At 37.0% G+C, this 144,179-nt stretch overlaps 1 non-coding gene across 1 annotated transcript; it reads right to left on the bottom strand.

Moving 5' to 3' along the window:
* Positions 1-126,736: 126,736 nt before the first annotated feature.
* Positions 126,737-126,808, bottom strand: TRNAC-ACA (transfer RNA cysteine (anticodon ACA)). Its single transcript has one exon. It is a non-coding gene; the product is annotated as a tRNA-Cys (tRNA).
* Between the last annotated feature and the right edge of the window lie 17,371 nt (positions 126,809-144,179).

The raw sequence follows: 144,179 nt of genomic DNA, 5'->3' as shown, positions 1-144,179 counted from the left end.
CAATTTATCTTACGAATAATTGGAGTCATTCAACTGTGGATATATTTTCCATGCTGGTACAAGAAGAAGAAGGCAAGACAATGGCAACCCACTCCAGTACTCTTGCCTGGCAAATCCCATGGACAGAGGAGCCTGGTAGGCTGCAGTCCATGGGGTCGCTAGGAGTCCGACACGACTAAGCGATTTCACTTTCACTTTTCACTTTCATTCATTGGAGAAGGAAATGGCAACCCACTCCAGTATTCTTGCCTGGAGAATTCTAGGGATGGTGGAGCCTGGTGGGCTGCCGTCTATGGGGTCGCACAGAGTCGGACACAACTGAAGCAACTTAGCATAGCATTTTCATGCTGGTGATATGTTTTTTTGTATGAACTTTCTTTTCTGCTATTTTTGAGAATATAGACTTATTTTAAATTTCCTTTCAAGTGTTATTTAATTTCTAACTATTTTTACTAAATTGTTCTAGTTGGCATAGTCCTTAGAATTCTCTTTAGATATCCACAACATTCATTTCTCTTTTTGAGAGCCAATGTATATGTATTCTCTGCTGAAGAACTATGTCACATAATCCTCACAAGTTAAATTCAGATTTTTCCAGGTCTCAGTGAGGCCTTAAGTAGAGTACCAAAACACCTCAGTTATTTATTCCCTTTGGAGTTTGAGTAGGAATGTGATATTCACACTGCAACACGATTTACAGTTCTTGGAAACAAATCCTATTACAAACATGAAATAGGATAATGGAATTTCTCAAACTTATACTTTTGAGTTTCTGGCATTTTGGTGGGAAAAGCGGGAGAGACAAAGCGTCTGCATTTGTTTCCAAGCTGCTTTGAGTTGTGCTGTTTCTTGTCGTATTTCATAATGAGTCTGGATGCTTTCTGGCAAAGACATCTGTGAGCTACTGCAAGATAATTCTTCAGGACATCAAAGAAATTAATGACAGAAAGAGTTTATTTCTAAAAGAAATAGCTGCCTTATAGAGCTTGAGAGGAGCTGAGGCTACTGGGGTAATCTGAGTCAATTACACTGAATTCACATGGGTGAGTCTGCAGTTCTCAGCTCCTCCCTCTAACAGCTGTCCTTAATCAGTCCTGATTCCTTATTTCATCCAATGCCCCCTACAATGCTGACTCTGTCCAGCTCAAGCCAGACTCCTTAATAATTGTTCACTCATTTAGATTAAACTCCCCCATCGCTGGACTTCCCATGTTTTGCTTCCTCCCTGGTATTTTCTGACTTCTTTTATCAAATATTTATGACATCTTGTTGTACAACTTTGCCGTAAGATGTGAAATTTACACAAAATGTAAAATTTGCAATGACTGCTGAGTTTTGTAAATATCAAAGTAGAGACCAGAGAAGTGTAAGAGCTTCACTTTTACTCACTTGCCATGGCTAATTGCTAGACCTAAAAAACAAAATGAAACTTTAAGAAATGGACATCTATACTCCCATTTAAAAATTATTTCTTGAACTTTATCTGTAATCTATGATATTGTTGCCTTTCTTTTGCATACTGTTTAGGACTAAGAATGACATATATGCTAAACGAAAATAAATAACTTATTTGTATCCATCTCAGGTTGACCTTCTCTATCATCTGTTTTTAGAGAGTCATAAAAAAATAGAACTGATCCTACATCTTCTAAGATCATATTTCTATATTTGTATAAAACAGTAACTATTGTAAGCCAGACAGTGATTAATGATTTTATGGAAGAAGCTTCCTTTACCAAACATTATTAACAAATACTGTGGAGTATCCATGTTACTTTATGCTTAAAAATATAAACTGTATGTAATCTGGTGTTTCCAGTGGGGACAATGAAATGTATCCCTATGAACCACCAATGAATAGCTAGATTCTCAGAATACCTCAATTCCTGGTCCTACTTACAGTAGTTACGGTTTGCTATATATGAAACTAGTTGTTTAAAAATACTATGTAATTCAGATTTTCAATATATTTTCAATACAGCAATCTACAAGGTAAGTCTGATTCCCAGTTTACTGATGAAGTAAATTCAATTTATTTGAATCCTCCTGTTTTCATTGAGGGTTCTACCCTGAAAACTAAACAAGTACTTCTCCTTCAGCTCAGCACCTTGCTCTCTTACTCTCTCAGCTGCTTTAGAATCACAGAGGCAAAATGATCAGACACAACACAGCAGCCAATGCCTCCCCCACCCCTGCCCCCAGCTTCCCATCTGTTTGACCCAGATACTGGGTTATTTGAAAGATAACCTTTCCAACTTATCCCTTTCTTCTCCCCATCTTCCAAATTCCATTTTTTTTGTGTTTTTTTAAAAATGAATTTATCATGGAAGCAAAATAAGCAATTAATGATTTTATGCTAATGCATTAATAATTCATTTAACTTGATATGTTTCTCAGCCTGAGTATCTGCAATTTGAGAGAGATAAAAAAATCTATGTGTATTCTAAGAGATTTCCAATATGGAATTTCTAATACTTTCATCACAGATGTCCACAAGGAATGGTGTGTTGGAGTTGGTTTGTGTGAACTTGAGAGAATCAATTATTAATAAAAATGAATGTTGTTCCTATAGATATTACATTCTAGTGTGTGGTAGCAGAAACAGCAATAACATTCCCTGCAAAAAAAAAGCAAAAAGAAGACATAAGTAAAACATATAAATATATTTTAGGTAATATGGGACAGTGAAATCCTCAGTGGACAGGAATCTCTCACTGAGAAGGTAAAATTTTAGTTGTGACTTGAAGGAAGCAACAGAGTGAGACTTGATATCTGAGGTAATGTATCCCCAGTAGAAATGATGGGGTATGCAAAGATCCTGGGGCATGAATGTGCCTGAAGTATTTGAGGAAAAGTGAGGACTGTGTGGGTAGGCCTGAATGAATCTGGGATGAGAAGCTGGCAATTAGGGCAGAGAAGTAACATAAGGCCAAGAGGGCCACATGGTTATAGTAAGAGCTCTGGCTCTTGTTCTAGATAATAGGAAAGAATTTTCAAGCATTTTGAATAAAGGAATGACACAGAAACTCATTTTTCTCTGGCTGCTGTAAGGAGAATAGATTGGAAGGGACAATAGTAGACACAAAGATACCTATTAGGATTGGATTCATTCAACACTTATAGTGAACTGTAATACTTGCAGAAGAGATGGTAAAATTTGAGTGAGATTCTTTGAGAAGATCTGGATTGAAGGAGAAAGGATTTATGCTGGTTCTAAAGTTTTTACTTCAGCAACTAGATGTGGGGAATTCTCAGTAAGTAATGGCTTGTAAGAGAATCATAGAACTTATTTTGGGGCATATTAGACTTCTAAATCAAGATGTTGAGTAAGCAGTTGGATATACACTAACCTGAAGTTCAAGGAAAAAGTTCAGGGATAACTTGGAGTGTTATCAGCAAATAGGTGGTATTTAAAATCACAAGGCAGGATGTGATCACCTGGAAAGTAAATATAGATAGAAAATCAAGTCTATTGAACAGGAAATATGTGATCATTCAGATTACTGCAGTAAAATCAGTGCCTACATAACAAGCTGTCTTCTCCCCCAACCTCTGCACATACATATGTTAGTAGAAATAAAACATGTATTCCACTTCACATTCTTTATAAAACTCTGATTAACTTCTACTAGTGCTTTAAGATTCAGCTTCAACATCATGTTCTCCTTATGTCTAGAGAATGGCTGAGTTGTCACTTTAATGTAAATCATAGGAATCACACATCAATCTGCTTTTATTTAACTTATATTTCTGTATTGTTATTATCTCAATCATCCATGCATTTGTTTATGAACTTGGCGAGGATCATATATTTCCAATGTCTAGTATTTAACTTGAAAATGTGAAGGCACTTGGTATATTAATGAATAAAATAAAAGACATAATAATGGAAAGTAAACGGAGAAGAAGGATATAGAGAGTTTTCAGGGTACGCTGTGGAGGAGGGTGTTAGAGAGGAAGACTGAGGTATATTTTACCCAGTGTGTAATCCTGGTTCTGAAAATCTGCTTGCATTTTTGCAAACATGGAATACATACTGTATAACTTAGCAGAACATGATTCAATTTCCTCTTCTGTGAAATGAGAGTGTTAAACTGAGCCCCTTCCAGCTTTAAAACGCAAAGATTTTATGACTCTCAGATTCCCAAGTGAAATATGGTCTGAGAGTTGTGGACGTCTTTTCTTCCCTGTGTTTGGTCATGCTAATTATATCAATCCCCCGTGCTGGCTGTAGGTGCCCTCACCACATTTGCTTAGTCTCACTTCCTCTCACCCCTGACCTGGTAGACATTATTACCCTGATTGTTTTACAAGTTATCATTACCCTCAAAAAAGTCATGTCTGCTATATTTTCATTATTTGTATTTGCTGTGTGTTGCCTTGACTTTCCTTTTCATTCTGTAAAGCAAAGAAAGCAAAACAAAACAAAGAAAATCAAAACTTTCTTTTTTCCCCTTTTGAAAAAAATTTGACATTAGGCAAGGAAATTATCACTAAATACAACCATTTAAAATTTGCTGAAAAAGACATTGGGTGGAAAAATGTGATAAGATTCTGCAGTGATAAGAACTCATTCACTTACAGTGCTTCAGAGGAGTTTGCCATTGATTCACACAGCTCCATAGTCTTCCATATATTACTAAAAGTTAGTTAAGAAAGAACTATTCTTATCCTCTTTCCATTCTTTCTGCTTCACTCAAAAGTTGATGCTGAAATATAAACTAATGAAACATGCATGATATAGATTTCATTATAAACTGATTCCATTTAATTCATCCTCCATGGTGACTAAGTAGTTTCTGAAATTAGGCACTTTTTATACCAACACTAAAAGCTCAAAACTTTTATTCTTCTTCCTAGATTATAGAAAATCCCAGGGAGAGAAGTATTAGATTTAAAATTAGTGTGTTTATAGTGAAGTTAAAGTCCCAGATTCTAAAATTCATTAAGCTAAAACATATTAAGTCAATTTTAAATCCCTTACTTACTTATTGCTTAAAAATATAGCACAAGCTCATTAGTTTTCCTGTTCTTGCCAAGTAACAACCTGGAGTTGATTTTTCACTAGAGAGGAGATTAAATTTAAAAACCAGAATAATGGAAAGCTTAAATGATACTAAGTGAGTCATAGTATGTTTGTAATCTAAATTCCACCTTTGCAATTGTTTATAATTAAATAAATCATATTTAAGTACACTGCTTTAGCATCAATATGATTATTTCACCTAACACTGGACCTGATTACTTATCATTCATGTATGTATTAATTGTGAGCTATTTCAACTAATCAAGTGGAAGGTACTTACTGAGTTTCTATAGTTTGATCAGTGCTATGATTCATTCTACAGAACAGAAGATTTCAAACGTTTTTTGTGTGTGTGATTTTATTTTATTTTTATTTTTTTTAATTTTTTTAAAATTTTATTTTATTTTTAAACTTTACAATATTGTATTAGTTTTGCCAAATATCGAAATGAATCCGCCACTGGTATACATGTATTCCCCATCCTGAACCCTCCTCCCTCCTCCCTCCCCACACCATCCCTCTGGGTCGTCCCAGTGCGTCAGCCCCAAGCAGCCAGTATCGTGCATAGAACCTGGACTGGCGACTCGTTTCATACATGATATTATAAACTAAGATCCACAGTTAAGCGGAGAAGACAATGGCACCCCACTCCAGTACTCTTGCCTGGAAAATCCCATGGGTGGAGGAGCTTGGTAGGCTGTAATCTATGGGGTCGCTAAGAGTCGGACACGACTGAGCGACTTCCCTTTCGCTTTTCACTTTCATGCATTGGAGAAGGAAATGGCAACCCACTCCAGTGTTCTTGCCTGGAGAATCCCAGGGAGGGGGGAGCCTGGTGGGCTGCCGTCTATGGGGTCGCACAGAGTCGGACACGACTGAAGCGACTTAGCAGCAGCAGCAGCAGCCACAGTTAAGCAATGCTTCTTATATTGTAAACCAGTATAACACACACATTTCAACAGAAGGAAAGTTTCTGGAAACAAAACACAGGTTTCCATCTGTGAAATACTCTGATGCTGTCTTTGATTTCTACTCTACTGGGTTATTCTGTATCATCCAAAATGCTCATTGAGATCTGGGACAAACATTAAAAAGCACCACTGTAGAGTACCTAAGGAGCCTTCTTTAAAAAGGTTGAAACTGGGTCAGGAGAGAAGGATAATATGAAACAAAATGCAGTTTAATATCACAGGCAGTGACATTATCTTCAAAAAGCTGAGACCTGAGCCAGACTTTGATAAGCAAGAAGAATGTGGCCAAGTGAGATACAAATGGGAAAGGCCAAATTGTAGGGAAGAAGTGTGTGTGTTCCCAGAACAGAAACAAGACAATCCTGGTGGGGGCACGTGGTTTGCTTTGGGCACTGGAGAATCATAAAGACCGAGAAATTGTAGTTAGAAGTCTAACTGACAGTAAGAGAGAAATTTACACCTAATAGAGGAGGGACTAGATTTTGACCATTACAGATGTGTGGATGAAATGATGTTTAAGGATGATTAAAGTATGGTAAAACATACAGAATGAATTACAGAGGATTGGTTATACTCCTCTATACTCCACAGTGGGAGTAAGACCCACTGTGGCAGTAATTTTGATATTATGTGAGTAGAATCTGAAAAATATAATTAATAGTCCCTCATGAAACAAATATTTAGTAAGCATCTGCTATTAAGCACTTAATAAATGTTGGGAATAAGTGGAGAACTGATTGAAGTCATTACTTTTATAAAACAATTTCTAGTGACAGGAAAAAGATAATATCTGAAAAGAGCAAATAAAATAATTTCAGATAGTAAAAGTGTTAGGAATAAAATGAAACTGGGTAGAAATTATGTTATTAAAGGCTTGGGGACTAGAATAGTTTAACTGCAGGCAACAATGCAGAAATGAGGATGAGAAAGCAGAGCCCATACAAGGAGTTTCAAGTCTATATGTCACCTTTGCATGTCACATGGGAAATTAACAGAAACTACATATACAAACAAGGACTTGGATCCTGAGAGCACAAATGCTTTGTAGATATGATGATATCATGAAAATAGAGCCAAATCCATTCCATAGGCTGTGGAATTCAGAAGGGTTTTCCTTCTGACTCCAGTAGGTCATGTAATTAGATTCTAAAGAAATTTTTCTTAAATCTTGTGGTCTAGGTGCCATATGGGTTACCATAGGATTGTTGAGTTTCAACCAAAGCCATAACAGAACAAAGCAAAAACAGCATTTGCTTAATAGATGTTTCAAGGTGAGGTCAGCCAAAAGTATGGTCCACACATCACATGAATCAGAATCTCTAGGAATTACTGTTCAAATGTAAATGATTGGACCCTCACTCCAAATCTGCTTGATCAAGTTCTTTAGAAAAGACTAGAAAATCTACATTTATAGAAAATATTCTAAGGGTATTCTAAGACTACTCAAGTTTAAGAACCATTTTTATTTTATAGTTCAGTGAACTGAAGCTAGGGGGATTAAATGAAGCTTATGATCATACTGTCTGTGATAGAGCTAAGACTAGGTTCTGAGTTTTCTGCTGTAAAATAGATAGCCAATGGGAATTTGCACTATGTCTCAGGGAACTCAAACATGGGCTCTGTACCAACCTAGAGGGGAGGGGTGGGGAGGGAGATGGGAGGGAGGTTCAGAAGGGAGGGGACATATGTATACCTATGGCTGATTCATGTTTAGGTTCGACAGAAAACCACAAAATTCTGCAAAGCAAAGATGGGGAACACAGATATACCTGTGGCGGATTCATTTCGATATTTGGCAAAACTAATACAATATTGTAAAGTTTAAATATAAAATAAAATTTAAAATAAATAAATAAATAAAAAAGCAAGAATAGGTTTTGTATTCAGACATACCCAACTAAAGAATTTGACTCTGCTTTTTTACTAGTTATGTGACTCATGTCAAACAGATGTCCCTGAGCCACCATGTCCTTTTCTGAAAATTGGGAAATAATAATTATTTAAAAGTGTAGCTTAGTTTGTTTTTTGCAGGAATCAAGATATGCCTTTTAAACCACAAGCACTTGGCATAAAGAGTACACGTGGACTATGGCTGTCGTTACTGTATCTGCTATGCTAGGGTTAGTAGAGCAAGTAATCAAGTGCTTGAACTCTGAAGCCAAACGCTGTATGATCAGATCACAGCTTTGCCATTTACTAATTCAGTGACCTAGGGGGATGGCTGGTGACCTCATTGTGCCACAATCAGTAGAGTGGTGACAGCAATGTAACCACCTCAAAGATTTGTTGCAAAGATTAAATGAATTAATACAAGTAAAGCCCTTAAAACAAGGCATGCTATGTTCTCATATGTGAGATCTCAAGATGCTACTATCATTATGGTCTCACACAGAAAGAAAAAAGAATAGCCTCTTGGAGGTTATTCCTCCTGGAGATGCTGCTGAATAGTCAGGCTGTTTCAGTGAGAGAAGAATAAGTGTGAACGTGGAGCATTTAAAAGAGGTCAGTGCAACCTTAAGAGTCAGGAATGCTTGGATCCCTGTTTCTCCTGTACTGAGAGTTGTCTGCTTGGATATTTCACATTCAGGTAGGACTGAAAATTGGATAGACCGCATGTTCCCTCTGGGTGTCCTTGTTCTGCTGTTTTTTTATTCTCACCTGTCTTTCTCCTTCTTATAACTTTTCTCATTCCTTTACTCTGGGCAGCTTTGGGTTTTCTTTGGATTGCCAGAAAACCACTTAAGACAGAAAGGTGGTTGTTTTATTTAAAAATATTCTGTAGCTTCTTGCCTCTAAAATATTGCAGTTATTGAAGCCACAAAAATAAGTTTTTATTCCCAAAAAGGAGAATTATTTTGAAAACTTCTTTTCCATGAAACAATTTAGATCAGCAACTAATTAGACTCTGTGTAATACAGTAAACACCATGATCAGCTACTTTTATCTTAAAACATGTTCATTATGATTACTAGTACGTTGAAAGAGTGAGTCACATTTATATGTGCATATAAAAACAGGTAATCATTAAGTCTTAATGTTCCTACTTTCAAAAATATTCTCAGACTGGTTATTGGTGTGTCTCAGGCCTCTGACTCTTCTGGCCAGCTCCATATTACAAGCAGTCCATCTCTAAAGACTATCATAATAGCCTTCTATCTGGAATCCTAAAGCATTCCCCATACACAAGTATTATGATTGTTTAAAACTACAAATCTCTCCATGTTACTCCTCTGCTTCAAGCAATTCAGTGGCTTTCTGTTGCTCTTAGGATAAAGTAAAAAATTCCTTAAAAGACTTAGGGAGTCTGGTTTTTACCTCCCTCTTGTTCCAATCTTACTTCTCTCTTTGGACTTTCTTTTTTTTTTTTTTTTAATTTTATTTTATTTTTAAACTTTACATAATTGTATTAGTTTTGCCAAATATCAAAATGAATCCGCCACAGGTATATGGACTTTCTATAGTTTCATTAACCTAACCTTCTTTGAACCTTCCTACTGAATTTCACCACTAGAAAACTCTTTCTTGCTCCTTATCCATCAGCAACACATTCAGATGCAGACATATTTTCACCTAGCTAATTTTATTCCTAAACTTAGATGACATTTTATTTTAAAATCTCATTTCTTCAAAACATCTTCTCTGATTTCAGAGTATATGTTAGTCTTTGCTCTTTTTACCAGCCTAGCATCTGATAGTATGGATTTACTTTATAGTCTTTATGACAGTTGAGTCCAAATAATAAATTATTTAAGGCTTGTGGTCTGCACTGTGCTTAAATTCCATGGTGTCAGTGTCCAGGCAAGAATTACTCAATATTACAACTCAAGTGACAAGCACAGGGTAGGAACTCAACAAATAATTGTTAAATGAAGAATATATGAATGAATAGCATTCAAGGTTGAAATTTAAAAATTTGGAACATATTTCTGCTAATAATAAGAACTACTTACATTGACTAAGATAACTTTAATAAATTAAAAATTATGTTAGAGTTGGTAACAGAATGAATCTCTATTGGTTCCTTCTTATTTTCTGATCATAGTTGCTTTTCCCTAATTGTGATAACTAGGCCTTAGTGTGACAAATATACTAATTGATGTTAATTTGAGTTAATGAAGATTTATGGACTGACTTTCAAATATTGTCTATTAGTCCCAAATGAAGTGGATAAATTGTCTTCTGTTAGGTTTTGGTCTGAAAAAAACATCTTTTAAGAGCAAGCCTTCCCATCTGCTGGGCAATTGATCAAATAGCACCAGTGACTCTAGCCTAGATGTGGGTGTGAGATCATTGTTACTCAATCAAAACTTTCCCACAAATACATGGTTTGTTATGGTGTATGTACGTTTTTATCTAAATAGAGGCAATAAAATTTAATTACAGTGAGTTCTGCACATTCAGAGTTAAAGTCTTCCTTTTTCTGAGATTGTAGCTACTTAATTTTGAGCTTTTGGTGGTCATCTTTCTTATGAAGTAGAGATAGTCTGCTTAAAAATAAAACAAGGACAAAGGTAATGAGAAATGAGAGAGAAACAAAATCACCCAGTTTTTTGTTGTCCTTTTTTGAAATAAAATCCACTCAATAAGATACATAACTTAAAAAAAATTAATTTAATTTTGCATTCTAGATGGACTTTATGGAGGCAAAATTTTTCTTAAAAGCACACTTTTAGTGGGATTTGAGTGTACACAAGTGATAGAGTATTTGTCAAAAATAGATTTGTGGCCCATTTTTTGATTGGGTCATTTATTTTTTTGGAATTGAGCTGTAGGAGTTGCTTGTATATTTTTGAGATTAGTTGTTTGTTGCTTCATTTGATATTATTTTCTCCCATTCTGAAGGCTGTCTTTTCACCTTGCTTATAGTTTCCTTTGTTGTGCAGAAGCTTTTAAGTTTAATTAGGTCCCATTTGTTTATTTTTGCTTTTATTTTCAATATTCTGGCAGGTGGGTCATAGAGGATCTAAATAGACATTTCTCCAAAGAAGACATACAGATGGCTAACAACCACTTGAAAAGATGCTCAACATCACTCATTATCAAAGAAATGCAAATCAAAACCACTATGAGGTACCATTTCACGCCAGTCAGAATGGCTGCGATCCAAAAGTCTACAAGCAATAAATTCTGGAGAGGGTGTGGAGAAAAGGGAACCCTCTTACACTGTTGGTGGGAATGCAAACTAGTACAGCCACTATGGAGAACAGTGTGGAGATTCCTTAAAAAACTGGAGATAGAACTGCCTTATGATCCAGCAATCCCACTGCTGGGCATACACACAGAGGAAACCAGAAGGGAAAGAGACACGTGTACCCCAATGTTCATCACAGCACTGTTTATAATAGCCAGGACATGGAAGCAACCTAGATGTCCATCAGCAGATGAATGGATGAGAAAGCTGTGGTACATATACACAATGGAGTATTACTCAGCCATTAAAAAGAATACATTTAAATCAGTTCTAATGATGTGGATGAAACTGGAGCCTATTATACAGAGTAAAGTAAGCCAGAAAGAAAAACACCAATACAGTATACTAACGCATATATATGGAATTTAGAAAGATGGTAACAATAACCCTGTATACGAGACAGCAAAAGAGACACTGATGTATAGAACAGTCTTTTGGACTCTGTGGGAGAGAGAGAGGGTGGGACGATTTGGGAGAATGGCATTGAAACATGTATAATATCATATATGAAACGAGTTGCCAGTCCAGGCTCGATGCACGATACTGGATGCTTGGGGCTGGTGCACTGGGACGACCCAGAGGGATGGTATGGGAAGGGAGGTGGGAGGAGGGTTCAGGATGGGGAACACGTGTATACCTGTGGCAGATTCATTTTGATATATGGCAAAACCAATACAATATTGTAAAGTTAAATAAAATTAAATAAAAAAAATAGATTTGTGGATATATCTCCTTTGAATAAACAAATTAAAGCTGAAGGAAATCTAGAATATTGTAAAATTATTGCTGTGAATTTTTACAGACATGAACATGTGGAGAGTATCATGTACAGTGATATGTCCACATTAAGGGATATATTACAAAACTGATGTGTGCCAAAGAGACCAAACGGAGTAAACGAGGGATTTAGAAACTATGTTGTAACAGCATAGGGTGTTTAGCTTAGGGGAAGAAAGACAAAGAGGAGAGATAATATTTGTTTCCAATACTTGTAAAGCTGTCATACACGGGAAGAAATAGAAATGGTCCTTTTTATTTTAAAGAAAAACATATAGGAAACTGGGGTACAGTATTGAATGCCAAACTCTCAGATCAATATTAAGAACCACTTTAAAAAATATATAGCAATGTTAAGTTATTCTTGTAAGTAGTTCCCAGATATTGGAATTTTGACCCAGTTTAGTTAGTTCTAATCAGAAAAGTTGTAAAAAGATCTTGAAGTCGGGAGAGTGGAGTGCATGGCTTCTCATTCTGTAAACCACTGCTTGCAATAGTTGGTGACCCAGAAGCCCAGTAGTGGCCCTGCTGGAGAAGAATACGCCTGCCAATGCAGGAGCCATCAGAAATGCAGGGTCAGCCCCTGGCTCGGGAAGGTTCCCTGGAGGAGGTCATAACAACCCACTCCAGTATTCTCGCCTGGAAAATCCCATGGTCAGCAGAGCCTGGCAGACTACAGTCCATAAGTTCATAAAGAGTAAGACACAACTGAAGCAACTTGACACACACACACACATATAGGACATACATATAGATTAATATATGAGAAAAATATATGAGCTTCCCTCATAGTTCAGTCAGTAAAGAATCTGCATGCAATGCAGGAGACCGGGGTTCAATTCCTGGGTTGGGAAAGATCCTCTGGAGAAGGAAATGGCAATCCACTCCAGTATTCTTGCCTAGAAAATCCCATGGACAGAGGAGGCTGGTGGGCCACAGTCAATGGGGTCGCAAGAGTCAGACACGATTTAGTTACGACTGTTACAACGTGGTTTCTAAATCCCTCGTTTATTCTGTTTGGTCTCTTTGGCACACATCCGTTTTGTAATATATTCCTTAATGTGGACATATCACTGTACATGATACTCTCCACATGTTCATGTCTGTAAAAATTCACAGCAAGAATTTTACAATATTCTAGATTTCCTTCAGCTTTAATTTGTTTATTCAAAGGAGATATATCCACAAATCTATTTTTTTAATTTTATTTAAACCACCATATGAGAAAAAAATATATATGTTCTTTAGAAACAAGTGATCCCAATTTTATCTTATCTGTCTTACTTCTTATTATTTAAAAAAATATTTTTCAAATTTATAGTGTCTGAAGTCAAAGAAATGTTTTTTCTCTTTCTGCTCAATGTGATAGCTAATGTGCTGAGAAATTACTTGTGAGCAAATCTCAAAGTCCTTTGAGATATGTTCATTTATAGATATATTCATTTTGAATCAACTTACTGATTCATGAACACTCAACTGATAGAAAACACCTATAAGTGGTTTGGCAGACTTTAAAGGTACTAAACTTCAAATGATGATGTGGGGCACATAAATTCACTGTAAAAGAAAAGAAAATAACCTCATAGGTAAAGATGACTAAGCTTAGATACTCATTTTAAAAAATATAAGGGAAAAATGAAAATACGGATTCACCAAAAAATCATCTCTTTCATTCTAGAAAAACTGCTCTGTTGTTTGTCTTTATAGCAACAGAATGCCCAAAATTAAGAATTAAGTTGATAGCACCAAATATTTGCTTTCTAGTTGCTAATGAGTAAATAAGACTGCTCAATAACATCTGGCTTTTGCAAAAACTCCCATTTTTAAAAATCATTGAATTTTAATGCTGGAAGGGACCTTAGATGGAAAATCTGTCTGAATTTCAAGTTTTATAGATAATTTGAAAAACAAGACTGACAAAAATACTAACAGCTTTGAGGATTCATTGTAACTCTGCTCCCTCCCTCAGGAGGGAAAAATGTCAAAACCCCCATAATTCTATTTACTTTAAGAAACTGTAAATGCCAAAATATTTTCACACAATGGAAAAATTTTAAAGACAGAAAAGAAGAGAAACAAATCCAAATCACATCCCCCCAATGGAGTACACTTTTGATGTCAGTTTGCCATTGCTACTGTGAGATCTCTGCTCATGAATTGATCCTGTTTGAATATGAAAGCTGGTGAATGGGGAAGAGAACCTATATGAAGTGAGTACCGTATTTTTTGACACATTCCCTCTGATGATGCCCATCTGACAAACATTTGAGGAGAATCCAGGTTAATAAAGATAACATTAGCTTTCTTATCACAATGTCTAAGGCATAGTATAACCCAATGATCCATAATTCCCTTTATATTCTGAGTCTCCTTATTATAACTTTGAGTCTCTCCATTAGGAATTCATTTAGTAAATGGGAAGGAACAAAACATGACAACTATTACTAAAAATAAGCTGATGAAAATATCTAAAAGCAAGAAGTAGGTTGTATTTATATAGGGGTGTTATAATTAGGTATAAAACTAAGCTTTTAACATCGGCCAGCAAATTCCAATAAAGCGTCTAATAGTAAATACCTTAGGCTTTCCAGGCAATATGTTCTCTGGCCAAGGCAGCAGGAAAGCAGTCACAGACCATACATATATGCATGACTGTACTGCAGCAAAACCTTATTTATAAAAACAGCTGATGGACAGGACTTGACAAAACAAAAAATGTCTGTAGTTGCTAATCACAGCTTTATATCATACTCTTCAATACTATCCTCAGTGATACAGCCAGAAATTTTCTTTTCAAAATTGAAGAATGGGATGGAGAGAATTCATTCCTGAATATTGGTTTCATTTTGATCTTATAGAGGTCTATTGTAGAATAGTTCATCTTGAAATCATAGTCTTCAGTTTCAGAAGGTGGGAATGTATTAGAGAGAGTATTTTACAATTCTAAGTCAGCTTTAAGTATTGAAAACCAACAACTGAAACTAAAAGTATAGCGTTTATTCCCTAAGACAAGTAATAGAGAAACATGTTTCATGACATGTGTCAGTTTTTTTTTTTTTTTTTTTTGCTGTGAAGTATGTGAGAGTTTAATCAGACAGTAAAACAAGAGGGAAAAATCAGGAGATGGGCTGTAGATATGTGGTTGGTGTTTAGATGTTGAATGTTTCCTGAAAACGTGTAGCTCTTCAATCTCCTTTGTTGGGCCAACCTCCTCAGTACATGGGAAACAAAAAGTCTCTCAGAGCAATGGAAGAATGCCTAGCCTCCTAAAGTACAGCCTGGATCATACAAATCTTTAGAAAAGTAACTCCTTCAACATAGCTCCCAAAACATGGCTCCTGACATCATTTATGTTCGGAGGTGAGGGCAGGCAAATGCCTGATGGAGAACTACCTAGAGTTCCTTCCAGTTCACCTTGGTGAGGAGAGCAGAGCCAGAGTTCCCTGAGTGCCCCCTACAGCCATAGGAAATAATGTCAAAGTGCCTCAGAGGCATGGCAGATCAGATGAGGACTGGCTGTTGAGAAGGTGAAGAAACGATGCGTGAAAACTAGACACGTGGAGGCCATCGTGGGACCAAGGATACCTATTGGGAAATAATACTGGATAAAGAGAAAGAACCTCCAAGTGTTAAAATTATTTTCCAAATTTAGAATTCCACAATGATGCTTAGATTGCCACCCTGATGCAATTTAGTTACAATTTAGAGAAAAGATAAAAAGAAAGAAGGGTGGAAATCCAGAATTGAGGTAAGTAGTTATCAAAAGAAATTATTTTAAACTGGTAGAAACTGAATTACTTGAAATGGTTAGCTTACCATTGCAGCTTCTCAATACAAGTAGGATTTGTGTGTGTGTGTGTGTGCTAGGCCAGGTTGAGAAATACAGAGAAATAATGAAGCTATATATATGTTTTTGATCTCTACTTTACTGTTTATAGATGATCACAAATTGCCTCATGCAAATCCTATATGACATATATGTTGCCAAAACTTCACCATCTTATAGATTCCAGACAATATCAGAATAATATGTGAAAATAGCAATACTGTCGCCCAGAAAGAACAACAGTAGCTATCTTGGAACCTATTCCACATCATTTCTAGGAGACAGCATCTCACCAGGTGGGTAGAAGGAATAACTACATTTGCCACTATAAAGATTTGAGTGTAAATGCTACTAAATTTGTGTAGTACATAATGCTTATAAGTGCTGTTTCTTATATTATCATATTTAATCAACACAGTGATGCCCATGAAAAGAGATTGAATACTCATTTCCATGGACAGTGATTCTAAAGCTCAGAACATTTAATTGACTTTGGTTCTAAGAGTCATGCAAACGGTACTGGCGATGTCACAGTGTCACAATTAATATTCATTCTCTATGAACTAGTGAATAAACTCAAAAGAATCTCAAAAAATTGGTGAAATCCATGGATATTTATAATATTGGATAATTTGGGGAGGCAGGATCTAACCAATCCATCCTAAAGGAAATTAGTCCTGAATATTCATTGGAAGGACTGATGCTGAAGCTGAAACTCCAGTACCTTGGTCACCTGATGCGAAGAGCTGACTCATTGGAAAAGATCCTGATGCTGGGAAAGATTGAAGGTCGGAGGAGAAGGAGACAACAGAGGATGAGATGGTTGGGTAGCATCACTGACTCAATAGATATGAGTTTGAGTAAACTCTGGGAGTTGGTGATGGACAGGGACGCCTGGAGTACTGCAGTCCATGGGGTTGCAAGGAGTCAGACAGGACTGAGAGACTGAGCTCAACTGAACATTAATTAAGCTATTCAGATTCTCGATATGATGCTAATTCATGAGTTTCTTACTGTAGCTATTTTTTTTTTTTTTTTGCAGTTAGTTTGTTTGAACTTTTCCTTCAATTCTGTGTAAATTAATCCAGATCATCTTAATAAAGTCCTGTTTGAAACAAAAGTGAAAGTGAAGTGCCTCATGTCTGACTTTATGCGACTCCATGGACTGTAGCCCTCCAGGTTACTCTGTCCATGAAATTCTCCAGGCAAGAATACTGGAGTGGGTTGCCATGCCCTTCTCCAGGGAGATCGAACCCAGGTCTCCCAAATGGCAGGCAGATTCTTTACCATTTGAACTTCTGTAATACTGTATAATTGGAGAAGGCAAATTAAATAAACTCATCAGATTCTCAAAATTACTCTAATTCATGAGCTTCCTATTGTAGCTATTCTTTTCAACAATTAGGTCTTTGAACTTTTCCTTCAATTCTGTGTTAACTAGTCCAGATCCTCTCAATAAAATTCTCTTCAGGAAACTAGAATTAGTTTGTATTGCGACTGAAAGAGTCCTAAATTATACTTACTCCTGTATGATTACCTACTAGTTGTGAATATCAGGAATCGGACCTGATATTTTCCAAAATAACATTCATTAATCTGCAGTTAAGTAAATGCTATTTTACAACCTAGACAGTATACTAAAAAGCAGAGACACCACTTTGCTGACAAAGGTCCATATTGTCAAAGCTACGGTTTTTCCAGTAGTCATGTATGGATGTGAAAATTGGACCATAAAGAAGGCTGAGTGCTGAAGAATTGATGCTTTCAAATTGTGGTGCTAGAGAAGACTCTTGGGAGTCCCATGGACAGCAAGGAGATCAAACCAGTCAGTTCTAAAGGAAATCAACCCCGAATATTCATTGGAAGGACTGATGCTGATGCTGAACCTCCAGTACTTTGGCCCCTGATGTGAACAACTGACTCATTGGAAAAGACCCTGATGCTGGGAAAGATTGAAGGCAGGAGAAGGGGACGACAGAGAATGAGATGGTCAGATGGCATCACTGACTCAATGGACATGAGTTCGAGCAAAATCTGGAAGATAGTGAAAGACAGGGAATCCTGACATGCTGCAGTCCATGGGGCTGAAAAGAGTCAGACATGACAGCGACTGAGCGATAACAACCTTATGAATCTACTATTAGAAGTAATTTTTTCCAAGCATTTTGAAACTCCAAATTCCAGTAGCCAGTCTACAAGCAACAGAAAAGCTTCACTGTCATTCATTATTTTTCACTCCTGCTCCAATAATAGGCCTTTATTTTTATGGAACCACATGTTTATTAAAATTCACAAGAAGCTCACAGCTAACATACTCGATTGTTAGAAGATAAAATCTGTTTCTCTAAGATCATGAAGAAGATAACGGTGCCCGTTCTTGACACTTTTATTCAATATAAAACTAGATGGAAGTCCTAGCTAGAGCAGTTAGGCAAGAAAAAGAAATAAGAGGCATCCAAATTGGAAAGGAAGAAGAAAAGTTTGCTCTATTTATAGATGATATAAAATATATATTGAAAATCTCTGAAGAATCAAGCAAAACTGTTAGAATTAATAAATATATTCAGTAAATTTGCAGAATACAATACCTATATATAAACATCAGTTGTACTTCTGTACATGAACAATTAAGTATCAAAAAGATAAGAAAATGATACGTGTATAAAAATGCTTGCCATGGGCTTGAGGCTGGTGGAAATTGGGCAATATAGGTAGAGTACAAGTTTCAATTATAAGATAAATATGTTCTGAGGATCTAATGAAAGGCATGGTGAAAATAGTTGATAACACTGTATTGTATAACTAAACTTTGCTAAGAGAGTAGAACTTAAATGTTTTCACCAAATGAACAAATAAAAGGTAAATATGTGAGCATATGGATGTATTATTAGCTTGATGGTAGAATTTGTTCATAATGTATATGTATATTGGCACATCATTTTATATGTTTTATTCTACTGTACAATTGCATCTATCAGTTGTACGTCAATAAAGCTGGAGAAAAAAGCTTCACAAGAAGAGAAACTAAATGGGCACAGTCCTTTATAAATTTTTAAGTGTCTGATGACACAGAAGTAAGCAAGAGCGACATGTTGCCAGTCTGTGTGAAATTTATATTTCAACAGAACACAAAGAGAAGACTTGCAATTAAACAAAGAAGAAAATATCTGCATAAGGCTATGAAAATAATTAAAACATGATATAGTATGTATTGGGATAACTACTTGGGATTGGTGGTCAGAGATTGCCTTTCAGAGAAAATGATGGTGAAATTTTTAATAATGCAGGTTAAATTTAAATATGTTGGCCTGTAGCTCTTTACATTGTAAATAGCAAATAATAATAATTAATTAATTAAAAAACAAGAAAAATATTTAAGTGAAGACATGGATGCCTTGAAAGCACCAGCCATGTGAAAACCAGGAGAAAAACATACCAGGCATACACAAAAACTATAAGGTCAAAAAGTTTCACTATTGAGTAAATAGGTAGTCAGTGGCATTAAAAAAAAACATGGTTGCAGAAGAGTGCTTTGAATGAGGTTAGAAAGAAGATAGTGTTTAAGTCTATAGGACTTTGTAAGGGGGAGAAAGAGTCAGGATTTACTTCAAATATACAGAGTGAAATCAGTGACAGACTTTGAGTAGAGAGTGATTATATCCGATATATGTTTTAGAAGATGACTCTGATTACTACAGTTTTTGAGGGGATGGATGAAGTGCTGAAATAGGAAAACAGCTGGAATGCCAGACAATACATGATGAAGAAAATGCATAGATTCACTCTAGGCTTTTGGATGTAACGGAAAACATTCACTGATGAAATTAATGTGGTGGGTGAAAGAAAGAATAATCAGAGAAGTTCCCTAGATTTTTGACTTGAACAAAGGGGAGGGAGGGTGGATGCATGATGTTGTGGTTTGATGAGCTGAGGATAGCTACGCAGCAGACCTAGATGAAGAGGCAGCAACCAAGTGTTCTGCTCTATATTCATTAAGTTTGAGATGACTCATAATATATACTTAATGCATATTTATTACATGAATGAGTGAATGACCTTTTTTGCAAAAGTTTTGACATCTAATAACATCAAGTTCAATTTTGTCATTGTTTGGGAAAATTAAGTCTATCATAAAATGTTAGAGAGGTGTTCATATATGAAAATCTTTAAAATTAAAAAAATCATATCAGGGAAGGTTATATAATGGGAAAGGAAAGGAATTTATGAGCTCATCCAATCAAATCTTTATTCCTTTCTCCAGATGATTAAATAAGAATCGATGCAGATAAGTGATTCTCTGTGTAAGTAAAGCTGGAGACTAAAAGAGCCAGAATACATGAAGTTTCTGAACTATCAAAACAGTGCTGTCTTTTTTTCTGCATACCGTCATGTTTCTCCCAGATCTTTCCCCTACTGTACTGGAAGACAAAACCCGCTAAGAATAGAGTGGGCAAATTAATCATCACTACATGCTCATTATTCAGATAATGGAAACCTTGTGTGAAAAGAACTGACAAGAGCAAAGTTTCAATTAAGCATTGAGGGTCCAGCAACCCTCGCAATCAATACTGACATTTATATACTTTTAAGAATAACTATGAAAATGCTTATCTTTAATTTGTCTGGATAACTAAAGCATTGGTATGCCGTGGAAACAAAATAAACTCAAGCCCCTCATGCTTTGTTTTTTTTTTTTTTTTTTTTTTTCCTGGACACACTTAGCATATTTTAAAATTGCTTTTGGTTTCTTATTCAGACTCTCAGTTTACTATTAAATTTATGTTCTCAATTTCTGAATACATTAGAAAATCCAAAATTCTATTTTATACCTCTAAATAGACTGTTGACTGATACTAGAAATTTATCTTTAGTTATACAGAATATTAGGAACTTTTATATTTTGTATACACATTTTATAGCAGAACCTCCTCATATGCACACTCCAATCAAAAAAAGACTTTAAAATTATTATTGATTGATTGTTAAATCTCTAGTAGCAGCTTGTTTCTCTCTCTGTCACTCTCTTTTTATTCCCCTCTCTTTTCTTCCTAACTTTTTTAATGCTTGGACCCATTATATAATGTAATAAATACTTTTCTTTTTGACAATAATACCCTTGGGATATTTAATAGTATGGAAATTATTGACAGCACTTTTTTCTGGTTCCTTATGTAGCTGCAAACAATAATTCTGAGTAATATTCAATTTATATAAAATTATTATCAAAACAACAACACTGGATTTTTATATTCATTGATTTCATTCTTGATAATGGGCTGGGCGTATTATCTACAAATAACTTACACTTATCTCTACAGTATCCATCTGTCTCACAGCTACCTTAATAACTTTTGGTAATAACAGCATAAATATATATAGCATTAAAAGCAAAGTATGGCTTTAGATCTATCTTAGTAAATTGTGATTTTATAAACAATGTGTAACTTTTTCCTAAATTAATAGATTTGTTGACACATAGGTTCTCCTTTAAAATCTATGTTATCAGTAAAGATATCCTTTCCTTCAGTTTTATTTGTATATAATCCACATCAGTAGCATGTATATCCATGAAAATCCAGAGAGTTCTTACCCCAGTTTTAACTCACAGTGTTTGATCATCCTGAAAAGACAAGGGGACCCCCACTCAAGTATAGTTTAGATGTCAGGACTGAGTATACCGCGCATGCACCAAGAGGAGGTAAAAAGCTTATTTCTCACACAAATTTGCAGGTGACTTTCTGCAGAGAGCAAGGAGACTTCCAAATTGGTCTGAAAACAGATTGAGAGAGACAAGAAGGAAAGTGGAGACCAGCTTTGGGGTTTTATTGTGGTCAGGGGGTGAGCCAGGAGTGAAGGTTCTCATACAAAGGTAAGGATTTGCTTGAGTCAAATTTATTGCAGTCACTAAAGGGAAGAACACTCGGGCTTTCTTGTCTTATACAGAAGGGCAGAAGAGAAGGGAGAGGAACAGGAATTGAAAGCTGTCAACGTGCGCTCAATCATGGCTGACAGTTTGCGACCCCAGGCCTGTAGCTCATCAGGCTCCTCTGTCCATGGGATTCTCCAGGCAAGAATACTGAGTGGGTTGCCATTTCCTCCTCCAGGAGATCTTCCCAACCCAGGGTTCACACCCACATCTCCTGCATCTCCCACATTGGCAGGCAAATAACTTTACCAATGAGTCACCTGGGAAGTCAGAAAGCTGTCAGCAGTCATGTCCAAATTGGAATCAGACTATTATGCCCAGTCATAATATTGTTACTTTAGGATAAGGCAAAGAACAATAGGCGCAGCCACAATTTTGCTTCTTGTAATTAAAAAAAAAATCTCATAGGAATGATGAATAAAATAAGTAGGTTTTAATTTTCATTTTGGAAGACAAATCTTTGGACTCTTACATTTCCGTTTAGCCTGATGATGAGTACTCTGATTATGGGATTAATTCTGAGAGTACTAGAAAATAGCTGAGCTCTGAGGGAAGTAAAATTTGTCCAACTAACACAAAAAATTAGGCCACATTACTCCCCATTATTATAAAGAGATTAGTTTGTTTCTATCTATATTTGTGGCCAAACTACATGTTGCTGATTCATTTTCTTCCTTTAGCATTTTTTTGGAGAGGGGGCAGAAGATGTTCATGTCAGGCTAATATGTTAAGGATTAATTGGTAATGGGGCATCCCACATGGTGATAGTGGTAAAGAACTGGCCTTCCAATACAGGAGACATTAAGAAAGGAGGATTGGATCCCTGGGTCAGGAAGATCTCCTGGAGAAGGAAATGGCAACCCACTCCAGTATTCCTGCCTGGATAATCTCATGGATAGAGGAGCCTGGTGGGCTACAATCCATGGGGTCACAAAGAGTCTGACACGACTGAAGAGTCACTGTGCTCCTTTACTTTTGATCTTAAAAATATACATATTTCTAAAAATAACTGTTAGCCTCCTCACATGCCAGTAAATAATAGAATGTAAAATAATTTTTGGATTTCCCTAATAGCCCAGTTGGTAAAGAATCCACCTGCAATGCAGGAGACCCTGGTTCAATTCCTGGATTGGTAAGATCCATTAAAGATAGACTAAAGATAGACTACTCACTCCAGTATTTTTGGGCTTCCCTTGTGGATCAGTTGGTATCAGCTTATCTACCAACAAAATATACCTAAAATATAATAATAATAATAATAAATCAATAATCCAATCAACAAACAATATATGCACACTAACTGATTAACTATATGCCAGAAACCATGAAGAAAGCAGAAAGGTTTCAAGTTAAGCTACTTCCACTAAAAATGTATGTTCTCAAGAAAACAAAAATTAAAGATATATTGATAGAGATAATTTACACTAAATGTAATAGTGAACTATATGACAAATTGTGTCAGAAGGAATGTATGATGACACGTGGATTTCATTTTGGTTGTAGTTACATGGTAAGATAAATGCTGACTGGTTAAAGACCAGAAAGAACTATTGTATGGTTTGTGGATAAGACTTGAACAGTAATTTGAAAGATGTATTTACCAGAGAGGAAGGAAAGAGGCATTCGAGGGAAGGTGAAAAATAAGCAAATGCGGAAAAGTAGAAAAACACAGGGTACACGTTGAAATGGCCTATCATATTTGTGGTTTGCAAACAAGCCTGGTTCCAGCAATATAGTTAATATCACACTCCTTAATTTAAAAATGTGTTTAGATATGAACATTAATTATAATGTTCTATTCTATTCTAACAGGATATCAAGGAAACAAATTATGTTCAGTTAAAAATTTAAGGAGATGATGAGGATTGAAGCTGTTCTACATGGTATGTATTTTCATCCTCATTTTATTCATGAAAAACTTGAGGCCTAGAGAATTAAGTGACTTCTAAGAAATTTGTGTGTAAGACAGGGGCAAGGCTGACATGTAGAGAGTGATCAACCTGACTTCCAGGTCCATGATGTCATAGGGAAATATTAATAGATAGATGGATAGAGAGAGATAGTGAAATGGAAGCTAAGATAGAGAAATTCACAATGTGAAACACTTTTGAGACTGAATGTGATGAAGCCTTTAGATATGATTGTTTTAATAGACTGCCTTTAAGAGGAAAGGATCAATGATATGATGGCAGCAATATGACTATAACCCTGAATTAATGAACTAGTGAGTAATGAAATAAAAACTTTAGTCAGCAACTGTAAAACTCCCTTGAAAATAAACTTGAGTATGAAATAGAAAATTGGTTTAGAAAAATAGATTGGAGAGTGAGGCTCTTGTTTATCAGTGAAGGGAATGCTTCAATAATCTGGAAACATGGGGAAAATAGGAGATTGAAAAAGTGAGGGAAAATAAGGGTATCTGAGGAAATTAGTAACAAGACAAAGTCCATGTGATCTCAGGGATTGTGGCAGAAAACACAGGTAGAACAAATACAAGCGTGACACCTATAGAAAGTCACCGTCTCAAGTGAATTTGTCATTCCAAACTGAACGACAATGAAGCTCTGTTTAACTTTACTATGACCTCTCACTTTCTTAAAATTAGCATAAAGGATATTTTTCTTTAAACTGAGAAAACTGCTGTCCAAGTCTGAGCAAGGTCAAAGTCATTAATATAGTTGGAGCTTTAGGTGAAAGGATCAAGAGAACTCAGCCCAACAGTGGTATCTGGGAAGCCTGGGCACCTGGAAAAGAATTAATTGGTGACCCAGCACTAATTGGAGAGCAGCACAGCCAAGATCATTAATCAGCTGATTTTCTAAAATATGTCTGTTCTTTCCAATTAACATTATGAAATGTTAGTCTTAAGGTTGGTTTCCTGTTTTCCGCAAATTAATGAAAAAATATTTGGTATGATTTTTGAGAAAAATAGATTTACCCATTTAGTTGGTTGTTTTAGTTGAATGTATCCATAGCTACAGCTTAAATGCATGCATTTAAAACAATTAGTTCAATCAGCTATTAAGTGCCCATGTGTACGTACAAATGTTTAGTTGCACGGTCAGGTCAGACTCCTTGCAACCCCGTGAACTGTAGCCCACCAGGCTCCTCTGTCCATGAGATTTCTCAGATAAGAATACTGGAGCGGGTTGCCATTTCTTCTTCAGGGAAATTCCCGAACCAGGGACTGAACCAGCCTCTCCTATATTCAGGAGCCATCAGCAAAGTGCCCAGGCTATTAATTTGTTTTAGAACAGATATTTGTGTTATGCAAACTTTATAATATAAAATCACTGATTTATTCATATTTTTCATATCAGTAATAATATTTGACTCATTTATGTTAATCAAAGATTGTCAGCTTACCATTCTGTGCAAGTTTTGAGCTATGAGTAAAATTTTATTTGAAATTTCTATCTTTTATATTGCACTAATTCTATAAATTATATATATGTGAAATTATGTATAGAGGAAAACACCAGAATGGAAAAAACTAGAGATCTCTTCAAGAAAATTAGAGATACCAAGGGAACATTTCATGCAAAGATGGGCACAATAAAGGACAGAAATAGTATGGACCTAACAGAAGAAGATATTAAGAAGAGGAGGCAAGAATACACAGAAGAACTGTACAAAAAAGATCTTCATGACCAAGATAATCACAGTGGTGTGATCACTCACGTAGAGCCAGACATTCTGGAATGTGAAGTCAAGTGGGCCTTAGAAAACATCACTACGAACAAAACTAGTGGAGGTGATGGAATTCCAGTTGAACTCTTTCAAATCCTGAAAGATGATGCTATGAAAGTGCTGCACTCAATATGCCAGCAAATTTGGAAAACTCAGCAGTGGCCACAGGACTGGAAAAGGTTAGTTTTCATTCCAATCTCAAAGAAAGGCAATGCCAAAGAATGCTCAAACTACCGCACAATTGCACTCATCTCACATGCTAGTAAAGTAATGCTCAAAATTCTCCAGGCAAGGCTTCAGCAATATGTCAACCGTGAACTTGCAGATGTTCAAGCTGGTTTTAGAAAAGGCAGAGGAACCAGAGATCAAATTGCCAACATCCACTAGATCATCAAAAAAGAAAGAGAGTTCCAAAAAAACATCTATTTCTGCTTTATTGACTATGCCAAAGCCTTTGACTGTGTGGATCACAATAAACTGTGGAACATTTTGAAAGAGGTGGGAATACCAGACCACTTGACCTGCCTATTGAGAAACCTATATGCAGGTCAGGAAGCAACAGTTAGAACTGTACATGGAACAACAGACTGGTTCAAATAGGAAAAGGAGTATGTCAAGGCTGTATATTGTCACCCTGCTTATTTAACTTATGTGCAGTGTACATCATGAGAAATGCTGGGCTGGAAGAAGCACAAGCTGGAATCAAGATTGCCAGGAGAAATATCAGTAACCTCAGATATGCAGATGACACCACCCTTATGGCAGAAAGTGAAGAGGAACTAAAAAGCCTCTTGATGAAAGTGAAAGTGGAGAGTGAAAAAGTTGGCTTAATGCTCAACATTCAGAAAATGAAATCATGGCATCTGGGCCCATCACTGCTTGGGAAATAGATGGGGAAACAGTGGAAACAGTGTCAGACTTTATTTTTCTGGGCTCCAAAATCACTGCAGATGGTGATTGCAGCCATGAAATTAAAAGACGCTTACTCCTTGGAAGGAAAGTTATGACCAACCTAGATAGCATATTCAAAAGCAGAGATATAACTTTGCCAACAAGTGTCTGTCTAGTCAAGGCTATGGTTTTTCCAGTGGTCATGTATGGATGTGAGAGCTGGACTGTGAAGAAAGCTAAGCGCCAAAGAGTTGATGCTTTTGAACTGTGGTGTTGGAGAAGACTCTTGAGAGTCCCTTGGACTGCAAGGAGATCCAACCAGTCCATTCTAAAGGAGATCAGTCCTGGGTTCTCATTGGAAGGACTGAGGCTAAAGCTGAAACTCCAATACTTTGGCCCCCTCATGCAAAGAGTTAACTCATTGGAAAAGACTCGGATGCTGGGAGGGATTGGGGGCAGGAGGAGAAGGGGACGCCAGAGGATGAGATGGCTGGATGGCATCACTGACTCGATGGACATGAGTTCGTGTAGGCTCTGGTGATGGACAGGGAGGCCTGGAGTCCTGCGATTCATGGGGTCGCTAAGAGTCGGACACGATTGAGTGACTGAACTGCACTGAACAGAACTGAAATTATGTATATGAGTGTTAAACCCATATGTATGTGTTTACTGTTCGTGTGAATATTCACACATCTGCTCAAAATAGATCTGGCAAGTTGATAATATCTCTGTTTTTATTCATTAAAAAGAGCATTTTCTTTTATGTTAATAGTTTCATGACCATCAGTTTATTATTTGAAGTTTTTGACACCTATTGTAGGTTTGCAGACTATTACCTTAAGTTCCAAACTATCATCAATGAAGAAAATAAAAACTGAGTCTTTATCCAGTAATATAATCATTTAATGATAGTCTTTGTTTCTGTGAGGTAAAATAGCTTAGAGGAAATGTCAGGAAGTCAAGAAGATCTTGGTTTAACTCAAGTGAAATTTATAGAATACTTACTGTATGCCAGGCTCTGATTTAAGCAACAAAAAGCTTTCTGTCATCACAGAACTCTCTGCCTAGCAAGGGAGACAGGCATGTAAACAACTGCACTCTAATGAACTGTGATAAATATCCTATAATATCCTAATCAAACCAACTAAATGCTATACAATTAAAAAGGATAGATGGAGAGATTCAATCTTTGGAGCAAAGCCAGTGAGTTTTGGCAAAGTGTTCAAAGAATAGCTGACATTTAAACTGGCCCTTGAAAAATCATTAGAACTCTGCCAGGCTGTGGGTGGGAAATGTGGAAAATAAAGAAAATTCATTTGCAAAGCATGTGATGTGGTCATTTTATGGATCAGCAAAGTAGCTCAGATTTTTCTTACAGTCTTGACTCTGATTATGTGCCCATGGGTATGTTGCCAACTCTGGATATACTACTCCAATGTGTTGTGGAAGTAAGGGAGAGAATTTAAGTTCATCAAGAAAAGAGGATGTGTTTCCTCTGTGCATATTCCTTAACTATATGCATTTTCCTGTGGGAAAGTATGAAGCATTCACAGCTGGAGGGAAGGAAAGAAAAGTTAAGTGAATTTTTAATAGACACTGGAAAACCAAGAGCCAAACAAGACACATGGGCAATGACTTCCAACTTGAGACTCAGCACTCCATCCTTGGACCACTCAGATCTCATAACTGGAGGTTTCCCTGTGTTAGAGCAAATGAGAGAATGAGATACTTTATTAAGCACATATCTATGCATACCCTGTCAAATTGCCCACGAAGGTCTGGGGACTGTGGGTTACCTTAAAAATATGACACACATATTTAAAATGTGAATATCGATTAGAAGTATTCTGGAAACTTCAAACTTCATGTAGTTAATGTAGCTTAAAATAGCAAGATGGGGAAACAATATTTATAGAGGATTTACTTTGTTACAGAGTATACATGAGATGTTTTACACACTTTTCTCATGTAATGACAGATAACTCTCTCAAAATGGTACAGTTATTTTCTTTCTTTCTGTGAATTAAAGATGTAAAGTCAGTTGTACAAAGCTACACAAAAAAATGCTACATTTTTCTGGAACTCTCATGTTTTTTCTATGATCCAAAGGATATTGGCAATTTGATCTCTGGTTCCTCTGCCTTTTCTAAATCCAGCTTGAACATCTGGAAGTTCTCAGTTCACGTACTGTTGAAGCCTTGCTTGGAGAATTTTGAGCCTTACTTTGCCAGCATGTGAGATGAGTACAATAGTGTGGTAGTTTGAGCATTCTTTGGCATTGCCTTTCTTTGGGATTGGAATGAAAACTGACGTTTTCCAGTCCTGTGGCCACTGCTGAGTTTTTCAAATTTGCTAGCATATTGAGTGCAGCACTTTCACAGCATCATCTTTTATGATTTGAAAGAGTTCAACTCGACTTCCATTACTTCCACTAGCTTTGTTCATAGCAATGCTTCCTAAGACTTCACTTTCCAGGATTTCTGTCTCTAGGTTAGTGCATATCATCTTGGTTATCTGAATCATTAAAATCTTTTTTTTTTTTTTTTGTACAGTTCTGTGTATTCTTGCCACGTCTTCTTAATATCTTCTTTTTCTGTTAGTTCCATACCATTTCTGTCCTTTATTGAGCCCATCTTTGCATGAAATGTTCCCTTGGTATCTCTAATTTTCTTGAAGAGGTCTCTCATTTGTCCCATTCTGTTGTTTTCCTCTATTTCTTTGCATTGATCACAGAAGAAGGCTTTCTTCTCTCTCCTTGCTAGTCTTTGGAACTATGCATTCAGATGGGTATATCTTTCCTTTTCCCCTTTGCCTTTCACTTCTCTTCTTTTCTCAGCTATTTGTAAGACCTCCTCAGACAACCATTTTTTCTTTTTGCATTTATTTTTCTTGGTGATGGTCTTGATCACTATCCCCTGTACAATGTCACGAACCTCCACCCATAGTTCTTCAGGTACTCTGTCTATCAGATCTAATCCCTTGACTCTATTTGTCACTTCCACTGTATAACTGTAAGGGGTTTAATTAGATCATATCTGAATAGCCTAGTGGTTTTCCCTACTTTCTTACATTTAAGTCTGAATTTGGCAATAAGGAGTTCATGATATGAGCCACAGTCAGCTCCTAGTCTTGTTTTTGCTGACTGCATAGAGCTTCTCCATCTTCAGTTGCAAAGAATATAATCAATATGATTTCAGTATTGACCATCTGGTGATGTCCGTGTGTAGAGTCATTTTTGGAAGACGGTGTTTGCTATAACCAGTGAGTTTTCTTGGCAAAACTCTGGCAAAAAATATATATATATATACAAAAATACAAATAAGGGAAAAAAATAATGATGGCAGCCAGTGACTATCAAGTGTTTGTATAGTGCTAAAGTGATAAAGAATCTGGTTCCCAATGCAGGAGGTGTAAGAGACCCATGTTCCATCCCTGGGTTGGGAAGATCCCGTTGAGGAGGGCATGGCAACCCACTCCAGTAAGTTTGCCTGGAGAATCCCATGGACTGAGAAACCCATCAGACTACAATCCACAGGGTTGCAGTGTCTGACACAATTGAAGCAACTTAGCACAGTACAGCACTTTTCTAAACATATTATGTATGTTAACCAATTTGATCCTTACAACAACCCAATGGACTGAGAACTTTTCTTGTCTTCATATTACACAAAAAAAGTGGAAGTAATTTACCCATGTTGATTCAGAGGGTCTGTGGCTTGAAACGCAGGCAGTTTTATCACCTCTCTGTACTACTTTCTGGTGACAAATTCAGAGGAAGAAGAGAGAAACAACGTGGTTTAGTGCCTCATCTTGTACCTGATACTTGGCTAGATGCGTTCTCTAGATATTTCATTGTCAGAAAAGCGTGGTACTGAAAATAACGAGCTGGGTAAGAGGAGGATCGGAAGTCAACAGGAAATGCTCAGTTTTGCTAAATGCTCACATATTCTATTATTACTATCCTATTTTATGTGCTAAAGACAACATCCTGAAATGCAAAGAAGTATCTTGTGCAGAGTGACATAGCTCATATATGCTATAGTAGAATTGGAAAAAAAAATTCATGCCATTTACACATACATTTTAAAGCTGTGGATATAGAGGTTTAGAGAGTATGAAGGTGTATTAAGGTTTTGGAGTAAAAAAAAAGTAAAAACATGGCATATATAATTTTCTGTTATTAAATGTAGACAGAGTATTGAAATGTTAGTAATGAAATAGGAAAGAAGGGATAACTGAAGGAAAAAAATATGTCTAACTTTTTAGAGATAGAATAAGGTACTTCGGATTAGATAAAAACATTCTCCAGTTCGTATGCCAAACAGCGATAGGTGAAGTCACCTTGTTTTTCTATTAAGCCATGCTCGCATTTTTAGGAGCTTAAAATCCATACAGAGCGCCAAAGAACTGATGCTTTTGAACTGTGGTGTTGGAGAAGACTCTTGAGAGTCCCTTGGACTGCAAGGAGATCAAACCAGTCAATCCAGAAGGAAATCAGTCCTGAATATTCATTGGAAAGACTGATGCTGAACCTGAAATTCCAATCCTGTGGCCACCTGATGCAAAGAACTGACTCATTAGAAAACACCCTGATGCTGGAAATGATTGAAGGCAGGAGAAGAGGGCAACAGAAGGTGAGATGGTTGCATGGCACCATGAACTCAATGGACATGAGTTTGAGCAAACTATGGGAGATAGTGAAGGACAAGGAAGCCTGATGTGCTGCAGTCTAAGGGATCACAAAGAGTTGGATGCAACTGAGTGACTGAACAGCAACAACAAAATATCATGTTGGTAAAGTTAATTTTTATTCTCATATCCTGAGATTCTATTTTTTAAGAGATAAAAGAATCCATTAATTAAATTCCAGAAAATGTACCTAAGATTGGTTCCACAATTCTACACCTATGCTGCCCAATACAGTAACTTGAAAGTGAAAGTGTTAGACATTCAGTAGTATCTGACTATGACCCCACGGACTGTAGCCCACCAGGCTCCTCTGTCCATGGGATTCTCCAGGCAAGAATAATGGAGTGGGTAGCCATGCCCTTCTCCAGGGGGTCTTCCTGACCCAGAGATTGAACCTGTGTCTCCCACATTGTAGGAAGATTCTTTACCATCTGAGCCACAAGGGAAGCCCATACAGTAGCTTGTTTACATTTATATTATTTGTATATATTTAAGTTTATATTATTTTTAAAAGTAAAAATCCAGTTTCTTGATCACAATAGTCACAATTCCAGTGCTTAGTAGTCACATGTAGCTAGTGGCTGCTGCAGTGGACAGTGCAAATATAGAACATTTCTGATACTGAAGAAAGTGCTGTTGGATCACTATGTCCCAGCTGGGCAGTGCAAGCTTGAATAACAAGAACAAGCCAGGGGGCTTGGGTTTGAGAGACTTCTTTTGGGTGAAGTTCTGATTGTCCCAAGTGGATATTCTGACTTTAGGGCCAATCAGAAAGGCTTTGATAAGACAATAAAAGTAGGTTAGAATTTAAAGACAAAAAATAGGACCTAGAAAGAATCTGAGTTCTAATAATTTAGCCACAGGGCTGCATTACAGTGTGTCCATTGATTTACTCTATGGCAGATAACTATCTATTCTTTTCATGGAGTAGGATTGATTGGTGTGCTGTGAACTCACAGAAGAACTGTATTAATCTCCACTTGGATAATTAGGGAAGGCTTGATGACTGGACATTATTATGAAGGATAAGCAGGAGATATTTAAACAAGAACATGAGAAAGAAGGAGGCAAAGAAAATAGTAATTCAAATGGAGAGTGTAAATATATAAAATCTGAGACTCTAAGAAAAGCTTCACTTATATCAATATGGCTGGACATGGTGATATTGGAGAAAGATTTTTAGCAGATGGATGTAACATATAGAGATAAACAGTTTGCAGATAATAAAAAGTTTGAGAGAAATCAAGGAGGCAACACAATCTTAATATTCTACATAAGAAATTTACTTAGAAATTAAAATCTGATGAATTATTCAGTATATACTAGTGGAGGTATAAGAGTTAGTAGAATTTAAAGATGACCTGAATGATTAATTTGGGCAATATTAATAGAAAATAAATACAAGGTAACTCAAAGTAAACTGAAAAAATAATTAGCTCATACAATATAATTTACAGTAGAAAAAATTAATGAGGAAAACAAAGACCAAAGAGAGCTAACAAAAATATTTTATTTCATGTTGCCCCACCTAAATAAAAACCTATTGAAATACAGTTAGAGACTTTGTAGTTACTTTAAAGTATTTATCATGCCATTAAATATCATTGCACAGTTGAATTAATTTTCTAAACATGAAGGAATATTATATCAGCATGAGAATTCCTAATCTATTTAAATATATATTAACACATATTTCTCTCTTCTTTTGTTAATATAAGAATATTGTTCTTAAATGTACCATATTCTCATCTGTATTGTTTCTAAATAAATATTAGTTTTGTTTTTATTTTCCTAAAAGTTGTACTTCTATGTTAGTGGATAGATTTAGATCTTGGAAAGATTTCAAAAGCTTTTTATTAAATAATAGAATAAGACCATGCACATTTTGTTTTTGGCAGGTGTATGTGGCTGCCTGTAATAAATTAGCATATTGAGGAATGTTCACATATTTTTAGTGATTGAGGAGTGCAATTTATGTTATTCATCTCAAGATAAAATATAATCAACATGTGTCATTGAGGTAATTTTCCCAAAATGATGTCTTAGTAAGTATCCTAAAGGAAAAACCCACAAAATATTAAAACTGCAATCCAAATTGTTGTATACAATCTCAGCAGATCTCAGGGAAGATGATTAATGATTTTTATATTTCTATATTAGATATCACAAATAATTTTCTTTTTCAAGGGATGAGTCATTTTTTTTCATCATTTTTCAGGAATGAATCATCTTTCAGTTCTTTCATATTTGTTCATCAGGAAATATCTTTAATAGACATATGGGTGCAGTCGATTGCTTCTGTAACATTGAAGATCTAGCAATCCAAGCAAATCATTTTCATATGTTGCAGGTGCTTTCTATTAGAAGGAAAGATGTACTTTGATGTTCTTTTAATTAAAGTTTCAATTAAATTAGTTAGCATTCTGCAAAGGGGTAATTCTGTTTCTTGTTTATCACCCTGTCAATTCCTGAAAGTACCAATAACTAGTTAACTCTGTGCTTTGAGTACTCTCACTTTGGCAAGCACAAAAGGAACTATATTTATCTTTTAATTCAAACTTTCCTTGCAACACTAAATTACACTTTACATGGTCCAGTTTAGAAAATTTGTAAACACTGTAGGTCTCAACAAGGGTAGTTTCAGAATCCAGCTAAAGTAAGTTTCTGTCTGGTATTTATTTATATTTTAAAAGGAATATATGTTCTTCTTATAATCAAAATAAAACATTGCTAATTTGCAGTATTAAATTTTACCTGAATCTAGTAACTTGTCGTAGAAAATTACAATAAATTAGTATTCTAAAATCTAGGACCTGCTTCTGCTTCTTTCCCTTACTAGTTACAATGTCTTGAGTAAATATCTTCTTTATTTGGATTTCTAATTCTTCAATCACAAATTCAATAAAACTGCAATTTTTAGAACATCTGAGAGCCAAGCACTGTGCAGGCATCAATCATCAAAGAATGCCTGTGTCTTGCTAAGAGTTTAGTTTGTGAAATTATGTCCATTGTCTCAGCCAACTCTGCAATTTTGTGAATTTATAGAAGCATTATTTCTAATCAAATCACAAAAAGAGAAAAGAAGTAGCAGGAGAAAATCTTGAATTTTTACTTGAGCATAGTGAGAATTTTTATTCATAAAATAGAAATATGCTCTTCATCTAATCCACAGATAGTAGTAATTCACTTAGACCTATAATCAAAAGAGAATGAGAGAAAATCTAAAATACATTTTTTTCCTCTTAGGACTATTGAAGTCATTTTGCATTTTTGAAGTATTTTTGACCATCAATGGTTAATTGTATTGGCCCTAATATATTTTTATCTGCTTCACCCTGTTTCTAATCGGATGTATTATAGAATAGTGTTCATCTTTATAGTTATAACTGAAATTATTGCTTTGATATATTATTCTGAATTATTTGGTAACAGAAAGGCCTAATGAAAGGATTATTTAGCCATGAAGTAAATTAAAACAAAACAAAACAAAACTTTAAAAATGTATCCCTGGCAATATTTTAAACATAATTTAAAAATACAGGAGAAATTATAAGGCATTCTGGACCACATCTGCCCTATTATGCCAAACACTTTAGGGAGAGTCCTTTAGAATATCCATTTAACACCTGTATTACTGCCTCTCACATTGCAGCCTGTAATCAGAGTGTGAAACAATCACCAGAGCAGTTATAATTTATATTATGATTTAATAGCACTGGTTGTGAAGGGCTACTTTTGAGTAAGGGTTAATTTTCCCTAACCATTGATTGCTAAAAAATGCATACAATTAGTCAGAAGCTAAAATGATTTGCTTATTCCTCTGAGACAGGGGAATACTTTACCAACAAAGGTCCATCTAGTCAAGGCTGTGGTTTTTCCAGTGGTCATGTATGGATGTGAGAGTTGGACTGTGAAGAAAGCTGAGCACCAAAGAACTGATGCTTTTGAACTGTGATGTTGGAGAAGACTCTTGAGAGTCCCTTGGACTGCAAGGAGATCTAACCAGTCCATTCTGAAGGAGATCAGCCCTGGGATTTCTTTGGAAGGAATGATGCTAAAGCTGAAACTCCAGTACTTTGGCCACCTCATGCGAAGAGTTGACTCACTGGAAAAGATCCTGATGCTGGCGGTTTGGGGGCAGGAGGAGAAGGGGATGACAGAGGATGATTTGGCTGGATGGCATCACTGACTCAATGGACATGAGTCTGAGTGAATGCCGGGAGTTGGTGATGGACAGGGAGGCCTGGTGTGCTGCGATTCATGAGGTCTCAAAGAGTCGGACACGACTGAGCAACTGAACTGAACTGAACTGAGACAGAAGTGATGGATAAATTTGACTGAGCTAGGTTTTATATGGGACATGCTTTGCTCACTGGTATCTATATGCAATTGAGAAGGGAATGGCAACCCACTCCCAAATTTTTCCTGGAGAATCCCATGGACAGAGAAGCCTGATGGGCTACATTTCATGTGGTTGCAAAGAATCAGACAAGGCCGAGCACACACACACACACACATACACACACACACACAGACTTCAGTTCAGTTCAGTTCAGTTGCTGTCGTGTCTGACTCTTTGCAACCCCATGAACCGCAGCACGCCAGGCCTCCCTGTCCATCACCAACTCCCAGAGTTTACTCAAACTCATATCCATTGAGAGGTGATACCATCCAACCATCTCATCCTCTGTCATCCCCTCCTCCTCCTGCCTTCAATCTTTCCCAGCATCAGGGTCTTTTCAAATGAGTCAATTCTTTGCATCAGGTGGCCAGAGTACTGGAGTTTCAGCTTCAACATCAGTCCTTCCAAAGAATAATCAGGACTGATTTCCTTTAAGATGGACTGCTTGGATCTCCTTGCAGTCCAAGGGACTCTCAAGAGTCTTCTCCAACACCACAGTTCAAAAGCATCAATTCTTCAGCACTCAGTTCTCTTTATAGTCTAACCCTCACATCATCTATATATAAAATGTACTCTCACAGAGCTTTCATTCTAAGGAAGTTTTTGCAACCTCCCTTTTCATCAGGGGTCCATTTTTATACACTTTCAATCAACCTCATCTACATTTTTTAAAACAGCTTAAACATAGTGACCATATTTTTTAGCCTGAATTATATAAATCATAGTTATACTAAGTACAGTGTAGCTGTTGTTGTAACATTTATTTAAACAATTAGTGAGAATTTCAACTAAAGTGTTCCTCTTGACTTCATAGAACTCAAGTTAAAATTTGAAAGATGGAGATTACTAAAAGACCAAGACCCTCAAATTCATGCCTCTAGCTTTTTACGAGTTGACTCATTGGAAAAGATTCTGATGCTGGGAGGGATTAGGGGCAGGAGGAGAAGGGGATGACAGAGGATGAGATGGCTGGATGACATCACTGACTCAATGGACGTGAGTCTGGGTGAACTCCGGGAGTTGGTGATGGACAGGGAGGTGATGGACATGAATAGTGCTGCGATTTATGGGGTCACGAAGAGTCGGACATGACTGAGCGACTGAACTGAACTGAACTAAGCTTTTTACTAATCTTGACTTACTGAGAGTTTGGGGGAAATAAAATCAGGTATAACATTCACTAAGAATATAAAATACATTAAAAAACATAATGTGATATTTTGAGATGTGTCACAATATTCTGAGTAAAATACATTTAAATAACTGAAGCAAGAAAACCTATTCCATTAACTAAACTTTTTCAGAAAAAAATTACATATTTTCTGTTTATCAGAGAAGCTACCTTCCTGAATTTGTTTCACTTATAGATAATGCTTTTTGTACTCTAATGCATGTCATTTCAAAATGAAGTTGGGTAGAACATATATAGTCAGAATTAATTGATAGAGACTGAGTGTGGGGATTAAAAGCTTGATAGCCATGCTTTTATTAGATAAACCTTTAAAAGATATTCTTATTAGAATTCTATATTGTCACTTACAATGTGGTCTTGGATGACGTTTTGCTTCTTTTATCCTCAGTTATTTTATCTGTAACATAGGAATGAAAGTATCCTCTGAACTTTGTATAGATTAAAGAGATAATGGATATGCAACATTTTGTCTAATGAATATAACAGAATAAGTGCCAAATAAAGGTGTGTGTGTGTGTGTGAGAGAGAGAGAGGGAGAGAGTGCTCATTCAGACTTGTCCAACTCTTTGCAACCCAACAGACTGTAGTTCTACAGTTTCCTCTATTCATGGAATTCTCCAGAAAGAATACTGGAGCAGGTGGTCATTTCCTTCTCCAGGGAATCTCCACAATTCAGGGTTCAAACTCACATCTCTTGCATCTCCTGAACTGGCAGGCAGCATCTTCACCACCACACCACATGGGAGCCAATACTGATATAATGCATTTATTTGTATGCATGTGTGTGCAGCAAATTGGAAAACTCAGGCTTTACTTGCACTGCTACCTTTTAAATTTATTATTTATTCTCCTTCTTAGTAAGCTTTCTGGCTTTTAGGCTAAAAAGTAATAGAATGGGAAAGACTAGAGATCAGTTCAAGAAAATTAGAGATACCAAGGGAATATTTCATGCAAAGATGGGGACAATAAGGATAAAAATGGTATGGACCTAACAAAGGAAGAAGATATTAAGAACAGGTGACAAGAATACAAAGACAATCTCTACAAAAAAGATCTTTATGACCCAGACAACCATGATGGTGTGATCACTCACCTAGAACCACACGTCCTAAAGTGCAAAGTCAAGTGGGCCTTAGGAAGCATCACTATGAACAAAGCTAGTGGATGTGATGGAATTCCAGCCCAGCTCTTTCAAATTCTAAAAGATGATGCTATGAAAGTGCTGCACTCAATATGCCAGCAAATTTGCAAAACTCAGCAGTGGCCACAGGACTGGAAAAGGCCAGTTTTCATTCCAATTCCAAAGAAAGGCAATGCCAAAGAATGTTCAAACCACCACACAGTTGCACTCATCTCACACGCTAGTAGAATAATGTTCAAAATTCTCCAAGTTAGGCTTCAACAGTACATGAACAGAAAACTTCCAGATGTTCAAGCTGGATTTAGAAAAGGCAGATGAACCAGAGATCAAATTGCCAACATCCATTGAATCATCGAAAAAGCAAGAGAGTACCAGAAAAACATCTACTTCTTCATTGACCACGCTAATGCCTTTGATTGTGTGAATCACAATAAACTGAGGAAAGTTCTTCAAGAGATGGAACACCAGACCACCTTACCTGCCTCCTGTATGCAGGACAGGAAGCAAGAGGTTCAACCAAACATGGAACAAAGGGCTGGTTCCAAATTGTAAAAGGAGTACATCGAGGCTGCATATTGTCACCTTGCTTATTTAACTTAAGTGCAGAGTACATTATGAGAAATGCTGGACTGGATGAAGCCCAAGATGGAATCAAGATTGCTGGGAGAAATGTCAATGATCTCATGTATGCAGATGACACAACACTTATGGCAGAAAGTGAAGAGGAACTAAAGAGCCTCTTGGTAAATGTGAAAGAAGAGAGTGAAAAAACTGGCTTAAAACTCAACAGTCAGAAAACTAAGATCATAGCATCCAGTCCCATCACTTCATGGCAAATAGATGGGGAAGCAGTGAGAGACTTTGTCTTCTTGGGCTCCAAAATCACTGCAGATGGTGAATGCAGCCATGAAATTAAAAGACACTTGCTCTTTGGAAGAAAAACTATGACCAATCTAGACAGCATATTAAAAAGCAGAGACATTACTTTGCCAACAAAGGTGTGTCTAGTCAAACTGTGGTTTTCTGGTGGCCACATGTGGATGTGAGAATTGGACCATAAAGAAAGATGAGCACTGAAGAATTGATGCTTTCGAACTGTGATTTTGGAGAAGGCTCCTGAGTGTTCCTGGGCTGAAACAAGATCAAACCAGTAAATTCTAAAGGAAATTAGTCCTGAGAAGAAAGTGAAGAGGAAATAAAAAGCCTCTTGATGAAAGTGAAAGAGGAAAGTGAAAAAGTTGGCTTAAAGCTCAACATTCATAAAACCAAGATCATGGCATCCGGTCCCATCACTTCATGGGAAATAGATGGGGAAACAGTGGAAACAGTGTCAGACTATTTTTGGGGGCTCCAAAATCACTGCAGATGGTGACTGCAGCCATGAAATTAAAAAATGCTTATTCCTTGGAAGGAAAGTTATGGCCAAACTAGACAGCATATTCAAAAGCAGAGACATTACTATGCCAACAAAGGTCCGTCTAGTCAAGGCTATGGTTTTTCCTGTGGTCATGTATGGACGTGAGAGTTGGACTGTGAAGAAGGCTGAGCGCCAAAGAATTGATGCTTTTGAACTGTGGTGTTGGAGGAGACTCTTGAGAGTCCCTTGGACTGCAAGGGGATCCAACCAGTCCATTCTGAAAGAGATCAGCCCTGGATTTCTTTGGAAGGAATGATGCTAAAGCTGAAACTCCAGTACTTTGGCCACCTCATGCGAAGGGTTGACTCATTCAAAAAGACTCTGATGCTGGGAGGGATTGGGGGCAGGAGGAGAAGGGGACAACAGAGGATGAGATGGCTGGATGGCATCACTGACTCAATGGACGTGAGTCTGAGTGAAGTCCGGGAGTTGGTGATGGACAAGGAGGCCTGGCGTGCTGCAATTCATGGAGTCTCAAAGAGTCAGACATGACTAAGCAACTGAACTTAACTGAGTGGTCTGACATACTCAAACTTTTGCTGCTTCTCAACCAAAAATTTTACCCAGAAACAGGCATTCTCCACCGAATTATTGCTGAAACATGATCAAAATCCATGTTCCTTGGTTCGTCTGTCCTAAAAAGTTAAAAGTACTACAATATGCCAATGTGTATATATATATTTATATACAGGGCTTCCTTGTGGATCAGTAAAGAATCTGCCTGCAGTGTGGGAGACCCAGGTTTGATCCATGGGTTGGAAAGATCCCCTGAATAAGGAAATGGCAACCCACTGGAGTATTCCTGCCTGGAGAATCCCATGGACAGAGGAGCCTGGCAGGCTACAGGCCTTGGGGTCATAAAGAGTATGACATGGCTGACAGACTGACATTTCATTTCATTTAATATATGTACATATAATTAATGTATTGTTTAGCTTGTTTCTTCTAACCATCATAGAAATAATAAAAGGGTTTCTTTTTAAAGCTCGTTGTTCTTTTTTTTAATTTTTTTATATTTTATTTTATTTTTTAACTTTACACTATTGTATTGGTTTTGTCATATACCAAAATGAATCTGCCACAGGTATACATGTGTTCCCCATCCTGAACCCTCCTCCCTCCTCCCTCCCCATACCATCCATTGGGTCGTCCCAGTGCACCAGCCCTAAGCATCCAGTATTTTGCATCGAATCTGGACTGGTGACTCATTTCATATACGATATTATACATGTTTCAATGCCATTCTCCCAAATCATCCCACCCTCTCTCTCTCCCACAGAGTCCAAAAGACTGTTCTATACATCAGTGTCTCTTTTGCTGTCTCGTATACAGGATTATTGTTACCATCTTTCTAAATTCCATATATATGCATTAGTATACTGTATTGGTGTTTTTCTTTTCTGGCTTACTTCACTCTGTATAATAGGCTCCAGTTTCATCCACCTCATTAGAACTGATTCAAATGTATTGTTTTTAATGGCTGAGTAATACTCCATTGTGTATATGTACCATAGCTTTCTTAATTTGACTTCAAATAGTTACAGAAGCAGGGGTCAGGGCTATTTCATATTCATCATAAAATGAATATCCATTGTAATGAGTAAGCCTACGGAGTTTATGGAAAATATCTTAGGGGAAACAGATCATTGCCCACAACAAACAGAGCTATTTAATTAATCCCCAATAGATATTTCTATTCTGCCCAAAGTCTTTATTCCCACCACCCTGGGGATGTTACTCTAACTCTGACCTGTCTTCTTTTGTATGCAAAGTCACCTCCTGTAAAATTCAGCACAGGCCCAGCCTCAGGCCAATTTCTACCCTCAGTGGACTTCTTGGAGGTTCTTTGCAATAAAGTTGGTCTCCCACTTGAAGATAATTCAACCATAATCTGCTAAGAAGATAAAATTTTCCCTACATCTTATACTTCCTATATTCTGGTAATCATAATCAGTGCTTCTCATATGAACAGGGGGCAAGGTCTACTTTGGAGGCATTTTTAGTTTTTCTGGGATATGTTGTTTAGTTTAATTTTTCTGGGATCCCTTGTGAGAGCAGTTATGAAGAAGTCTAAACTCCTAGATCAGATCAGATCAGATTAGTCGCTCAGTCGTGTCCGACTCTTTGCAACCCCATGAATTGCAGCACGCCAGGCCTCCCTGTCCATCACTAACTCCCGGAGTTCACTCAGACTCACGTCCATCGAGTCAGTGATGCCGTCTAGCTGTCTCATCCTCTGTCGTCCCCTTCTCCTCCTGCCCCCAATCCCTCCCAGCATCAAAGTCTTTTCCAATGAGTCAACTCTTCGCATGAGGTGGCCAAAGTACTGGAGTTTCAACTTTAGCATCATTCCTTCCAAAGAAATCCCAGGGCTGATCTCCTTCACAATGGACTGGTTGAGAGGGATATAAAAATCATCTTCTAGTTATTTGGCTATAGCACCCCACAGAAGTACTTCTTAGTTTATAATCACTGCTTTAGTGTATCCTATCATTGCATGTTGTATGCAATTACCTTTCAAGTTTCAACTATCATTTGCACACTTTAGCACCATTTGTGACTGTTTATGTGACATCTTCACTTAAATACACTAAAACTAAAAAACTAAGTGACATTATAAGTTAATTATAATGTTAATTATAAGTTAATTATAATGTCACTTAGCTTTATACTACTGAGCTATACTTTATAGCTTTAACCTACTTATACTTTATAAGTATACTTATACTTTTATAACTATACTTATACTTTAACCTACTGAGCTACCTAGTGTAGGGAAGTGGACCTCTAACTTTACATGTTGAAGCAAGTTGAGATATTTTAAAAAAGCTGCTTAATGAAGGATGAATAGGATATCTTTTTACTTAAACAGGGAAATAGTCCAATCAAAATAAAGTAAACATGGCTAAAACCTAAAATTTCATTGAGGGTCATGGAATAAACTTAATCAGGATGAGTGTATGCTGTCATGGACAGTAAGAGTCAAACTGGAGAAAGATAAGAGGCAGGAGTGGCAGTTAAGAAGGTCCTAAAGTCATCCAGGAAGTAGCTGTTAGTTCTTTTACCTGAGAGTTTGACAAAAAAGGGATTACACAAAAAGACAGGAGAAACTTGTAAATGTACAATTGAATGATATTTTTGTCACACGAGTGTATGTTCTTTGTCTCGTCACAACAAAGATTTGGAGTGACGGACATTAAAGCCCCCTCGGCGCGTCACAGCTCTCAGGTCTTGCATAGACCGTGTTATAGCTCTCAGGTCTTGAATGGACCATGCTATAGCTCTTAGACAAATCAGTGTTACAACTCAGTGTTATAGCTCTATTTTATTTAGAAGATAGCAGGAAAATCCATCTTTGAGGCGTGAGGGCATGTCGATCCAAAGACACGAAGAGAAGAGTGCCCCAGCACACAGGAGAGAGAGAGAGAGCTAGATTTGGCTCCTCTATTTATATGTTTATCTCTACCTGGGCCTGTTCTATGCAAATTGGGTCAGCCAGGAGTGTTGTTTGTTTTACCCGAGGTCCTCACTCCGGTCCTTGGACCTTCTTTTGTTCTATTTTCGCGGGCTTTTCCCTTTCTTGTCTTTTAGCCACCGCCATTTTGGACTCCTTTTCCCTATTCTACCTACCTAACATTTTGATAAGGCAAAAAGTGATAAAAAGTAATATGGAGGATGTTTCCAGGTATCCTAAGGTTGGTGTCATGCTTAATTTTGTGTCAACTTGACTGGGCTAAGGGATGGATACCCAGATATGTGGCAAAATATTATTTCTGGGTGTGTTTGTGAGGGAGCTTCTGAAAGAGAAAAGCATTTGACTGAGTAAAGAATGTGCCTACCAACACAGGTGGGCATCATCAAATCTGTTGGACATCTCATGAATAGAACAAAATACATGGAGGGAAGGTTTAGTTGTTCTCTTTTAGACTCGAAACATCCATTTTCTCCTGTTCTCAAGCATCAGTGCTCCTGGATCTTGGGCCTTTGAACTCTGACAGGAAGTTCCACCATCAGCTTTTCTGGTTCCACAGTTTGCAGACCGCAGATGGTGGGACTTCTAAACCTTAGGAATCATGTCAATTTACATAATAAATCTCTTCATATCTCTATCTCCATTTATTCTATTGTTTCTGTATTATATATAGAGAATACATATATATTATATTCTGTTTCTCTATTCTGTTAGTCATGAGATCCATGACTAATGAGCAATGAGTAATTAGGGAGTGATCCTACTCACAAGGGGATACAGTTAGACAGTTTGAGAAAGAAGATGCTATACTCACTTTTAGACATATTTAGGTGTATTTAAGTGAAGATGTCACATAAACAGTCACAAATGGTGCTCAAGACATTGGTTTGCTAGTAGTGTGCAAATGATAGTTGAAACTTGAAAGGTAATTGCATACAACATGCAATGATAGGATACACTAAAGCAGTGATTATAAACTAAGGAGCAGTACTTCTGTGGGGTGTCATAGCCAAATAACTAGAAGATAATTTTTATATCCCTCTCTAGTAGTTTAGAGACTTCTTCATAACTGCTCTCACAACCCATCCCAGAAGAATGCCCTGTAACTCTGATGATGATTCTCTATGGCCAACCTTAAGTAGTAAGATAAAAAGTAAAAGGTAGGAAAACTTTAGTGAGATTTAATAGAAATGGAATCCTAAGGAAAACTTGGATTACAAATGGAGTGTGTGATGGACATTTCCTAATATTGTATTGCCTCATTTTCGTCACTTGTTACATGATAGTACAATTATTATCTACTTCCAAGAGTTGCCATATAGAGGAAATAAGTTGACTTATCTAAGAAACTTTAAGTAATTATTTTAAAATATTAAATATTATTTTTATTACCTGGGGAAGATAACAAAGATTTGTCTCAACATTGGTCAAAAAAATTTACCCTGAAGACTAGGAAGAATCATGAATGAATGAAGAGAAAAGTTGTATATAAGTAGTAGCAAGCAAGAAGAGGGTAGGAGATTCCTCAATCTGAAGGAAAAGCCAAGAAGGAGAATAATGAAGGGTGGGTTTGTATAGAAGAGCTGACAACCCAGTATTGGATGCTGCTAGGTCACTTCAGTCCTGTCTGACTCTGTGCGACCCCATAGATGGCAGCCCACCAGGCTTCTCTGTCCCTGCGATTCTCTAGGCAAGAGCACTGGAGTGGGTTGCCATCTCCTTCTCCAATGCGTGAAAGTGAAGTCGCTCAGTCGTGTCTGACTCTTCATGACCCCATGGACTACAGCCTTCCAGGCTCCTCTGTCCATGGGATTTTCCAGGCAAGAGTACTGGAGTGGGTTGCCATTGCCTTTGCCATTGCCAGTATTGGATAGCCCAAAGTAGTTTTTTTGAATAATTTGTTTGAACATAGGGCAATTTTCATTACCTAATTCCTAGGGGTATTATTACTTTTTCTTCAAGAATGTCCTAAAAGCAACAGAGGTGACTAATTTATCTGAAAGTATAAGTAAATTGTGGGTGAATTCTATTTGAATCCATAAATATAATGGATCATAAATATTTAACCTGAAGCAAAGAACTCTTTAGTGTGTGTATTCCTAGAAATATCTTTTATCCAATAAGTTTAATACACTCATAGAATTTGTAGGTGACATAAAGGTTCATATTCCTTTCTGACCAATAGAACAGACCAGAAAAAAAAAAAAAAAAAAAACTTCATTTATTCAGAATCTTTCAATTCTGTTTTTTCCTGCTGTGATTTACAATGAACCAATACCATAGCTCTGTTGGATGGGTTATGCCAAAGCAAGGACAATAAGACTTAAGGCACAAACTTAAATCAATAATAGAGCTACCATGAGGATTTAAAGTAAAAAAGGACATCTGTATCTTGGAAGCTAAAGAATAAAAGTTCTAGAATCGAGAGGCAATTAGAGAGATTCACTGTCATCACCAACTAAAAGTGAAATTAAAATTGATGATTTCAGCTTCTAAACGCTGATGATCAAATGTGAATTTCTCCTAGGTAAATGTCATTTTTGCCCTTAAAAAAGCTATATATCCCTGGCAGAATAGTTTTTATGAGTTTTCTCTTAGTTAAAGGATGGTTTAAAGCTGGATCATATTTTTCTGAATAAGAAAAAAAAATCACATAACTTCCTCTAACAGAATATTTGATCATTTCTCTTGGCCTTGAAGTAATAAGGTACCAAATTACACTTTTTTTTCTAAAGCTAAACATTGTATTTATTTATGTATAAATATTTCAGAATACTTGTATTCAAAAGTAATCAAGTTAGCAAAACATGGTGATTTTTAAAAAGTCTAGATTTTACAAGATGGGAAGATTAAGATATACCTCTGCTGTTCTTAATTATCATTCCAGAAAACTATTACCACATCTCCATATTGAGAGCTCTGGAGTCAAATATAGACAGAATTTACTCCTACTCATACTTTGAGCAAATTGGAGCACCATACTTGAAAATCTTTGCCCCTGTTGATTTAATTTTTAAAAGAAGAAAGCTTGCTTTAAACATTAAACATGTAATAATGTTTTTTTCTTAGAGTGTCAGGAATTCCTTAGGTGCATAGTCAATGTATCCTCCTGTCATTTTCTCTTCTGCCAATCTCCTTTGTTATACCCCCTACACATACACACAATCAATCAGTGCTCAAGAGGGCTCCTACATTGAAAATATCTAAGTCTTTGTTCAGAGAAAGGATTTTTCAACTAATCTCCCTTATATCATATCAGATCAGTCGCTCAGTCGTGTCCGACTCTTTGCGACCCCATGAATCACAGCATGCCAGGCCTCCCTGTCCATCACCAACTCCCGGAGTTCACATAGGTACTTTAATTACATATTGGAAATATGTGGAAGTCCTTGGAAAAACTTTGCTGTTTTGAAGAAACTGATTGAGAGAAAATCTCATTAAGAGAAAATCTTAATCATTTCTTAGAAACAAAAGACTAGTAATGAATAAAAGACATGGAATTTAATGCATTCAGTAAGAGTCACTATTTTCTTTTTTATTAAAAAAAAAAATCACACCTGCTTCTAAATACTGGGCAATCTTTCAGCTGCCCTTAGATTTCAGCTGACTCTATCTACTGTGAGAACTGAATTCGAGATTTCTTCAAGTAATTTGAACGGCTGATAACAGCACTGAGATCTTACTGTTTAATGAATTGTGTTCTTTAGCAAACATTTTTCTCCATCTTCTCCTGGCTCCTCCCTGATAAAACATAAAGTACGAGACTCTGAGAAGTGGAAAAGTAAGTCAAGAAATAATACTATAGACTACCTCCCCAAATAGTGTTTGATATTGATTTCAAATAAACCTTCAAGAGTTATCACGGTTTAAGAAAACTTTCAAGTTTGTCTTGAAGATAGCATGAGGAAATATTGATTTGTATATTTAATGAATGAATATGAGACTAAATATTATGAATATTTGACAATTTTACAATGAGAACACATAGTAAAATATATTTTAACAAGTCCTAGGTTTAGTGACATTCCCTGGTGGCTCAAATGGTAAAGAATCTGCCTGAAATGTGGGAGACCTGAAAAATCAATAATACTGAGTGCCAGTCTAGTAGCTTGGGTCTATATCTGAAAATAAAAGTGAATAAAATGATTAAAAATTTGAAATAATAGGGAAATTTATATGCTCAAAGTCTTATATGTCAGACTCCCTCAAAGTTCTCCCTATCATTACAAGGCTAATATAATCATGTAAGATACCATGATTATTCAGAAAATAAGTCAATGAAAGTGGATTTATTTTGGAATTAGTTTCTTATAGATCTTTTTAGTTGTAATGGTAAAAGACATTAGCATCTTACTGAATTAAAATAGAGCTTTCCTTAGTTAAACCGTTGAAAAATAATTCAGTAGGGATTAAGAAGTGAGGGAAATCTGTTTTACTAGCTATGTTCTAAATACTGAAGCAAAGACAAATGGAAGAGAGTTTATTTTAAATCTGAGGATTTATCAAATATCCTTTTCAAATGGAAATCATCTGAATACAACACTAAACATGTGATCATAATGGATCACACTTGTGCTAGTTATTCCCCAGCTAGAAGTTTAGCCATATTGTTTACATTTAGTCTTGCTAAAACTCTGTGTATATTCTTGTCAGAGTTATTACACTGCCTTCTGCAAAGAAAGGCGATATCTGTATTCCCAACCTTCCAGACATAATAAAGAAGCAAACATTTCTGCATAAAGGCTCTTTGAGCTACTTAATTTACTTTTGACAAAAGGAGAATGACACTGAGCACTCCACAAAGAACTAAAGCAATTTCTCAAACCATGAAATGCAAATGATAATTTAATAATTTCTAGAAAACCCATTAATATATATTCAGGAAAACCTTATCCTATCTACTTCTTGTAGAACTAGTGTGGCTTAAACAAACACATGACATCTTAAAAAAGGGAGCTTTCCATTTCTTAAGAAAAACATACTAAAGTTTTTATTTTAGGCGGAAATCAGTCAAAGGGAAAAAAAATCAATTAAAATTAAACCAACAGTAAAGGTTAATCCTCTATATTCCTGATGACTTTTTTCATCATTATGTGTTACCATTCATTCACCTAATTTTAGAAAGACATGAATATCTTTATTAAAGAACATTTTTAATAATATTGCAACTATATATATTTATGTTTGTGTGTGTGTGTGTGTATTTCATAAAGCAGTCCATGAAATCACTGAATAGTTTGGTAGAGTGGAATGATTTCAGAAATATTGCATGTACTGTATTAATTTCTAATATGGCAACTGTTAATGGTGAGAATAACATATTTTATATACTATATTAGAAATAGACACTAGTGCATAGAACACTTGTATATTATAAAAAATAGAATTATTACTTTGTTCTTGTGATGGTCTGCCTTGAACTTTGTCAAGGAGATATTTAAGCTAGAATTTCATAAAATATTGTGATGCCCTAGGTCTCAAATGAGTTAGAATTCCTATACCTAAGCAAAGGCAATACTGACGGAGCCATTCAACTTAGACATCAGCCTAAATTTTATGCCAAACCATCTTGTGTAATTCTAGATTAGACAAAGCAAGGGCTGTCAAGTTGATTCACGAAATAATGTGCCCTTTCTTCCTTCCTAAACACACACTTGCACAGCAACAGCCTTGATGTTTACTGCATTAAATATTTGGGATAGCCCATCCGTATTGCTCTGTGTCTCTTTTAATTTACCTTTGTGACCAGTAAAACAATCTGGTTCTTAACCTAAATTATATCAGGGATGGATAGTTCCCTTAAATCCATCTTTTCGCTTTAGCATTATTCAATTCCACTTACGTGTCATGCTTTATTCAATATATCTCAAACAAAGCTTATTGTCATTTCCATTCAAATTATTTCTTTTAACTTCTGTATATGCTATTTAGGAACCTGCTTTTTTATGATCCCAGAATAAGCAGTTACCAAATTCTCCTAATTCCTCCATGCATCACATTTTCATTTTTATTATTTATTGATCTCTATGGGAGCAATCATTTTCAATAGCTCATAATTTTAGGTAGTTTCTTGAAGTGCTCATCAATTAGCCCTCCCATCTCACTCTCTAAAATGTGTCCTAAACAGGAAATCATCCTCTGAGGCACTACTCTGATTATAAGCCATTCTTCTGCAAATACTTTAATTATTGCTTTTCACACGGCGTTAAGGTGTTCACTTTATTAACATGCAGTTCTGCAAAATGATGCTTAAAAACTTTTAGTTTTCTATATTGGTGTGTATATACCATCTGTCATTTTATTTTATTTAGTTGTTTGTATTATATTCTTCTTTCTCTTAATTCGATCTCTTAGAAAAATGTATATTTTAATATATTTCAAATGATTCATTATAATTTTCTTTCACATGTTTTATTTCTATATTTTATAATGTCTACCATTTTACATCCTAATGTTTATCAATGTATTCTAATACTTTTTATTATTTTTTTCAGATTTATATTTTCAGTTGTTAAAATATACAAAAAGCTTATCCAAATCAATATCAAACAAACAATACAATAAAAATATAGAAAGAAAACCTGAATATTTTTCCAAAGACAATATACAAATGGCTAACAGGCACATAAAAATGTGCACAGTATCACTAGTCATGAGAGAAACACACATCAAAACAACAACAGAATATCACCTCACACCTGTCAGAATTGTCATCATCAAAAAGTCTACAAATAAATGTTGGAGAAGATGTAGAGGAAAGCAAATCTTGCACACTGTTGATGGGAGTGTAAATTGGTGAAGCCACTAAAGAAAACAATATGAAGCTTCCTCCCAAAACTAAGGATAGAGTTACCATATGATCCAGTGATTCTACCCCTGAGTATATATCTGGAAAAAAAATGAAAGCATTAATACAGAAAGATAAATGAACCCCAATGTTCACAGCAGTGCTATGTATTAATACAACAGCCAAGATATGGAAGCAACCCATGTCTATCAAAAGATTAAGATGTGGTGTATATATATATATATATATATATATATATATACACATAAACTGTGTAAGGTTACTTAGCCATTAAAAAAAAAGAATAAAATTCTGCCATTTTCAGCAACATAGATGAACCTAGAGAATATTGTGCTTAGTGAAATAGTCAGAGGAAGACGAATACTGTATGTCACTTACATATAAAATCTAAAAAATAATACAAATGAATGTATATGCAAAACAGAAACAGACTCACAGATATAGAAAACAAACTAGTGGTTATCAGCTGGAAGAGTGCAGGAGAGAGGAGCAGATTATGGATATGGAATCAAAAGATACAAATAAATATGTATAAAACAGATAAGCAACAAGGATATATTGTACAGCACAAAGAATTATAGCCATTATCTTGTAGAAACTTCCAATGGAGTATGTGTATGTGTGTGTGTGTGCAGTCTCTTCAATCATGTCTAACACTTTGTGACCTCATGGACTGTAGCCCACCAGGCTTCTCTGTCCATGGGATTCTCCAGGCAAGATTACTGGAGCGAGTTGTCATGCCCTCCTCCAGGGGATCTTCCCAACCCAGGGATAAAACCCGCCTCTCCTACATCTTCTACATTCTTTACCGCTGATCCACCTGGGAATATCTCTATTGAGTACAAACTGTAAAAAATCTGAATCGTTCTGCTGCACACCTGAAACTAATATAATACTGTAAATCAACAATATTTCAATAAAAGCTTGTTTAAAATTAATATAACCCTCAGAGATACTCAACGTACTACGGAATAAAATCCAAACACCGTAGGCTGCACTCAAGTTTTCAGTCACAGTTCAGTTCAGTAGCTCAGTCCGGTCTGACTCTGTGATCCCAAGGACTGCAGCACGCCAGGTTTGCTGGACAACAGCAATTCCTGGAGCTTACTCAAACCCATGTCCATAGAGTTGCTGATGCCATCCAACCATTTCATCCTCTGTTGTCCCCTTCTCCTCCTGCCTTCAATTGTTCCCAGCATCAGCGTTTTTTCAAATCAATCAGTTCTTCATATCAGGTGGCCAAATTATTGGAGCTCCAGCTTCAGCATAAGTCGTTCCAAAGAATATTCAGGACTGATTTCCTTTAGGATGGACTGGTTAGATCTCCTTGCAGTCCAAGGGACTCTCAAAGAGTTCTCCAACACCACAGTTCAAAAGCATCAGTTCTTTGGTGCTCAGCTTTTTTCACAGTCCAACTCTCACATCCATACATGACAACAGGAAAAACCATAGCCTTGACTAGATGGACGTTTGTTGGCAAAGTAATGTCTCTGCTTTTTAATACGCTGTCTAGGTTGGTCATAATGTTTCTTCCAGGAATAAGTGTCTTTTAATTTCATGGCTGCAGTCACCATCTGCAGTGATTTTAGAGCCCCCAAAATGAGGTTTCTCACTGTTTCCATTGTTTCCCCAACTATTTGCCATGAAATGATGGGATCAGATGCCATGATCTTAGTTTTCTGAATGCTGAGTTTCAAGCCAACTTTTTCACTCTCCTCTTTTTTCTTTTTTATCAAGAGGCTCTTTAGTTCTTCACTTTCTGCCATAAGGGTGGTATCATCTGCATATCTGAGGTTATTGACATTTCTCCTGACAATATTGATTCCAGCTTGTGCTTCATCCAGCCCAGCATTCCTCATGATGTACTCTGCATATAAGTTAAATAAGCAGGGTGACAATATACAACCTTGACGTACTCCTTCCCCGATTTGGAACCAGTCTGTTGTTCCATGTCCAGTTCTAACTGTTGCTTCCTGACCTGTATGCAGATTTCTCAAGAGGCAGGTCAAGTGGTCTGGTGTTCCCACTTTGTAAAGAATTTTCCACAGTTTGTTGTGATCCACACAGTCAAAGGCTTTGGCATAGTCAATAAAGCAGAAATAGATATTTTTCTGCAACTCACTATCTTTTTTGATGATCCAACAGATATTGGCATTTTGATCTCTAGTTCCTCTGCTTTTCCAAATCCAGCTTAAACATCTGGAAGTCCACAGTTCATGTACTGTTGAAACCTGGCTTGGAGAATTTTGAACTTTACTAGTGTGTGAGATGAGTACAATTGTGTGGTAGTGTGAATATTCTTTGGCATTTTCTTTGAGATTGGAATGAAAACTGATCTTTTCCAGTCATGTGGCCACTGCTGAGTTTTCCAAATTTGCTGGCATATTGAGTGTAGCACTTTCACAGCATCATCTCTTAGGATCTGAAATAACTCAACTGGATTTCCATCAGCTCCACTTGCTTTGTTTGTGGTGATGCTTCCTAAGGCCCACTTGACTTCACATTCTGTGAAGATGTCTGGCTCTAGGTGAGTGATCACACCATCGTGGTTATTTGGGTCATAAAGATCTTTTTTGTATAGTTCTTCTGTGTATTCTTGCCAGTCATACCTCACAGTATATATTAGCTTTAGTACTAACCTGGGAATTCTTTTAGACAATGTTTTCTTCTTTCCATAATCTACTTCACACTCATCTGAGCGATTTTTCTTTTCCTCCTATACTAGTGCATTGACTACCCTGCTTACATTCTTGTCTCATTCTTTGTATTTTTTTTTTCCTAAACACAACTGCCATTGCTCTTGATAAACTTTAAATCACATGAATTTATTATTTTGCTCAAAACTTCCCAAGTCTGTCATTTTTACTTAGAGTAAAACTCAAGTTCTCTCAAGAGCCTAAAAGCGAGACTGTCTGACCCTACTCTCTCTGACTTCATCTTCTCCCAGGCTCTCTAACTCACATGATGCTGAAACTCCAGATGTCTCCTTGTTTCTCCAGCTGAATGTCTCTTTCATTCTTCGTCCTCCCATAGTATGGGCCTTGCATTTCCCTAATGATGCACATCTCCTTATGTACTGTGTTACAGTTACTTGTGCCTCCCTTGCCCCTCTCCTGCTAGTTTATCAGCTGTGGAAGGAGGAGACAATTTATTCTCTATCTTATATTGAGAAAACTGCCCCCATTAACATCTAAATGCTTAGACAAATACATATCTGATGTGGAAATAAAGGCATGTTGACCCATGATAAATGAAGCTGAGGGCATTCAACTCGTTATGGGCCCCAAATGACATTATGTTAGAATTCAATTTAGATCTCTATTTTAAACAGTTTAATTACATATAATTATGTGTTTTACTATAAAATTGATAGGAAATAAATAATTTAAATATCATGAATAGATAAAGAATCTGTGGTACATATATGCAATGGAATATTACTCAGCCGTAAAAAGGAATGCATTTGAGTCAGTTCTAATGAGCTGGATGAACCTAGAGCCTGTTACATAGAGTGAAGCCAGAAAGACAAAAGCAAATATTGTATATTAACCCATATATATGGAATCTAAAAAGATTATATTGATGAACCTATGTGCAGGGCAGCAGTATTAGCACAGACATAGAGACTTATAGACAGGGGTGCAGGGGAAGGAAGGAGAGGGTGGGATATGTGGACAGAGTCACATGGAGACATTTACCTTACTATATGTAAAACAGATAGCCAATGGGAATTTGCTGTGTGACTTATAGACAGGGGTGCAGGGGAAGGAAGGAGAGGGTGGGATATGTGGACAGAGTCACATGGAGACATTTACCTTACTATATGTAAAACAGATAGCCAATGGGAATTTGCTGTGTGACCCAGGGAACTCAAAAATGGCCTCCATAACAACCTAAAGTGGTGGGATGGGGAGGGAGGTGGAAAGGAGGTTCAAGAGGGAGGGTATGTAGGTATACTTTTGGCTGATTCATGCTGATGTTTGACAGAAACCAACACAATTTGTAAAGCAATTATCCTTCGATTAAAAATAAGTGAATAAGATATACACAGGCTACCACAAAATTATGAGTACAGACTCTAAATAAGTACAATTTGCGGTATGTCTTCAGTTTTTAATAGTTTCCTGAGCCTGTTGGTTTGAGAATGTATTTATATATGTGTAGTCTGCCAGAAACTACCAACACTAATAGTCTTCGCTCAGATCACTCTGCTGAGATCTCAGACTCTGGGAAAGTAATGAACAGATGCTTAGATCAGTCCCGCTTATACATGTGGATAAGGCTGGCATTTATCAGAGTGGCTAAAAAATAAATTTGAGCTGGTTTTATTACTGAAAGTAAAGCTCAACTCTGAGTCTCTACGAGTCATTAGTTCCCTGCAGAATGTACTGCATGATTTGTGCAAAGGACAATGCTTTCACCTGAAAGGCAGATCTAGTTTTCTCACACTGGGTGAGAACTGGATTATTTAGCTCTGTGTTATTTTTAGCAAATTTGTCTGTGGAACAGTTATTAAGACTCTTTTTTTTTTTTTCCTGAAATGTGGGAACATTTGGGGAAATTGACACTTTTAAAAGAAACACGTTGCAAAAGCAGTTCCCTGTCTTTTTCTTTGATTGGTCTTAACTGGGTTATCATTTTCTTATTGGGCTCCAAAGAATTCCAACAAAAAGAAATGTATCTCTAGTTTTCATTTCAGTTTTCAGATTTTTTTTTCTTTCAGTAATGATAAGCACTTCAGAGAAGGCATTTCCTTCTGACTTGTTTCTTGAGAAAAATAATACAGAACTCTTTTCTTTTAATGTTCCTTTTCTGATAGCCAGAAATATTCCTGTCTCACACTGTAATGTTATTAATAGTTTTTCTGAAGATGATAGGGACCAGATAGGCACTAGGTAATCTTGCTGTCCCAATTCTGTAACCAGCAGAACTCTGTTATCTGCTAGTCAAACTTTCAGACAGCAAGCTGCATCAGTGAGAAGAGACTCATGCACAAATTATTTAAAAGGTAAAGTTTTATTTTTTTAAAAATTTCCTCAGTGTTAAAACAGCAATAATAAGAATACATCTTTCATAGTAGTATTCTAAGTATAATAATATATTTAAAGCACCTAGCACAGAGTGTGGCATAAAGTAAGGGATTGGTCATTTTGTTTTAAAATCTCCTATTTTTAAAATTTTTCCCTCCTGTTTTTCTGTTTATTTTCCCTTCGGTTCAGTTCAGTCGCTCAGTCATGTCCGATTTTTTGTGACCCCCATGGGCTGCAGCACGACAACCTCCCTGTTCATCACCAACTCCCAGAGCTTGCTCAAACTCATGCCCATTGAGCTGGTGATGCCATCCAACTGTCTCATCCTCTGTCCCCACCTTCTCCTCCTGCCCTCAATCTTTGCCAGCATCAGGGTCTCTTCAAATGAGTCACTTCTTTGCATCAGATAGCCAGAGTATTGGAATTTCAGCTTCAGCATCAGTCCATCCAATGAATATTCAAGACTGATTTCCTTTAGGATGGACAAGTTGGATCTCCTTGCAGTCCAAAAGACTCTCAAGAGTCTTCTCCACCACAGTTCAAAAGCATCAATTTTTAGGTGCTCAGCTTTCTTTATAACCCAACGTTCACATTCATACATGACTACTGGAAGAACCATAACCTTGACCAGACAGAACTTTGTTGGCAAAGCAATGTCTGCTTTTTAATCTGCTGTCTAGGTTGGCCATAACTGCAGTCATCATCTGCAGTGATTTTGGAGCCCCCCAAAATAAGGTCTGTCACTGTTTCCCCATCTATTTGCCATGAAGTGATGGGACCAGATTCTGTAATCTTAGTTTTCTGAATGTTGAATTTTAAGCCAACTTTTCCTGTCTCCTCTTTAATTTTCAAGAGACTCTTTAGTTTTTCATTTTCTGCCATAATGGTGGTGTCATCTGCATATCTGAGGTTATTAATATTTCTACCAGCATTGTTGATTCCAGCTTGTGCTTCCTACAGCCCAGCATTTCTCATGATGTACTCTGTATTTAGGTTAAATAAGCATGTGACAATATACAGCCTTGACATACTCCTTTACCGATTTGGAACCAGTCTGTTCCATGTCCAGTTCTAACTGTTGCTTCCTGACCTGCATACAGATTTCTCAAGAGGCAAGTCAGGTTGTCTGGTATTCCTAACTCTTTAAGATTTTCCACAGTTTGTTGTGATCCACACAGTCAAAAGCTTTGGCAGAGTCAATAAAGCAGAAATAGGTGTTTTTCTGGAACTCTTGCTTTTTCAATAATCCAGTGGATGTTTGCAATTTGATCCCTGGTTCCTCTGCCTTTTCTAAAGCCAGCTTGAACATCTAGAAGTTCATGGTTCATGTATTGCTGAAGCTTACCTTGGAGAATTTTGAGCATTACTTTACTAGTGTGTGAGATGAGTGCAATTGTGTGATAGTTTGAGCATTCTTTGGCATTGCCTTTTTTAGGGTTTGGAATGAAAACTGACCTTTTCCAGTCCTGTAGCTACTGCTGAGTTTTCCAGATTTTCTGGCATATTGAGTGTAGTATTTTAACAGCATCATCTCTTAGGATTTGAAATGGTTCAAATTCCATCACCTCCACTAGCTTTGTTCATATTGGGTCTTCCTAAGGCCCACTTGACTTCACATTCCAGGATCTGGCTCTAGGTGAGTGATCACACCATCATGGTTATCTGGGTCATGAAGATCTTTTTTGTACAGTTCTGTGTATTCTTGCCACCTTTTCTTAATATCTTCTGCTTCTGTCAGGTCCATACCATTTCAGTCCTTTATTGAGCCCATCTTTGCATGAAATGTTCCCTTGGTATCTCAAATTCTCTTGAAGAGATCTCTAGTCTTTCCCATTCTATTGTTTCCCTCTATTTCTTTGCATTGATCACTGAGGAAGGCTTCCTTATCTCTCCTTGATATTCTTTGGAACTCTGCATTCAAATGGGTATATCTTTCCTTTTCTCCTTTGCTTTTCACTGCTCTTCTTTTCACAGCTATTTGTAAGGCCTCCTCAGATAGCCATTTTCTTTTTTGCATTTCTTTTTCTTGGCGATGGTCTTGATCCCTGTCTCCTGTACAATGTCATGAACCTCCATCCATAGTTCATCAGGCACTCTATCAGAAGTAATCCCTTAAATCGATTTGTCACTTCCACTGTATCATTGTAAGGGATTTGATTTAGGTCTTACCTGAATGGTCTAGTGGTTTTCTCTACTTTCTTCAATTTAAGTCTGAGTTTGGCAATAAAGAGTTCATGATCTGAGCCACAGTCAGCTCCTGGTCTTGTTTTTGCTGACTGTATAGAGCTTCTCCATCTTTGACTGAGAAAAATAGAATCAATCTGATTTAGTTATTGACCATCTGGTAACGTCTATGTGTAGAGTCTTCTCTTGTGTTGTTGGAAGAGAGTGTTTGCTATGACCAGTGCGTTCTCTTGGCAAAACTCCATTAGCCTTTTTCCTGCTTCATTCTTTACTCCAAGGCCAAGTTTGCCTGTTACTCAGGTATCTCTTGACTTCCTACTTTTGCATTCCAGTCCCCTATAATGAAAAAGATATCCTTTTTGGGTGCTAGTTTTAGAAAGTCATGTAGGTCTTCATAGAGCCATTCAGCTTCAGCTTCTTCAGCATTACTGGTTGGGGCATAGACTTGGATTACCGTGATATTGAATGGTTTGACTTGGAAAAGAACAGAGATCATTCTGTCATTTGAGATTGCTCCCAAGGACTACATTTCAAACTCTTTTGTTGACTATGATGGCTATTCCATTTCCTCCATGGGATTCTTGCCCACAGTAGTAGATATAATGGTCATCTGAGTTAAATTCACCCATTCCAGTCCATTTTAGTTCGCTGATTCCTAAAATTTCGACATTCACTCTTGCCATCTCCTGTTTGATCACTTCCAGTTTACCTTGATTCAAGAACTTCACATTCCAGGTTCCTATGCAATATTTTTCTTTACAGCATCGGACCTTGCTTCCATCACCAGTCACATCCACGATTGGGTGTTGTTTTTGCTTTGGGTTCGTCTCTTCATTCTTTCTGGAGTTATTTCTCCTCTGATCTCCAGTAGTATAGCAGACACCTACGACCCTGGGGAGTTCACCTTTCAGTGTCCCAATTATTATTTTCCCTAGTCCAGTAGTATTCAGTCGAGGGCAATTTTACTCCTTGACCCCATGAACTCTTCTAAGGGAATATTTGACAATGTTGGAGACATTTTTAATTCTCGTAGCTGGGAGATGGGGAGCTACTAGAACCTAGTGAGTGTCAAACACATTAGGATGTACAGGGCAAGCTCCCAAAGTAAGAATTGTCAGTACCAAATAATAGCCAAACAAAGTTGAGAAACCAGCCTTCATCTATGGACTTCTCTTGCATCCACTTACTAAGGTCATTTTTATTCCTCTACTGCCCTCTGCTTTTCTCTTTATTTATTATTATATCTAGTTGGTCAAAAAAATTGTTCAGATATTTCCATAAGATGTTAACATCTTACATAATGAACTTTTTTTGGTCAACCCAATAGTTTTGCCTGTCTTCCTTCATAATAATATTTAAGTAAACCATAAAACTTGAATTTTATTTTACTTTTGTGAATAAAAAAATGCTTTGTCCTTGTTAGAAAAGCTATGACAAAACTAGACAGCATATTAAAAAGCAGAGACATCATTTTGCTGACAAAGATCCAAGTTAGTCCAATCTATGGGTTTTCTAGTAGTCATGTAGAGATGTGAGAGTCTGACCACAAAAAAGGCTGAGTGACAAATAATTTATGCTTTCTAACTGTGGTGCTGGAAAGATTCTTAAGAGTCCCTTGGACAGCATGGAGATCAAACCAGTCAGTCCTAAAGGAAATCAAGCCTGAATATTCACTAGACGGACTGATGCAAAAGCTGAAGCTCCAAAACTTTGATCACCTGAGGCAAAGAACAGACTCATTGGAAAAGACCCTGATCCTTGGAAAGAGTTAGGGTAGGAGGAGAAAGGAGCGGCAGAGGATGAGATGATTGGATGGCATCACTGAATCAATGGACATGAGTTTGAACAAATTCCAGGGGATGGTGAAGAACAAGGAAGCCTGGAGTGCTGCTGTCCACGGGGTGGCAAAAAGTCAGACACGACTTAGCAACTGAACAACAACAAAAACTTGAATTTTATCTTACTTTTATGTTTTAAAATATTGCTATGAAAAATAACACACATCATTCTCACACTGAAATTGAGAAGGGTAGTCCATATGGGCCCTTAGCATCAGTGACCTTATGAATATGCCAGACCTTGACTATGCCAGACGGCAAGCATAATGGTCCCCAGACCACAACAACAAAAATACTCTAGCCAGTTCCAGAAGCAACAACTTAGATCCAAGTGACCAGAGTGTGTTTACTATGTAATTGCTTGCTCCCCGAGGGAGGTGGACGGAAGATGGCTTGTTTGCTGCCTTCTTTTGCACTTGCTTGAGACTTAACCCTGGCTTGGTCAGTTGTGGAGCAGTGTTGGCTACATAACCTTCCTATGAGTGCATCACGTCACCCTGAGGACCTTGAGGATGGGCAGTAGTGCTGATTCTCATAGTAGTAGTTTTAGTCACTCAGTTGTGTCTGATTCTTTCCAGCCCCCATAACTGTAGCCCACCAGGCTCCCCTGTCCATGGGATACTCCAGGTAAGAATCCTGGAGTGAGTTGTCATTCCTTTCTCCAAAGGAGAGTACCATGGACAGAGGAGCCTTATAGGCTACAGTCCATTGTGTTGCAAAGAGTCAGACTGGACTGAGCCGCTAACACTTTCAGACAGTCAGGGAGAGGCAAAAGCTTCTCATACTGTTGCTTAATTGTGAATGATTATCTACCCTGCTCTGATACACCATGTCTTGCTATCTTCTTTTGGGTTATAGGCAGTTGTGGTGGTTTTATTCCTTGTCTGCCTTTGCAAGGTTGTAAATTTTTTTTTCTATATTGCACAACCATATAATCTATGTGAATCAGAGTGCCCTGTAGCATTCAATTTGTAAGGTTCTTTTTTGTTTTGTTTCTATTCCAATACTCTAGCAATTGATCCTAACAGGTATAGTCCCTCATCATAGCAATCACTGGAAGAGCAAAGATTGAGCACAGATCTCTCTGATTCCAAACTCCATGGTCTTTCTTCCATATCAAGGATGCCTGCCTTGGTTTACCTTAATTCTTTTTGACCAGTCTATAGATGCTTTTTCAAATTTTGGATTTGCTAATAACTCTGCCTCGAGTTAAAATGAGCAATGATTCCTTAAGTGTGGAATTAGATTTTAACTTTGATAGGATGTAAATTCCTCAATATCAAGTTTTACTAGTATTTGCATTTGCAGATCATGAACTTAGAAAATACCACAAACACCACTCGCACAGTGGTGTTTGACTCTTTGTGACCCCATGGGCTGCAGCATGCCAGGCTTCACTGTCCATCACTAACTCCCAGAGCTTACTCAAACTCATGTCCATTGAGTCAGTGATGTCATTCAAACATCTCATCCTCTGTCGTCGCCTTCTCCTCCCACCTTCAATCTTTCCCAGAATCAGGGTGTTTTCCAATGAGTTAGTTTTTCGCATCAGGTGGCAAAAGTATTGGAGTTTCAGTTTCAGCATCAGTCCTTCCAATGAACATTCAGGACTGATTTCCTTTAGGATGGACTGGTTGGATCTCCTTGCAGTCCAAGGGACTCTCAAGAGTCTTCTCCAACACCACAGTACAAAAGCATCAATTCTTCAGCGTTCAACTTTCTTTGTGGTCCAACTCTCACATGCGAAAAAAAATAGCTTTGACTAGATGTACCTTTGTTGCCAAAGTAAGGTCTCTGCTTTTTAATATGCTGTCTAGGTTTATCATAACTTTTCTTCCAAGGAGAAAGTGCTTTTTAATTTCATGGTTGTAGTCACCATCTGAAGTGATTTTGGAGCCCTCAAAAAAATAAAGAAAGAAAGAAAAATAAAGTCTCTCACTGTTTCCATTGTTTCCTCATCTGTTTTCCATGAAGTGATGGGATCAAATGCCATGATCTTAGTTTTCTGAATGTTGCATTTTAAGCCAACTTTTTAATCTCCTCTTTCACTTTCATTAATAGCCTCTTTAGTTCTTTGCTTTCTGCCATGAGGGTGGTGTCATCTGCGTACCTGAGGTTATTGATATTTCTCCTAACAATCTTTATCCCAGCTTGTGCTTCATCCAGCCTGGCACTTTGCATGACGTACTCTGCATATAAGCTAAATAAGCAGAGTGACAGTATACAGCCTTGTTACTCCTTTCCCGATTTGGAACCAGTCTGTTGTTCCATGTCCAGTTCTAACTGCTGCTTCCTGACCTGCATACAGATTTCTCAAGAGGCAGGTCAGGTGGTCTGGTGTTCCCACTTTGTAAAGAATTTTCCACAGTTTGTTGTGATCCACACAGTCAAAGGCTTTGGCAGAGTCAATAAAGCAGAAATAGTTTTTTTTTTTTTTTTCCGGAACTCTTTTGCTGTTTTGATGATCCAGTGGATATTGGCAAATTGACCTCTCGTTCCTCTGCCTTTTCTAGCTTCCAACTTGAATATCTGGAAGTTCATGGTTTATGTACTATTTAAGCCTATCTTGGAGAATTTTGAGCATCACTTTACTAGTGTGTGAGATGAATACAATTGTGTGGTAGTTTGAACATTCTTTGGCATTATCCTTACTTTGGGATTAGAATGAAAACTGATCTTTTCCAGTCCTATGGCTACTATTGAGTTTCCTAAATTTGCTGGCATATTGAGTGCATTATTTTAACAGCATCATCTCAGTATTTGAAATAGCTCAACTGGAATTCCATTACCTCCACTAGGTTTGTTCATAATGATGCCTCCTAAGGCCCACTTGACTTCACATTCCAGGATGTCTGGCTCTAGGTGAGTGATCACACCATCATGGTTATCTGGGTCATGAAGATCTTTTTTGTATAATTCTTCTGTGTATTCTTGCTACCTCTTCTTAATATTTTCTGCTTCTGTTAGGTCCATACAGTTTCTTTCCTTTATTGTGTTCATTTTTGCATTAAATATTCCCTTGGTATCTCTAATTTTCTTGAAGAGATCTCTAGTCTTTCTCATTCTATTGTTTTACTCTATTTCTTTGCATTGATTGCTGAGGAAGGCTCTCTTATCTCTCCCTGCTATTCTTTGAAACTATGCATTCAGATGGGTATATCTTTCTTTTTCTGCTTTGCCTTTAGCTTCTCTTCTTTTCCCAGCTATTTGTAAGGCCTCCTCAGACAACCATTTTGCCTTTTTTCATTTCTTTTTCTTGGGCATGCTCTTGATTACTGTCTCCTGTACAATGTCATGGACCTCCACCCACAGTTCTTCAGGCACTCTGTCTATCAGATCTAATCCCTTGAATCTATTTGCCACTTCCAGTGTATAATCATAAGGGATTTAATTAGGTCATGCCTGAATAGCCTAGTAGTTTTCCTTACTTTCTTACATTTAAGTCTGAATTTGGCAGTAAGGAGTTCATGATCTGGGCTACAGCCAGCTTCGGTCTTGTTTTTGATGGGTGGAGAGTTCTGACAAAACTTGGTCCACTGGAGAAGGCAATGGAAAACCACTTCAGCATTCTTGTCTGGAAATCCCATGAACAGTATGAAAGGGTCAAAAGGTATGAGACTGAAAGATGAACTACCCCAGTCGGTAGGTGCCCAATAAGCTACTGGAGAAAAGTGGTGAACTAACTCCAGAAAGAATGAAGAGACAGAGCCAAAGCAAAACAATGGAGCCAAAGGAAAAACAATACCCAGTTCTGGATGTGACTGGTAATGGAAGTAAAGTCCGATGCTGCAAAAACAATATTGCATAGGAACCTGTAATGGTAGAGACGTGAACCAAGGCAAATTGGAAGTGGTTAAGTGGCAGATAAGAGTGAACATCGACATTTTAGAAATCAGTGAACTAAAATGGACTAGAATGGGTGAATTTAACTCAGATGTCCATTATATGTACTACTGTGGGCAGGAATCGCTTAGAAGAAATGGAGTAGCCTGCATAGTCATCATTAAAGTCTGAAATGCAGTAACTGGATGCAATCTCAAAAATGACAGAATGATCTCTGTGCGTTTCCAATGCAAGCCATTCAATATCACAGTAATCCAAGTCTATGCCCTGACTAGTAATGCTGAAGAAGCTGAAGTTGAACAGTTGTATGAAGACTTATATGACCTTCTAGAACTAACATCCAAAAAAAGACATCCTGTTCATTATAGGGCACTGAAATGCAAAAGTAGGAAGTCAAGTCAAATTTGGCCTTGGAGTACAAAATGAAGCAGGACAAAGACTAAGAGTTTTGCCAAGAGAATGCAGTGGTCATAGCAAACACTCTCTTCCAACAAATATAGTAGCATGTCTCTATTTAGTAAAATGGAAACAGCAATATGTATTCTTAGACACAATTTTCTTAACCCTAAATATGAGTTTGATATGTGTGGGGTTGTAAAATTATTTTGTGAATGCTCTTTTGACTATATGTGTGCTGTGCTTAGTCTCTCAGTTATGTCTGACTCTGCAAACCCATGGACTATAGACAGGCTGGCTCCTCTGTCCATGGGGATTCTCCAGGCAAGAATACAGGAGTGGATTGCCATGCCCTCCTACAGGGGATCTTCCCAACCCAGGGATTGAACCCAGGTCTAACATATTGCAGGTGAATTCTTTACCATCTGAGCCACCAGGGAAGCCCATGAATACTGGAGAGGGTAGCCTATCTGTTCTCCAGGGGATCTTCCCAACCCAGGAATTGAATTGGGGTCTCCTGCATTGCTTCCTGGTGGCTCAGACAGTAAAGTGTCTGCCTGCAGTGCGGAGACCTAGTTTCAATCCCTGGATTGGGAAGATCCCCTGGAGAAGGAAATGGCAACCCACTCTAGTACTCTTGCCTGGAAAATTTCATGGACTGAAGAGCCTGGTAGGTTACAGTCTATGGGGTCTTAAAGAGTTGGACACGATTGAGTGACTTCACTACTAATACTCACAACTACTCCTGCGTTGCAGGTGGATTCTTTATCAGCAGAGCTACCAGGGAAGCCCATCTCAGTATTAGATGCTAAATTCTGAAAGAGATGGGAATACCAGACCTCCTGATCTGCCTCTTGAGAAATTTGTATGCAGGTCAGGAAGCAACAGTTAGAACTGGACTTGGAACAACAGACTGGTTCCAAATAGGAAAAGGAGTTCGTCAAGGCTGTATATTGTCACCCTGTTTATTTAACTTACATGCAGAGTACATCATGAGAAACGCTGGACTGGAAGAAACACAAGGTGGAATCAAGATTGCGGGAGAAATATCAATAACCTCAGATATGCAGATGACACCACCCTTATGGCAGAATTTGAAGAGGAACTAAAAAGCCTCTTGATGAAAGTGAAAGAGGAAAGTGAAAAAGTTGGCTTAAAGCTCAATATTCAGAAAACGAAGATCATGGCATCTGGTCCCATCACTTCATGGGAAATAGATGGGGAAACAGTGGAGACAGTGTCAGACTTTATTTTTCTGGGCTCCAAAATCACTGCAAATGGTGATTGCAGCCATGAAATTAAAAGACGCTTACTCCTTGGAAGGAAAGTTATGACCAACCTAGATAGCATATTCAAAAGCAGAGACATTACTTTGCCAACAAAGGTCCATCTAGTCAAGGCTATGGTTTTTCCTGTGGTCATGTATGGATGTGAGAGTTGGACTGTGAAGAAGGCTGAGCGCCGAAGAATTGATGCTTTTGAACTGTGGTGTTGGAGAAGACTCTTGAGAGTCCCTTGGACTGCAAGGAGATCTAACCAGTCCATTCTGAAGGAGATCAGCCCTGGGATTTCTTTGGAAGGAATGATGCTGAAACTGAAACTCCAGTACTTTGGCCACCTCATGCGAAGAGTTGACTCATTGGAAAAGACTCTGATGCTGGGAGGGATTAGGGGCAGGAGCAGAAGGGGACAACAGAGGATGAGATTGCTGGATGGCATCACTGACTTGATGGATGTGAGTGTGAGTGAACTCCGGGATTTGGTGATGGACAGGGAGGCCTGCCGTGCTGCGATTCATGGGGTCGCAAAGAGTCGGACACGACTGAGCGACTGATCTGATCTGATCTGATCTGATTGGATCTCATTATTTTGCAGTCTGAAGATGCCAGCCTCTTTCCCTGGGGTCTATTAAACAGTTCAATGGTTGACAAATCTTAGAAGAAAGGAAATGGTCCCCCAAAGATTAGTCGTGAGCTCAACTCATATAAAGAAAGCTCCACTCAAATAATAGTGTCTCAGCTATTTTTGGAGCAATTTCATTAGCTTTAGCTGACGTTTGGTGCACCTACCTCTCTCTCTCTTTATCATTTTATGTCTCTATTTTCATATTTACCTCACTTTGATTTTAGTATATAGTTATAGGAAAGTATTTATTTATTTATTTGAAATCAAGGTTTTAAAGCTCCCTTCAATGTCTTTCCTGATAGCTCAGTTGGCACTCCAATGTTCTTGGGCTTCCCTTGTGGCTCAGCTGGTAAAGAATCCGCCTGCAATGAGGGAGACCTGGATTTGATCCCTGGGTTGGGAAGATCCCCTGGAGAAGGGAAAGGCTACCCACTACAGTATTCTGGCCTGGAGAATGCCATGGACGAATCCTTGGGGTCGCAAAGAGTCGGGCACGACTGAGCACCTTTCACTTCAATATCCTACTGCTTTAGCAGGAACAGTGATACTGCAACATAAATTGAAAGAAAAAATCTTCCACATAGACTGATAAGAGGTTTATGAACTTCTTGCTTGATGTTGAATTTTTTCTTTCTTTCTTTCTTTTTGTTTTTTGCTCAATATCACAAGGAAAAGTGAAGCATGACTCCAGACCTCATTTTGGTGTTGGTGCCATTCTCCAGGACTGTTATCCACAAATTTTCTTCAAGAATAAATATTTTACATTGTCTAGGAGAGAAAGTTTTCTTGAAAATAACTGCAAATTTTTCAGTTTTGTAGGGAAAATTCTTGGGCAGTTAAGTGACATTGCAGCAGCACACATAGTGTGCTTCCTCTGACATAACAGGTTACATAATTTAAATAAATTTATTTTTAAGCTTATAGCTAATTCTGAACCAGTGAGCATCCAATATATGTTTTAAATACTGTTCTCATTGAAAATCATTATTTTCCAGTTTTATGAGCTCAGTATGTAACATGGTAAGTGGAAAATAACTTTGGCATTATATATTCTTCAAGTCATCTTTAAGAAGCTACACATAATATAAAATGGGTGTCTCACATCTTGTACCCTTCAGTTCAGTTCAGTTCAGTTCAATTCAGTCACTCAGTCATATCCGACTCTTTGCAACCCCATGAATCACAGCACGCCAGGCCTCCCTGTCCATTACCAACTCTGGAGTTCACTCAAATCATGTTCATCAAGTCAGTGATGCCATCCAGCCATCTCATCCTCTGTCGTCCCCTTCTCCTCCTGCCCCCAATCCCTCCCAGCATCAGAGTCTTATACCCTTATGATAGGTCAAAAAAAATAACTTTCTATATCTAGTTTTACATAGTCTGCAAAGGTGTTTTCAATAAATAAATAAAAAGAATACTATAATATTTAATTTAGCTACAGAAAGCAAGCAAACAGATCAGGGAAGTAAATTTATAAATGCTGGCTTCTCTGGTTTTAGAATGCTACATTTAATCTCTTTAAATGTTCTAAAAATGCATTACATGGGGTTATTTCTGAGTTTTGAAAGCTTTATTGAAGTGTTATAATTATCAGGAGCAAGGGATATAAGTGTTATAAAACTTGTACTTTTTTGTTCTGAGCTATGTACATTAGTTGAATCTCTAGGCAGACTTCTTAACTACTGGATAACTTTATATACATGCACACACAAACACACACACACACACACACGTACATAAACATCAGATCAGATCAGTCACTCAGTTGTGTCCAACTCTTTGCGACCCCATGAATTGCAGCACGCCAGCCCCCCCCCACCCCGTGCATCACCAATTCCCAGAGTTCACCCAGACTCACGTCCATTGAGTCAGTGATGCCATCCAGCCATCTCATCCTCTGTCGTTCCCTTCTCCTCTTGCCCCCAATCCCTCCCAGCATCAAAGTCTTTTCCAATGAGTCAACTCTTCGCATGAGGTGGCCAAAGGACTGGAGTTTCAGCTTTAGCATCATTCCTTCCAAAGAAATCCCAGGGCTGATCTCCTTCAGAATGGACTGGTTAGATCTCCTTGCAGTCCAAGGGACTCTCAAGAGTCTTCTCCAACACCACAGTTCAAAAGCATCAATTCTTTGGCGCTCAGCCTTCTTCACAGTCCAACTCTCACATCCATACATGACCACAGGAAAAACCATAGCCTTGACTAGACGAACCTTTGTTGGCAAAGTAATGTCTCTGCTTTGAATATGCTATCTAGGTTGGTCATAACTTTCCTTCCAAGGACTAAGCGTCTTTTGATTTCATAAACATATATACACGCATATATATGCCTCCGCATTACAAGCAGGCAATCAATCTAATACTTAATACATTGCAGAGATGTCGCTTACCAAAAATACTTTTAAACCAGGTCTTCCTTCCTGTCACTGGTACCTAGCTTTCAGATTCTCTGTCTGTGCTGCATTTGCTTAACTTTGATTTTAAGGCCATTGAATTGACTGTGTACTCTGCTGTGTCTTGTACATTGTGGGATAAATGGGCTCTAATCAACAGGAGTCTTCCAGTATGCAAATGACTTCCTGGGATTAAGTTAGCACACTGGGAACTGTACTTCCCCTTTTGGGTCACCAGAGTAACATTTAGCAAATTGTCGTTGGGATGGGCTCAGTGATAAACCCAAGCTCTGAATAAGTTAATTGCAGATCCTAGGATACCTAACTTAGTCTCAGGGCCCAAATGAAAACAAGCATTTGGGTAGTTTGCCTGTAAGTACTGAGTTGATGGTGTATGAAATGCTATGAACTTTTCAGAACTGCTGTGTAAATGAGCAGTGTTTCTTCACTTGCCTGTTCATTCTTTGGGATATCCTGCCCTTCCTGGGACAGAGCAGAGACAACTGTTGTTCTCTTTGTCTCAACCTTTGGGGAATCTGTTTTTCAGCTGCTAGCAAAGAATCCTCTTACTTACCTTCATGACTTGCAGAAGCTTTGTCAGACATGGGAAAGCTATTACTGTGCATCTGAATTTTGAGGATTAAATGGAAGTTCTCTGCAATGTCTTGTGTTTTCTAGGTTTTCTGGGACTGTTTTAAGTACTTCAGTAAGTGAATAAATGAAGCTTACATTCTATTTAGGGGTGAAGGAAATCAGTAAACTCTATACCTTCTAACACTTTTCAACCCAGAGAACATGAAATTTAAGATGCATGAGATCTGAACTCTACAGTTAACTGGAGAGAAAAGAGTTTTGGAAAGGGAGAAGGTTAAATGAGAAGAGAACAGATCAGGTTAATGCCATCTTTCTTGAATGGCAATTTGGCCTTTGAGCAATGGCAATTAATGTAGGATAATTCCCTTTTTTTCATTAGAAAACATTTGACTCTGAAGTCACACTGAATGATGTGACTTTGGGATGCTGAGGCCTGTGTGTGTGCATGCTCAGTTGCTCAATCATGTCCTACTCTTTTGCAAACCCATGAAATGTAGCCTGCCAGGCTCCTCTGTCCATGGGATTTCCCAGGCAAGAATACTGGAATGGATGGCCGTTTTTCTTCTTCAGGGGATCTTCTAGACCCAGGGATAAAAAACTGTGACTTCTACGTCTCCTACACTGCAGGTGATTCTTTACCTCTGAACCGCCAGAGAAGCCCAATGAGGCCCATGTAAGTAAGTGAGCGTGGTAGTCGCTTAGTTGTGTCCAACTCTTTGTGACCCCAAGGACTAGAGCCTGCCAATCGCCTCTGTCCATGGAATTCCCCAGGCAAGTATACTGGAGTGGATTGCCAAGCCCTGCTCCAGGGGATCTTCTCAACCCAGAGATTGAACCCAAGTCTTTTGTGTCACAGGCAGATTCTTTACCATTTTGGCTACCAGGGAAGTCCACTGAGGCCCATAGAGGAAAAACATTCAGATTTTTAGAACAACTCAATTAGGGGGAAAAAGGTTCTTTCTAGAAAACTAAAGTTCTTGACTATATGCCCCAAATTATAGAGACTGACAGGCATGGGCCCTACCTCTCATAACCCCTTCATGAAAAGTACAGACTTCCATTCCACTTATGAGAAGACTATTGAAGAAGAAGGTTTAAGGGAACTCCTGAGTAAAATAACTAAATATACATTTATCTATTAATTTTAAAGGAAAAGCAAAATTCATTATTTTGCCAAAACATTGGACAGTTTCCATTAACATTTGCTGTGCCACTGAGATATGTAACTGTAATTACATATCTGTAACTGAAATACAATTTAAAAATATTGTATGCATTTTAAAGCATATGGGACTCTGAAATTATCTAAATCAAAACTACATAAAAAATAACTCATTCACACCAACCCATATTCAGAAATTATATTAAACACACACATATATGTACTATATATTCATATACATATATATTAGATTCCTATTCTTGTCTGTGTATGAATGTATGTACATGTAATTATGTAAGCGTGAAAACTGGGAAGCAATTGCATCACATGATAATAATATATACTTTTCAAATAAATTTTTTTAGCTACAGACAGTAGCAAAATGCTCATGATTTTTCAGAATTTGTTCCTGAATATTTTTTCTCCCTTAAATGGACACTCCTTTAAAATCCAAGCAGTTTATATCCTGGTTAAAAAGAAGTATATTGGGTTGCAGTTTGAAAGAGCAAGATCTGTCAATGCATTTTCTTGTGACTGTCAAGAGCCCACGTTTCTTTCTGTAAGATCAGTGTTTATAAATCACTTGCTCTCTAAGCAACCACTTAACAGACATCATCTCTTGAAACATCACAATATTCCTGTGAGGGTACAAAGGAGCAAATAGCATTCTTCTCACTGATCAGAATCTGAGGCTTTTGGTTGAGTTACTGAATCACAGCGATGCCTGTGTGTCAAATGACACAGTAAACGTAGAGCAACAATGATAACCTGAGGGCAATATTCTCACTACTGTAGTTGCAATTGGTATCTCGGGGCAACTGAATGTCCTTTACCTATCAAAGGGGTGAGAGAGATGGAACATTCATGATAAAAATAGGTACATATTTCTTCCAGCAGTACCCTTACCGGTTAATGTGAATTTCATTTGCACACTCAAATTCCGCAGTTAGATTTCAGCAGTTCACAGCCTGAACCAATAATAATAATAATAATAATAATAACATTCATTATATTTCTGCTTGAATTTTTTTTTTCAAAACGCTTCTTCTTTCTACCTGAATCAACTGTGACAATCGAGTTTACAAATTATTTTTATTTTGATTAGCCACCCTCAATTTGCAATCATGCACAGCTTTTTTTTTTTTTTTCTGGAATATTATGACAGTTCCATGTGATATGTTTCCTGGATAAGATGATTTTTTATTGTGTAAAGTTTACTAACAGGGTTAGCAATATTAATGCATAATATCATGCATGGTTGTTTGGACATTATTTTAGAGGCTGCTTACAGCTGCCCTGAGTGTTTATTGTTGGCTGTGAATTAGTCAGCTGTTATAACATGACATGTTCAGTAAAATGACATGGCTTGGTGTCTAGCTCAAGGTTTCTGTTTTAGCAATATGAGGTCAGTAAAAAATAATTCTTCTCAGTCTAAAATGTTCTAAACTTTGTTTGCATAAAAATAAATGGAGTACTGACTAAAATTCCACTTATTCACACACTATCATTATACTTAATACTATAAAGCTGATTGCTAAAGATCCCTCCTGCATTGTAAAGAAAACTATTTCATAATAGTTTCGTAAAAGTGTGGCTTCCAGGGGAAACCCTCATCTGGACTTTCTATTGATGACAATTTAATGTTTTATATCTTTTCCAGACTTTGAACAGTTTAGTGGAAATGTCTGTGGATGCACAAATTTGTTTTTGTCACTTTCTCAAATTCAATTTATATTTGACTTATATCTTGAACAAAGGCAGATTATCAAATGTTAACCTTTGCTGAAGCATTGTTTTATAATTTGTGCAGTTCCCTTAAAAACAGGCTTAAGGATTGGATTGAGGCAATGAACTGAGCTTCACTGCTTCCCCTCCCTTAGGAGGAGCAGCTCAGCTCTCATTTCTCTTTTCTATTAAGCTTTTGTTTTAGATATCGTAAGAAGAAATGGTTCACGAATATCGGGTATAAAACAAGTTCAGCTCCATTAGTTGATGAGCTGGCTGTTTCACCTTCCTTGAAGCACCCTGAATAAACTAGACTGAAGTCAGAGATCTCTATTTTTAATCTCCATATTTGTACTACGATACCAATCATCCTTTCTTTACAATTGCTAGAACTCTATGAGAACATTTTGAAAGACATTTGAAAAAGATTACTCATAATTACCTGTTTTTATTAATGTACATGATTCCTTACTAATAAACTCAGATTGTATGGCACTCACCCATGAGAATTCTGAATGTAGAAATTTGAATTTATATAAGTGACAAGATTAGTCCAATTGCTAAACTCATTTTCTAAAGCATTTGGCCATGTAGGTCCTTGAGCAAATTACTCTCTAAGACCCTATTTTCCCATCTGTGATGAGGGAAAAATCATAGTAATAAGGTCATCTGGTTTTATAACAAACTGGATGATAATTTCAAAGTAAGTAGCACAGTGTCTGGCATAACAGGTGAATATAACAATCAATAAATACTTCTTATTGTTGTTGCTCCCATTATTATTTACATTCTGTTAGTAAACTTGTCTGTAAATTCATCCTTGATTATATACTCGATAAAACAAGAAAGTATTTTGAACAGAGAAAGAATAAAAATATGACTTTGTAAAGACTCTATGTCTCTCTTTTATAATTTTTTTAAACTTCTGCTGAGATCATAACAAACTAATGTGAGTCATTATGATCTCATGAGAAGTATATGAGATGTTTTCATCAAAATTTCACTGAAATCTTAATGCAACCATTATGGTTTTTCCGCTGAAATCATAATCCTATGTTGTGAAGCCATTGTGGTGTATTGTGTCAGTGTACACTCAGGGAGTCCTCACGCACAGACCATTGGCAGGATAAACTATAATGGCTCTTTTCAAGTGGCCATGGTCCACTGTGTCAGTGCACATCGAGGGAGGCTTTAAATCACTGATCCAAGGCTAAAGAGTGCTTCTCTACTATTAGGAGGAGGGATAGTCTGATGAATATTTTGATGAAAAGCTGGTCACTAGATTTTTGCTCGTTTTTAATAACCTTCACAGTGATAAAGAGATTAGTATGCTTTATATTAGTGGAAGGTTCAGGTTTTATTTAAGAATATATACCAGTTGCCATCTTCCCAAGATGCAAGATAACTTCTGAAAACCTCTGTCTCCACCTATCAGGGATGAGAGCAACTTGTGGCGTTCATTAGTAGATGCTTCAGGGTAACCTTCCAACCTAATCATCCCAGAATCTTTGCCATTAACCATTTGTTAACCATTAACAAAAGCTATAGAAAGCACTTCCTCATTATTCTTACATAATGCATCTCTGCTTGCTACTTGTTTACTGGAAATTCTGGATCACAAAAACAGAGTGCTTTCCTAAATTTATTTCTAAATGGAGAGGGGGAAAAAGATGTTAAAAGTCTTGAAGTTCAAGAACAAAATAGTTATTTTAGTCAATTATTCATTAGGGATAGTATGAATCCTTTTTATCATGGTGAAGGAAACTAAGTATTAGACTATACACATGGACACTCATTTCTCCTGATTTTTAAATTTGTAAAATATCATGTATGAAATGAGTTGTCAGTCCAGGTTTGATGCACGATACTGGATGCTTGGGGCTGGTGCACTGGGACGACCCAGAGGGATGGTATGGGGAGGGAGGAGGGAGGAGGGTTCAGGATGGGGAACACATGTATACCTGTGGTGGATTCATTTTGATATTTAGCAAAACTAATACAATTATGTAAAGTTTAAAAATAAAATAAAATTAAAAAAATATATTTGCTTGCTTAAATAATAGCTATAGCCACCTTTATGTATTTTACAATTAACTAATGTTATGAACCAATTAGGGAATCCAATTTACAAGATAATTCTAAGACTAAAGGCCCCATAAAGGTTAGAAAATTATAAAACACTTTGCAGAGTTCTGGTCTTTGTTTCTTCTCAGAGCATCGACCTTGTCCGAGTCGATGTTGCCCTTTTCCACTGATACTTTTTTTTTTCATTTCTTCCCCTTTACATTACTTTTCCAGGTATGTGGACTTTTTTCTTAACCTACTTTTGCCCTCAGCCGAATGTCAGATCATTCTTTCTAAAGTGTGAACTTACATCTGCAGTTACCTCTGTATAATTTCCATTGTTATTAATCCTTTAAGGAGTACGTATGTGCTAAGTCACTTCAGTCATGTCTGACTCTTTGTGACCACATGGACTGCAGCCTACCAGGCTCCCCTGTCCTTGGGACTCTCCAGGCAAGAACACTGGGGTGCGCTGCCATTTCCTTCTCCAGTCAAGAATATATTATTGTCATATAACAATTAAGTCTTACAAACCAACTTCTTAAACACCTCAAAGAAATTAAAGCTAAATGACAAGATTTGTTTGTATCAAGAAAGCTGTTTGTATAACACATGCCAAACAATTAATTTTATGTTTGTTGAAAAGACTGTCCATGACTAGATTCACTAGTGACCCAGATTCAATAGAAATAAGACTGAAGAAAGATTAATAATGATCAAATAATAAAAATAGGTAATACAAAATGCCAAAATGGTCTTTCTGCCCAGCCAGATATATTCTCCCTTTGCTCCATTCTAGTTCTTAGTGGGTTGAAACTAAGGGTTTATTGTTGCAGTTTCCTTGACCTTTGGTATCTAGTTAGTTGGCTGCAATCAGCGGGAGGCATAAGCAAGAAATATGAGGGAATGACAAGGTGGTCAGCTAATGTTTCCTTGGCTCCTCTCCTTTAGTTCACCAGTCTGGAAGTGGCTGAGAATCAGTTCTCAGGCCTTTAACAATATTGGGACTTTAGACATGGATAGAAATGACTTCTTGTTCTTGCTAGTTCTTGGAAATCTTAGCATGTATTTTTGAATCCTTTACAATGGTACATTTATCTATAAATGTAAGTCCATCATTAAAATTTTTCATTTAAGCCATTTGAGTAGAATTATCTTTCCAGTGAGACTATTATTGATATAACAAATGGTGCTGGTCCCAAGAAACATACTAATAAAATTGTATGGGATTCTGGGATTGGTTACACTCACCTTACCTGCCTCCTGAGAAATCTGTATGTAGGTCAAGAAGGAACAGTTAGAACCAGACATGGAAAAACAGGCTGGTTCCAAATTGGGAAAGGAGTACATCAAGGATGTATATTGTCACCCTACTCATTTATCCTATATGCAGAGTACATCAAGCAAAATTCTGGGCTGGATGAAGCACAAGCTAGAATCAAGATTGCCAGGAGAAATGTCAATAACCTCAGATATGCAGATGACACCAACCTTATGACAGAAAGTGAAGAAGAACTAAAGAGCTTCTTGATGAAGTGAAAGAGGAAAGTGAAAATGTTGGCTTAAAATTCAACATTAAAAAATGAAGATCATGGAATCTTGTCCCATCACTTCAAGGCAAATAGATGGGGAAACAATGGAAACAGTGACAGACTTATTTTCTTGGGCTCCAAAATCACTGCAGGTGGTGATTGCAGCCATGAAATTAAAAGACACTTGCTCCTTGGAAGAAAAGCTATAACAAACCTAGAGAGCATATTAAAAAGCAGAGACATTACTTTTCCCACAACAATTCATCTAGTCAAAGCTATAGCTTTTCCAGTGGTCATGTATGGATGTGAGAGTTGGACCATAAAGAAAGCTGAACACTGAAAAATAGATGCTTTTGAACTGTGGTGTTAGAGAAGACTCTTGAAAGTTCCTTGGACTGCAAGGAGATCCAACCCATTCATCCTAAAGGAAATCAGTCCTGAATATTCATTGGAAGGACTGATGCTGAAGCTGAAACTCAAATACTTTGGCCACCTGATGGGAAGAACTGATTCATTGAAAAAGACCCTGATGCTGGGAAAGATTGGAGGCAGAAAGAGAAGGGGATGGAAGAGAATGAGATAGTTCGATGGCATCACTGACTCAATTGACATGAGTTTGAGTAAGCTCCAGGAGTTGGTGATGGACAGGAAAGCCTGGTGTGCTAGAATCCATGGGGTCACAAATAGACACGACTGACATACTGAAATGAACTGATGGTGCTGACCAGGAGAATGCATTGTCTAAAATTGAGGTGATATCCTACAAGGTTCAGAATAAGTTTTAAACTAAACCCCCACACATTAATATGTCTTTGACAGCCAAAGAATAGGAGTCTGGAAAGCCTGGAATGCAGCTGAAGAGTGCTTCCTCCCTCCTTCTCTCACTCTATCTCTCTCTTCCAGTGTGTGTGTGTGTGTGTGTGTGTGTGTATTTAATATGCCTTTGCCACTTACAGATCTTTTATTTCCCTTTACACGACCTTAGTCATGGTAATATTGTAACTCTTAGAGAAGAATGCTTCAATGAAAGTGCATAGTCATGCTTCCAGTAAACTGGAAGCTAAGACTACCTCAAGCCATTTTGGGCTCTTTATGCCAGTACACTTCAAGCATAGTGAACAGTCCTAGTTATCAAAGGGAAATTGAGTGGTCATTATAAAAATGAGTAAAAGACTAATTTTGAAACAAGCAGTCTTAATCTACATCCAAAAACAATGACCAAAAGTTAACTATAGGGGTCAAGTGAAGACAGGATCGTGAAAGTCTTGTATCATGTAAAAGTGATGAGTTGGGTCGGTCCTCTGGTAAAGAACCAAGACCAACTGAGATGCTGACAAAGATTAAGGGGGAACATAGAATAGCTGATGCAAGAAGAAAGCAATGGTTAACAATTGAGGATTTATGACCTACTTATAGTAGGTGTTGTTGCAACTGTATTTCATATTGTGTTTGGTTCTTTTTTATATGAAAAGCATTGGCTATGATTCATGTTACAGTTTATGTTCTAGATGGTAGGGAGCCTGGACTGACACCATCCTGTGATGACATGATGCTTAATACAACACTGCTGTCTGTGGTTGAAATATATTTATCCAAGTAGAGGACAGACTTAAATGCTACATGACAAAAGGAGTAGAATGTTCTGGTTATAAAACTATTCCTCCCTTGTCTCATACAATCTCTGTTCCTTGTGCAGTAAACTGGAGGCAGCTGCCTGCTAAGGGCCTCATCGCTTGGGCTCCTTTGTCTGCCTTGGATTCAACCACAGTGAAGCAAGGCCAGGTGATGGTAGGAAGAAGTGGCTGCAGCTCACTAGGCACTGGCACCTTCGGTTCCTCTCCTCCTCCTCCTTCAGGCTTAGGTGTAGCAATGACACCCTCCTGCCACTAGTCCGTGCACGTCCCACATTCCTTGTTGGGCCCCTGAACATTCCATACACCTCTTTTAACAGATTATCCATTAACTTCTCTTTAGTGAAACACAAAGGAGAGGAATGCTTTTGTTTTGGGGGACCACAGTTAACACAATGTGCCAATCATCAATGGGTCAGTCACTTTTGCAGGAATTATCCTACTACTTCCTTCCAAACTGATAAGTTAAGAGCTACTCCTTTGGCATTTTATTAATGAGGAAAACACACCACTAATGGCAAATATCTTGTCCAATATCATACAGATAGTAGGTAGTATTGCACAGAATTGACTCAGGAAATTTTTAGTCAAGTTTAATCTTTGAGCGCCTTAAAAAATTAGAGGTATACAGTTTTGTGTAAATAAAATGTCCATTAGAAATGGGATAGTCTACTTGTAGAACAAATAAAAACAGGCAACAAGATAAAGTATTTCTATACCGAAATTCTTTCTTGTTTTTGTTGTTCAGTCACTCAATCGTGTCTGACTCTTTGCGACCCCAGGGACTGCACCACTCCAGGCTTCCCTGTCCTTCACTATCTCCTGGAGTTTGCTCACACTCATGTTCGTTGAGTCAATGATGCCATCCAACCATCTCATCCTCTATTGCTCCTTCTCCTCCTGCCCTCAATCTTTCCCAACATCAGGGTCTTTTCCAATGAGTTGGCTCTTTGCATCATGTGGCCAAAGCACACCAGAAAACTGCACAGTACACAAAGATTTAAGTACTTTGGTACACCAATTTTGCATCCTATAATATATTCTAAGCTCTTTGTTATTATGTACTCAAACTTTAAAAGAGTATTCAACATTTCTGCTGGAACTGGTTTTCTGAAAGAGTATTTTTATTTGAATTTGGTGATACTTTTCTTCATTCTTTCTTTCAGTTTCTCTGGTTGTTCCCTGTATTACCACATAGCCTTCTAATTTCATATGCAGTTAAAATTGTTGGAGTTCATGACTTTATTTGGGAGCCACTCCTGTTCTTTCTTCTGCTTCTTCTCCTCTCTCTTCTTCTCTTTCATTTTAATTTTATATTAGTTTTTCTTTCACTACCTGTTTGGCTATAGGTGTATCCATTAAAGTAAAGTGCTAGCAATGATTTACCTGGTGAATTTGTCCTGAATGAGGTCTGGTTGGTTGAGTTTGTATTTTCACGATCTGGAATTATACAGTCGAGATTGAATAAAAAAGTCATAAATCAATAGAAAATGACAGTAATAGATAGAAAAACATTCAAGCTAGGAATTCAGACTACTGGGATCTGCCATCTCTGCAACATATGACTGCCCAAAATACACAAGTTTTCTGTTGGTTTCCTCATTTGTGAAACACTATTCATGAGCTGACTCTGTGTTTTTTAATGATTTTTAGATTTATTTTTTTTTCTACTGGCCAAATTAAGTAATAAAGATTTGCTTTTGATATTAACTGGTATCCCCCAAAAATGTGTTACATATTTAAATAAACTCAAACACTCCATAACATAGTGTTATCCATATTGCTAACTTTGAGCAAATTAATGTCTAAGCATTTTAAATTTGTAAAATTTTTTTAAATCAAACAATGATTGTTTATACAGAGAAGAATTATATTATAAGCAGTACATTTTTAATAAGAACCACATTTTTCTATGCTGAAAACCTCATTGCACATAATACAGTGAGAAAGTCTAAATACAACATGAATTTGAAAAGCAAAAAGTAAGAAGAGTCAGTCACCATCTGAATGATCATTTTAATACATAAATTTTCCAACAAAATATTATATTTGTTCTTAAAGTAACATCACATGGGACAAAAACACTGATCTCTGGATAGGGGATGAAAAGCCATAGAAGAAAATTGTTGCTTTTCTTAAAAATGAAAAAAAAAAGATATCTTTCAAGAGTCAGTGTTTTGGCATGAACAAAAACTCTATTTTAAGATCATCTAAAAATGACTGTCTATGTATGGTTAGTGAGAGACTGAAGCTATTTCCGAGAAAATGAATGAGTCACAGTAATGAGTTCTTTCTTTATTATAGAGTTTAAAATAGACTACTCACACTCTTTCTTGGTTGAAGCTACAGCAGCACACAAGCGTCTTTGAAGCTGAATCTCTGCCAAAAAAAAATAAAGGCTCGCATCCAGCATTTCTGATACATTTCACATGAACTGATTATTAGTAACAGAGTGGCACACTTCATTATTATTGTCAGTAAAGATTTTGATAAGTTTTGAGACGCAACATGAAAATTCCAGTGTGCGTGAATTTTTCAAAAAATTGAATAATGACACATTCACAGTGACCCCAGACTGGGCAAATGATTATGAAAACTGAACAAGAGAAGGTAAGCATATGAAAGTACTTTCAATCTCAGAATGTCTTTTCTTATTTCTCTCCCATTCCACTCATTTCTTTATTCCTTCTCTTTTCTCTAGTCTTATCTTTATCACATTTTTTACATTTCTCTTGGTTTTTCTCTTATTTCTTCCCTGATATCTTCTTTGATCTTTCTTATTCTCTCTCCTCCACTTTCTAACTCCTTTCTTCTGATCTCTTTCATCTCATTCCCTTTCTAATTTTTCATCTTCATTTGAATTATACTTTGAAAAAGGAGGAAGGACTAAGTCTAATGATGATTATTATAACTGAGGAATGTATTTTTGAATGGAAAATTTAGGTCACTTACATTAATGTCATCATTTGGTTCAAATATTATAAAAAACTTAATAAATTAAAGTAAAATCACTCTGAGATTTTCTTCTTTTTAATATGAGGCTTATTTTTTAAAGTAATTATTTTTCAGCTTGGACAAAGAATGAGATTGTGTTATGATGAGAGCCATGTGCCAAAGATCAAGCTGGCCTACTTCTCGATGTTGTCCTGCTTGAGCAAATTGGCAGCTCATCAATGCACTGGTTGATGATGCAAACAAAAATACATGCATGGGAGGCCGGTCTGCCTGCTGTTATGTGGGGCCAAAGAGTTCCTCTTGCCAGCTGCTGAGTGCACTTGTAGGGCTGCTCCTGGCAGACAGGCTTCCCTGGAGCAGGAGATTTGGAAAGTCTTTCCCATACATATGAAAGGGCATGTTACTAGCTATCACTCTGAGAATTAAAGAAAATGTCTCTAATGAGCTTCACATTTAGAAACATCATGGTCTGGAGGGAGAAAGCATTCAAATTCATGTCAGGATTTTGGGCATATGCCACTGAGCTCTATTTTACTAAAGAAGTAGATTTAAAATCTTTAATAAGAGAAACCTGAAAAAGGACAAGGTATTTCAAAGATATAGGCTGGGAAAGGTGGAGAGTATATACAAGTAGTGAAAGTGTTACTCGTTCAGTCGTGTCTGACTCTGTGACCCCATGGACTGTAGCCCACCAGGTATCTCTGTCCATTAAATTTTCCAGGCAAGGATACTGGAGTAGGTTACCATTTCCTTCTCCAGTGGATCTTCTTGACCCAGGAGTTGAACCCAGGTCTCCTGCATTGCAGACGGATTCTTTACTGTCTGAGCCACCAGGAAGTATATACATAGGGAATAGAAAAAATAATCTTACTGTTTGTACTGATGTCAGTGTGTAGAGCGCTGAAGAATTGATGCTTTTGAACTGTGGTGTTGGAGAAGACTCTTGAGAGTTCCTTGGATTGCAAGGAGATCCAACCAGTCCATTCTAAAGGAGATCAGCCCTGGGTGTTCTTTGGAAGGAATGATGCTAAAGCTGAAACTCCAGTACTTTGGCCACCTCATGAGAAGAGTTGACTCATTGGAAAAGACTCTGATGCTGGGAATGATTGGGGGCAGAAGGAGAAGGGGACAACAGAGAATGAGATGGCTGGATGGCATCACTGACTCAATGGACATGAGTCTGAGTGAACTCCAGGAGTTGGTGATGGACAGGGAGGCCTGGCATGCTGCGATTCATGAGGTCGCAAAGAGTCAGACACGACTGAGTGACTGAACTGAACTGATGGAATAAGAGCACTTTTTCACTATGTCCCAATGTAGTTAACCATCCTCAGGCTAAAAATAATCACTCAATTTTCTGTAGCCCAAGTGTAGGTTTGTTTCTTGCCTCCATCCCTTTTCTTTTCCCTTCCCTTCCTTGAAAGATTCAAAGCAACTTATTATAATAGTACTATAAACACTGGGAAAGGATGAAGCAATTCACCTGAAACATGAAATGGGAGATGACAGTGGGGGCTAGAAACCAAATAATTGAGATAGTATTGGTAGTAATAAAGAAAATACACATTTTTAATGAAATCATAATGTAACTAATAAAATTAAATTTTTAACATTGTCCAACAAACAATCCATAATTGTATTTCTCTTCTTATCCCTAAATAATTATTTTATTAATTGCATCAGATTCCAAACTTGACTGATTGAGTTTCACATATTCTATCTGGCTGTTATTTAAGTTATTAAGTCTGATAATTTAAATATATTTCTTAAGGATGGCACTTCAAATAGAACCTCAACATTGCCTTAATATTACTTTTGGTTTAAGATTTATGAATTATATTCATTTAAAAAAATAAATTCAAAGCTATTAAAAACAGAACCAACATACCATTGTCTAAGTCAGAAGATAACCAATTTCTCAAAAAAAGATTTGGGAGAAAAATGTAGAAATTACACAAAAATATTTTTTTTTTCGAACTTTAAATATTATTTCAAGAAAAATATGTGCATGCATTTAAAAATATGTTTAAATTTATGAATATATTTATATTGGTTTAATACACTTAAAATATATAATAAGCTAGCTCTCATTTTTACTACCTCACATATTAGAGGAAATATTTCTGAGTCATTATTAGTAATTAGATAATCTAATATTAAATTTAAATTTTAGATGTCTCAAACAATAAAATACTATTTATATTGTCAATAAAAAAGCTTTTTTAGTCTTCATTAATAATTTGCACTTCAGAAGATCGAAACTATAATGACTAGTTATACTTATGATAAATTCTTAACAATTCATCAATAATATTTGAGATTATAAGCATATAAATAGGTTTGTAGGCATAAATTTACAGATAGAATTCTCAGCCTCTTTCTTATATTTCAGTCACACTTTGGCTGCACTTCATAAGCAGAAATGGAATACTTATGCATATTTTAAATTTCTTTTCTATGAAAAGAATTTCAAAATATTTTTTCTTGCCTTTTAATTTTTTTTAACTAAAGTGTACTGTGAGTTTATGACTATTCTAATAAAAAGAAAAAAAGCAAATATTTCTTAATTCAGATAACATTTTCATTCTAGTTCTTCCTTACTCTGTAGTTTCAGAAGAGTTTAAAAAGTTCCCTGTCCACATTTCACAAAATCTGACACTCACACCACAAGCCTCACCTTTATCTAGTGAACTCCAGACTGCTGCTGCTGCTGCTGCCAAGATGCTTCAGTCGTGTCCAACTCTGTGCGACCCCATAGACGGCAGCCCACCAGGCTCCTCTGTCCCTGGGATTCTCCAGGCAAGAACACTGGAGTGGGTTGCCATTTCCTTCTCCAATGCATGAAAGTGAAAAGTGAAAGTGAAGTCGCTCAATTATGTCAGACCCTTAGCGACCCCATGGACTGCAGCCTACCAGGGCCCTTTGTCCATGGGATTTTCAGGCAAGAGTACTGGAGTGGGTTGCCATTGCCTGCTGCAACTCCAGACTGAGTAGGTATAAAATTTTTTTTGTGCTATTTGGAAAAATTAAATACTTTGTGATTATTTTACATACTTAAAACTTTTTCCATTGCAAACTACAATTCATTAAATATCATTGAACAAAAGACATCTTTCAAATATTGTATTCGTGATGGAATTATTTCACTACATACGCTGTTAGCAAAAATAGTTTGTTGGCTAAGTTATAAAACATGCTCTTATTGTGAAAAAATATACACTGAGGGCTCTATTTATTGATATTTAGGTTAAATATACATGCAGAGGTATGTGTGTGTGTGTGTGTTTGTGTGTGTCATATGGTTATGAAGACAAAATTGCTATATGATAAATGAGATTTAGATTATTATAAAGATTATTTTGCAAAAAGACAAAAGGCAAGAATGGATTAATTTTGCAGAATTGTAGATAAAGTTGATCTTTTTCTGATGTGCTAGGGAGATATTTACATTGTTAACAAAAATTCTCCCTCATATAATCATTCAATCAATTCATGGTTGATTCCTTGCTCATGGCCCTACAGAAAATTAACAAAATGTCACATTTTAAATAACACTATCTTTAACATTTTTTAAAAACTGATTATCCTTATTATAGATGACTTGAATTTTATATGCTCTAAGCTTCATTGTTTTTTTTTTTCATGAATTCTAAATTTTGTGTAAGATTTTGCTTTATAAAATATGCTATTTTATAAATACATTATAATATATTGTTATGTTATACAATATAAAATTATGTAATGTATTATGTTCATTATGGCAGTATTTTTATCCTAGATATGGCATCTCATGAGATAAAATATTTGCCTTTTTTCAGTTCTATTATCCCCTTTCATAGATCACTGCCTTGTTTTGATGCAAGAGTCTTGTGTAACTCAATGAAGCTATGAGCCATGCCATGTATGGCCACCCAAGTTGGATAGGTCACACAGAGAGTTGTGACAAAACTTGATCCACTGGAGGAGGGAATGGCAACCCACTCCAGTGTCTTAGCCATGAGAACTTTGTGAACTGTATAAAAAAGCAAACAAAAATATGACACCAACAGATGAGCTTCTCTGGTCATAAGGTGTCCAGTATGCTCCTGGGGAGTGCCAGAGGACAAACTGCTAATAATTCCAGAAAGAATAAAATGGTTAGGCCAAAGCATAAATGGTGTTCAGTTGTGGATATGACTGGTGATGAAAGCAAACTCCTACGTTGAAAGAACAGCATTGCTTAGGAACTTGGCATAATAGGTCCATGAATCAAGGCAAATTGGATGTGGTCAAGCAGAGAGTGGCAAGAGTAAACATCTACATCTTAGGAATCAGTGACTAAAATGGATGGGAATGGGTGAATTTAATTCAGATGACCATTATATCTACTACTGAGGGCAAAACTATCATAGAAGAAATGGAGTAGCCCACATAATCAACAAAATATTCCAAAATGCAGTAATTGGGTGCAAGCTTAAAAACGACAGGAAATGGCAAACCACCCCAGCACTCTTGCCTGGAAAATCCTGTGGACAGAGGAGCCTGATAGGCTACAGTCCATGGGGTCGCAAAGAGTCGGACACGACTAAGCTACTAGCTAGCTACTTAAAAACGACAAAAGAAAAGAAAAGAAAAATCTGTTTGTTTCCAAGGCAAACCAAACTCACAGCAATCCAAGTCTGTGACATAACCACTGATACCAAAGAAACTGAAGTTGATCAGTGCTATGAAGACCTAGAAGACCTCCTAAGAACTAAAACCAAAAAAAGACATCGTATTAATCTTAGGAGATTGAAATGCAATAGTAGGAAATCAGGAGATGACTGGAGTAACAGGCAGGTTTGGTTTTGGAGTACAAAACGAAGCAGGGCAAAGGCTAAGAGAGTTTTGTCAAGAGAACATATTAGTCATAGCAAACACCCTTTTCCAACAATACCAGAGATGACTCTTCATACAGACATCACAAAATGGTCAATGTTTAAATCAGATTGATTATGTTTTCTGCATTCTCTTGGCAAAACTTTGTTAGCCTTTGCCCTGCTTCATTTTGTACTCCAAGGCCAAACTTGCCTGTTACTCCAGGTAACTCTTGACTTCCTACTTTTGCATTCCAGTCCCATATGATGAAAAAGTAAAGTCACTCAGTCATGTCCAACTCTTTGTGACCCCATGGGCTATAGCCTACCATGTTCCTCCGTCCATGGGATTTTCCAGGCAAGAGTACTGGAGTGGGTTGCCATTTCCTTCTCCAGAGTATGATGAAAAGGATATCTATTTTTGGTGTTAGTTCTAGAAGATATCTTGTAGGTCTTCATAGAACCCTTCAACTTCAGCTTCTTCAGCATTAGTGGTTTGGGCATAGACTAGGATTACTGGGATTTGAATGGTTTGCCTTGGAAATGAACAGAGATCATTCTGTCATTTTGAAGATTGTAAAAAAGTATGCATTTCAGGCTCTTTTGCTGATTACGAGGGCTACTCTATTATAAGGGATTTCTGCCCATAGATATAATGGTCATCTGAGTTAAATTCACCCATTCCAGTCCATTTTAGTTCACTGATTCCTAAAATGTCGATGTTCACTCTTGCCGTCTCCTGTTTGACCACTTCCAATTTGCCTTGATTCATGGACCTAACATTCCAGGTTCCTATGCAATATTGTTTTTTACAGCATCAAACTTTACTTCCATCACCAGTCATATACAAAACTGGGCTTTTTTTTTTTTTGCTTTGGATCAGCCTTTTCATTCTTTCTGGAACTATTTCTTCGGTCTTCTCCAGTAGCATATTGGGTACCTACCGACCTGGCTAATTCATCTTTCAGTGTCATATCTTCTGCCTTATCATACTGTACATGGGGCTTTCAGATTGATTATATTCTTTACAGCTGAAGATGCAGAATCTATATACAGTCAGCAAAAACAAGACCAGGAGCTGACTGTGGCTCAGATCATGAAGTCCTTACTACAAATATTCAGGCTTAAATTGGAGAAAGTAGGGAAAACCAGTAGAAGATTCTGGTATGACCTAAATCAAATCCCTTATGATCATACAGTGGAAGTGACAAACAGATTCAAGGGATTACATCTGACAGAGTGCCTGAAGAACTATGGATGGAGATTTGTAACACTGTACAAGAGGTGGTGATCAAAACCATCTGCAAGAAGAAGAAATGCAAAATGGCTATATGAGGAGGCCTTACAATTAGCTAAGGAAAGAAGAGAAACTAAAGGCGAAGGAGAAAAGGAAAGATATATCCATCTGAATGCAGAGTTCCAAAGAATAGCAAGGAGAGATAAGAAAGCCTTCCTCAGGGATCAATGCAAAGAAAATAGAGGAAAACAATAGGATGGGAAAGACTAGAGATCTCTCCAAGAAAATTAGAAATACCAAGGGAACATTTCATGCAAAGATGGGCACAATAAAGGACAGAAATGGTATGGCACTAACAGAAGCAGAAGATATTAAGAAAAGGTGGCAAGAATACACAGAATAACTATACAAAAAAGATCTTCATGACCCAGATAACCATGGTAGTGTGATCACTCACCTACAGCCAGACATCCTGGAATATGAGGTCAAGTGGGCCTTAGGAAGCATCACTACAAATAAAGCCAGTGGAGTTGATGGAATTCCAGCTGAGCTATTTCAAGTCCTAAAAGACGATGCTGTTAAAGTGCTGCACTCAGTATGCCAGCAAATTTGGAAAACTTAGCTGTGGCCACAGGACTGGAAAAGTTACTTTTCATTCCAATCCCTAAGAAAGGCAATGCCAAAGAATGCTCAAACTACCACACAATTGCACTTATCTCACACGCTAGCACAGCAATGCTCAAAATTCTCCAAGCCAGGGTTCAAAAGTATGTGAACTGAGAACTTCCAGATGTTCAAGCTGGATTTAGAAAAGGCAGAGAAACAAGAGATCAAATTGTCAACACTCATTGGGTTAATAAAAGTCCAGAAAAACATGTACTTCTGCTTGATTTAGTCAAACTAAAGCCCTTGACTGCGTGGATTACAACAAACTGTGGAAAATTCTCCAAGAGATGGAAATACTAAACTACGTTACCTGCATCCTAAGAAACCTGTATGCCAGTTAGGGAGCAACAGTTAAAACCGGACATGGAACAACAGACTGGATCCAAATAGGAAAAGGAGTACATCAAGGCTGTATATTTTCACTCTGCTTATATAACTTACATGCAGAGTACATCATGAGAAATGCCAGGCTAGATGAAGCACAAGCTGGAATCAAGATTGCCAAGGGAAATATCAACACCCTCAAACATGCAGATGATACCAGTCTAATGGCAGAAAACAAAGAAGAACTAAAGAGCCTCTTGATGACTGTGAAAGGCGAGCGTGAAAAAGCCAGCTTAAAACTCAACATTTAAAAAACCAAGATCATGTTATATGGTCGCATCACTTCATGGCAAATAGAAAGGGAAAAGTGGAAGCAGTGATAGGTTTTATTTTCTTGGGCTCCAAAACCACTGAAGATGGTGATTGAAGCCATGAAATTAAAGGATACTTTCTGTTTGGAATGTAAGCTATGACAGAACTGCTGCTGCTGCTGCTAAGTCACTTCAGTCATGTCTGACTCTGTGTGACCCCATAGACAGCAGCCCACCAAGCTCCCCTGTCCCTGGGATTCTCCAGACAAGAACACTGGAGTGGGTTGCCATTGCCTTCTCTGATGACAGACCTAGACAGCTTAGTAAAAAACAGAGATATCACTTTGTCAACAAGGTCCATATAGTCAAGGCTATGGTTTTCCAATACTCATGTATGGATGTGAGAGTTGGACCATAAATAAAAGTCTGAGTGCTGAAGATTTGATATGTCCCCTCCCTCTTGAACCTCTCTCCCTCTTCCCACCCCATCCCTCCCCTCTAGGTTGTCACAGAGGACCAATTAAAATAGAACTACTGGGGGCAGTCCTAAGATGGCAGAGGAATAGGACAAGGAAATCACTTTCTCCCCCACAAATTCATCAAAAGAACATTTAAACGCTGAGTAAATTCCACAAAACAACTTCTGAATGCTGGCAGAGGACATCAGACACCCAGAAAAACAGCCCATTGTCTTCGAAAGGAGGTAGGAAAAAATATAAAAGACAAAAAGAGAGACAAAAGAGGTAGGGACAGAGCTCCATCCTGGGAAGGGAGTCTTAAAAAAAAAGAAGTTTCCAAACACCAGGAAACACTCTCACTGCCGAGTCTGTGACGAGCCTTGGAACCACAGAGGGCAACATAACTGGGAGGAAAAATAAATCAGTAATTAAAACCCACAGATTATGTGCCCAATGGTAACTCCCCCAGTGGAGAAGCAGCACAGATGCCTGCATCCTCCACTAGCAAGTGGGGGCTGGGCAGGATGGTGCGGGCTACATTGCTTAGAGTAAAGACCGCGCCTGAATGCCCCAAGGGCAATCTGAGGGAACTAACTTGGGCTAGCAAATCAGACTGTGGGATAGCTACCATGTGAAAAGCCTTAACCTAAGACATTGTCAGGTATGCTCACAGAACAAAGGACTGAACAGAGCTAGCCGACTGAAGACCATCCCCCTCTGGTGACAGGCAGCCAAAGCTGGAAGGGGGCAATTGCAGCCCCAGGGAGGCATTATCTACCAAACTGCAAGTAGGCTTATTTGCTAACTAAGACTTCTTGGGGTTCTGGACGGTCAACATCCACCTGAGAAAGTGCGCCGGTTGTACACACAGAAAACCAAGCGGCAGGGACTGGGGAGGCGATATGTTGCAGCGACTGTGCTTGCCAAACACCTCATCACCTGAGCTGCTTGGACCTGGGAAAGGCACAAAATGCAGGCCCAACCGAGTCTGTGCCTCTGAGGACTATCCAAGTGCCTGAACCTGAGCAGCTTAGACCTGGGAGGTGCATGCAGCCCAGGGCCTGCCTTGGATGGTTCCCAGTGGGCCAACCTAGAGCTTGAGCAGTGTGGGCAGGGAGGGCACATGCGCCGTGAGCCAAGGCAGGCCCAGTGTGGCTGAGACACTGCGAGCACATGCCAGTGTTATTTGTTTGCAGCATCCCTCTTTCCCCACAACGCGACTGAACAAATGAGCCTAAAAAAGGGTCTACCACTGCCCCTTTGTGTCAGAGTGGAAATCAGACACTGAAGAGACCAGCAAACAGAAGAAGCTAAAACAGAGAGAACCACCTTGGAAGTGATACAGATACAATAGATTAAAACCTTGTAGTTAGTACCAACTACATATGAAGGGGCCTATAGATCTTGAGAAATATAAGCCAGACCAAGGAACTATCCAAAAATGAATTGACCCCGCACTGCCCACAACAACACCAGAGAAAGTCCTAGATATATTTTTACTATTTTTACTATCATTTTTTTTAATTTTTAAAAAAATTTTTAAGTCCTTTATTACTCCTTTACTTTTCATTTTTATAGCCTACTATTATTTTGCAAAAAAGAGACTCTATTTTTTAAAGCAAACTTCATATATATATATGTATATTTATAATTTTTGTGACTTTGTTCTTTTTTTTTCTTTTCTTTAATATTGTATTTTTGAAAATCCAACCTCTACTCTAGATTTTTAATCTTTGCTTTTTCGTATTTGTTATCAATTTTGTACCTTTAAGAACCCAATCTTCAGTATCCATTTTTACTTGGGAGCGAGATTACTGGCTTGACTGCTCTCTCCCCCTTTGGACTCTCCTTTTTCTCCACCAGGTCGCCTCTATCTCCTCCCTCCCCCTTCTCTTCTCTACCCAATTCTGTGAATCTCTTTGTGTGTTCCAGATGGTGAAGAACACTTAGGGAACTGATTGCTGGCTGGATCTGTCTCTCTCCTTTTGATTGCCCCCTTTATCACCCTGGCCACCTCTGTCTCCTTCCTCCCTCATCTCTTCTCTTCTCTGTATAGCTCTGTGAACATCTCTGAGCAGTCCAGACTGTGGAGCACACATCAGGAAGTGATTACTGGCTGGCTTGCTCTCTTCTCTTTTGATTCTACCTCATCTCATTCAGGTCACCTCTAACTCCCTCCTCCCTCTTCTCTTCTCCATGTAACTCTGTGAACCTCTCTGGGTGTCACTCACTGTGGAGAAACTTTTCATCTTTAACCTAGATGTTTTACTGATGGTGCTGTATAGATGGAGAAGTCTTGAGGCTACTGTAAAAATAAGACTGAAAACCAGAAGCAGGAGGCTTAAGTCCTAATCCTGAGAACACCAGAGAACTCCTGATTCCAGGGAGAATTAATTGAAAGGAGCTCATCAAATGCCTCCATACCTACACTGAAACCAAGCACCACCCAAGGGCCAACAAGTTCCAGGGAAAGACATACCACACAAATTCTCCAGCAACACAGGAACACAGCCCTGATCTTCAATATACAGGCTGCCCAAAATCACTCTAAACCCATTGACACCTCATAACTCATTCCTGGAAACTTCAAGGCACTCCAGAGAGAAGAAATCCAGCTCCACCCACCAGAACACCAACACAAGCTTCCCTAACCAGGAAACCTTGATAAGGCACCTGTACAACCCCACCCACAGCGAGGAAACTCCACAATAAAGAGAACTCCACAAACTGCCAGAATACAGAAAGGCCAGCCCAAACACAGCAATATAAACAGGATGAAGAGACAGAGGAATATCCAGCAGGTAAAGGAACATGATAAATGCCAAGCAAACCAAGCAAAAGAGGAAGAGATAAGGAATCTACCTGATAAAGAATTCCAAATAATGATAGTGAAAATGATCCAAAATCTTGAAATCAAAATGGAATCACAGATAAATAGCCTGGAGACAAGGATTGAGAAGATGCAAGAAAGGTTTAACAAGGACCTGGAAGAAATAAAAAAAGAGTCAATATATAATGAATAATGCAATAAATGAGACAAAAAACTCTCTGGAGGGAACAAATAGAATAACGGAGGCAGAAGATAGGATTAGTGAAGTAGACAATAGAATGGTAGAAATAAATGAATCAGAGAGGAAAAAAGAAAAACGAATTAAAAGAAATGAGGGCAACCTCAGAGACCTCCAGGACAATGTTAAATGCCCCAATATTCGAATCATAGGAGTCCCAGAAGAAGAAGACAAAAAGAAAGACCATGAGAAAATACTTGAGGAGATAATAGTTGAAAACTTCCCTAAAATGGGGAAGGAAATAATCACCCAAGTCCAAGAAACCCAGAGAGTCCCAAACAGAATAAACCCAAAGCTAAACACCCCAAGACTCATATTAATCAAATTGATGAAGATCAAACACAAAGAACAACTGTTAAAAGCAGCAGGGGAAAAACAACAAATAACACACAAGGGCATTCCCATAAGGATAACAGCTGATATTTCAATAGAAACTCTTCAGGCCAGGAGGGAATGGCAGGACATATTTAAAGTGATGAAAGAAAATAACCTACAGCCCAGATTACTGTATCCAGCAAGGATCTCATTTAAATATGAAGGAGAAATCAAAAGCTTTACAGACAAAGCTGAGAATTCAGCATCACCAAACCAGCTCTCCAACAAATGCTAAAGGATATTCTCTAGACAGGAAACACAAAAAGGGTGTATAAACTCGAACCCAAAACAATAAAGTAAATGGCAACAGGATCATACTTATCAATAATTCCCTTGAATGTAAATGGGTTGAATGCCCCAAAGACTGGCTGAATGGATACAAAAACAAGACCCCTATATATGTTGTCTACAAGAGACCCACCTCAAAACAGGGGACACGTACAGACTGAAAGTGAAGGGCTGGAAAAAGATTTTCCATGCAAATAGAGATCAAAAGAAAGCAGGAGTAGCAATACTCATATCAGATAAAATAGATTTTGAAACAAAGGCTGTGAAAAGAGACAAAGAAGGACACTACATAATGATAAAAGGATCAATCCAAGAAGAAGATATAACAATTATAAATATATATGCACCCAACATAGGAGCACCACAATATGTAAGACAAATGCTAACAAGTATGAAAGGGGAAATTAACAATAACACAATAATAGTGGGAGACTTTAATATCCCACTCATACCTATGGATAGATCAACTAAACAGAAAATTAACAAGGAAACACAAACTTTAAATGAAACAATAGACCAGTTAGACCTAATGGATATCTATAGGACATTTCATCCCAAAACAATGCATTTCACCTTTTTCTCAAGCACACATGGAACCTTCTCTAGGATAGATCACATCCTGGGCCATAAACTGAGCCTTGGTAAATTAAAAAAAAAAAAAAAAAAAAAAAGAAATCATTCCAAGCAACTTTTCTGACCACAGTAAGATTAGATCTCAATTACAAGAGAAAAACTATTAAAAATGCCAACATATGCAGGCTGAACAACACGCTGCTGAATAACCAACAAATCAAAGAAGAAATAAAAAAAAGAAATAAAAACATGCATAGAAATGAATGAAAATGAAAACACAACAACGCAAAACCTGTGGGACGCTGTAAAAGCAGTGCTAAGGGGAAGGTTCATAGTAATACAGGCATACCTCAAGAAACAAGAAAAAAGTCAGATAAATAACCTAACTCTTCACAAAAAAGCAACTAGAAAAAGAAGAAATGAAGAACCTCAGGATTAGTAGAAGGAAATAAATCTTAAAAATTAGGGCAGAAATAAATGCAAAAGAAACAGAAGAGACCATAGCAAAAATCAACAAAGCTGGTTCTTTGAAAGGATAAATAAAATTGATAAACCATTAGCCAGACTCATCAAGAAACAAAGGGAGAAAAATCAAATCAATAAAATTAGAAATGAAAATGGAGAGATTACAACAGACAACACAGAAATACAAAGTATCATAAGAGACTATCAGCAATTATATGCCAATAAAAAGGACAACTTGGAAGAAATGGAAAAATTCTTAGAAAAGTACAACTTTCCAAAACTGAACCAGGAAGAAATAGAAAATAACAGACACATCACAAGCACAGAAATTGAAACTGTAATCAGAAATCTTCCAGCAAACAAAGCCCAGGTCCAGACGGCTTCACAGCTGAATTCTACCAAAAATTTAGAGAAGAGCTAACACCTATCCTGCTCAAACTCTTCCAGAAAATTGCAGAGGACGGTAAACGTCCAAACTCATTCTATGAGGCCACCATCACCCTAATACCAAAACCTGACAAAAATGCCACACACACAAAAAGAAAACTACAGGCCAATATCACTGATGAACATAGATGCAAAAATCCTTAACAAAATTCTAGCAATCAGAATCCATCAACATATTAAAAAGATCATACACCATGACCAAGTGGGCTTTATCCCAGGGATGCAAGGATTCTTCAATATCCGCAAATCAATCAGTGTAATACACCACATTAACAAATTGAAAAATAAAAGTCATATGATTATCTCTATAGATGCAGATAAAGCCTTGGACAGAATTCAACATCCATTTATGATAAAAACTCTCCAGAAAGCAGGAATAGAAGGAACATACCTCAACATAATAAAAGCTATATATGACAAACCCACAGCAAACGTTATCCTCAATGGTGAAAATTGAAAGCATTTCCTCTAAAGTCAGGAACAAGACAAGGGTGCCCACTTTCACCACTACTATTCAACATAGTTTTGGAAGTTTTGGCCACAGCAGTCAGAGCAGAAAAAGAAATAAAAGGAATCCAAATTGGAAAAGAAGAAGTAAAACTCTCACTGTTTGCAGATGACATAATCCTCTACATAGAAAACCCTAAGGACTCCACCAGAAAATTACTGGAGCTAATCAATGAATATAGGAAAGTTGCAGGATATAAAATCAACACACAGAAATCCCTTGCATTCCTATACACTAATAATGAGAAAACAGAAAGAGAAATTAAGGAAACAATTCCATTCACCATTGCAATGGAAAGAATAAAATACTTAAGAATATATCTACCTAAAGAAATTAAAGACCTATATATAGAAAACTATAAAACACTGGTGAAAGAAATCAAAGAGGACACTAACAGATGGAGAAATATACCATGTTCATGGATTAGAAGAATCAATATAGTGAAAATGAGTATACTACCCAAAGCAATCTATAGATTCAATGCAATCCCTATCAAGCTACCAACAGTATTCTTCACAGAGCTGGAACAAATAATTTCACAATTTGTATGGAAATACAAAAAACCTTGAATAGCCCAAGAAATCTTGAGAAAAAAGAATGGAACTGGAGGAATCAACCTGCTTGACTTCAGGCTCTACTACAAAGCCACAGTCATCAAGACAGTATGGTACTGGCACAAAGACAGAAGTATAGATCAATGGAACAAAATAGAAAGCCCAGAGATAAATCCACGCACATATGGACACCTTATCTTTGACAAAGGAGGCAAGAATATACAATGGAGAAAAGACAATCTCTTTAACAAGTAGTGCTGGGAAAACTGGTCAACCACTTGTAAAAGAATGAAACTAAAACACTTTCTAACACCATACACAAAAATAAACTCAAAATGGATTAAAGATCTAAATGTAAGACCAGAAGCTCTAAAACTCCTAGAGGAGAACATAGGCAAAACACTCTCCGACATACATCACAGCAGGATTCTCTATGACCCATCTCCCAGAATATTGGATATAAAAGCAAAAATAAACAAATGGGACCTAATTAAAATTAAAAGCTTCTGGAAAACAAAGGAAACTCTAAGCAAGGTGAAAAGACAGCCTTCAGAATGGGAGAAAATAATAACAAATGAAGCAACTGACAAACAACTAATCTCAAAAATATACAAGCAACTCCTGCAGCTCAATTCCAGAAAAATAAACGACCCAATCAAAAAATGGGCCAAAGAACTAAATAGACATTTCTCCAAAGAAGACATACAGATGGCTAACAAACATATGAAAAGATGCTCAACATCACTCATTATCCGAGAAATGCAAATCAAAACCACTATGAGGTGCCATTTCATGCCAGTCAGGATGGCTGCGATCCAAAAGTCTACAAGCAATAAATGCTGGAGAGGGTGTGGAGAAAAGGGAACCCTCTTACACTGTTGGTGGGAATGCAAACTAGTACAGCCACTATGGAGAACAGTGTGGAGATTCCTTAAAAAACTGGAAATAGAACTGCCTTATGATCCAGCAATCCCACTACTGGGCATACACACTGAGGAATCCAGAATTGAAAGAGACACGTGTACCCCAATGTTCATCGCAGCACTGTTTATAATAGCCAGGACATGGAAGCAACCTAGATGTCCATCAGCAGATGAATGGATAAGAAAGCAGTGGTACATATGCACAATGGAGTATTACTCAGCCATTAAAAAGAATACATTTGAATCAGTTTTAATGAGGTGGATAAAACTGGAGCCTATTATACAGAGTGAAGTAAGCCAGAAAGAAAAACACCAATACAGTATACTAATGCATATATATGGAATTTGGTAAGATGGTAATGATAACCCTGTATGCAAGACAGCAAAAGAGACACAGATGTATAAAACAGTCTTTGGGACTCTGTGGGAAAGGGAGAGGGTGGGATGATTTGGGAGAATGGCATTGAAACATGTGTAATATCATATATGAAGCGAATCGCCAGTCCAGGTGTGTTGCAGGATACAGGATACTTGGGGCTGGTGCACTGGGATGACCTAGAGGGGTGGTACAGGGAGGGAGGTGGGATGGGGGTTCAGGATGGGGAACACATGTACACCTGTGGCAGATTCATGTTGATGTATGGCAAAACCAATACAATATTGTAAAGTAATTAACCTCCAATTAAAATAAATAAATTTATATTAAAACAAACAAACAAACCCTGAGCATGAGGAAACTGCAATATAATACAATATAATGCACTATATTAACACATATATATGGAATTTAGAAAGATGAGAATGATAACCCTATATGTGAGACAGCAAAAGAGACTCACATGTAAAGAACAGGCTTTTGGACTCTGGGAGAAGGCAAGGGTGGGATAATTTGAGAGAATAGCATTGAAACTTGTATATTGCCATATGTGAAATAGATCGTCAGTCCAGATTCGATGCATGAGACAGAATGATCAGGGCTGGTACACTGGGACGACTCTGAGGGATGGGATGGGGAGGGAGTTGGGAGTGGGGTTCAGGATGGGGGACATATGTATACCCATGGCAGATTCATGTCAATGTATGGAAAAACCATTACAATACTGTAAAATAATTAGCCTCCAATTAAAATAAATAAATAATTTTTTTTTAATGTAAATAAAATAAAATAAAATAGAACTACCATATGACTGAGCAATTTTATTTCTGGATATATATATATATATATATATATATATATATATACACACACACACAAAAACAAAACAAAATAAAACAAAACATTAACTTGAAAAGCTACATACACTCCAGTATTCATAACAGCATTATTTACAACTGCCAAGATATAGAGGCAACTCAGTTCAGTCAGTCGCTCAGTTGTGTCCAACTCTTTGTGACCCCATAGATCTCAGCACGCCAGGCCTCCCTGTCCATCACCAACTCCCGGAGTTCACTCAGACTCATGTCCATCGAGTCAGTGATGCCATCCAGCCATCTCATCCTCTGTCATCCCCTTCTCCTCCTGCCCCCAATCCCTCCCAGCATCAGGGTCTTTTCCAATGAGTCAACTCTTCGCATGAGGTGGCCAAAGTACTGGAGTTTCAGCTTTAGCATCATTCCTTCCAAAGAAATCCCAGGGCTGATCTCCTTCAGAATGGACTGGTTGGATCTTCTTGCAGTCCAAGGGACTCTCAAGAGTCTTCTCCAACACCACAGTTCAAAAGCATCAACTTTCTTCACAGTCCAACTCTCACATCCATACATGACCACTGGAAAAACCATAGCCTTGACTAGACTGACCTTTGTTGGAAAAGTAATGTCTCTGCTTTTGAATATGCTATCTAGGTTGGTCATAACTTTCCTTCCAAGGAGTAAGCATCTTTTAATTTCATGGCTGTAGTCACCATCTGCAGTGATTAACTGTCCATCAAAAGATGGATGGATAAAGAAGCTATGACATATGTATATGTATATGTGTATATATATATATATATATATATATACACACACATACATATGTGTGTGTGCATATGTGTGTGTGTGTGTGTGTGTATAATGGTTTTTCTGGTGGCTGCAATTCAGGAGACACAGGTTTGATTCCTGTTTTGGGAAGGTCCCCTGGAGAAGGGAATGGCTACCAATGCCAGTATCTTACCTGAAGAATTCCATGAACAGAGGAGCCTGGCGGGCTACAGTCTATGGGGTGGCCTAGAGTCGGACATGACTGAGAGACTAATGCAAACATATATATATATATATATATATATATATATATATATATATATATATATAATTATAGGTAATGGAATACTATGTAGTCATTAAAAACAATGCAAATTTGTCATTTGCAACAACATGGATGGACATGAAGGGTTTATGCTAAGTGAAAAAAGTGAGGGAAAGACAAATGCATGTTTTCACTTATATGTGAAATATAAAAAAAAATGAAAATTTGATGACTATAATAAAAAGGAAAAAAGTATATGTATATAGAGAGAACAAATTACTGGTTATTAGTGGGGAGGTGGGGGAGGGCAACATAAGAGTAGGAGTTAAAAGTCACAAACTATTACACAAAAAATAAAGTGCAAGGATATATTGTATAATGCAGAGACTATAGCTAGCATTTTTTAATAAATATAAAGAATATAACTTTCAAAATTGTGAATCACTATATTATACACCTGTAACATACACAATATTGTACATCAACTTCAATTAAAAAAATGCAAATTTGTGATATTCAATATTTGATTAAAACTTCAAGTATACTCATAGTCAGTTCAGTTTAGTTCATACACTCAGTTGTGTCCGATTCTTTGCAACCCCATGGACTGCAACACGACAGGCCTCCCTGTCCATCACCAACTACAAGAGCTTGCTCAAACTCATGTACATCGAGTTGGTGATGCCATCCAATCATTTCATCCTCTGTCGTCCCCTTCTCTTCCTGCCTTCAATCCTTCATTCATTCAGAATTTTAAAGAATTCCTATAACTTTAAAAATAAAGTTGAACTTTAAAATGTTTCATGAAAATGCAGTAATCAAATTAATTATTTAAACAAAATTATTAGGAGATTAAATTCATGTACGAACACAATGTGTATTCAAATCATAAAATAATGTGTTCTTCTCTGAGAACTGGATACCTTTTCCCCATTCCTGGTTTCCATGAGAGGAATTTTCCCAAGCAGTACTTTTGGCCTTTTTGTGGTCCCTTTATCCACATTACCTCTAAGGAAGTAAACTATTTACTGATGGGGAAACCTGAGAAGAATAATCTGCAAGCCAGTCCCAAGAACGACATCAGCTGCTAGTGTTTCAGTGCCTCCTCCCTGGAATGGCAGGTCTACCCCACCCAGGACCCCCAGTTCTGGCCTTCAGAAAGCAGCTGCACTTGGCTGTCTCCCTGTGCTATATCCTCAACCTAATCATTATCAATAATAATAGTGACATTTTGATTTTTTTTGTTTGTTTTACATTACTTCTCAAATTAAACACATTTCAGTCAGTAAGTAAAAATGTACTTATTGGGTACTGAATAGGACGAACCAATACATAGATATAAGATGCCAATCTCCCAGAATTTTCAAGCTTTCTGAAAGAAAGACTGGGAAACATTTCAATATTTAATTAGTCATTATTTTACATTATTACTGTATTTAGCTAAGAGTACAAAAATAAACTGCTGTCTAATTACTTGAACCCCAATTATTGTGCTTATTGTGGCTGGAGCCAGCTCAGAGAAGTTTGGTAGTTCAGTAGCTTCTCTGTATTTCCATGATCTTGGAAACTAAGAAAAGGCTGCTGTTTTAAAGCTCCATCTATCTTAACTGTGGGTGCAATTTTAGAATATAGAGCTAAAGTGAATGTCTAAACAAAGGTTGGATTTCAAAGTGAATAATGGATCAAAGAAGGCTTGAAACCAAATAACAGATTAAAGACAGGGCTTGTTTTTTGGGGAGGAAAAAAAAAAGTGATATGAATAGCTACAGAGTGTGCTGTCAAGTTTTTTCCTAAGGTTTCAGCAGAACAATCTGTTTTTCCCAGACCTGTGATTAGCTGATTTAACTTCATTTCCCCCAGTAACTGCAAAGACAATATGTGTAGCTGCAATTGAAAAAGTCCAAAATAAACCTTAAATACACATGTGTGGGACATTAGTTAAGAAGGATAGTTCAGTTCAGTTCAGTCACTCAGTCGTGTCTGACTCTTTGCGACCCCATGGACTGCAGCACGCCAGGCCTCCCTGTCCTTCACCAACACCCAGAGTTTACCAGAACCCATGTCCATTGAGTCTGTGATGCCATTGAACCGTCTCATCCTCTGTCGTTCCCTTCTCCTCCCGCCTTCAATCTTTCCCAGCATCAGGGTCTTTTCAAATGAGTCAGTTCTTTGCATCAGGTGACCAAAGTATTGAAGGATAACTTCAGTAAGAAGGATAACTGGGATGAAAATTGGGAGCTGAGAGCCTTGGACCTATGTATGTAAGTGGATCTGTGTGAACAAAGATAATATATATGTATCAATGGCAATGCAGAGAAATAAAAAAATAAAGAGATGCTTAATGTAGTTGAGTAGTTTGTATTCAGTATAATTAATAAGTCTATCAAAAACCATGTTTTTGCACAACCCAAAGAGTAATCAGATAGTTATCCTTTCTATACAAGCATCTATATGAGGCAAAGGCCAGACAGTATGGAAAAAGGCAACAGAAAACTAAAATGCTATGTGTTATAAAGTAATATAGTAGTCTGATGAAGGACATGAAAGAAAGTCTATGCCAAATAATCATCAGTGTTTTAAATACTCAGCAAAATACACTTTTACAAGCAGAAATAAGGAGAATTAAATTCCATAAACTTAAAACAGAGTCTATGTTGTCACTGTGGTATGCACCCAGATGCAGGCCCAGGAAGATATGGTCAATTTCTCTTTCTTGTAATCATGCCAATCAGGAAAAAAAAAAAAAGACGCATTTCCTTGAATTAACGTGCTGTATGAATTTGTGCACGCTCCTTCAAGCTGTCAGTCTTGCCAGTACAAAAGCATCAGTAACCAACAGGAATATGGACTTATTTCAGCCCAGGTGTTGAACAGTTTGAAATGCATGAGCTCCTTCTTGTGAAGCAATCTTTCCCTCTGAGGCTCACATTGTCCTCATTACCCCAGGAGCCATGCACAGAGTGAATATGGATTTGCTTGCTTTCCTACATGAAAATATCCAAGAGGACTAGAAGATTGCTATCTCCAGCTCTCTTGACAAGTCCTTGCAGCAGGAATCAGGGAGGAAAACTTCAAAAACAAAAAGGAAGGCAGTGGATTTGAACCCTGTCCTATAAGATTCTACAATTATGGATCACAGGTGAGCAAAATCCATCTGAAAGATGGCTTCTGACATAGGCAAGCATACAATTCAGCATTTTTGAAGAAACCTTATACAATAGAAATAAACTGCAAATTCTGTGGGGATTCCTAGGTCATTATTCTTTGGATTTTTTTTTTTTACTACTTCTTAGCTGATTGTCATTTTCAGCTATTTTTGCTGTCACAAAACACCAAAGGTAATTGTGAGCAAAGTCTTTAATGTGCTAAACTTGATTTTATTTAGAAATAGGACTTGTAAAATAATTTGTAATTCTTTATGTCTCTTAGCAGTTTCCAATATCCTCTCCCCAGGGTAAAATGACAATAATAAGTGTACAGTTAAGAGTCTCCCAAATGATGGGCTCATAATTATTTCCTAATGTTGTGCCAATATCTAAAATAAAACATAATCAATGACAATTTAATTAATTTTTGCAATGGTACAATCAAGACTGATGAATATATTTGGAACATACAACTTGATCATACACAGTCTAATGGAAGGGCGTATGTAGAAAAATTCTATATCTTAAAAGCCTATCTTCTCTTTTAAGAATAAGCAATTTTTTTTCCTGGAAAACAATAATTCAATCCACTAAACTGACCAAAAGAGCAATGTGACTAAATTTTTGATCGAAACATAAGTTCTGGATTCAAAAGGTCTAGGATACAATACTACTCCTACAATTTATTGACTGAACAGCCTTCAGTAAGGCAATAAATCTCTGTACCCCACTTCTCTCATCTGCAAAATGGAAATTATATCAGTGTCTACATTATAGAATTATTAAAATAGTTATATTTATTAACATGACTAAAGTGACAAGAATATTGCCTGGGATAAAGCACATGGTCAACAGAATTTGAGGATTATAACTAATATTGGTTTGTTCAGTTTGATGACATACATATCTCTGGTGCATTTATGAAATTTAAAGAAATGTCTTAGTATATACAGCAAGGAAATAAGATATCTAAAGCCTTTCCTCAATTCTCTTTAATGATGATTTATAATTTTATTCTGAAAGACTATCCATACAAATATAGGTACATTTTAGAAAGGAAAAGTAATATAAGTTATTTTAAATAATCCATCAGCAGTATACGTGTGCGTGTTTTCTGATACTGTTCATTTAAATATTTGTCTGAGAAATTTTCTTATGTCTCCCAGGAACAAGCTTTTAAAAATATGCTGAACACTTGGATATATAAATTAAACATGCCCAAAAGCTTTTTTAGAAAACTATAAGCTAAAACTTTGCTCATAAAATGGGTTTCTGGAGTTAATATATTGTTTTATCACTAAGGTATAAGCACTGTACCTTAATTATAGCAGAGAGAATAGTGATAGTCTTTTGAATTTAGTAAACACCTCCCCGAAAAATTATTCACCAATGGAAAAAAAACAGATCCATATTAAAAGACTCAGAGCCTTATGAAAATAAGATGCTAACAGAATTTTCAGTGCAAATTAAGGTTGCTTCTAAAACAAAGAACAATGAACAACATATTTGCAAGCATAAAAATAATTTTGAATTGCTTCTGGAGCTTTGTTTGCAACTATAATACAGCAGTCATTCCATCCGTTATAAATGAGCTTGTGAGCTCTGTTAGCTCCTTATTGGTGTTATGAGACAAACAAAAAAGACTGTATATTGTACGTTGAGGCTGAATGCCTTCCCCCAACTCAAGCTGCGAATTAAATGTTCCAAATAGTAAGAGGAAATTGCCCTTACTCTCCAAGCACATCACCAGTATTTCCAGGAATCTCTTCTTTCACCATGTAGAATTATAACAGAAAGAGAAATGTCAATCCTCCTAAATTTCTCTCTCTCTCTCTTTTTTTAATCAAAGACAGTCTACTAAGGCATATTTAAAAAGAGAAAGTTAAAGTCTGAGGCTTATAAGAGTGGGTTATTTAGGAATCTGGAGGAATTATTTTAAACTAATGATTCAATATTAACCCAACTTTCCTTAACACAAACTGCTAGGTGAAATATTTTTCTGACTGATTTTTATTTAGAGAGAGAAATGGATGTCACTGATAATCACTGAGGTTGATAGGTGTCACTTTCTACTAATCACAGCCCTTTTTAGGGGGACATATCCTGACTTTTTTGTGGGCCTCTTGCTCTTTGCCATGATCCATCATCTACGTTATGTGAAGAAAATAGAAATTATGGAAAAATCATAGCTTGACACTTGTGATCATATTACTAACAGGTTAAGGTCTCAGGACTGGAAAATGGACTTGGAAGAGACAGGGAAACTTCTGCCCCCTGACCTTGACCTCTGTCAAGCGTGCTCCTCTTCATTCTTGACCTTCCTACCACCAGCCAGTGCCCATCCCTTGTTATTCTGATATAAAAACTGTTACTTGGCTACACTTGGTGAAAGGGGGGGTTAGGAAAAAACCCATAATTCTTTTATTGCAGCCATCCATGTTGCTGTGGTTATTTTGTTCATTTGCTAAGTTGTGTCCGACAATGTGTGACCCCACAGACTGCATCAGGCCAGGCTCCCTGTCCTTCACTATCACTGGAGTTTTATTCAAATTTACGTCCATTGAGACACGGATGCCATCCAACCACCTCATCCTCTGTTGTCCATGTCATTTGCAAATATTTCTCCACTTTCTTAGGTTGTCTTTTTGTTTTGCCAATGGCTTCCCTAACTGTGCAAAAGCTTATAATTTTAATCAGGAGAAAAGACAGTCCCCTTTCTGCTTTTCATGATTATGCTGTCTACCAGTTAGCTATCTATGAATTGTCTACTAGAATCTAAAAATCAATATGAAAAATAAATTATGTGTAAGTTCTCTGTCTTCTCATAAACTTCCTTTCTTGCCTTATTTTGGTGAAAGGCCTTGTAATCCAGGCAGAATTTCAAAATGAATTTTGTGAATTATCTATAATTCTTCCCCAGATCAGTGTAGTATTGAGCTAATACTTCCTTGTAATGTTTCTCAGTTACATTCCTCCTTTATTATCCCCTACCCTATTGCCTCAGCTCAGGTTTTTCATTTCTCCTGTTTTAATCTCTATAGCACTCATCCACTTACTTGGAAAAGAATTAGGTCGCCCTAATTCCATTTTGCCTTCTTCTGATTTGCTTCTACCACATTTCTATAGTAATCTTTCTGAAATTGAAATCTGATCATGAATCCCTTTTACCAATCATTCTTTAAGAGTTTGACCATTTCCTACAGAGAAAATTCCCAGTTTCTTTCCGCACATTGTAAATTCTACAAGACTTGGCTGGCTGATCCTGACAACTCTGTTGCATGTTCTATCACTTTTTTATTTCTCTTTTCTGCCACACACAAACCTATGGTAAAAACCCATTATTTCTTTTTACATTTTCTCCAAAGAGCACATAATTATATATTTCCCTGGGAACATCTGTTTTCTTAGTATTTATTATGCAATTTTTAAAAAACACAGCTCAAAATTTTGCTCCTCCTGGATGACTTTGTCATCAAAAACAAACTGCATTGTTACTTCTCTCTGCTTCTCCATATACTGTTCTATTTCCATAATTTTAGTAATCATTCCATATTAAATGTATAAGCTTTTCCAGATAAGCTTATATTTGTGAGAAGTGGGGTCATTTTTCATTTCCTTATATTTTCAAAAATTATCATATTACTTGATAAATTGTAGATGATCAATATGTTTTGGATATATGAATCCTTGCATCCTTTGGGGTCTTTTCATTCTTCTCACTATGAATTCCATTTCTACCCTATGCTCACTCTCTGCAATGTAAATATCCTCTATCATTTATGGTTCAGCCCACTGTCATCTCATTCAGGACACATTTGTTGACCAGTTCAGCTCTCCATTTTCCACATAATTGAACTTTATCAGTTGTGATGACACTCATTTATCAGTCCTCTGCTAAGATAAATAGACTAAATTAATTGTCTCTCTACCCAATTCATGCATGTGTCCCTAATCTCTGGAAACAGAATCTAAGATAAGGAGAGGAAACTGTGCAAACAGACCCGTGCGCTACACTATTCTCATGCACTAAACTTTCCATTTCCATGTGTATCATCATCATACACAATTCCCAGTGTGCAAACAAGGGAAATAAAAGAAATTAATGCATTTCATAAGTGATGATTTCTTTTTTTATCTCATTCTGTATTGCTCTCAGCAGAATTGGGATCGATGTCCTTTTCAGTCTCAGGTTTTTTATCTCAACATTCCTTCTCAAAATATATTTTTCTACCATTTTTCAATGCTTTCTATGAATTTATGTTATATCATTAAGATGTTAGGAGGTATGTCTTTCTATTCTTCATTTACATTACTTTTCCTGCATAGATTAATAGTTGGCACTTGACTAGCAAAAAAGAATAATGCAAGAGATGTGTTATAATGGAGAAAGAGCTCTCCAAGTGCATCAGAATTGAGTGTATCTATGGAGACAAGTGGCTTGAGTGAATTACCTGAATAAGCATAACTTCTTGTAGAGAGCTAATGCAGATGTCATAAATAAAGAAGGAGTTTCAATAAGTTAAAATCATTCTCAAACCTTTATTCTTTTTTCCATGTGGAAATAGTCTTTTGTAATGATCATGTCTGTAGACATTAGAGTCAGACAAATTGGATCCAAGTCTCATCTTTCCTACTTCCTATAAGAGTAACCTTGGTCAGTTGAATTATCTCTAAAGCTCACTGGGAAGAATTATCATAATAGAGCAACTCATAAAGATATTGTGAGGGTTGAATGTTGAGCATACAGAGTAAGTAAGGTTGTTTAAAAGCATAGGTGATATGGACAAAACACATATGGCATGTGAAATATAGATATGTAATAAGCAGATCGTGTGTGTGAGAGAAGAGACATCATAAAGTGCATTGTGTGTGTGCATGCATGTGTGTGTTCACTCAGTTGTGTCTGATTTTTTTGTGACTCCATGGACTATAGTTCACCAGGCTACTCTGTCCATGGGATTTTCCAGGCAGGAAGACTGGAGTTGGTTGCTATTTCCTTCACCAGGGGATCATCCTGACTGGGGAACCAAAACTGTGTTTTTTGTGTCTCCTGCATTGGCAGGCAGATTCTTCACCCTTGTGCCACCTGGGAAGCCTCAAGGTTTTATATATATATTATATATATATATAATATATATATACATATATATGAAGCTAGTAATCTATAAAATATGCTATAGATAGAATAAACAGAAATGTGAGTGCTGATTTTATACAGAAAGATCAACTGAAAAGATCAACTCATAATCATACCGCTGTCATTATTTGGCATCCACTTGACGACACTCAACACCATTCTCTTCTGACCCCCAAAGATGCTTTGCTCTGAAAATCTGCAAACTCTCTCTGAAGCAGTTTAGCAGGTGAGGTTTTAAGGCACAACTGTGGCTATGTACTTGTCACTGTGCTCTCTTTTAGAGCACATGTCCACAAGACTCAGGCAACTTGTGCCTGGTTACGCTCCTTTGTTCTTTGCTTAACTTTGGTTTCCTTAACTATGTTATCAGTAGAGGAAGCTGACATGGAAAAAAGAGAGGAAGGTCATAATATTTATTCCAGGACTCAATTGGTATATACTTTTCACTGGCTATCTCTCCTATGTCATTTGATTCTATCGCTTTCCCTTTGTCTCTCATTGTGAGTTTTAAACTGATTTAGTAAACTCCACAACTCAAACATTTAAATTTGGTCAGTTTTATGACTCATAGCATAGCTTTTTTGGTAGTGACTTAGGGACTATTACAGCATCATGGAATTTCTAAGGAAAAAAAAGAAAAAGAAAAAAAGAGGGAAAGGGAAATCAGCAAGTACTTCACACACACACAAAAATACAAATAAGTAAATACATGAACATAATATTTATTCCTACTGGTGACAAAGTAAAGAAATACTAATTAAAACTAACAGTCATTTTTACTTCTCATGCATGCAAATTTGAAAAGGAATAATAATGACTAGCATTAACAAGAGTGAATATGTGATTGGGACATAATATAAACTTTCTTGTGTGCAATTTGACAATATGCATGAAATTGCATAAATATGATGTAGTGTTTGGCCTGGCAATTATACTGATAATATGTCAGAGGGTTATCTCCATGAAGTTCTGTTAATTAGTGTGCTAAGCATTCATTCATTGTGAACTCTTAATTCAGAGTACATTTCATAGAATTCATGTGCATCTGTATGGTTATATACACAGACGATACCTGAAAGGAAATACATCAATTGCTACTGATACTTCAGAAAGGAAAAACATTGCTCTCTGTCTTTTTGAATGCTTTAATATGCTTTCTATAACAAACATGGATTACTTATGTAAAATATGTGTTAATACGTACTTCATTTTCTAACCCTTTTATTGTGAAATATAACACACATGTATAAAATATAAGTGTTCAACTTAACAAGTAATTATAAGGCAAAATCCCATGTAACCAGATCAACAACTAGGCTCTGCCCACTCCAGAAGCTATCTGCATGCCAGCTCCTGATTCCTCTCATTGGGCCTGCTCCATTTGACAACTATCTTTCTTTTATGGAAATTATTGCTTTTAAAAAATTGCTTGTAATGCAAAAATCTTCTTTGCCAACTAGATAGTCATCCTTAAACAATAGTATTTAATCCTGATTATTAATGACCTTTCAATACATGTTGTCATATTGTAAGGATTTGTCTGTATACGATGTATGCTGAGTTAATTTTTACAGATACCCTTTAAAAGATGAAGGGAATTCTCTCCCATTTCTAGTTTTCTAAAAGCTCTTTTGTTTAATGATTGTGTCAAACATTTCTTTCAATTTATTAAACAACCATATGATTTTTAAAGTCTCTGTCAATCTGTTGATATAATAAATTAAAATTGCTTGCTTTCTAATCTAAGACACATCTTGAAGCTTTCAGTGGATCCAAATTGTTCATGTTGGAATCATTTTGCGAATATTTTGCTTAGGATATTTGCATGTTCTTTTAAATTATTTTATTTTATTTATTTTTGACTGTACTGGGTCTTCATTGCCTCATGAGCTTTTCTCTAACTGTAGTGCGTCAGGGCTAGCTCTAGTTGTGGTGTGTGGGCCTCTCATTGTGATGGCTTCTCTTGTTTCAGAGCACACGCTCTAAAGCACAGGCTGAATAACCTGTGGTGTGCGAGTTTAGTTCCGGGGCATGTGAGGTCTTCCTAATAAGGGATCGAACCCATGTCTCCTGCACTGGCAGGCAGATTCTTTACCATTGAGCCACCAGGGAATCCCACTTCGCATGTTTTTATGAGTGAGATATTCTTGTAAGTTTCATCTCTCATAGTCCCTTGCTAAATTTCAGTATCAAGTTCAGGTTACCCCATGAAAAAATTTGAAAAGTGAATCCCCTTGCCTAGTCTTTGGAAGATTTTATGAAGCACTGCAAAAAATTTCTTTGGTACTTATTTAATTTTGTTAATGCTGATGGGTTAACATGTTTAAAATTTTTATCATCTAAAAGATATATAATAATTATTTTTGAGAATTTCACTTATTTTCTTTTGAACCTATGACATACATTGTTCATAGACTTTTTAAATTTTCTTTTAAATTATGGTAAAAACACATAAAATGAGATCTACCATCTTAACAAACTTTTACTTGTATAATTCTATGCTGTGCCCTGTTGAGTTTATTGCTGTTTGACTGTGTGGATCACGATAAACTGTGGAAAATTCTGAAAGAGATGGAAATACAGGACCACCAGACCTTCCTCTTGAGAAATTTGTATGCAGGTCAGGAAGCAACAGTTAGAACTACACGTGGAACAACAGACTGGTTCGAAATAGGAAAAGGCATACGTCAAGGCTATATATTGTCACCCTGCTTATTTAACTTATATGCAGAATACATCATGAGAAATGCTGGGCTGGAAGAAGCACAAGCTGGAATCAAGATTGCCAGGAGAAATATCAATAACCTCAGATATGCAGATGACACCACCCTTATGGCACAAAGTGAAGAGGAACTAAAAAGCAGCTTGATGAAGGTGAAAGAGGAGAGTGAAAAAGTTGGCTTAAAACTCAACATTCAGAAAACGAAGATCATGGCATCTGGTCACATCACTTCATGGGAAATAGGTGGGGAAACAGTGTCAGACTTTATTTTTGGGGGCTCCAAAATCACTGCAGATGGTGACTGCAGCCATGAAATTAAAAGAGGCTTACTCATTGGAAGGAAAGTTATGACCAACCTAGATAGCATATTGAAAAGCACAGACATTACTTTGCCAACAAAGGTTCGTCTAGTCAAGGCTATGGTTTTTCCTGTGGTCATGTACGGATGTGAGAGTTGGACTGTGAAGAAGGCTGAGCACTGAAGAATTGATGCTTTTGAACTGTGGTGTTGCAGAAGACTCTTGAGAGTCCCTTGGACTGCAAGGAGATCCAACGAGTCCATTCTGAAGGAGATCAGCCCTGGGATTTCTTTGGAGGGAATGATGCTGAAGCTGAAACTCCAGTACTTTGGACACCTCATGAGAAGAGCTGACTCATTGGAAAAGACTCTGATGTTGGGAGGGATTGAGGGCAGGAGGAGAAGGGGACGCAGGGGACTCCAGAGGATGAGATGGCTGGATGGCATCACTGACTCGATGGACTTGAGTCTGAGTGAACTCCGGGAGTTGGTGATGGACAGGGAGGCCTGGCGTGCTGTGATTCATGGGGTCGCAAAGAGTCAGACACAACTGAGTGACTGAACTGAACTGAACTGATGTATAGTTAATTTATGGTCTGTGTTCGTTTTTCTAACACCTGAAATTTTGATGATTCATTTCTGGTTTTCTTTTCTGTTTTTGTTGTTGTTGTTGTGGTTTGTTTGTTTGTTTGTTTGTTTTTTTAATTTCCCCCTTAGTTCTCTCATGATGTCCTATCATTTTTTCCCCTTTTGTGTCTGATTATCATTGATTGGGCTTCCCTGGTGGCTCAGATGGTAAAGACTCTGCCTGGAATGTGGGAGACCTGGGTTCCATCCCTGGCTTGGGAAGATTCCCTGGAGGAGGGCATGGCAACCCACTTCAATATTCTTGCTTGGAGAATCCCCATGGAGAGGAGCCTGGTAGGCTACAGTCCATGGGGCTGCAGAGTCAGACACGACTGAGTGACTAAGCACAGCACATCATTGATTAAGCAATGGACCATACACTTGAAATATTATCTATCTACAGCAAAATTTGGAAAACTCAGCAGTGGCCACAGGTCTGGAAAAAGTCACTTTTCATTCCAATCCCAAAGAAAGGCAATGCCAAAGAATGCTCAAACTACTGCACAATTGCACTCATCTCACATGCTAGTAAAGTAATGCTCGATATTCTCCAAGCCAGGCTTCAGCAATATGTGAACTGTGGACTTCCAGATGTTCAAGCTGGTTTTAGAAAAGGCAGAGGAACCAGAGATCAAATTGCCAACATTCACTGGATCATCGAAAAAGCAAGGGAAAAAACATCTATTTCTGCTTTATTGACTATGCCAAAGCCTTTGACTGTGTGGATCAAAATAAACTGTGGAAAATTCTGAAAGAAATGGGAATACCAGACCACCTGACCTGCCTCTTGAGAAACCTGTATGCAGGTCAGGAAGTAATAATTAGAACTGGTCATGGAAAACAGACTGGTTCCAAATAGGAAAAGGAGATCATCAAGGCTGTATGTTGTTACTGTGCTTATTTAACTCATATGCAGAGTAAATCATGAGAAACTCTGGGCTGGATGAAGCACAAGCTGGAATCAAAATGGCTGGGAGAAATATCAATAATCTCAGATATGTAGATGACACCACCCTTATTGCAGAAAGCAAAGAAGAACTGAAGAGCCTCGTGATGAAAGTAAAAAAGGAAAGTGAAAAAGTTGGCTTAAAGTTCAACATTGATAAAACTAAGATCATGGCATCTGATCCCATCACTTCATGGCAAATAGATGGGTAAACTGGAAACCGTGACAGTCTTTATTTTTTTGGATTCCAAGATCACTGCAGATGGTGACTGCAGCCATGAAATTAAATGACACTTACTCCTTGGAAGGAAAGTTATGACCAAACTAGACAGCATATTAAAAAGTAGAGACATTACTTTGCCAACAAAAGTCCGTCTAGTCAAGGCTATGGTTTTTCCAGTAGTCATATATGGATGTGAGAGTTGAACTATAAAGTAGGCTGAGCACTGAAGAATTGATGCTTTTGAACTGTGGTGTTGGAGAAGACTCTTGAGAGTCCCTTGCACTGCCAGGAGAACCATCCAGTCCATTCTCATGGAGATCAGTCCTGAGTGTTCATTGGAAGGACTGATGGTGAAGCTGAAACTCCTGATGTGTTTCATCAGGAAACTGATGAAACTTCAACTCTAGCTGGCCACCTGATGTGAAGAACTGACTGATTTGAGAAGTCCCTGATGCTGGGAAAGATTACAGGCAGGAGGAGAAGGGGATGGCAGAAGATGGTATGGTTGGATGGCATCACCAACTTAGACATCAATTTGGGTAAACTGAGGGAGTTGGTGATGGACAGGGAGGCCTGGCTTGCTGTGGTCCGTGGTGTCACCGAGTCAGACATGACTGAGCGACTGAACTGAACTGAACTGACAGCAAAAATATGAAGCTTAGGTTAAAATTTCTTTTCCTTCAGAGTAGATAGACAGTTGTTTCAGCCAAGAATCTGCAAAGAATACTGATTAACAACCAGCTTAAACCAATTTCAAATCATAAAATTTCCTAGATTGTCCAAGCAAAAATTCTGTGAGAAAGTAGTTCTCCATTTCTCAATCTCAGGTACTTTTCTTTGCGATACCAGCAAGTTGTAAGGCAGGTAATTATTTTGGACTCACTGCTTTCAGTTGTCCTGTACTTTGAATTCAATCAGCTTCATTTGGTGGAAATTCAAATTTCTTGAAATCTGCATATGTCCTTAGGGCAAAAGTAGATTCAGAATTCATTTATTTCTCTGAATCTCAAGTCCTTGTGATACTTTTTTACTCTCTTGTTCGTTCTTGTTACTGTAAAAAAAAATTTAGTAGTATATTTTGTTCCTGTATTATTCCTTTCCTCAGAGAGAGTTGTAGCCCATATATTTTGACCTGCTATTACCAGAAACAGAAAATTAGAAATGAACCTTTAGTGTGTCCTATAGACAATACAAACCTAATTATTTGCAAAAGATTTTTCATGTTCACAAGGATTATTATATTATTTAAAATATTGAAATATGATTGACAATTAAAATTTGTATTTACTTTGTTTTTAAAGTGTGGATTTAGAAAGATGTACAGTTATATAATGATGATTCGAGTATACATAGTGAAATGCTTACTATGATCAAATTAATTAACACATCTATTATCTCACTAGCTACAATTTTTATGGTGACAAGAATATTTAGGATTTATACTCAGTAAATTTCAAGTATAAAATACAGCATTTTTAACTGTTAATGCTATGCTGTACATTAAGCCTCTAGACTTTATTAATCTTGTAACTGAACATGTTTATTCTCTAACCAACATCTCCCCATTTCCTGCAACCCTCAGCCCCTGGTGGTTCAGTTCAGTTCAGTCACTCAGTGGTGTCTGGCTCTTTGAGACCCCCATGGACTGCAGCATGCCAGGCCTCCCTGTCCATCACCAACTCCTGGAGCTCAGTCTCTGGCAAACACCACTCTAATCTGTTCTGTGAGTTTGATGTTTTTAGATTATATGCACAAGTGAAATCACTCAGTATTTATTATTCTGTCTAGCTTATTTCACATACAGTAATGTATTTTATTTTTTTTTGAGTAATGTATTTTAAAAATAAGCTATATTATAGAAATATTCTGAAATAATGGTTATTTTTTACATAATTACAAAAAATTCAATTAGTAAATATGCTAGAAAATATACGTTTTTCTCCCCTCTTCATTAATGCCTTAGATTATTAGCTTTGAAAATAGCAAGTATACTGGTATATATACCATTCAGGAAAAAAGACTTTTAAATATAAAAGCATATTTTATTCTAAAAAGAGTGACAAAAATGGAACGGTTTTTGTTTAGTCAGCTTTTCTACTGATATAATCTAAACAGCTGCCTAGATTCTTGATAACTTTGAGAATCTTAAGAGAAACAAAACCTCTGAGTTCTACTTTTTAAAGTAAACATGATAGCTCTTGTGTTCTTTTAAAATCAAGATTAAAATAGACTGACTTGCAAATTAAAAATCTTCTACATTCTGCTTTTACTCAGAGGATTTGACAGTTAAATATGAGTTCCAGAGCATGCATACAAGTTCCATAAACACGAATGCCTTGCTCTCAACTGTGACAAGTTTTCAAGGAGAAAGCAGTGTACTACATACTACATACATGTCACATGGCCAGTCATGATTGAAAAGCCTTGCTTTGCTGATTTCTGTTAAGTATTCTATAAGATGCTTTGCTTATTCACTTTGCAAAATTCTATAGGCAGACATTAAAATGATTGGTATAGAATTGCCTGGTGGTTGAATAAAGGCCATTTTTCTTTTTCTCTTTGTTTTCAATAACAATGAAATAATGTTTTTAGTCCCCAAATATATATTACATATGATATTCATTTAACAGAGCTTTTTCCTTGGGGCTGCCTGAATTTGATCAACATATATCAGTTATAACTGAGGGAAACTTGTGGTTAATTAAGATTTTAGAAGGGAAAAAAATAAAAAATAGAGACTAAAAGACGTGGTTTTTTATTAAATTTTCAGTTTATTGCGGTATACTTGACATAGAATATTTGTAAGTTGTGTGATTTGATGTACATATACATTGTGACAATAGTCTCCCCTCCATCTACTTAATCAACACATCTGTTACCTAATATATATATCCTTTTGTTTTTATTTTCTTTGGTTAGAGGGTTTAAGTTTTACTCTCATAGCAAAATTCAATTATATGGTACAGTTTTATTAACTATTGTCACCATGTTTATTTCATATTAGTTCATCACCCTTTATTCATGGTATGCCTGAAAGCTTATGACTTTTTGCCAATACTTATCCAATTCTTAAATCTTGGAGAGATAGATATTATAAAACAATTATTATTCTTGTTGTTTAGTCTCTCAGTCTTGTCTGGCTCTTTGTGACCCCATGAACCAGTCAGGCTTCTCTGTCCATGGATTTTCCAGGCAAGAATACTGGAGTGGATTGCCATTTCCTCCTCCAGGGAATCTTTCCATCCCAGGAATCAAACCTGCATCTTCTGCAAGTCTCCTGCACAGCAGGCAGATCCTTTACCATAGAGGGTGATTCCCTGTATTTATACTTTGCATCATAGGGCCATTCATTTTATTTATATTTTTTTTGTGCCCTTCACTGAGTCACTAAATGTTAACAGAGTATTATTTGGTCAGTTTGGTGTGTAGAATTCAATTTTCTACCATATGTTGTACCACTTTGAGTAATGTCCTCCCTTTCACAGTTATAGAATATGTGAATATAATGGGATATATCTCCTATGGTGTTTTATGCTTATGTTTATGAAAAAAATGATTTTTGAAAATATGATTAAGGCCTCCAATTAGTTGAATAATTAAAAGGGAGATTATCCTGGTTTGGCTTGATCCTGACAGTTGAGGACATTAAAAGAGGTAAAAGGCAACAGTATAGATTCACCTACTGGTTTTAAAAGAGCAAGCTAAAAGTGGTGCAAAGAACCACATGTCAAGAAGGAATGGGTGGCTGCTAACAGCTGAGAATTGCCCTTGATGAGCTAGTTCAGTTCAGTTCATTTCTGTCGCTCAGTCGTGTCTGACTCTTGGTGACCCCATGGACTGCAGCACGCCAGGCCTCCCTGTCCATCACCAACTCCTGGAGATTACTCAAACTCATGTACACTGAGTCAGTGATGTCATCCAACCATCTCATCCTCTGTCATCCCCATCTTCTTCCACCTTCAGTCATGCACAGTATCAGGGTCTTTTCCAATGAGTCAGCTTTTCATCAGGTGGCCAAAGTGTTGGAGTTTCAGCTTCAGAATCAGTCCTTCCAAAGAATGTTCAGAACTGGTTTCCTTTAGGATGGACTGGTTGGATCTCCTTGCTGTCCAAGGGACTCTCAAGAGTCTTCTCCAACACCACAGTTCAAAAGCATCAATTCTTCCATGCTTAGCTTTCCTTATAGTCCAACTCTCACATCCATACATGACTACTGAAAAACACAAACCTTTGACTAGACGGACCTTTGTTGGCAAAGTAATGTCTCTGCTTTTTAATATGTTGTCTAGTTTGGTCATAACTTTCCTTCCAAGGAGTAAGTGTCATTTAATTTCATGGCTGCAGTCACACACTGCAATGATTTTGGAGCACCCCTAAAAATAAATTCTGTCACTGTTTCCGTTGTTACCCATCTATTTGCCATGTAGTGATGGGACCAGATGCCATGATCTTAGTTTTATGAATGTTTCATTGTAAGCCCACTTTTTCACTCTCTTCTCTGACTTTTATAGGGAGGCTCTTTAGTTCTTCTTCATTTTCTGCCATAAATATGGTGTCATCTGCATATTTGAGGTTATTAAATTTCTCCCAGCAATCTTGATTCCAGTTTGTGCTTCATCCAGTCCAGCATTTCTCACTGCATATAAGTTAAATAAGCAGGGTGACAATATATAGCCTTGTTGTACTCCTTTCCTGACTTGGAACCAGTCTGCTGTTCCATGTCCAGTTCTAACTGTTGCTTCTTGACCTGCATACAGATTTCTCAGGAGGCAAGTCAGGTGGTCTGTTATTCCCCTCTCTTGAAGAATTTTCCACAGTTTGTCATGTTCCCCATAGTCAATAAAGCAGAAACAGATGTTTTCCTGGAATTCTCTTGCTTTTTCGAGGATCCAACACATGTTGGCAATTTGATCTCTGGTTCCTCTGCCTTTTCTAAGTCCAGCATGAACATCTGGATGTTAGTGGTTCACGTACTGTTGAAGTCTGGCTTAGAGATTTTTGAGATTACTTTGCTAATGTGTGAGATGAGAGAAATTGTGCAGTAGTTTGAGCATTCTTTGGCATTGCCTTTCTTTGGGATTGGAATGAAAAGTGACCTTTTCCAGTCCTGTGGCCACTGCTGAGTTTTCCAAATTTGTTGGCATATTGAGTGCGGCACTTTCACAGCATCATCTTTTAGGATTTGAGATAGCTCAATTGGAACTCCATCTCCTCCACTAGCTTTGTTCATAGTGATGCTTCCTAAGGCCCACTTGACTTTGAATTCCAGGATGTCTGGCTCTACGTGAGTGATCACACCATTTAATTATCTGGGTCATGAAGTTTTTTTTTATATAGTTCTTCTGTGTATTCTTGCCACCTCTTCTTAATATCTTCTGCTTCTGTTAGGTCCATACCATTTCTGTCCTTTATTGAGCCTATCTTTGCATGAAATTTTCCCATGGTATCTCAAATTCTCTTGAAGAGATCTCTAGTCTTTCCCATTCTATTGTTTTCCTTTATTTCCTCTAGGTCTGCTAGTAAGAAGACAGAAATGTCACACCAATCTCAGTATAGTGCTGGAATTCCAACAGCAATCAGGAAGCTTAGAAAAATTCGTTAAACTATGGGTGAGACCACATCCACTGATACCTTCCTTTTAGACAGGGGATACTATAAACAAAGGGCTCTGCAAAAAAAAGTATCAGATTCCTTTCCCACAGAAATGGTGAGATCATAAATATATGATGTTTTAAGCCACTAAAATTTTGCCAATTTGTTGTACAATAATTGAAAAATAATTTTCCAGAAAGTCAAAAGAACAGTTGGAGATATATTTAATAATTTCTAATGCTCATTATTCATCTGTGGCAAATATATTACAATGAATAAATTGGTTTTGGGAAAATTCAGTATCAACTTAACTTGTCAATGTTAACTTTAAATTGTAAAAATATAAATATTATTCAAAAAATGTGTCACTTTTCCTATGGTTATTTATCAAGTTATAAGATGATTTTTAGATAAAAAATGAGACAAGATCTTCCCCTGATGGTGTTTCAGGATTATGATCCAGTGATCTTAGTTGTATAGATTATACCAAATTACTTGCTTTCCATACCTTAGATTCATTATCTATAAGAGTTAGTCAAGTTATAGTCTTCTGAAATCTTTTTTACATGAAAAGCTTTATATATTCAGATACTTTAGTGAAAATATAACATATTTTATTTGAAAATGTATTTGAAGGAGAAAAATATCAGAGCCCTTAAACTCTATGAACAAAGTAAGTTAAAAAAAAAAATAGTGAAAAGCTTTCACTACAGGGAAAATCAAATATTCTAATGAGAATCAAGAACTAGATCTTGTAATTCCTTTTTCAAGGCTAAAAAAAGAAAACCTCTATGTATACTCATAGCCATTTTGAAAATCATTTGTGTGAGCATATGAAAAATTGAAAGGATACTTAGACTTTTCCTTTAAAACTAAATTTCCTTTTTATCTGTACTGGACCTATGAAAGCTCAAGAAACACTGTTGAAATAAGGGTGAATTCCATTCCAATTCAATTTGTAAATATTCTATAATAAATAGATTAATGTGAACATGAAAGTTGAATGGAATCAATACCATTAACTCATGGAAAGCATAATTATAATCAGGTCGAGCCTCACACAAGGGTATCATTCATTTTACCATATAAAAGAAATGTAAGACAATTAACAGTTTCCAAATTACCTTGATGGGAGAAAACCTACAATAGAGCAATCTATTACTTACTAATGAAGTTACATTCCATAAAGGAGTTCCTCCAAGGAATTTCCTTTTGAAATAATATTTATGTACAGTTTAGCAGAGGTGAGCATTGATTGCTTATCTCAATTGCAAATTTATCAAGTTCCCCAGAGGAAAAAGCACACAGATTGTTTGATTGAATTGTTGTGGGTGGTTTAAAATTATGATGAAAGGCAATGTAAAAATAAAAGCCATGTGGGTTTCTTTATTTTGCTTGAAGGGACTGTTACTAATTTATTTTTCTTATAAAAATTCAATGAAATTGGAATTTATGTTTTGCTTCCAAATTGACAATAACAAAAGGGGGATTAAATTAGCCAATTTGTTATATTTATTAGTTCTATGTCATTCACTTTAGCCTAGCCACTGAACATAAGTGCTTATTCAATGTCAGAAAGTATAAGATAAAAAGAAATAAATTTAAAAAATGGTATAAAATGGTATAGGTTATTAACTATATGTGAGTGTAAATTTAAAATACTCAGCAAAGATTTACTTCCAGTATAAAAACAACTACAATAGAAGTTTTGTAGAAGTACAAAGAAGCATATAATATCATCTAAGACACTTACAATGAATTTGGTTGTTCATAAACATATGTTTTTCAAACCTGTAATAGTCTGTAATTCATTCATCCATATAGTAAATGAATTCTATTGATACTTGACATTGAGAAAAAGCCATAATTCCTATTTTGGAATTTCCTATAAAATGAAAAAGATAGAAAATAAACATGCAAACAATAAAGAACTTTAACGTGACAAAATTTTTCTCTGAAAATGTTGGAAAGAATTTAGTGTTGGACAAAAATATATGAGGGGGCAGCTAATTAGATGGGGGCAAGGCAATATACGTCTTTTTGAATATATAATTTAAGATAAGACATGAAGTTTATAGAAGAGACAACTATGTAATGCACATAATGAAACCACAAAATGCAAGTGGTTTGTGTCTGGCATAGGAAGGACTTGGCTAATTAAAGGATCTATAGCATCCAGTGTGATTGGAGAACAGAAAACCAGAATCAGAGTTGTTGAAAATGTGTTGAAAATGTTCCTAAAGATCAGGGTTTCTAGGCCATGCACAGGATTTTATATTATATTCATAATTCCAAAATGTCAATGAAAAAAAAAGTATGATGTTTTAATTTAGGGCTTTTAGAAAAGGTGACTCATGCTACTTTGTGTTTTAAAGGTTATTGGCAGTTGAGAGTGTTGAGGACAAGAGTAGAGATCAGGAGACCACTGGCCAGAGACTGGCCACAGGCAGCCCAGATATTGCCTGGATGATAAAATTAGCACTGGATAGGAAGACAAAGAGGTTAACACTAGAATGTTTTGGTGATGGTATTAGGCTTTCCCATGTGGCTCAGTGGTACAGAATCCACCTGACAATGCAGGAGACACAGGAGATTTGGGCCAGTACTTTAGACAGAGGGGGATGGAAAAGAGGGATGAATAAAGCAATCCCCCAGAATTTATTTTCTGCTTGAGAAGCTGTATGAATTGTATCATTTACTGAGATAAGAAACACATACAGGTTTCATAAGAATAAATAATCATGTGCACTGTGGATGTGTTATTTTGGAGATTGTAAATAAAACAAGAAAGTTGGGCTTAAGTACGTGCAGTAAAGAGATTCAACAAGGAATTTGAGTCATTAGCAGCCATAGAAAGAGAATGTAGACAGAAAAGAGAAAAGGATGAAAGAATAAGCCCTGGAGATTCCAGCAGAAAATTGTCAGGAAGGTTATTGGAAAGATTATTAGAAAAACCAAGATAAGTTTGATGTTCTTGAAGCTAAGAGAAGAGGTTTCCAGAAGACCAGAAACACTCACCTGTGCTAAAGACTGCAGGGAAGTAAAATCAGAAACAAATATAATCACTGAACTTAGGAAAAGTAAAGTTTCTAGTGACTTGACAAAAGGCATTTCAGTGTAATAATGATAAAAGAAAGGAAATTGTATTCCCCATGTGTTCCTCAGGAATACATGTACACCCATGGCTGATTCATGTGAATGTATGTCAAAAACCACCACAATATTGTAAAGTAATTAGCCTCCAATTAAAATAAATTAATTAAAAAATACAAATAAAATTTTTAAAAAGGTAAATTATAGAGCACTGAGAAATGAACTGAAAGTGAGAAAGTGGAGTGTGAGTGTAGTTAGTTCTTTCTAAAAGTTTATTTATATAGGTAAGCATGGAAAAGGAGTAGCACCTGGAAAGATCTGTGAAGAAAAATAAATCTATTTTTAAGAAAATGAGAAGAGACGTTTTTATGCTGATATGAACGTTGTACTAGGGAGAGAGAGAATGATGATCTAGGACACCAGAGTAATGAGTGCTCAAAGTTGGAAACTGCTCAACGTCTTCAGATTGTTAAAGGAGACAGGATCCACAGTAATAGGAATGGAATGAGAAAGAGGAGTAAACTGTGATGTAACCTGAAGGAGAATAAACAAAAGTGAGGCACGTGCAAGTAAGCTAGAAATTGAGTAGGGATTGCTGCTGCTGCTAAGTTGCTTCAGTCGTGTCTGACTCTGTGAGACCCCATGGACTGCAACCCACCAGGCTCCACGTCCCTGGGATTCTCCAGGCAAGAACACTGGAGTGGGTTGCCATTTCCTTCTCCAATGCGTGAAAGTGAAAAGTGAAAGTGAAGTCGCTCAGTCGTGTCCAACTCTCAGGGACCCCATGGACTGCCCCCTACCAGGCTCCTCCATCCACGGTATTTTCCAGGCAAGAGTACTGGAGTGGGGTGCCACTGCCTTCTCCAAGTAGGGATTAGGAAATTCCAAACCGATAATTTCTGTGTTACCAAGGATTTGGAATCAAAATCACCATCTCAAAGTGATTAGGCAGATGGGATGGTTGAGGAGTACCAAGATGTTTGGGACTAAATGATAATATATAAATTATTTGTTTTATAATAGAATATAAACTTTCCACAAAAATGTTTTTTTATTGTAAGAGATGCTGAAAAAACATTTGATTGATGGATGTGAAAATTGGACCTAAAGAAGGCTCAGTGTGGAAGAATTGATGCTTTTGAATTGTGTTGCTGGAAAAGACTCTTGAGCATCCCTTGAAGAGTAAGGAGATGAAAACATTTCAATTCTAAATGAAATCAACACTGAATATTCATTGGAAGGACTGATGCTGAAGATGAAGCTCCAATACTTTGACCACCTGATGTGAAGAACTGACTCATTAGAAAAGACCCTGATGCTGGGAAAGACTGAGGGCAGGAGGAGAAGGGGATGACAGAGATGAGACGGTTGGATAGCATCATTGACTCAATGGACATGAGTTTGAGCAAACTCAGTGAGAGAATGAAGGATAAGGCAGCCTGGCATGCTGCAGTCCATGGGGTTGCAGAATCGGATGTGACTGAGTGACTGAACAACAACAAATCATAAATTTAATCTAAACTTTGCTTTGAGTCAACCTAACTGCACAACTTTGATTTTCATTTATCCACCTTCCTTAGGGATATATGCTATTGAGTCCTTATAACGAATATTGAGTTTCTTTTAGCTGAACAGGGAAGAAGGTGAGTGAAATGGAAGTTAAATATTTTTGCAAAGGATTGTTTGCTTTTCTAGATTATGAAATCTAAGCTGGACATAAGAGAAGACAGAAGAGTATTGGTAGATAGTTAATAGAATGGTGGTTTTAGAATATTTGGAGAGAATGATGGAACTACCTGAAAAGATGAGCTGGAAGTGGAGAAATTAATGGGATTTAATATCTTGGAATTAGACATTAGGAATTGGTAAACTTGGGAGTGTATGGCTGAGAAGCAGAGAAAATGAAGGTCATTGAAAATAAGGCAATACATTTGAGGAATAATGAAAGAAAATGCGGGGGAGCTATAGGGTCTAAGTCTACAGTTACTAGCATGCGAAAAAAAAGTTTAAATGATTGATAAATAATAGCATTGAGTATCTCTAATTTTAGATTAGCTGGCTAATCAAAAGTTTCTAATAATATACTTGAATTGCTATTTATTTTATTGATTTTAGAAATGGGTATTTGGCTCTCTGCTATGATGAAAGGGCATTTTTTCCTCAGTTATGGTAAATGCGGCTTACATCTTCTTCTTGCCAATCTTCAAAACAGTTATGCTCAGGTTTTTTGTTCAGCTTGTATACACCAGTACAGCCTGAAGAGCCATTGAATATTGAAATAGACCTGAAAGTTAGTCCAACAGTGCATCCTAGGGCCCAGGAGTGCCCCCTCCCGCCTCTTCATGTCTCCTAGGAGAGGGGCAGCTGTCAGGAGCTCTGCTTCAGGACTGCAGCTGGTGCATGGGTGCCTTCTAAATGATCTAATTAAATGTGATGCTCAGTCACTGTGTCATGCTGTACTCTTTGTGGCTCCATGGACTGTAGCCCACCAGGCTTCTCTATCCATGGGATTTCCCAGGAAGAATACTGAAGTGGGTTTCCATTTCCTTCTCCAGGGAATTAAATGTGAAAGTTGACATAGTATATAAATGTCACTCCTGGTTATATATCTATCTAACTTCCTTGACAGGTCACTGTATTAATATCAAATGACATATTTAAAAGTTTTTAAAAGATATATACTCTCTACTATAAAAAACAACTCCTGATTGTTCACTCTTAAAATTGGGCATTAGTGAACTATTCTTTTGTCTACCTGCTTTTTTCTCCTTTACATCCTATCACATGTTGGCCTTACTTTAAGATTTATGATATCATATGTTATATATACAACTAAATGATATTTAATAGCTGAAAGTGAAAGTGAAGTCACTTAGTCGTGTCTGACCCTTTGCGACACTAGGACTGTAGCCCACCAGGCTCCTCTGTCCCTGGGACTCTCCAGGCAAGAATACTGGAGTGGGTTGCCATTTCCTTCTCCAGGTGATCTTCCCAACCCAGGGATTGAACCAGGGTCTCCTGCATTGCAGGCAGAGGCTTTATCCTCTGAGCCACCAGGGAGTGCCCAGTGTCTGGTAATTTCTATGTGCCACAATATCTCATATCATGGGAAATATTGGGAAATTGTCTATAATTTTTTTTCACTTCTTTTGGCTAACAAGAAAAAGAAATTTGTTTGATTGACTAGTTCTCTATAACATGTTGTTCTCCAGCTGGAATTTGCAAATAGCTTGATGAGTCACCTGTGAAAAAGGTAACCATTCACATTTTGGACATTTTGCTCAGATAGTAATTGAGTGAACAAAATTTAACAACTGGAAGGAAAATATTCCAACTTCTTAAAATACTTCACTTCCTCTTCTTGATGGTATATTCTGTACTTGAATAATGACTTTCTGATTCTGCTTCACTTCTTGTTCTGTTTTTTTCAACATTTCATCACATTTTCCTATCCCAATAATACCATATGACCTCTGGAGTCTACTTTTCTCCAAAATGACAATCCTCTGTTATTTAAAATTGTATGAATCATGATACAAAGAATAACAAATTTCCCCAAGTCAGCTTAAGACATTAAGGAGACTTCCCAGGTAGTGTAGTGGTAAAGAATCTACCCGCCAACACAGGAGATGCAAGAGATGTAGGTTCAATCCCTGGCCTGGGAAGATTCCCTGAAGAAGGAAATGGCAACCCATTCCAGTATTCTTGCCTGGGAAATCTCAAGAACAGAGGAGCCTGGATGGCTATAGTCCATGGGGTCACAAGGACTCAGACAAAACTGAGCAACTGAGCACACACATGCACACTCACACCTGTGGTGCTGGGTATCTGAATCTCATTTGCTTGCTCTCAACCTGCTTTTTCCCATCTGACATCAGTCTGAGCTAATTACCATCCTGAGTTTATGGCTTTCAGTCTCCTTAAATTTCTTAAATAAATATATCACTATCTGTGTATATATCACTAAAAAACATATAGCATACTTTTATGTACTATAATTTTATTTAAATATTACCATACCATCATGCCATTGACTTGTTTTTTCATTCCTGTTATGTTTTAAGACTATCCATGAATCTATTAATACTTCTACTTATAGATTATTCATTTCCATAGCTGTGTAGTAGTACTTTACTGCATTAACTTATCACAAATTATTTATCTATCCTGAAGGTGATGAATGTTTAAGATTTTAGGGTCTTCTCCTCTTATAAAGAGTTCTCCATTAGCCACTTTTATACATGTATATTTCTGAGTTTCAGGAAAGATTGAATAAGGAATTACATATATAAGAGAATAATTGTTGGATCATAAGCATATGCATATATCTTCAATTTTATTAGGTACTGCCAAATTACTTACCAAATTGCTTTAAGCAATCTATACTGTCACTGACATCACTGCTTTAAGTTCTTGCCAAAAGTTGAACCAGTCAAATGTATAAAATCTTTTCAAAGAAAACAGCTGCTGCTGCTGCTGCTAAGTCACTTCAGTCTTGTTTGACTCTGTGTGAGCCCATAGATGGCAGCCCACAGGTTCCTCTGTCCCTGGGATTCTCCAGGCAAGAATACTGGAGTGGGTTGCCATTTCGTTCTCCAATGCATGCATGCATGCTAAGTCGGTTCAGTTGTGTCTGACTCTGTGTGACCCTATGGACAGCAGCCCACCAGTCTCCTCTGTCCACGGAAATCTCTAGGCAGGAGTACTGGAATGGGTTGCCATTTCCTTCTCCATAAATGAAACAGAGTTTTAACTATTTTTTTGTTGCTTAATCATCTGCATTTGTTGATTCTACAATGTTATTTTTGTATATTTGGTTATTTTTCTGGCTTCCCTGGTGGCTCAGACAGTAAAGAATCTACCTGCAATGCAGGAGACACAGGTTCATTCTCTGGGTCTGGAAAGTCCCCTGGAGAAGGGAATGGCAACCCACTCCAATATTCTTGCCTGAAGAATTCCACCGACAGAGGAACCTGGTGGGCTATAGTCCATGGGGTCTCAGAGAGACCCCACATGGCTTCCCCTGAGAACTTTACAATAGTCTTTCTCCTTTTGGTCTAAACCAGACTTGTGGTTCCCTTCATATGCTGCACAGTAGCTACTGTGAATATTATTATTCTGAGTTATATCCATATTTAGTGAGATAGTCTCTAATAACTTCCCAAGAAAGCCAGTGTGAGAAGTAACACACTTTTTTTTTATTCTTTATTTCTGAAACAAATCATCAGAGCAGATCTGGAAGCCTGTACCTCAGACTGTAGAGTATAATAAATAATTGAGTTTGTCAAGACAGATTGCCAGACTTTGTTCCCAGTCCCTCTACTTACTACTTATGAGATGATAATCCCAATCCTCAAACTGATATGTGCATCCCTGGAGGGGGGGAGGGGTTACTTTAAGAGCTTAGAATGGTTAAAGATATAAATGTTCAAAGAATTCAATTTTCACATTCCCAAACTGTGTATACATGTATTTGTTTGACTGTGAAAGTATCTGGTTTGACTGAGGTTTGACTTTTCTTTCTTACTTACCTTTTCACAATCACCTCTCTCTATTTTACCAAATAAGGGCATAACTGCTTCCCACCCTGAATCTTAGCATAATCTACTTTTTGTGGATAAGGTCATAGGGCTGCTAACAGATAGACAATTCAAAATGCCGTTTGTGAGTGACTGTAAAAACTAAGTGGCAAATAATTATGCAAAATAGGTGCTAACGGTTTTATGTATTTCAATTCAAGACTTTGCTTTCATCATAATTGAAAGTTGACTTGATCCAATTGTGAGCTGAGATATCACTAAACATAACCTTTGATGATAGCTCAGTCTGTGATATTTAGCGTGTCACTTAGTGAAGAGTCTAGCTTCTGGTTAAAAAGCCTATGTGATTTCTCAGGCCATATCACAGACAATTACAAAAGCTTCTGCCTCGCAGTCCTCACGGGGAAAGCTTCCCTCCCAACACCAGACTTGGTGCACAGCCCATGAATTATGGCTTTGGGAACTCTGAGGGGATTGCAGTCAAAACCTCAGGCTCCATGACTGGCCAGGCTCTTCATATTCACATTCCTAGTCCCCAGTGGCTTTATTTGAGCCTTTGGGCAGGGTCCCCTTCAGGCTCCTCTGCTGGGGTCTCCTGGGGGCTGAGAAGGGGGAATTTTAGAGTCATTTCCCAGTCTAACTCAGTGTCAGGCACTTTTCCTTTCCAGGCTCTCCTCCTTCTTCTTCCCCTCCATCCTCTCCCTTCCTCCTGTTCCACAAACTGTCGGAGTCCTTCTCAGAGCTTCCTCACCAATGTGACAATTCCAAATCTATGCTGATCCATCTGGTCTACCCGGGCACCAGTCTGTGAGGAAGAAAGGACATGCTTTCTCCTCCCTTTTTTCCTTCCCAGTTTACAATGAAGTGACATTGTTATAACACAGCTCTTATTCTCATTAACTATTTATGTGAACATGTTTCTTCAGCATTTACATTAAAAAAAATAAGTCAAGGGAGACAGATTTGAAGTTAAATTGTTTCTCCTTCTAGCACCTGGTAATAATCATATATAGATATCAAACATAATGGGAACAAAGAAATCATATCCATTTCATTAAGAAATGCATACATAATTAAACTTTTTACTTTTATGCTCAATGATTATCTGCTAGAATTGTAATACATTTTTGTTGATTTACAATTAATTAGAAACTCAAATCAGGAGGATTTCTTTTAACACATAGTTTAGGTTACAGGAAAAAAGTTCAATGTCAATTTATATATTTATTTTTCCTTCAGTGTAGAATGAAAAGGGATCAATAAAATACGTTCAGGAATAAAAATATACTACATTAAGATGTAATTCTGTGCAGGAAGTAAATGGAAATATGAGCGTATAGAGAAAAGAAAAATGATATAAAAATTTTCATTTATTGATGAAGAGCTTTTTCATCAATATTTAAATTGGATTATAATGATATCAAGTTCCTATGATATTCTTATACCATTGGGCGTATAACACTGAATGATGTGAGAGTAATACATTAAAATATCTATGCATAGAAATAATATCCCTTGTGTACTGTGCTGTGCTGTGATAATTTTCTTCAGTCATGTCCTATTCTTTGTGACTCTATGAACTGTGGCCACCAGGCTCCTCTGACCATGGGGTTCTCTGGGTAAGAATACTGGAGTGGGTTGCCATGCCCTCCTGCAGGGGATCTTCCCAACCCAGGGATTAAACCCAAGTCTCCTCCATTGCAGGTGTTTGTTTTTTTTTTTTTTAAACACTATCACCACCCAGGAAGTCCCAATATACCTTGTAGCTATATTTAAACTTTGGGTAAAATATTTTAGGTGCTAAGTTAAAAATATGTGGTGAGGTATATTGCTTTTGAAAATTATGTTAAAGGTGCATGATCAAAAATATTTGATGATAAGCTACCTAAGAGGTCATGATGTTCTCTGATACATGAGAAACAATGTGGAACACCTCCGCCCTAGTGAAGTAGAGCCTCCCTAAGAAAGTAAAGCTTACCAAAAGGGGAGAAAATCTTTGTCTCTTGCACAGATATCCAGGAAGGAAAATCATGAGGAATCCAGGGGGAAAAAAATAGACATAAAGTTTCTCAGGTATCTTTTAAAAACCTATATGGGCAAAAATTCAAGTCTCACACTTTATATCAATCCCTTCAGGGCTTGCTCCTAAATATACCGATTCCGTAGAAAAGTCTAGTGTAGAAATAACAGCTATAGCATAGAAAGAACATTCTCTGTGTCTGTCAAGGTCTTGGTAGGAAACAGATGATTTATTCAAATGGGTGACTGAAGGAAACTGAAGGTAGGGACTCTGTACAGAGGTGTAGCTAAGGTTACGTGAAGAAGGAATGCTGAAACACTAACGTGGATGGGAAACCTTTACTACTCATGGTCTTTACCAGATCCCATTGAGAGAACTGTCGGTAGAAAACATGGGTTGCTTTTCAGCATATGGTCTTATACAGAGAAACACAGGCAAAGTCAAATTGGGGTTGGCAGTAAGAGAAACAGGAGAATAGCTGCCCAGAATATTTTCCCTTCTTGTTCTCTTATTGGGCAAATCAAATAGGGAGACAGAAGTTAAGGGATCCTGGTTATGTAGTCAGGTAGAGATCAGACTTCCACAGTGACAGCAGGGTGAAGAGGTGTACAGTAGAGAGGAAAATAGATCTAGATAGTTCAATATTTTCAAAAATATTAATCACCACTTTTCAGTAAGTTAATTTAATAAAAGTATTTTAAATCCCTATATGTGTGTGTGTTGATGCATGCATGCGTCACTTCGGTCACGTCTGATTCTTTGCAACCCCATGGACTGTAGACCACCAGGCTCTTCTGTCCATAGAATTCTCCAAGCAAGAATACTGGAGTGGGTTGCCATTCCCTTCTCCAGAGGACCTTCCTGATCCAGGGATTGAACCAGTGTCTCTTATGTCTCCTGCCTTGGCAGGCATATTCTTTACCACCAGTTCCACCTATATTAACCATAAATTACAAAATCCTACAGAGTTTTCAGAGTTTACAATAAAGTGTAGGAGTTGGAGGATATACGAATTAATGATAATTTTTAAATATATGTAACTGCAAATGACTCCATTTTAATGTGTGACACATTGTTTGTTTTACAGATAAATGTATTTGTTCACTCCAAAAGTAGTTAGATTGCTAAGAGTCACATACACATTTTTACAGTTTATTGAATTAAGAATGGCATTCAGACACCTCAAGTCTCAAGACCAGTTGTCTGTGTGGGAAGATGTTCTCTTGAAAATTGCTGATCAAACAAATAAAATCAGAGTCACATAGGTAATTTTACACTTTCTAGTGGCTTCAGTTGCTTAAGAAAGGATAAATTACCTTCAGTATAGCTTTATTTAACACAGTAGTGAAGTGAAGTCGATCAGTTGCATCTGACTCTTTTCGACCCTATAGCCTGCCAGGTTCCTCTGTCCATGGGATATTCCGGGCAATAGTGCTAGAGTGGACTGCCATTTCCTTCTCCAGAGGATCTTCCCAACCCGGGGCTTGAACCCGGGTCTTCTGCATTGTAGACAGACGCTTTACCATCTAAGCCACCAGGGAAGTCACACACACTAGATCAAGGCTATTATCAGGGCTACATAGTACAGTGTGTCCCTTACATATGAACCTTCAAGCTGTAAACTTTCAAAGATGCAAACGTGCATCCCGTTAGTGTGAGAAATGACTGAAAGTGCAACTTGCCCTCTGTCTCCTATTGTTGACCATCCTTAACCTCTACCAGTTCCTACCTCCTCTGCTTCCTCCAGTCAGTAACTATTCTTGCCTATTCACTCGATGCCGGCCCCTGGTATACCAGGTGTTGTACTATACTACTGTACCTTTCAATACTATTAAGATTAGAAATGTTTTCTTTCCTTTTTGTGTTTGCTTTCTATGTATTATTTGCGAGAAAAGGAATATAAACCTCCTACAGTACAGTACTATATATCCAATTGTGTTAGTTGGGTACCTAGGCTGACTTTGTTGGATTTACAAATAAATTGGACTTCATGAACATCCTCTCAGAATGGAACTTTTTTGTATTTAGGACACTTACTGTAAATTAAAATTTAGTCATGGGATATTTTATATTCTATTTAGTTTAAGAGTGTTTTATAAACCAGTGTGGGTTTTACATACATGCCACATTTCAGTTGCTTAAGAGCCACACATGGTAAGTAGTGAACTTCTTGGTCATCACTGTTATAAAAGACAATTAAAATATTCTTGATAACACAAAGGGATATTTACTGGTAAAATTATAATGAAGAGATTGTGTTTGAATATTCTTGAATGTGTTTTTATATTTCTAGCCAGAAAGGCAGGAAGATTATGCAAATGAATTTTATGGAGCTAAAAATTATAGTATATATTTTTCTAGTATAATTTTGAGGTCAATTAAGAAATTTAACCTTGAACTGACAAGAACAATCTACAATTGAAGTAGTAAAATAAAAAAATCAGGAATGAAACTACACGTATGTAAAGAGGGGAAGAAAAAGAAAAATTGAAGACTTTTTTTTTGGTTTTATTGAGATAGAACTCACATACCATAGAATTCAGCATTTTAAGGTATACAACTATGGTTCTGGAAACACTCAGAAAATTGTGCAGTCATCATCACTTTCAAATTCCACAACGTTTTCTTTACTCCCAAATAAATGCCGCATGAATTACCAGTCATTCCCCATCCCCCATTCAACTCAACCACTGGCAAACACTAATCTACTTTGTGTCTCTATGGATTGACATACTGTGGACATTTCATACTACAGAATCACATAGTATGCCACCTTTGTATTTGGCTCTCAATTTATCATAATTTTCTCAAGATTCACATATTAATGCTTTATTTATATTTATGATTGGTTACTATTCAATTGTAGGAATATATCACATTTTGCTTATCCATTCTTCAGTTGATGAACATTTGTGTTATCTTCACATTTGACTATCATGAAGTATACTGCTATGAACATTCATATACAAGTCTTAGTGTTAACCTATGTTTCTTGGTTGTATATGAGAACTGGAATTGCTAAGTCATGTGGTTAACTGCACATTTAACTTGACTCTTTGTTAAACTGTTTTCTAAACATGCCATTTTACATTCTTACCAGCTACGGTATGTGTTTGTTTTTGTTAGTCACATCCTCATCAACACTTATTACTGTCTAACTTTTAAAATAGCCCTCTTAGTAAGTATGAAATAGATCTCTCATCAGGGTTTCTATATACATTTCTTTAAATATTATCAATGTCAAGCATTTTTTCTTATGCGTATTGATCATTTTAATATCTTCATTGCAGAAATTTTTATTCAAATGGCCCACCCATTTTTTCAAGTCAGAGTTGTAAGAGTTTTGTGTAAGTGTGTGTGTTGTAAATATTTATCTGCATTCTGTATGTTGTCTTTTTATCTCCCTTTTTTCTAAGATTTTTTTGATGTGGAGCATTTTCAACATCTTTATTGAATTTGCTGCAATATTGCTTTTTGTTTTACGCTTTGGTTTTTTGCCTATGAGGCATGTGGGATGAGCTCTCTGACCAGGGATTGAATCTGCAACCTCTGCATTGGAAGACAAAGTCTTAACCACTGGACCAACAGGGAAATCCGACTTTTCACTTTCTTGAAGATGTCCCTTAAAATACAAAAGTTTGAAATTTGACATAGTCTTATTAATTATTCTTTTCTTTTGTTGCTTGTTTTGTTTGCTTTCATATGTAAGAAACTATTGTCTACTCCATATCACAAAGACTTGCACATTTGTTTTCTGTTTTCTGAGAGCTTTTTACTTTTGGTTGTAAACTGAGGTCTTTGATAAATTTTGTGTTAATTATTTTATATAATATGGGATAGGAGTTGAAATTCAGTCACAGCTTCATCTGTTAAAGATTATTCTTTCTTCTTTGTCTTGGCATACTTGTTAAAAATCAATTGGCTACAAATATAACATTTTATATTTGCACTGTCAATTCACAGATTTTGGTCTGTGAATTGCTTTAGATCTAATTGTTGTGTAGTGTTCTTCAAGTTTTAATTTCCTTGTTGATCATCTATCTAAATGTTCTCTCTATTATTAAAATGGAGTATGGAAGTCTCTAGCTATTATTATTGAATTTTCTATTTCTAGTTCATTTCTTTCTTTAATTCTGTCAGTTTTGGCTAATGTATTTTGGGGCTCTATTGTTATAAATATATATGTGTAAATCATTATAAGTTTTAAATCTTCCTGATGGGATAAGCTTTAAATAATTATAATATTTCATCTCTTTTTCTTTAGCAACATTTTCTATTTTAAACTCTATTCTTTGTAATATTACTATAGTCGTTTCAGGTCTCTTTTTGCTACTGTTTGGCTGGCATATTTCTTTTCACCCTATTACTTTCAACCAAACTGTGTCTTTGAATCTAAATGCTATCTCTTACAGACAGTTCATAGTTGGAGATTTTTTTCATAATCCATTATGAAATCCTGTTTTTAGATTGAAATCTTTAGCCTATTGTATTAAGTGTAATTACTGATAATATATAATTTGTCAGTAATTTTATTATTTGCTTTCTACCTGTCTTGTGTTCCCTTTGTTCCTCTAATTACCCATCCCTTCCTTCTTTGTGCTAAATAAATAATGTCCAGTGTGCCATTTTAATATACTTGTTATATCAATTATTATAATTAAAAATTATCTTCTTAGTGGCTTTTCTTGGAATTACAATTAACAGTTATAAGCTGTTTGAATTAATACTAATTTAATTTCAACTTATACAAAACTTTGCACCACTACCCCTCATCTTTGTGTTACTGTTTTCATACAAATCATATCTTTGTACATTATATACTCCTCAAGACAAATTTGTATGTATTGCTTTGCACAGCTGTATTTTAAATCATATAGAAGAAAAAAAATGATTACAAACAAAATAATCCTCTATTCAAGTATATCTCATTTTATCATATCTGACTTTATTGCTTCACAGATACTGATTTTTTTTTTTTAAATACATTAGAGGTTTTTGACAAACATGAGTTGAGAAACCCTGTTGGTGCCATTTATTTTTTCAAGTGACACTTTTTCTCACTTTGTATCTTTGTGTCACATTTTGTAATTCTTGCAGTATTTCAAACTATTACAAAATATTATGACTGACTGAAGGGCTGTATCAAAAAATTATGTAACTTGCTTTATTGAGATATTTGCTTTATTGCTGTGGTCTGGAACTAAACTTGCAATATCTCCAAAGTAAGTCTGTACTGTCCTTTATGTTTATACATGTAGTTACTTTTACCTGCTCTTTTCATTTATGTGGATTTGAGTAAGTATTTGCAGTTCTTTCATTCAGTCTGAAGGATTCTCTTTAGCATTTCCTTTTGTGCAGTTCTGATAGTGACAAAGTCTATTTTTCTTTATATATAACATCTCAATTCTCTCTTACTTTGGAAAAATCATTTTCTTGGATATAGAATCAACTAATCATTTTTTTCTCACTGATAGTTTGAATATGCAGTTCCACAACCTTCTAGCTTCCATGGTATCTGTTAAGAAACTTACTGTTAATCTTATTAAAGATAATATATGTGATGAAATCACTTTTGCTGCTTTCAAGATTTTTTTCTTTGTCATTTTAGTTTGATTAAAATGTGGCTACATATGGATCTCTGTGCTTAATTTAGTTTCTTGTGCTTCTTGACTCTATAGACTGTTTTACATCAAATTTGGCAAGTTTTCGGCCATTATTGCTTCAAATATTTTTTTTCTGACATATTTTCTTTTCTGCTTCTGGGACTCCTATTATACATACGTTGGTACAGTTGATGGTGTGTCACACTCTGAGACTCTTTGTTCTTTTTGTTTTTTTAACTTTTTTTTCCTGTTACAAACAGAGTAATTCCAATTGATCTATTTTCAAGTTTGCTGATTCTTCCACCAAATGTATTTGCTCTCAAAACCCTCAAGTGAATCTGTTTTTTTTTTTCTTTTATTTCCAGTTTTAGTATTATCCTACCCCAGAATTTGTATGGTTCTTTTTTTATATAATTTTTACCTTATCATTGATATGTTTTACTTTGTGAGGCATTATTCCCATACTTTCTCTTTGTTATTTAGACTTGGTTTAATTTCTTCAAACATATTTAAAATAGCTGATTTTAAAACTTTGATTTGTAAGTCCAATAATCTTGAATTTCACAGGGATAACTTCTATTGATTCCTTTGCTTCCCTCTGTGTATGGGCTATTCTTTTTTATTTCCTTGCATGAGACATAGATTTTTATTAAAATTTTATTATTTCAAAGAATATAATGTGGCAATTTGAAAAACCAGTTTCTTCCACTCCCCAGAGTGTGTTGCTGTTGTTTGTTTATGTGGTATCATTCCTAAAATAAATTTGTGAAGTCAGCATTCTTTGTCATCTTTGGCCAATGTCTCTGCTTGATTAGCTCAGAGGTCAACTAATGATTAGAAAGGGAGTTCCTTAAAAATCTTGAACTAATAAGTCTCTAGCATTTGCCAAGAGGTTCCTTGTACATGTTGGATCATACACACAATCCTAAAGCTGGCAGTCTGAAATTCTGTTTTAGCTTTGACTTCTCTCTTGCACAGAACTCCATGACCTTTTGCAAGAGAGATTTCAAGGCCCTTTCACTTCTTTCCTGGATATGTGCACAGCTGTATATATGTGGATCACTTTTTGTATTTCCACGAATTTCTGAAAGCTTTTAAAAGCCCCCTAAGGGTATTTTATTTTTCAGCTTTTTATTTTTTTATTTATTTTTTTTAAATTTTATTTTATTTTTAAACTTTACATAACTGTATTAGTTTTGCCAAATATCAAAATGAATCCGCCACAGATATACATGTGTTCCCCATCCTGAACCCTCCTCCCTCCTCCCTCCCCATTCCATCCCTCTGGGTCGTCCCAGTGCACCAGCCCCAAGCATCCAGTATCATGCATCGAACCTGGACTGGCAACTCATTTCATACATGATATTTTACATGATTCAATGCCATTCTCCCAAATCTTCCCACCCTCTCCCTCTCCCACAGAGTCCATAAGACTGTTCTATACATCAGTGTCTCTTTTGCTGTCTCGTACACAGGGTTATTTTTCAGCTTTTTAAAAGTGTTTGATCAGATTCTTATTTGCTCAAACTGTTTTCACTTCAGACAGCTGCAGTGTAAGCAATTGCAGCTGATTGCTTTCTACAAATACCCAGAAATAAAGACTATCTGAACAGAACAATTTCAGAATCAGGTTAAAAACTACCACCATTAGTAGTGGGGATTTCCATGGAATAGCCAAACAATGAAATTTTTCTGGTAATGAAGATTTTGTTGAATTTCAGATCCATCTGTTAAAATTATGGAACTTTTAACTTGAAAGAGTTAATTTTGATTTTTGATTTTTGTATTTTGATTTATTTCCATTGTTACAATAACTTTTATAGAGAAACATTGTAGAGGTTCTTATTCTATCACTGCTGCTGATATCAGTTAAAAAGAAGCATATTCAGATCTTATCCAGCAATACTGGCAACAACAAGGAAATCTGATTCTTGAAATATGGAGTTTAACTATGCCACTGCACATTTTGGTAAAATAAAAGCATTAATTTCATTGCTTATCAAAATATTTGCTCAGAACTTAGCAATTTATATTATTTTTTTAGATTTCAAAATGTAATTTAAATTCATGATTTAAATAAATTACAAAATATAAGTTTTTACTTAATAATGTACCAGTAATTTTGATTTTTTTTGGTATGGTACTGAACATATTTCCACACAATAAAGAAGTGGAAATTGAGAGATATAGGATATTTTTCAACATTTTAAGAATTTAAAACTGTATAGTACAAGGAACTCAGGTTGGTGCCCTGTAATGACCTAGAGGGCTGAGATGGGGAAAGGAAACTCAAGAGGGAGGGGATATATGTATACTTACAACTGATTCATGTTCTTGTACAGCAGAAACCAATGCAACATTGTAAAACAATTGTCTTCCAATTAAAATATTAAAAAAAAATTGAATCTCTAAACTATAATAAAAATTTTATGTTATATAAAATGATATAAAATTAACTGTGTTAATCAGCACCTGTCATGGAATTGAGATGTATTATAATCGGCATGATATTGATCTTTTATAAATTATACCTATTGAAACCAAAATGATTTAAAAATATATTAGAGGTATAATTTAAAATAAATATATTACAGATATTATTTTCTTGGACTCCAAAATTACTGTGGATGTTGACTGCAGCCAAGAAATTAAAAGATGCTTGCTCCTTGGAAGAAAAACTATAACATACCTGGACAGCATATTAAAAAGCAGAGACATTACTTTACCAATAAAGGTTCATAGAGTCACAGCTACAGTTTTCCCAGCAGTCATGTACATATATGAGAGTTGGATCATAAAGAAAGGTAAGCACTGAAGAATTGATATTTCAAACTGTGGTGCTGGAGAAGACTCTTGAGAGGCCCTTCGGCAGCAAGAAGATCAAACGAATCAATCCTAAAGAAAATCAATCCTGAATACTCATTGAAATGACTGAAAATGACGTGCCAATACTTTGGCCACTTGATGTGAAGAGCCAACTCATTGGTATTGAAGGCAGGAGAAGAAGGGGACGACTGAGGTCAACATGGTTGGATGGCGTCACCAACTCAATGGACATGAGTTTGTGCAAAGTGGGAGATGGTGAAGGACAGTGAAGCCTGGAGTGCTGCAGTCCATGGGGTTGCAAAGAGTTGGGCATGACTAAGTGACTGAACAACAAACAAATAACATGTATCACTCTATTCCAGACATTAGTTATTAGTTTAATCTTATTAAAAATTGTTCTTATATTTGTTCAATTATTTACTTGCTTTGGGGAATTTAAATCTGCATATCAGCATGGTAGGACTACAGCATTTATCTATGGACCTCTGAGAAATTGAACTTCTACTCTAAAGTTGTCTGTAATTAAAGATACGTTATACTATTGAACTGTGAGTTAAACAGGTTTTCAAACAATGCTTCAGGAGGTTTTATTTACATATATTATTACTTGCCATTGATGTGAAATTCTGTGATGCTAGATATCTTCTTGATCTTACTTGGAGAAAACCTGGTCTATAATTGGTGCTGGCTCAAGATTAATGCCAACTGTGAGAAGCAGTTGTGTTTATACACTACAAACCGAAGTTAAGCTTAAAGTGCTAAGTTAAAATTAGAACCTGGAATTCAAAGGATAAATTTTGAAGTTTTAGTATTAGAGTAAGATTTAGAAAAATTAAGCTGCAACTGTAATTACTATGTGTGGGGGTTAATATAATTTAAAATTTACAATATTAAGATACTGAAATGGTTTGTCTAGCCAGCACTTCTGAGTATGATTCCTTTATTTATGACTATGCATTAGATTATGAAACTGGGCCATTCTTTTGGCAAAATAGAACAGTCTTATGGACTCTGTTGGAGAGGGAGAGGGCGGGAAGATTTGGGAGAATGGCATTGAAACATGTAAAATATCATGTATGAAATGAGTTGCCAGTCCAGGCTCGATGCACGATACTGGATGCTTGGGGCTGGTGCACTGGGACGACCCAGAGGGATGGAATGGGGAGGGAGGAGGGAGGAGGGTTCAGGATGGGGAACACATGTATACCTGTGACGGATTCATTTTGATATTTGGCAAAACTAATACAGTTATGTAAAGTTTAAAAATAAAATAAAATTAAAAAAAAAACTTTGATATAAATTTGGAGAATGGAAACCCACTTTCTATCATCTAAAACAAAAATTCTTTACCTATTGTTGCATTTCTTTACTTTTAAAAAACCTGCTGTGTTAACCATTACAATATCAGTGTGCTCAAACTGAAGTTAACTTCAAAAGTAAGCTAAAAGAGCCATCACTTAAGCATTTATATGGCAAGTGGAAATGAGGAATTATTATTGATTCTATATTAATTAATTTCCTTGCATTTATAGGGAGATGCAAAGAACAAAATGGCTACCAAGAAAGATCTTGGATTTTATTTAATGGCTTTTTTTGTTTCAATATTTTACTGTTTTCAAAATGTTTTATCATATTTTCACTTATGAAAATTAAGTAATTAAAAGATAAGCAGAATAAGTAACAAATGCTCTTTTTGTTAGTGGTGCAATATTTCATTAAGACAAAAAAGCTACAGTCATAGAATCAAAAGACTAAAGTAGAAACTTTATATTACCATATAATTAAAATTGAAGCAGATAACATAGTCACATTCTTTCTACATATATACATAGGAAGGTTTTAGGAGCAATGTTACTCTAGGTGGTTAAACATGAAGACAATCTAAATGAGGAATCAAATTGTGATTACTAGTGTTGTTATTCCACTAAATACTCAAGGATGAATGGCTAATTCTATGCATGCAGCACAGAGGTTTAAATTAAGGCTGGAAATTCTACCATCCCATACAAAAAGATGCTTTCAAAATAGAATTTTGTCAAAAGGACATGGAAACCAATGTAAAAGGGCTCGTACAACCAAAGATTTTTAATTTGGGCATGGAAAATAATTTAATGACTATACATCACAATACTATTAAATCCTTGAAACCCCAAGATAAACATTTCAGTTCAGTTCAGTTCAGTCATTCAGTCATGTCCGACTCTTTGAGACCCCATGAATTGCAGCACGACAGGCCTCTCTGTCCATCACCAACTCCTGGAGTTCACCCAAACTCACGTCCATCGAGTTGGTGATGCCATCCAGCCATCTCATCTTCTGTCGATCCCTTCTCCTCCTGACCCCAATCCTCCCAGTGTCAGAGTCTTCTCCAATGAGTCAACTCTTTGCATGAGATGGCCAAAGTATTGGAGTTTCAGCTTTAGCATCAGTCCTTCTGAAGAACATCCAGGACTGATCTCCTTTAGAATAGACTGGCTGGATCTCCCTGCAGTCCAAGGGACTCTCAAGAGTCTTCTCCAACACCACAGTTCAAAAGCATCAATTCTTGGGTGCTCAGCTTTCATCACAGTCCAACTCTCACATCTATACATGACCACTGGAAAAACCATAGCCTTGACTAGATGGACCTTTGTTGGCAAAGTAATGTCTCTACTTTTTAATATGTTGTCTAGGTTGGTCATAACTTTCCTTCCAAGGAGTAAGGGTGTTTTAATTTCGTGGCTGCACATTTAATATAATGTAGATATAAAGTATTTTAAAATGAGACAGATGCTAGCAAATAAAGCAATTTTGAGCCATGTTACATAAAATGATGTTGGTATTTTGATACATTTGCTTTAATGGTGAAAAATACAGAAACTAATATTTTATACTTTGATTAAAAAGCACTTTATGATTAAGGGTATGACAAAACCAAGACAGATATATAGAATTTAATAAGTTACTTTTTTATTGAAGCATAGCTGAAGTACAATATTCAGTTCAGTTCAGTTCAGTAGTTTAGTCATGTCTGACTCTTGCAACCCCATGAATCGCAGCACACCAGGCTTCCCTGTCCATCACCAACTTCCAGAGTTTATGCAAACTCATGTCCATCCAGTCGGTGATGCCATTCAGCCATCTCATCCTCTGTCATCCCCTTCTCCTCCTGCCTCCAATCCCTCCAAGCATCAGGGTCTTTTTCAATGAGTCAACTCTTCGCATGAGGTGGCCAAAGTATTGGCGTTTCAGCTTCAGCATCAGTCCTTCCAATAAACACCTAAGATTGATCTCCTTTAGGATGAACTGGCTGGATCTCCCAAGTCTTCTCCAACATCACAGTTCAAAAGCATCAATTCATCGGTGCTCAGATTTCTTCACAGTCCAACTCTCACATCCATACATGACCACTGGAGAAACCATAGCCTTGACTAGATGGACCTTTGTTGGCAAACTAATGTCTCTGCTTTTGAATATGCTATCTAGGTTGGTCATAACTTTCCTTCCAAGGAGTAAGTGTCTTTTAATTTCATGGCTGCAATCACCATCTGCAATGAGTTTGGAGCCCCCCCAAAATAAAGTCTGACACTGTTTCCACTGTTTCCCCATCTATTTCCCATGAAGTGATGGGACAGGATGCCATGATCTTCGTTTTCTGAATGTTGAGCTTTAAGCCAACTTTTCCACTCTCCACTTTCACTTTCATCAAGAGGCTTTTGAGTTCCTCTTCACTTTCTGCCATAAGGGTGGTGTCATCTGCATATCTGAGGTTATTGATATTTCTCCCGGCAATCTTGATTCCAGCTTGTGCTTCTTCCAGCCCAGCATTTCTCATGATGTACTCTGCATAGAAGTTAAATAAGCAGGGTGACAATATACAGCCTTGACGGACTCCTCTTCCTATTTGGAACCAGTCTGTTGTTCCATGTCCAGTTCTAACCATTTCTTCCTGACCTGAGTATAGGTTTATCAAGAGGCAGGTCAGGTGGTCTGGTATTCCCATCTCTTTCAGAATTTTCCTCAGTTTATTGTGATCCACACAGTCAAAAGCTTTGGCATAGTCAATAAAGCAGACATAAATGTTTTTCTGGAACTCTCTTGCTTTTTCCATGATCCAGCAGATGTTGGCAATTTGATCTCTGGTTCCTCTGTCTTTTCTAAAACCAGCTTGAAATCTGGAAGTTCACAGTTCATGTATTGCTGAAGCCTGGCTTGGAGATTTTTGAGCATTACTTCACTAGCATGTGAGATGAGTGCAATTGTGCAGTAGTTTGAGCATTCTTTGGCATTGCCTTTCTTTGGGATTGGAATGAAAACTGACCTTTTCCAGTCCTGTGGCCAGTGCTGACATACAATATTACATAAATTTAAAATGTATAACATAATGATTCACAATTTTCAAAGATTGTATCCCATTTACAGTTACACCAGGGCTTCCCTGGTGGCTCAGAGGTTAAAGCGTCTGCCTCCAGTGTGGGAGACTCGGGCTCAATCCCTGGGTCAGGAAGATCCACTGGAGAAGGAAATTGTAACTGACTCCAGTACTGTTGCCTGGAGAATCCCTTGGATGTAGGAGCTTGATAGGCTACAGTCCACGGGTCGCAAAGAGTTGGACATGACTGAATGACTTCACTTTTCACAGTTATAATGAAATATTTGCTCTATTGCCTGTGTTGCATGACATATCCTTGTCGTATATATATATATATATATATATATATATATATATATATATATTTTAACCTATTAATTCTACTCCTAATTTTCTTTTTAATTTCCCTTTCTCTTTCCGTTCTTCCCATTACTAATCACTTGTTTGTTATCTATATCTGTGAGCCTATTTTTCATTATATTTAATTTGTTGCTGTTGTTCAGTCCCTAAATTGTGTCCAACTTTTTGCCACCCCATGGCCTGCAGCATGTCAGCGTCTTCTGTCCTCTTCTAATTTCTTGAGTTTGTTCAACTTGATGTACATTGAATCGGTGATGCTATCTAACTTAATTATCTCTCTTGCCCCCTCTCCTTCTGCTGCCAACCTTTCCCAGCATCAGGGTCCAGCAACAGGGTTGTTTTCAGTGAGTTGACTCTTCACATCAGGTGACCAGAGGGCTGGATCTTCAGCTTCAGCATAAGTATTTACAATGAGTATTTGTGTTGATTTCCTTTAAGAATGACTAGTTTGATATCCTTACAGTCCAAGGGATTCCAAAGAGTTTTCTCCACGACACAATTCAAAAGCATCAGTATTTTACCCCTCAAATTCTTAATGGGGCAAGTCTTAAATCTGTACATGACTACTAGAAAAATAATAGCTTTGACTGTATTGACATTTGTCTGCAAAGTTATGTGTCTGCTTCTTAATATGCTTTCTGGGTTTGTCCTTCCAAAGAACAAGTGTCTTTTACTTTCTTGGTTGTAGTCACCCTCCACAGTGACTTTGGAGACAAAGAAAAGAAAATCTGTCACCTTGTCCAATTTTTTCCCCTTCTATTTGCCATGAACTGATGGGGTTGGACGCCATGATCTTAGTTTTTAAATGTTGAATTTTAAGTCAACCTTTCCCCTCTCCTTTTTCACCCTAATCAAGAGATTATTTAGTTACTATTTATGTTCTGCCATTAGAGTGGTATCATCTGCATATCTAAGACTGTTGATATTACTCCCAGTAATCTTGATTCCAACTAGTGCTTCATTCATCCTAGAATTTTGCATGATATATTTTGCATATAAGTATTATAAGCAGGGTGACGATTCACAGTCTTCATGTATTCTTTTATTAATTTTGAACCAATCCATTGTTCCACAATCACAGAAAACTGATGAAACTATTCACATGGATCACAGATTAGTCTAACTCAATGAAATTATGAGCCATGCCATGTAGGGCCACCCAAGACTGATTGATGATCAAGGTGAAGAGTTCTGACAAAACGTGGTCTACTGGAGAAAGGAATGGCAAACAACTTCAGTATTATTGCCTTGAGAAACCCAAGAACAGTATACAAAGTAAAAAGATATGACACTAAAAGATGAATCCCCCAGATTGGTAGGTGACCAATGTGCTACTAGAGAAGAGTGAAGAAATAACTCCAGAAAGAATGAAGAGACAGAGGCAAAGTGAAAACAACACCTAATTGTGGATGTGACTGGTGATGGAAGTAAAGTCCAATGTTGTAAAGAGCACTATTGCACAGGAACCTGGATGTTAGATCCATGAATCAAGGACCCTTGCACTCATCTCACATGCTAGCAAAGTAATGCTCAAAATTCTCCAAGCCAGGTTTAAACAGTACGTGAAATGTGAACCCCCAAATATTCAAGCTTCATATAGAAAAGGCAGAAGAACCAGAGATCAATTTGCCAACATCTGTTGGATTGTAGAAAAAGCAACAGAGTTCCAGAAAACATCTACTTCTGCTTTATTGATTATGCCAAAACCTTTGACTGTGTGGATCACAACAAACTTGGACAATTCTTCAAGAGATAGGAATACCAGACCACCTTACCTGCCTCCTGAGAAATCTGTATGTAGGTCAGGAAGCAACAATTAGAACTGCTCATGGAACAACAAACTGGTTCCCAATTGAGAAAGGAGTTCATCAAGGCTGTATATTGGCACTCTGCTTATGTAATTCATATGAGAGTACATCATGCAAAATGCCAGGATGGATAAAGTTCAAGCTGGAAACAAGATTTCCAGGAGAAATATCAATTACCTCAGATACACAGATGTCACCAGCCTTATGACATAAAGCAAAGAAACAAAGAGCCTCCTGAAGTGAAAGATAGAGTAAAAACTTGGCTGAAAGCTCAGCATTCAAAAACTAAGATCATGGCTAGTGGTCCCATCACTTCACAGCAAATAGATGGGGAAACAATGGAAACAGTGACAGACTTTATTTTCTTGAGCTCCAAAATCACTGCAGATGGTGACTGCAGCCATGAAATTAAAAGATGCTTGCTTCTTGGAAGAAGAGTTATGCAACCTAGACAGCATATTAAAAAGCAGAGACATTACTTTGCCAACAAAGGTCTGTTTAGTCAAAGCTATGGTTTCTCCAGAAGTCATGCAAGGATGTGAGGGTGGGGCCATAAAGAAAGCTTAGTACTGAAGAATTGATGTTGTTGAGCTGTGGTGTTGGAGAAGACTTGAGAGTCCCTTGGACTGCAAGGAGATCCAACAAGTCAATCCTAAAGGAAATCATTCCTGAATATTCATTGGAAGGACTGATGCTGAAGCTGAAGCTCCAAAACTTTTGGCCACCTGATGTGAAGCACTGACTCATTGTAAAAGACCCTGATACTGGTAAAGGCTGAAGGCAGGAGAAGGGGACGACAGAGGATGAGATGGTTGGATGGCATCACCTACTCAGTGGACATGAGTCTGAGCAAGCTCCAGGAGTTGGTGATAGACAGGGAGGTCTGGCATGCTGAAGTCCATGGGGTGACAAAGAATTGGACTCGACTGAGCGACTGAACTGAACTGAAGAGTTCCGTGTTCCTTTCTGACTGGTGCTTCTTGACCTGCGTGCAGGTTTTTTAGAAAACAGGTAAGGTAGTCTGGTATTCCCATCTCTTTAAGAATGTTCCACAATTTCTTATGATCCCCACAGTCAAAGCTCTTAGTGTAGTCAATAAAGCAGAAGCAGCTGCTTCTGAATTCCCTTTCTTTCTTCATGTTCCAGTGAATATTTGATCACTGTTCCTCTGACCTTTCTAAACCCAGGTTGTACTTCTGGAAGTCTAGTTCACATATTCCTAAAGCCTAGCTTGTAGGATCTTGAGCATTACTTTGTTAGAATGTGAAATGAGCACAATTGCATGGTAATTTGAACATTCTTAGGTATTGCCGTGTTTCATGGCTCAGATGGTAAAGCATCTGCCTGCAATGCAGAAGATCCGGGTTCCATCCCTGTGTCGGGAAGATCCCCTGGAGAAGGAAATGGCAACCCACTCCAGTACTCTTGCCTGGAAAATTCCATGGATGTAGGCAACGTCCATGGGGTTGCAAAGAGTCGGACACAACTGAGCAACTTCACTAGGTATTTCTATACTTTGGGATTGAAATGAAAGCTGACTTTTTCCACTCCTGTGACCACTGCTGAGTTTTCCAAATTTGCTGACATGCTGAGTGCAGCATTTTGACAGCATCATCTTTTAAGATTTTGAATAGCTCACTGGAATTCTGTTATCCCCATTCTCCTATTCATACTGCTGCTGCTGCTGCTAAGTCGCTTCAGTCATGTCCGACTCTGTGCGACCCCATAGACGGCAGCCCACCAGGCTTCCCCGTCCCTGGGATTCTCTAGGCAAGAACACTGGGGTGGGTTGCCATTTCCTTCTCCAATGCATGAAAGTGAAAAGTGAAAGTGAAGTCACTCAGTCGTGTCCGACTCTTAGCGACCCCATGGACTGTAGCCCACCAGGCTCCTCCATCCATGGGATTTTCCAGGCAAGAGTACTGGAGTGGGGTGCCATTGCCTTCTCCGCCTATTCATACTGCTGCTGCTGCTAAGTCGCTTCAGTCGTGTCCGACTCTGTGCGACCCCATGGACTGCAGCCTACCAGGCTTCTCCGTCCATGGGATTCTCCATGCAAGAACACTGGAGTAGGTTGCCATTTCCTTCTCCAAGGCATGAAAGTGGAAAGTGAAAGTTAAGTCACTCAGTCGTGTCCGACTCTTAGTGACCCCATAGACTGCAGCCTACCAGGCTCCTCCATCCATGGGATTTTCCAGGCAACAGTACTGGAGTGGGGTGCCATTGCCTTCTCCCTGCTTCTTAAATCTCATTTGACTTCACATTCCAGGATATCTGGCTCTTGGTGAGTACCACACCACCTTGGTTATCTGGGTCTTTAAGATTTTTCTTATATAATTCTTCTTTTTTTTTTTTTTTTAATTTTATTTTATTTTTAAACTTTACATAATTGTATTAGTTTTGCCAAATATCAAAATGAATCCTCCACAGGTATATAATTCTTCTTTGTGTTCTTGCCATTGCTTATTAATGTCTTCTAGTTCTGTTATATCCTTATCATTTCTGTCCTTTACCATGTCCATCCTTGCATGAAATGTTCCTTGATATCTCCAATTTTCTTGAAGAAATGTCTATTCTTTCCCATTCTATTTTTTGTTGTTGTTGTTGTTGTTTCTTTGCCTTGTTCATTTAAGAAGGCCTTCTTATCTCTCATTGCTCTTCTCTGCCACTCTGCATTTAGTTGGGTATTTTATTTACTTGTAATTTGAGAGAAAATTCACCTTTTTGGAGTGACAGTGATATAACTATAGCTAGAGTAAATAATTGAATAATTCATTTATTCATAACATATCTTATGATTATACAATTAGTATTGAAATGTCTCACATAAATGTTTATTTACTATGTGTTTTTAAAATTTTGCTGGAATGTGAAGAATTGTATAGTACTAAGGAAACTTTGTCATATTTCTAGATAATTGCATATATAAAATAAACATTTAATCTATACATGCTATTCAAAATCTTTTAAGGTAGCATTAACTAATTTGTAAACTGGTTGAAAATTTTTTTTCAAAAAAAAGTTTAAAGTAACTTTAAAACATGGCAGAATTAAAAATAGAATCTTGACATTTTCTAGCTGCATTTTAAAAATGCAGATTGAGGAAACTGGACTTTACAGCTTTATGGTAGCCTTAACCTAAAAGGGAAATATCTATCCCACAGCATCCAGAGTGGATTTTGAAAGAAATTTGAAGAACTCTACAATGACCCAAAACAAATAACTTTAGGAATTGTAGCATGGAGAGGGAAACCACTATTCTAATTTTTACTGCTGTAATATAATTTCATCTAAATATCCAATATACTCCTCTTGCTTGTATGCCTCCTCAGTGATAATTAACAATTTCAATCTCTGAAATGTTCGCCATAGAGAATCTTTAAATATAAATAAATGGATTAAATAAAAAAGGAAGCAGTGTGATTAAAAATTGATCCCCTCTTATAATAAGACAGAATTTCCCAGGTGGCCCAGTGGTAAAGAATCCACCTGACAATACAGGAGACATAAGTTCAATTGCTGGGTCAGGAAGATCCCCTGGAGAAGGAAATGGCAACTCACTCTAGCATTCTTGCTTGGAGAATTCCATGAACAGAGAAGCTTGAAGTCTGCAGTCCACAGGGTCTCAAAAGAGAGGGGACATATGTATACTGATGGCTGATTTGTGTTGAGGTTTGACAAAAAACAGCAAAATTCTGTAAAGCTATTATCCTTCAGTAAAAAGTAAATTATTATTTTTTTAAAGAGTTGTTCATGATTTAGTGACTAAACAACAACAACATAAGACAGCATTACTGTTAATGGAAAGAAAAAAATAAAAGGGGAACAAAATAATAGATTCGTAACATTGTACTGCACAAACCACATGACTCCTTTCATCTGTGTTATCAGTCTCTCTTTCAAATAATGTCTTTGAAGTTTGCTCTTTTGACCATGCTTTTTCTGAGTAACTTTAGGTTGTCTT

The sequence above is a fragment of the Bubalus kerabau genome, chromosome 12 (genome assembly GCF_029407905.1).
Source record: "Bubalus kerabau isolate K-KA32 ecotype Philippines breed swamp buffalo chromosome 12, PCC_UOA_SB_1v2, whole genome shotgun sequence".
In the NCBI taxonomy this organism is placed as follows: domain Eukaryota; kingdom Metazoa; phylum Chordata; class Mammalia; order Artiodactyla; family Bovidae; genus Bubalus; species Bubalus kerabau.
The sequence above is the reverse complement of the archived record's forward strand: the minus strand, read 5'-3'. Positions and strand labels throughout refer to the sequence as shown.